Source organism: Vulpes vulpes, chromosome 4 (genome assembly GCF_048418805.1).
Source record: "Vulpes vulpes isolate BD-2025 chromosome 4, VulVul3, whole genome shotgun sequence".
Lineage (NCBI taxonomy): Eukaryota > Metazoa > Chordata > Mammalia > Carnivora > Canidae > Vulpes > Vulpes vulpes.
Genome location: NC_132783.1, coordinates 133,847,956 through 133,992,134, shown reverse-complemented (window position 1 = coordinate 133,992,134; position 144,179 = coordinate 133,847,956). Strand labels below are relative to the sequence as shown.

The following is a 144,179-nucleotide window of genomic DNA, read 5'->3' as shown; positions in this document are numbered from 1 at the left end:
ACCAGGCATCTAGACTATTTCTGGAGGCAGGGCTGCCATTCTTAAATAACATCTCAGAAGTGTTTTGTTTTGTGTTGTGTTGTTTTGCCTCTGTTAGTAAAACCATTTTCCACATCTCATGATGATTCCGCAAGCTCAAAAATCTTTCTTTTTGCGAATATAGAAGTGGCTTTGTCTTCACATGTAGCTGTATATTGCCAACGGGCTTAAGTTTTTAAACAAACACTATAAGGAAAGACTTAGGACTCGTTATTGCTCGTTAAAGCTTAGGACACCTATTATCAAACTTGGCAATGGCTAAAGAATAGTCTTGATACTTCCCCTAGTTGTTTTCATTAGAGATGGAGGTACAGAAATACTGTGAAAGAATAAGCATTGTTATTTGTTGTCCCATTTTGTGAAATTCCTGGGAGCTAAACTAATGAAAGCACTTCGGAACAATAAAAATCATTTTATAGAATTGTAAATCAGGTACCATATGCTATCCTCTTCTAAATGTTAATATAATTCTCCTGTTTGGTCACTAGGGGATGAAATCCTCGACGTAAATGGAATACCAATAAAGGGCTTGACGTTCCAGGAAGCCATTCATACCTTTAAGGTAACAACATTCTTATTTAGCTCTTTTGTTTTATTTTTCTTCCTTTATTTCCTTCTGGTTTGGGTTTGAGATTTTTTTTTTCCCCCACCCTTCGACCTAGGAACAGTCTAGTCTGAATGTTGTAGCCCTCCTCTCTTGTATTTTCAGCAAATCCGGAGTGGATTATTTGTCTTAACGGTACGCACAAAGTTACTGAGCCCAAGCCTCACGCCCTGCTCAACGCCCACACACATGAGCAGATCCAGCTCCCCAAACTTCAACACCAGTGGGGGCAGCTCGGCAACAGGCTCAGACGAAGGCAGTTCTTCGTCCCTGGGTCGGAAGGCCCCTGGGCCCAAGGACAGAATCGTCATGGAAGTAACACTCAACAAAGGTGATACCAGCACTTCCTCACTTTCATCATATTCTCTCGTGTAACAATGTGTAATCTCTTCTTAGGTTAACGTTTTATACTTTTTCTAGGAATTGTTCCTTTGGAACAATCTGCTGCCAACAATGTATGGTATTCTCTAAATGGACAGTGGGATGAAAAGTAGAGATTTTAGTCCTTTTAATAAAGTGAAAAGAAGTTACCACTAGCACAAATCCTTTTAAGCTCTCCCCTGATGAATCCCGGATGAATCACTGAGTGTCAGAAACTCCTGTAAAATAATAACAAAAGTCAAAAAAATCACAGACTAGCTTAATTCCAGGGCTAATATAAAATTTTATTTATTTATGTATTTATTTATGTATGTATGTATGTATTTATTTTTAAAAATTTTATTTATTTATTCATGAGAGACACACGAGGAGGGGGTGCAGAGACACAGGCAGAGGCAGAAGCAGGCTCCATGCAGGGAGCCCGACGTGGGATTTGATCCCGCGTCTCCAGGATCAGGCCCTGGGCTGAAGGCGGCACTAAACCTCTGAGCCACCGGGCTGCCCTAATGTAAAATTTTAAGGAACAAGGGCGTCTGGGTGGCTCAATCAAGCATCTGCCTTTGGCTCAGATCATTATCCTGGGGTCCTGGGATTGAGCCCCACATCGACATCAACTCCTCCCCGCTCTGTGGGGAGTCTGCCTTTCCCACTCCCTCTTCCACTTCCCCTCCCCTTATTCATGCACTCACTTTTTCTGCCTCTCAAATAAATAAAAAATATTTTTAAAAATTTTAAAGAACAAGAGATTATAGTTAATATAGTTAACAACTAAAAGTTGTAAGTCTTCCTCAATTCCTGCTACTTTTCATCTCTCTTTCCTTTTTCTCTATACCAACTACAGAAATATGATGAGCAATTAAATAACCAAGAGATTAGTAGCTTAAAAAAGGCAAGTGAAGAAAACCTAAAATTGTGTATCTAGAATAAAAAAATTGGAGCCCCTGGCTGGATGGAGTGCATGACTCTTGATCTTGGGGTTGTAATTCACATATAGCCCCACATTGGGTGTAGAGATTACTTAAAGTCTTTAAAAAAATACATATACATATAATATATATATATATATATTACTTTGACTCTGCCTATTTCCAAAAACAGATTTGAAGAGGCTCTTTAGACTAAGCAGAGAGAGGACTGCTGAATAACTCATAGGCCGTAGTTAGCTCCTGGTTCTGCTACAGACTCATTTCGCTTACAGAGTATGATGGTGTTGGGGCCCCTGGGTGGCCCAGTGGTTGAGTGTCTGCCTCTGGCTCGGGTCATGATCCTGGGGTTCCAGAATCAAGTCCTGTACCAGGCTCCCCAGCAGGGAGCCTGCTTCTCCCTCTGCCTGTGTCTCTGCCCCTCTCCTCTCTCTCTGTGTCTCATGAATACGTAAATAAATAATATTTTTTTAAAAGAATATGACGATGTTGACAAAGAAAAGCAAGATTTACATTCTGAGTCTGGTCAAAAATAAAGAGTTATTGGTCTGAATATACATTAATGCAGCTTCAAATCACTTATACATTTTTAAAAATTTTGTTTTCTCTGTCCGATGCCTGTCACAGAGCCGAGAGTTGGATTAGGCATTGGTGCCTGCTGCCTGGCTCTAGAGAACAGCCCTCCCGGTATCTACATTCACAGCCTGGCCCCGGGATCAGTGGCCAAGATGGAGAGCAATCTGAGGTTCGTTGTAAACCTGATAGTGTGGGCTTCTGGTGTGCTCATGAATTTATGAATTAATGTACATGTAAGGTATCTGCCCTATGACATCCTTTATGAGATTCTAAACTTTTGTATTATTTGCAGTAATATAGCCAAGATTACAATTAATAGCATTTCCAGGGCACCTGGGCGGCTCAGTCTGTTAAGCATCTACCTTTGGCTCAGGTCATGGTCCCAGGGTCCTGGGATCGAGTACCACATTGGGCTCCCTGCTCAGCGGGGAGTATGCTTCTCTATCTGCCTCTGCTTGTGCTCTCTCTCTCTCTTTCTCTCAAATAAATAAATAAAAATCTTTTTTAAAAAGTATTTCTGAAGGTGAAAGGCTAATCTAAATAAAATCGGATTGAACTCCGGATATTGGCTTCCCTGCTTTGATCTATTTGGACTCAGAAGCTCAGTTTCAGAAACTTGACAAAATACAACTCTATATAGATATCTATGGTCATCTAAGTATTTTCTTTCATGTTTATATTCATTTATGTAAAATTCATATGTGACGCTGGGAAGCGCTCATAACCGTTCAGAATCACTGGATACGAAAGAGTCCCCAAATCATGCCATTCAACAGAAGGCCTTTATTATTAAGTATAATCTCTTAAACCTTTCCTGTTGTTTCATTCACTTTTTGAGTGATGTTGTCTAGATGCTTATTGTCTGAAATCACTGCATGTCTGATTTCTCAATCCAGATAGTTGAGTTGTAGCACGAGCATTCTGTTTATACAAGAGATGGCTAGGTATTCTGTTATATAGTAATTGCAATGGGTCTGCGCCCACCTAAACTTAACAGGAATGTACACATATTACATAAAACACCCTGTGCAAACAGTATCACCTTTCTCCCTCGTAACTTCTAAGTCCTTGAGCAGTTGAGAAATTGGCAAAATGACATTCCTTAAGGTTGCCATTTTGGGGCTCTGTTAATAGATTATATTATGTTTTTAGTTAATCATCAGAATGAATTTCCATACAAAAAAAAATTCAGCAAATCATCCAAAGTACATTAAAGAAAATATACTTTTAGAACCCCAGGAAAAAAAATCCTTTAATGACATCCCAAGATGATGTTTCTTCCTTGAATGGTTCCATATGTCTGGAGCCTGCCAAATGAACATTCTTCAAACCCCACATAAAGAGTCTTTGTTCTCTCTAACTGAGTTCTCTGCCTATAATTTCAAGTCAAAATGGGCATCTTGTCCCCAATTTCTCATTTGTTCAAATTTGAAACGTTTTTACAAATTCTTGGGTAACCTTTGAGCTTCAGATATTTCCTCCTCAAATTATATTACAATAATCATTTCAAGATGGTAGGAAAAAAGAAAATGATGGTGGCCAGGGGGCTATCTTGTGGTGATCAAAAGGTAGACAGACCTGAGTTCAACAGTGTGTGACATCAGGGTGACCTCTCTGAGCCTGGGGCCTTATCTAAATAATAGGAATAATAATACCTGTTCAAAGTATTGCTATGTAAATTGCTTTGTATGGTGCCTGGTTTATACTCAAGAAATGATGATCCCTGCTATTGTCCCATTATCAACTTTATTGCTTCTGAAAATGCAGCTAGATATGCATGCTGGCTTTGTCAATTTAAGGTCTAATGTGTTTATATGAATGTGTTGCTTGTTTAGCCACATGCAAAATGAAAGGATGCCATATGCTTGTTTAAGGCATTCAGGAAAGATTTCATATTATAAACTTCTCCCAGAAGGAGATCTTGTAAAAAGCTAGCTGTTACCACAGAGTGTTGGTCATGTTGCCCTCCCTAGCCGCGGAGATCAAATCCTGGAAGTGAATTCAGTCAACGTCCGCCATGCTGCTTTAAGCAAGGTCCATACCATCCTGAGCAAATGCCCTCCAGGACCCGTTCGCCTTGTCATCGGCCGGCACCCTAATCCAAAGGTGAAGTATTTCATATTGTTCTGAGTATGGCTAGTATATTATGTTTTTAGTTAATCATCAGAATGAATTTCCAGACCAAAAAAAATTTTAGCAAATCATCCAGGTGTGGATGTAGGTGTGGCTGTTTGTCCTGTAGCGGTGACACACATATTCCTATGACGATGCACGCTCTTTGGTGAGACAGTTTATACAAGAATAACTTTCATTCCCATGTCGGCTGGGCATGGGAACCATTAGCTTGTGGTCACACGATGGCCAAATAACTGATACACATGGGAAACAAATCACTAATCTGGACTTCTTCGTCTTCACACTCTTAGAAATTTTATTAGAAAATTTTGGCATTGTTATTTGTGAATATAAAATGTGGTAGAAGGTAAGAGTACTGGGTTCTGAATAAGTCCCAGCTGGTTGTTTCATCTCTGGTAAGATACTTAACCTTTCTGGGTTTCTGCATCAAGAAGATCTGAAAGCATTGGACTAAATGATCTGCCCAGGCCATCCTCGACCTGAGCAGAACACTTCTGTAATGAAGGGTTAAGCGCCTACTAATTTGTTTTTTTCATCTGTACCACATTGTTGAACTTACAGATAATCATAGCCTCTGTATCCTTGGCCTTGGCTGATATTTGGTTGTATCTTTTCTATACATAAGTAGTTGCTTTTAATTTTTTTAGGTTAATCAGAGGCCACTTCAGCAAATTTGACTCTACCAGCATTCAGTACTATTTTTTGCTGTTTTGAGTACTTAATGTAAAAATCTTTTTAAATTAGCCTGTCTCTAATATTGCAATCATATTGTATTTTTTCCAAATTTAACCTTTTCCTTTCAACAACTCAAAATGCTCCTTAAGAACATTAGCTCTTTGGGACATCTGGGTGGCTCAGTCAGTTGGGTGTCTGCCTTCAGCTCAGGTCATGATCCCAGGGTCCTGGGATGGAGCCCCAAGTCGGGTTCCCTGCTCAGCAGGAAGTCTGCTTCTCCCTCTCCCTCTGCCTGCCACTCCCCCTGCTTTGCTCTCTCTTTTTCTCTCTCTGTCAAATAAGTAAGTAAAATCTTAAAAAAAAAAAAAAAAAAACATTAACTCTTTTTATGTATGTCATCTGACCACCTCTTCTGTGTTCTTTGTACTATTATATCCTAAACGGGCCCACGCTGCTGTGCTTGATGGACTCGTATGCCATTTTTGAGACTAAGAAGTCTGTGCAGAGAGACCGTGTGGGTCTTCCCATGTCTGAGATTTCTTTAGTGTGTTAATTTTATGGGATCATCTTTAGTGTCCCAGGGGTTCTGTTGTACTGGTTCCCCACAGTGCTGGGACAACAGCTGCCATTAGACTGATTCAAAGTCAACTCCGCTACTATTTTTTTCCCGGATTGTTTTTTCTTATCTATATGCATTCTCATCTATGTCTTAAATAAAACTTTTTGAATATCATTAATATAACATCAAGTCTTGCTTCTACCTATTTCCATTTTTTCTACTTGTCACTTCCTATTTTTCTCCTTTCTATTTTGTAGTCCTGATACTTTCCCTTACAACCTATTCTGCTTTATCTCCCTGCTGTCACCATGGCTCTCTAGGGGTCATTTTTAACAGTATTTTGCTTCATACTCACATCTAGAGTGGCTCATCTTGGCTCCTTCCTCCAGGGTCCTCTCTTGGATTCCATCACCTGCTTGGCCATACCTCCTCCCCGCTTCCCCCTTGAGAAGCAGTCCAGTAAGCTGGGGCTGACCTACCACATCCCTCAGAAACATTATAAAAAATTAAGCTCTCAGTGGTTTGCAGTCATTGGCTTCAAGGCATGTCTGACTTCAAAATCCATTCCAGCACAGCACAGGTTATGATTTGTTTGGAGGTCTGCTTCATCTCAGCCCAAAAGCATCTGCCTAATTTGCCAATACAATCAAACATCAAAATAGCATTTCAGTGCAAAACATAATAATCCTGATGGACTGGTGGGCTGTGATCCTGTTGAATACAGGTTGATTCATGTTTCCAGCCACAGTAATACGGTCGTTGTGATGGTGTTGGAGATACATCCAGCAAAACCAGATTTCAGTATTTGTTTGACTAGATTTCACATTTCTTCCTAGGTAAACATGGTGTTTTTAGTTGTAATATCATACTATATTTTTCTTTTGGTCAAGATTCCACTTTATATTTAATGTATTTTTATACCACTCACCCCGACATTTCATGCCAGTAGTACGTTTTGATACCAAATGTATGTGCTTCCTTAGTTTTCATGTTGTTCCAATAGAAATACCACAGGGATTTTCTTTTCTTCTGTTTCTCATAATGACTGGAGCAGTGGCTGCCCAACTGGGATATTCAAAGCCTCCAGGTCTAGACAAGCTAAGATTTGGACTTGCTGGAGGAAGGTCATAGGGGTCCATTTTTAACTGGTACTGGGGCTCTCAGCATGAATAGAATTATCCAGGAAATCTTTCACTTGTCTCAAATCCCAACCATTTTTCCCCCACTCAGACAAACAGTTGCAAATATTGAAAGTCTAATGTCAAGAAAAATTTGCAACCACTGTCTAAGCTGATATTTTCTCTCACTCATTTATACAAAATTATTCTTTGCTTTATGAAGTATGTGTTTGTGTAAGTATATATGGCTGTGAGCATGTATGTGTCTGTGTTTTATTTCCTGTGAGGCCTGCTAGAAAGTATTACATAAGCATGATGTGATTATGATTTATCTGTTAAGTTAAAATGTAATGCTGAATCCTGCATAGCTTTATTTGCTTATTAAGACAAATTGCTACCTTGTCCAAATATTATTTATGCTAAATGTTATTTCTCTACACAAAATTACCATTCTAAGTTCATAGTATTCTTGCCTTTAAAAAAGAAACTCAGTGAAAGTTATGTAATTGTCTTTTAAAATATCTCATAATGGGGATCCCTGGGTGGCTCAGCGGTTTAGTGCCTGCCTTTGGCCCAGGACATGATCCTGGAGTCCTGGGATCAAGTCCCACATCAGGCTCCTTGCATGGAACCTGCTTCTCCCTCTGTCTGTCTCTCTGCCTCTCTCTCTCTCTCTCATGAATAAATAAATAAATACAATCTTAAAAAAAAAAACAACCACTTTAAAAAATAAAATAAAAATAAAATATCTCATAATTAAGCATTTATCAGGCTTTTAAATTTTTCTTCCATGAATAATGACAATTATGGATAATTAAGGGGGAAAAAATCCATGACTTTACCATAATAACAATATATATAGAAAGAAAAGAGTTATAAAATGACTATTTTTAAATTTTCATTGTAAAAATTGATCCAAATAAGAATCATCAATGATGCTAAAACCATTAAGTAAAAATATACTGGGGAGTAGGATATTGATGTTGTCTCAAGCTGTCTCCTCACAGATGTCTCACTGATGAATAAGAAAAAAAAAAATCCAGTGAAGAAATCTGATGGAACTCTATCCTAACAAGTGGCCAGAGTTATCACCAGTTATGAAACATGGAATAGTGACCCTGAGTACCTCACAGAAGCACTGAAAAGGAAACAGTTTTTGTAGTTTTTCTGCCAAAAAAATATATAATCTAAATTTCAACATGAAGAAACTATCAAACAAATCCTAATTGAGTGTTTGATTGTCCTGGGTTTCTTCCAAAATATCAGTATTGTGACAAAGAAAGGCTAGGCTCAGCAGTGTTTTGAATTATTATTTGAATAATTTGTATTATTTCACATGACAAATAGACCCTGAAAACTTTTATAAAGCATTACCATGCAAAGGTGTTGGTTGGTGACAATCTACAAAGATCCACAAGATAAGGAGCTTGGACCAGAATGCAAATCAGTTACATCATCATGTACAGTACTCAGTTTAGTGGACATTTTTCCCCAGCAAAACATTGTTGGCGAAAGAAACTGAATGTTAAAAAAAAAAAAAGAAAGAAAGAAACTGAGTGTTAATAAGCATCTGGAGGAAAAACCTATCTCATCACAAGCTGCCATCAAACTTCCTATGAACTACTTCCATCTACAGACATACACTGAATAGCGTTTCTGAAGGGTGGTATTAGGACAGTTGGCTAAATGGAAATATGAAATGTAAATTAGTCGTTTGCGTCAATGTTAAATTTCCTGGAATGGTAATAGTACCAGGGTTATTGAAGAGAATGTTCTTGTTTTTAGGAGATACATGCTAAAATATTTATGGGTGAAGTTTCATGATGTCTGCAACTAACTCCCAAAAGGTTTAGTAAAAAATTAAACAAGGATGCCTGAGTGGCTCAGTGGTTGAGCGTCTGCCTTTGGCCCAGGGCATGATCCCGGGGTCCAGGGATCCAGTCCCACATTGGGCTCCCTGCTTGGAGCCCACTCCTCTCTCTGCCTCTCTCTCTCTCTCTCTGTCTCTCATGAATTAATAAATAAAATCTAAATAAATAAATAAATAAACAAACTGTGTGTGTGTGTGTGTGTTAAGAAAGAGCATGAGTGGGATGCCTGAATGGCTCAGTCAGTTCAGCGTCCAACTCCTGGTTTTAGCTCGGGTCATGATCTCACGGTCATGGATTCGAGCCGCCGCACTGGGCTCCATGCTCAGCATGGAGTCTGCTTCAGATTCTCTCTCCCTCCCCCTCTCCTTCTCCTCCTGCTCATGTGCTTTCTTTCTCCTCCCCCCCCAAAAAAATAAACAAAATCTCTTTAAAAAAAAAAAAGCATGAGTGTAAATGTGGCAGTGTTTAAAAAAATAATAGTGAAGAGTATACTCCTCTTGTGCTACTCTTACAAGCTTTATGTAGGTTTGAAATTGTTTAAATCAAGGAACAAAAGAAGTGCGTGTTTTAGAGAGAGGTGAGTACCAGCCATGTGGTTGGTACCTGTAGCACCTGAGTGCCTTAGTGAATTTGGGGACCAGCTGAAGGTCTTGCTTCGAATGCATTTGTTGGAAGTGACCGGCTAACCCAGCTCTCCTTACGTGCCCTGGGTTATTGCTTCTGAGGATGGTCATAATCTTCGATGCTGTGGTTTCCCTCTTTATCTGTACTCAGCCTCCGACTCGGGTCCTAACTACTTTGATTGGGGAAGGAGAAATAAATAAAACCATCTAATTTGTGCTTTCTGCTGAAAAACAGATTTCCGAGCAGGAAATGGATTTAGTGATCGCACGCAGCACTTATCAGGAGAGCAAAGAGGCCAGCTCCTCTCCTGGCTCAGGTACCGTATTTGTACATCTTCATTCCACATTCAGAAGAGCTTCTCAGGAAGCTCCCCCAGGAGCCCTGCCCCGTGCAGTGCTGTTGGGCTCTTTGTCATTATCGGGTTTGCCAGAAGTTGTTGTCAGGGAGATCTCATGCTTTCTCCTAGCTGCTACTTTTTATTGCTGCCGTATTTACTGCACTTTATAGTACAGTTCTAATTATGCATGCTCCTCACACTATGAGATAATTTGCAAAAATGAGTTAACAGCATTTCATGTGTTTATGTGCAATTCATCTGAAATGTTCTAGGTAAAAATGAAGCAACACCAAAATATCGGTTGTTTGATAGACGGAGTGATCTCCGTTCCAAAGCCTGGGGTTTCTTTACGTGAACTAAAAGTTCCCACCCAGTTTGGCAGCCTTACTTTAATGATTAGTAGATATTTTTTGAAGTTTCAACTGAAGATATTTTTTGAAGTTTTCAACTCCCCAAATCATGATTTCCCCCTTCTTTTTTTGTTTTTAAAGATTTTATTTATTTATTCATGAGAAGTGATTTCCCCCTTCTTAAGGGGAAAGTTCGAGCAGAGAAGGATTGAGATAGTAGGAATTTCTGATAAGTCTTATGTGTGAAACATTGCGTTGAGTTTTAAAAGTAATGTTTCCGGTTGAATGGAAATCCAGAGACTCTGCAAACATGTCTCAACTCAAGACATTACTGATGTCAACACTGATGCTGGGGGAGAAAAAGGAACTGAGACATAAGTTACTGGTTGTCAGAGGAAAAGGAAGGCATAGGATTTTTTGGCAACCATGTAATACCCCGATTATTTGCATCCATAATTAATACATTTCAAGTGGACACAGCCATAATGGGCTCCTTATTCACCCAGCGCCTTCTCCTGACCTGCCTACAAGCCGTCCCCTCATAATCCCACATACCCACTCAATCATCTAGGAAGGATTTTCTTAAACTACCAACTTCATGTGTAAGATCTTTTTGCCCATGGCGTATAATTGAAAGTTTCAATGCCGAATCTTTTCATCCTTCTACTAAAAACCAAAATAGGCATTCAGCCCTCCCCCCAGTTCCTTCATGAGTTCCTTGCGTGATGTTTCTTTGTTCATTGATCCTTCAGTCCATTCAGTGGCTACCACTGAGTACTTCCGAGATCCAGGTGCCGTGCTGAGCGTTGTGGGGTCAGATCAGTGAAGGTCTCAGCCTTACAGATAAATAGTTGAGGAAGGGAGATGAGGGGCATCCACTCATAATTAAACTGTGTGTATGGAGACTGGTGTATGGGTTGTATAAAATACTTTTAAGGTTCCAAGGAAGTTACCCCAACCAGGATCATCACGGAGGCAGTAGCTCCAAGTGAGGGCCTGAAGCATGAGCAGAACCGTGGGAGGTGGGCTGGAGGGGGGCTCCCGTGCCCAGGTTGAGTGCATGCATGTCTGCACCTGTGCACATAGCCCATCGGTGTCAGCCAAGCAAAGAGGGGCTAAAATGTTTGGCTCCATGTTTTGTAGTGAAAAATGTGTGCCTGTTAGTTAGGAGGTGAGTTTTGCCATTTTGACATTATGGTGAATTTTCTCTCCAACAGGTACCCCCCTGAAGAGTCCCTCTCTGGCAAAAAAGGTGAGTCAAGGCACACAGCTGCCTCACTCAGCTGGCCCATGAATCAGTCCCTGGGGCCCCACAAGTGCAGCCTGAGGGCCCAGCCCATGGTTTTGTCCATGAGTCATTTTATCCACTCTACACAAATGATGGCAATGATGCTAATTTGAGAACAAATACAAAAATGTGTTTCTTTTCTTAAATACTCATCTAAGAAAAGAACAGAGCAACAAAAGAACTGAGCTGCAGTTCAAAAAATAATTTTCAAACTGTTCCATACTCAAGGGCTCCCCAATTGGCTTTCGGGGAGGACCTGTGACTTTACGGAGCCCGAAGTATTTCCCAGCTGGCGATTCCTCAATCCCAGCAGATCAGAGCACAGGATTCAGACCCCCCTCTTCTCCGTTCCATCGCTAGCCTGAACCAGTGGCTTGGAATGTCATTCTATCTTCCTGTCTCTTCCCCCAGTGTTTTTCCTGGGATGGCTGATATGTTGCTGCTGTGGCATTTCTGACCATCGCTAAACAGTTGGCCAAAAAAAAAATCTCTTAACATTGTCTGGCAGCAACCATTGCCTTTTTCATTAGTTGTTTAATTTAGCCATCCTGAAGTAAATGGAAGTGGGTGTCTACTACGGCCACTGTTGCAGATGACCAGGGATTAGAGCCAAGTGTTCTCGGAAAGCTAGGAATTCCTGTTTCAGACCATGAGCCCCTGGCAGGCCTTCCTCATCATCCAGCACCTTCTCCCCCAACAGGACGCCCTGATTACTGAAGCTGAAGCCTCCCACTACTTCGCCCACGGTGTCCCCGGCTCCCTGTCAGACTTCGTGGTGGCCGGCTCCGAGGACGAGGATCCACCAGGCGGTGGCTGCGGCACCTCCGAGGACAGTGGCCTGCCACCCAGCACCCCTGGTAAGCAGTGGCTGTGTCCCACCCCGGGCCACGTCGCATTCTGTAGCAGGTGGTCTCACGTGAACGGGGAACTGGGAACCAGGCCTTGGGTTGAGGACAAGCCCCCTGTCTGCGTGGCCGAAATTCCCAATCTACCTTCGGAAAGCGCAGCCCACCACTGGTGACTGGCCCCGGTCCCGGGGTGGAGGGAGGGAGCGCCCGTCCTGTGGCCTGATGGTTGGAGGTGGCCAAGCTGGGCAGCCTATAGATGCGACTCACGTAGGTAGCATCGTCATGAAGTTTATGGTGTGAAGGCAGGTTGGCAACCTGCGGCCTTCTGGTTCAGGGGAACCCTGGCCAAATTGCAGGTCCCGCCCCTCACCAGGCCCTACCTTCATTCTTTTTTAGAAGTGAGTGAGTGGAACCAGTGAGTGGAAGATTCAGCACCCCTAGGAGACAAATACTCTCAAACAGTTGGTTTTGAATCTCCTGGACTAGAGTATGAGAGAACGATCTGATGTGCACCACACTGATTCCTCGGGCTTCTGCTCGTGTGGTTGGCTTTCTCTTTTTTTTTTTTTAAACTTCTGATGTCCGCACAAGAACATCCCTGTGCAGACTTGGCCACTCTGTCTGTCATTTGGAACAGCCGACAAGCTTACCCTTCTCTCGGCCAGAGGCATTTCAAGGTGCGAGCTCATGTGCAAAATATGAAGAGTTTGCTGAGCAGCACAAGCTTTCCCTCCTCCCAGCTTGGAATTTACGTAGATTAGAATCTCAGAAGATCATAATCTTCCCTGTACCACACTCTAGGAGCCGCCTATACCAAGCCCCTCCCCCATCTTTGCAAATGAAGGAAGGGCCTCGTGTGATAAGAAGGTCCAGGCGTGGGAGGCTTGGCCTCCCAGCATCCTCCTAGAGAGGACTTCCCAGCAGCAGCATCTAGTTTGAACCCCAGCAGTGTATTAGACATCAGGGGGCTGAATTAAACATTTCTGTCTCTAGAAAGCGTACATGTTTAAGCTAAACAATCCAGAGTTTGAGTAAAAAATGAATGAATGAATGAATGAATGAATGAATGAATGCAAGCAAACAAAAAGGGAAGCCAGTCATCCACTCTGGGCAAATCCCAAGAAGCCGGATCATTTAAGCCTGGTGTTCAGTGGCCAGAGGATGAATAGCCGGCAGCGGCGAACATGGGAATGCTCCTGTGTAAGAGGGGGGTTAAATGATAAAACCAGGCCAGACGGGAAACCCTATTTCATTTGGCTATTTCTTTCCCCATCCCACCAGCTCCCAGGGAACCAGGAAAACCCAGGGCCAACAGCCTCGTGTCGCTAGGAAGCCAGCGGTCCTCTGGGCTCTTCCACAAGCAGGTGACGGTTGCCAGACAAACCAGTCTCCCTGGGAGCCCCCAGGCCCTCCGAAACCCTCTCCTCCGCCAGAGGAGGGTGGGCTGCTATGACACCGACGACGCCAGTGATGAGGAAGAGTTTGACGGTGAAGGGGACTGCATTTCCCTCCCAGGGACCCTCTCTGGTCCCAGCAGGCCTCTGACGGAGGACAGCTCTAGGCACGTCCTGGTGACCTCTTCCAAGGCCACGGGTCTCAACAACCAGGGTGAACATCCCCAGAAAACAATGGTCAGCAAGGCCTCCTCGGTGCCTCTCTTTGGCAGCTCCCTGAGCTTAGAGGAGAGGGTCCCAGAGGGCGTGGGGGACACTCCTTCCCATGCAGCCCACCTGCTGGCCTCTGCAGAAGCCGCCAAGGGTGGCTCTGGGTGCCCAAGGAGGAAGGAATTATCAGGATCGAGGAGTTCACCCAAATTGGAATACAAAGCCGATACCAGCACCCAGTGTCTGGTGAACACAGATACCCCCAGGCTCCCCCAGCAGAAGAATGACAACCTGGGGTCCAGGCACAAACCAGTGGCCAGGGTCAGCCCACACCACAAGAGGCCCGAGGCTGACACCAGGCCCAGCAACCCAGAGACAGCGGACCTGACTGATGGAGCCGATGACCCATGTGTCCAGGCCGCTCCCGTCAAAGAGATCAGGACTGGTTTTCAGCCAGGCGGAACTGCGGAGAAGGTAATTGCCTTCCTCTTCGGAATTTGGGCCCGGGGTGTATGAGAAAACAGAGGGCAACCTGCCTGGAGGGGGGATGGTGGGGGGCTCGTCTTTCAGCAGTCATTCATTTCCATTCTCCGATGGCTCGGAGCCTGTGTATCAGCGGGCTGGTGGGGGACCCAGGGATCAAGTCATGGATCATCCTGTCAGAAGATGAAGTCACTCTTACCTGGACATGGGGCCATGGTGGATGAGGGAAGGGCAGCGGGAGGCTGGTGAAGAACACTGGGTCGGCTCCCCTGACGAGTTGGGTGACCACTGGGGCACGTTATGGAGTCCTCGTGAGCTGCAGTTGTCTGGACCATTGAGGACGGAGTGCTCTCTCCCCAGAGCTGAGGCGACCATCAAACACAGGCTAACCGTGATTCTCTCCAGCTCATGAGGTTCTGAGCGATCCTTATTTTTTCAGACTTTCTACGATGATTATGTGTAATCAAAGCTACTCATACCCTTGTTGTGAGAATCACATGAAATAATGGGTGTGCATTATTAGAAACTGATCACGCACTGGGGCACCTGGCTGGCTTAGTCGGCGGAGCATGTGCCTCTCCATCTCAGGGTTGTAAGTTCGAGCCCCATAGTGGGTGTAGAGATTACTTAAAAATAGAATCTTAAAAAAAAAAAAAAGAAACTTAGAATGCACCACTTTAGATACAAGTCAATATTATTTATGTTCCGACTTGGTTACGCATACACTAGAATGACCCAGAATTGTCAAATTGCTCTTTTTTAATCACTATATATACCTCCACTTAGGCAAGGAGAAAGTAAGAGAAACTAACGTTGTTTACAGTCTCAACGTAAGTAGTTTCTCTCTGAGGCGGTTGTAAGTCCACATTTGTAAAGATGCTTGTTCAAGTGGTTTATGATACGTGTAAACAGACGTAGAAAATATGAAGTCATAAAAACTATATTAGGCAGAAGGGATTTTTGTTAACTGTATAGAAAAAGGAGAAACACACCTTTCTTCATCCTCCTAAAAAGTGTTATCACTTACAACTAGCGTGTGTTTTATTTTTTTTTTAAGATTTTATTTATTTGAGAGAGAAAGAGAGCGAGCATGGGTGGGGGAGGGGCAGAGAGAGAAAGAGAGAGAAGCTGACTCCCCACTGAGCAGGGAGCCTGACTTGGCTTCCCATCCCAGGACCCCGGGATCATGACCTGAGCCAAAGGCAGAGGTTAACCAACTGAGCTAGCCAGGTGCCCCTAGCATATGTGTTTTATTTATTTTTATTTTTTTATTTTTTAATTCTAATTTTTTTTTTTTTTTTGCATATGTGCTTTAAAACACAACATTTAGTTAGGAGGTTAACCCCCTCTTTGAAAAAGTATCCTCAGCCAGTTTTGGATAACTATAGAAAACTGTTTAACAGGGGTTCGATTCATAATAACATATAGAGAGCTTTTATCATTGTGAATGAGTATTTCCAAGAAGAATTTTTTTTTCAAGAAGAATTTTGAGAAGCACTTAAAACTTTTGCGGAAAAGTTTTAACTCTTCTCATAAAAAATTTAGCTGAAAAATATTTCATTTATTCATGAGAAAGAAAATAGACTGCATTGCCATTAAGTATTTACCTTCAAATATTGGAATCTTGAAAAAATGTTTGGTAAGTAAGTTGTCTTCTACAGTTTTTATTTAATACTTTTTAAATTGAGATGAACATCATATAACATAAAATTCAACATTTTATTTTATTTTATTTTATTTTATTTTTTAAATTCAACATTTTAAAATTCAGTTCAGCTCTCTTCTCTGCTGCCATCTTTGGGCCATTTTATGACTCCGTAACTCAGAGGGTGAATTTCAAATCAATCTGATTTAACTTCTTAGTGAGATGTTTTTTTGTTTTGTTTTTTTACAGTAGGTTTTAGAAGAAGGGAGGATAAAGTAATTGACACTTGGCTGAAGTGAAATTTTGAAATATTAAATGTCAATTTCATTTATCCAGAGGAGTCGTAGCCCTAAGTACCAAACTGAGGAGCTGATCCTACAGTCTTGGGTATCGCCATGCAGTGTAAAGATAATAATATCTTACATCAATACAACCTTTCGTGGGCTGCATGTGGTTTTTAGAATGGCTCATGTAATCATCTTTTATTGAAAACTATGAGTGGCACCTGGGTGGCTCAGCCAGTTAAGTGTCTGACTCTTGATTTTTGGCTCAGGTCAGGATCCCAGAGTCCTGGGATGGAGCCCGCATTGGGCTCCCTGCTCAGCGGGGAGTCTGCTTCTCCCTCTACCCCTCCCCCTGCTCGTGCTCTCACTCCTCTCTCTCTCTCTCTCTCACACACACACACTCTCAAATAAATAAAATCTTTAAATTAAAAAAAGAAAAGTTGGGACCCCTGGATGGCTCAGCAGTTGAGCCTCTGCCTTTGGCTCAGGGCGTGATCCTGGAGTCCCAGGATTGAGTCCCACCTCGGGCTCCTTACAGGGATCCTGCTTCTCCCTCTGACTATGTCTCTGCCTCTGTCTCTCTCTGTGTCTCTCATGAATAAATAAATAAAATCTTTAAAAAAATGAAACTCGGGATCCCTGGGTGGCGCAGCGGTTTGGCGCCTGCCTTTGGCCCAGGGCGCGATCCTGGAGACCCGGGATCGAATCCCACGTCGGGCTCCCGGTGCATGGAGCCTGCTTCTCCCTCTGCCTGTGTCTCTGCCTCTCTCTCTCTGTGACTATCATAAAATAAAAAATAAAATAAATTTATAAAAAAAAAAAAAAATGAAACTCTACGAGTTAGGGTAAGTCTTATCCCCATTTTGTCCCCATTTTTCTACAATGGTAAAATGCTCGTAACGAAAGTATACAGTTCAGTGGTATATGCTCGTAATGTGCGACCATCACCACCATCGCCAGAACTCTTCATGTTGTGAAATGGAAACTCCGTACCCCTTATACAATAACCCCCCGTTCCCCTCCCACCAGCCCCTAGAAGCCACCCCTCTACTGTCATATCTCTGGTGACGACTCTCAGTACCTCATATAAATGAAATCAGATAGGATTTGTCTTCTCGTGCCTGGCTTATTTCACTTCACATAATGTCCTCAAGGTTCATCCCTACCGTAGCATGTGTCAGAATTTCCTTCCTTTTTAAGGCTGAGTAATATTCCACGGTGTGTCGGTTGCGTATTTTGCTTAGCCATTCATGTATCAATGGTGACTTGAACTGCTTCCATATTTTAGCTATTGCGAATAGCGCTGCTATAAACGTGGGAGTACGCATATCTCTTAGAGAACCTGCTTTCACTTCCTCTGGGTATATACCCAGAAGTGTGATATCTGGATCATATGCTATTTCTATTTTTATTTTTTTGAGGAAACTCTATAGTGTTTTCCAGAGTGGCTGTACCATTTCCCATTCCCGCCAGCAACACGCGAGTTTCCAGTTTCTCTATATCTTCGCCAACACCTGTTATTTCTGTTTTGGATCATAGCCACCCTTGTGGGGGTGACGGGACGTCCCCGTGTGATTCTGATTCGCATTTCTCCGATCACCCTCATTTCAAAGTTGAGAAAACTGAAGCTTAGGAAGAGTGACAAGACCGTGCAATTTCTAGGGGATCTGACACCCAGAGTCCAGATCTTGTGGCTCCTAGGCGAGGGCTTCCCTGAAGCTCCCCAAAGCAGCTCTTCTGCGTGTGTGCTATCTTAGAGGACAGAAAACCTGAAAGCTGCCGACAGTCACTTGTGCTTGTCATTGTGCCAGGAATCCCTGGGGAAGCTGACCGTCCAGGAGGGGCATGTCCCTGCCACCTGGGGGCCAGCCAGTGCCCCGCTGCACCCAGATGCCGGCCACTGCACAGAGAACCTGCTCGGAGCTACACCAGAGCCAGGGCAACAACCTGGGACAGGTAAGATGATTTTATTGCTTGTTAAGCTTCAAGATGGGAGGGCCGAAGTTTACCCTAATAAAAATATTACATGTGGAGAACTTTGAGGGGGGAGAAACCTTACACAGATGAATGATTTTTACAAGCTGCCTGCATTTCACAACTTGACTAGATCATGGTGCCTAAGCTCAGAGTTTTCATTCCACATCAGGCTGTGCCCATTTCAGCCAGCCGATGCCCTTTACCTACTTCGTGATGGGTACTTGAATGAATGAGACATGAGATGACACAGAGGAGGTCCTGCCCTTCAGAATTTCACCTCTTGGCTCGCGTGAAATCAAATGCACCGAGAAATATTTTTTACCTCCTGCATCCGCAGAATATGTTTGAGCAGCGTGCTGAGGTCAACTAGATGCTCCTAGCCTGCATGGCTGGCGCTGGCCCTGGCAGGCCGTCCTGAGCACTAGTGCGTCTGTCTCAGCACTTCTGTGACCCCCGTCTAGCTAGGAAACTGCACTGATGTCCCCTGTGTCCTTCTGCACCTGCCACATCGTTTGCAGGGCTGCTGGGCCCTCCTCCCCCTCATGGGCTATAATTGAGTCAACATCCTTTCCATTCTGGGACATTTGGCAGGGGACAGGGTTTACAAGTGAAGGATCTTTTTTTGGGGGGGGGTCTTAAGAATGATTTTGTGGTGTTTTAAAAGTAAAGGAAACAATTGTTCTTGTACAAAAACACTCTCAATTAACATTATATAGAGGCAGACATGCTACTTGTCCATCTCAGTGAATTACAGCATCAAATGCCACTAAATTCCTTCCTGAAGGATCATTTTGAAAGGTGACATCAGGGAGTGCCTCTATGTCATTTAATCCCCCTCAAAAACTGCTTTTAAGTTACACACTTTTCAATGAAGTCAAATTGCTAACAAAATGTTATTTGTTCAGCGAGTGACTCTGAAGCTGAAGAGCAACCTTTTAAGTCCCCTCCTTTTAAGTCTCACTGCGACTTTTCCCCGTGGTTGGCACCAGCAGAAGCAGGAAGGTCATTCTGAAGGGAGCTCAGAAGGTTGAGCAGAGGAGGACAGGAGCCCGTGGATTCACATCTTGGCATGTCCCTTGCCTCCCACGGGGACCCGGGGTTACATACACTCTCCACGGGTGTCCCGATGGGCCAACCTTGTTGCTGCCAGGTGCTCTCTACACAGAGGTCATGCAATCAGGGTCTAGATAATGGGCTGGGCTGTGGGGCCGACTTCCCAGGTGACCCCTGGCTATCAACTCTGTGCCCCTGGATCTGTTGCTAACCCACTCTGTGCCTCAGTTCTCCACTGTTCCAGAGCAGATGGTGACAGGACCTACCTCACAGTGTTGGGAGGCAAATTAAGTGCATGAGAAACTCTTAGCACAGTGCTACGTCCTAACAGTTAGTCTTTGTCGACATAGGAACTTCAGGAGAGGAAAGGCATATGCAGTTAAGAGGATTTGTGTGGGAGATGTGGAGGGCATATAACACTTGGGGAGACAGTCTCCTCAAAGCAGGTGCTTCCATTGTGACTGTGTCACTATAACTCAGAATCCTAAGAAAATAGCAAATCTAATGTTCTTTTTTATGGCAGTTTCCCTTGATTATAAGATGCCATGTGCCACAGGCGGACAGATTAGCCCAAGAGTTGTGCAGGGCCCTGTAAGGAGGCACCTCCAGGACAGTGGCTCTCCAGAACCCACCTCATACATGACTTCATTCCCTGCCGTCCCTGCACCGACACCTTTCCCTGCACCCCTCGGACCACCTGCTCTTTCCTCCCTGCTTTCATTACATTTTCTTCTTCATCATCACTGTGTGGTCACCTCCCCTGCCAGCAGCCCCCTCCAGTCCCCACCCCTCTGTCCAAGCTCCCCAGATAACGGGGCCTTCCATTCCTCCCAGTCCTCCCAGTCCTCCCAGTCCTCTGAACACACTGGAGACACAGCTAAGGCACAGTGCGGACTTGCATCCTTCTGCACCTCCCACGTGTCTTCCCAAGTTAGCCTCGTCTCTCCTCTCCTGCTCTGAGTCCTGAGTCCCCAGAGGTCAGCACCCGATGGCTTTGTGCTTCACTGTACGGCTCACAACCCGCACCTGAGGCCAAACCTACGATGAGACTAAACCAGGCACCCGAGCCCTCTGCAGAATGAACACAAGAGCTCGGGGACCACAGAGGACAACAGCGCGACTCCTGAGGCTTTTGCCATCAGGGCAGATGGTGTAAAGAGCCCAGGCTGAAGGATTTCTGGTGTCCCCATCCTTAAAAACAACCGAGAGAGAGAGAGAAGGGCAGAAACCAAGCTTTACCCTGCCCGCCAGCCTCTCTCAGAGCACCCAGAGCGGGTGGCATTTGTTAGAGGGGAGTGCTCTGTAATTTCAGAGCCAAAAACAGAACAACAGGGAGGCCACATTAGGCTGTGGAAGCTCTTTCTGAAAAAACAAAAATGTGATATTGTTTAGTTTTCCTTTTTTTTTTCTTTTCTAATTGGGAGTTTCTCTGTTTTCTCACATTTCCCCCCTCCTCTGTCACCCCACCTTTCCCCCTCCCTCTCCCCTGTCACCCCACCTTTCATTTACATTCTCACCCCAGGACTGGACGGCCCCCCGGGGCAGAAGGCGGCAGCTCACCCTGACCCCGGCGAGCCCTCGGCGGACACAGGGCACGCCAGGCGGCCTGAGGACCCCGGAAAGCCAGTGTCCCCGGGGGGTTCTGAGTCCGAGGACAGAGGTCAAGTCAGACTCGGCCAGGAGCGCGGCTCGTCCCCCGGGAAGACGGCAGCCCCAGAAGCCAGCTCGCCCCGGAGAGCTGCTGCCCACAGGGGAGGACGCGAGGCAGACGGAGCGTCTCCAGCCAGCACCGTCCTGGCTCGAGGCCTCCTCGTGTCCCAGGAGGACACACAGCGGGTCCCCGGGGACCACAGCAAGGCTCCGCAAACGACGGGAGTCCTCGTCCCTGAAGCCCCCCGGGGCTCCCAGAGGGCGCCGCAGGCCCGCCCCGCTCCGCCGTCACCTGCTGACAAGGCCGAAGGGGCGTGTGGCGGCGTCGCGGGGCACTGCTGCCCCGGGGAGCAGGGGGGCAGCCCCGTGACGGACCTCGACAAACTCCTCAAGGAGCTGGGGGGCGCTTCAGAACCGAGACTTCAGTCTCCTCAGAAAGGGGACCGGGTGAGTCAAGAGGGACGTTCTCAGGGCCAACCTCCAGCCGGCGCTGGAAGCGGAAGTTCCCGCCACGCGGAGCCAGTCATGGGCGACCAGACGCCCACCCCGAGGAGGGCCCGGGCAGCCGCGGGCCAGCCGCCTCACCCACCGTGGGCCTCCCAGCCTTCAGTTTTAGATTCCATTAATCCTGACAAACATTTTACTGTGAACAAAAGCTTTTTGAGCAACTACTCTAGAAACTTCAGCAGTTTTCACGAAGACAGCCTGTCCCTGTCGGGCCTGGGTGACAGCACAGAGCCGTCTCTCTCATCCATGTATGGCGACGCGGAGGACTCATCCTCTGACCCCGAATCCCTCACTGAGGCCCCACGAGCTGCCACCAGGGACAACTGGTCACCTCCTCGTTCTCGCAGGGCTTCTCACAAGGAAGATACCACGGAGTCTGAGGAGGAGCCAATTGAGATTTGCTCTACAAATGGTTCCCCCAATCCACCCTCAGCTACTGCCCATGCCCCTGCCCAGGCTGCACCCTGCCCTGTGCTGGCCAAAGTTCTGCCGTTAAAGCACAGTGCCCTGAGCCAAGTGGTAGGGAATCCATGTGAGAGGGCGTCCTTTGTGCCGGGAACCTCACGCCTTTCAATTCCAAACGCTTCCCAGCCATTTTCTCTCTTGGATGTGAGCTCTCAGGAGCATGAGCGTCATGCAGACAGAGGGATGGCCCAGAACCCCGGGCCCTCACGTGAAGAAATCGTGGAAGCCACCGGCGCGAGCTCAGCTGTGGAAAGCCGCCAGCCTCCTAACACCGCCAGGCATGTTCACAACCTCACCGTCACTCTCAGCAATCTGAACTTGGTAAATGGTCTGGAACACGAATTGCTGGGTAACGAAATCCCGCATAAGAAACAAGAGACAACTGTCAGTGCAACTGAAAACCGGTCCCCCTTCAGTGGGGATGTCCCCAAGAATGGGGAGTCTCCTTTGGCCAATCTGCACATCTCCGAAAGTGAAGACCTGGATGATTTGTTACAGAAACCAAAAATGACCTCCAGGAGGCCCATCATGGCCTGGTTTAAAGAAATAAATAAAAATAACCATGGTACGCATTCCCAGGGCAAAACTGAAAAGGAGCAACCCGTGGTGCCCGCCAGAAGCCCCGACTCCAAAGGTCAGGTGTCAGGCTCCAGCCACAGAAAGGGGGTTGCTGGGCCTCAGAGCCCTCTTCAGCCGAAAGTGAGCCTGGAAAATAAAGACCCACCTAAAAAAGGTGCAGTGGAAACACTTGTAAGTAACAGCCAGAAACCCAAATCCGGTCCTAAGCTGAAGAGACTGAGCATCAAAAGCAAAAGCAAAGCCAGTACGGAGGCCCCTGTGGCCAATATGACCAAGGCTGGGGGGGCGGACCCCAGGAAACCCCTCATTTCACCCCAGGCCTCCCACAGAATGCTCTCTAAGGCAGTGGCCCACCGGGTCCACGCGCCTGAGCACCAGGAGCCCGACCAGGACGGCCCGGCCTCCCCGCGGCCTCCTCCGAGCGGGCTGGAGATCGGGCCGCCCGCCGCCCCGGGCTCGCCCAAGGCCCCCACGGCCGAAACGGGCACCTGGGCCTTCGTGGCCCCCCACGCCGCCGCCAAGGCCCTCCCTGAGCAAGGCGCGTGCGGCAGATGGCATGCGGCCGCCCGCCCGGAGCCCGACCCAGCGTGCCCCGCCTGCGGCCCCGAGAGCAGGCCGCCCCCTGCAGCCCCGGGGGGCCGCGTGGCCTGCGGCCCGATGGATCCAGCACCAGCCGCGGCCCAGCCCGGGCCGCCGAGCGACAAAGGCAGCAGAGTCCTCGCCGCCGGTCCCCGCGAGCCCCTCGAAAGAACCAACCAGCTGAAAATAGTTGACATTTCCTCTGAAAGGATGCCCAAGGCGGCCTGTGGCGACAAGGCCGCGGGGAGGGACCGGCTGGGAGGGCTCTTGGCCCAGGGCGAAGCCAGACCCTGTCAGCCGTCGGGGGAGCCGGCGCCCAGGCATCCCTCGTCACTCCCGCCCCGCGCCTCCCAGCTAGAGCAGGACACCCCGCGGTCCTGCGGCGCCCCGAAGCCCTGCGACTCCCCCCGGGCCAGGTGGGGCCAGGCGCCCGGCTCCCCGGGGCCGCCCAGGGGGGGCGCAGCCGCGGGCCCGGCCAGGCCGGCCACCAGGACCTACTCCATGCCAGCCCAGTTTGCCAGCCACTTCGGACGGGAGGCGCAGGCCAGCAGCGGGGGCCCCCTGGAGGCCCGGGCGTCCCGAGGCGGGGTGCTCGGCCTGGCCGACGGGCAGGGCGTCTACAGCGTGAAGCCCCTTCTGGAGACCTCGAGGACCGTCCCAGCCACGGACGGCGCGGCCGCCCTCTCGGTGCAGGAAAGCAGCTGCCAGGTCACGGACAAAATCAAAGTCACCAGGAGACATTACCACTCGGAGCAGAACTACGAATCTACCTCATTTTTCTCTGTGAAGCAGAGGATCAAGTCTTTCGAGAACCTGGCCAACTCCGACCGGCTGGTGGCCAAGTCCGGCGCGGCCCCGTTTCTGTCGGCAGGCGGCAAGCCCCCCGTCGGGAGGCGGTCGTCGGGCAGCAGCGCTTCGGGGAGCCTCGGCCACCCTGGCGACCCGACGGCGAGGTCGCTGCGACGCAGCCTGAGCTCCTGCAGCGAAAGCCCCAGCGAGGCGGGCGCCCTGGGGCCGCAGCTGACCAAGTCCCCGTCCAGCACGGCGCTCACGGTGCCCCGGCCGCACGCAGCGGCCGCCGGGGACCAGGGCCCCGACCCGGACCCGAAGGGATGGCTCGGGCCCCCCGGCCCCCCCGGCCCCCCCGGCCCGGCTGCCCCCGCAGCCTCACCCGCCAAGAGGGGCAAGTCGGCGGGCCGCCGCGCGCAGCCCTCGCCCCTGTCCCGCTCCAAGCTGCAGGAGCTGAGAGCCCTGAGCATGCCCGACCTGGACAAGCTGCGCAGCGAGGACTTCCGCGCGGGGCCCGCCGCCGTGCTCTTCAGGACCGAGCTGGAGATCGTCCCCAGGAGGCCGCCGGCCTCTGCCACTGGAGGCCTCAACGGGCCCACTGCCCTCTCGTGCCCCGTGCGGCCGGCGGCCGGGGCCTGTCCCGCGGGGAGCAGCCCTAAGGCCGTGGAGCCCGGGGCCCCTAGCTCGGCCCACCTCGCGGGTGAAGCCGCCCGGGATCTGCCTTCTGGAAAAGGCTGGTCAGTTAAGTAAGTATCTGCCTGTCCCCTTTTATTGGAACAAACTTTTTTTTTTTTTTTTTAAGAATTACAAACCGGCTTTAGGTTTCTAGAAAAGTTGCAGAGAGAGTGCGGAGAGCTCCCCTATACCCCTCGCCCAGCCCCTCCCGATGCTGACACCTTCCCTAATCCTGGGTCAAAAGAATCCTGGCAATCCTGGATTGCCAAAAATCCAATCCTGGCAAAAGAAACTAACGCAGGAAGAACCCAGAGAGCTAAGCCGCAGGCTTCATCAGATTTCACCGACCAAACTTCACTACCGTCCCTTTCCTCTTCCAGGATCGCGCATGACATTGAGCCCCCTTGGTTTTTAATATCAGTACTAGAAAATAGTAGGGTCTGCAGGAGGGTGTTTCTGCCAGAATGTTGCTCTGCAGAGAAGCCTTGATGGGACGGGGCGCTTAAGAGCAGCCACCGTCAGACATGAGAGCGGACAGGGCAGGCCCCGCCTCAGCTTGGGACAGTCGGGGCCTTCGAAGGTGACCAGAGTTAAGCAGAAAATTTCTAATGTATCTTAAAGGGTATTTTTTCATGTCACATTTTCTGTTGAGGGCAGCCCGGGTGGCTCAGCGGTTTAGCGCCGCCTTCAGCCCAGGGTGTGGTCCTGGAGACCCGGGATCGAGTCCCATGTCAGGCTCCCTGCATGGAGCCTGCTTCTCCCTCTGCCTGTGTCTCTGCCTCTCTCTGTGTGTCTGTCATGAATAAATAAAATCTTTTAAAAATTAAAAAATTAAAATAATTTAAGAAAATAAATTTTCTGTTGAGCTCCAGGATTGGTTCCTTCACATCCAAGGGATCCCAGAAGCCAGTCACTCCCAGTGCTGCTGTTGGTGAATGAAGTTCCTGTTCAGCACTCAGGATTCTTCCCGTAGTTTATTGTTTGTTTGGTTTTTGGTTTTTTTTCTTTTTAAGATTTATTTATTTATTCATGACAGGCAGGCGGGGGGGGGGGGGGGGGGGGGGGCAGAGACACAGGCAGAGGGAGAAGCAGGCTCCATGCAGGGAGCCCGATGTGGGACTCGATCCCGGTCTCCAGGATTGAGGCCTGGGCCAAAGGTGGCGCCAAACCGCTGGGCCACGGGGGCTGGCCTCTTCCCCTAGTTTGAATGGAGAGTTACGCTGACCAAAATACAGCCTGACAATCAGAAAATGCCTGCAGTTTGGTGGAAAGGAGAGATCATTTTAAACACGTCCTTATGAAATGGAAAAATGGCCTTTTTCTTTAATGTTCTTCAACCATATTTCTGTCTTTAGTCTGGATCAACTTCTCGTCTCCGCGGGGGACCAGCAAAGACTGCAGTCTGTTTTATCATCGGTGGGGTCAAAGTCCACCGTCCTAACTCTCATTCAGGAAGCGAGAGCACAATCAGAGGTGAGTGAACTGGGACAAGCCAGGGCCAGGCAGCGGCGGGGGCGTGTGGCCAGGTGGTGCCCCCCCCGCCCCCCGCCCCCCCCCCCCCCCCCCCCCCCCGGCGCCCCAAGAGCCCAGGATTGCTCTGCCCTGTCCGTCTGTGCAGGCGGGTCTGCCGCAGGGTCTGACTTCCCGCTCACTTGCAGCTTGCTCCTCAGGCTACACCTCGTCCTGAAGTTCAGGGGCCAGATCTGTGCAGCTGATGTTTTCTTTCCCCACTGGTGACTGGTTACCATCCTCCTGACCCCCCACACCCGGGTTGTCTGCCCGGGGCCCTCAGAACCCAGCTAGGCAGCTTGGAAATGCGAGGGAATAGCCACAAGCAGGTCTCTCTGCGCCTAGGTGGACGTTAACTACTAGTCAAGGGAGCCACCTGCTGGGGAAACGGGTTAGCGTCTGCGTGGCCCTACCTGGGCCCCTGTGTAAGAGCCTCTGAAGCCTGGGGTTCAAGACCATGTGGCTAAAGGGTCCTTCAATAAATTGGAGGTGACAGTAAACAACAACAAAAGAACCCGTAGGTTCATATCTAGAATACGTCTCTGAAGAATAACATTAATTTCCCAGGACGGCCCACAGAGATTTGAACCCCTAATAAATGAATATTTCTATTTAGAGGCAAAAAGCAAATATGAACAATTTTTCTCGACGGGTAATACGCCTGGGTCACTGACAGATCCGAGAACACTGTTCTGGAAATTCTAACATTACCCAGAGGGGCTGTGACGTTGGCATCTACTGGGGAGTGAACCAGGATGGACAGGGGACTGGTCGCCCTTAGCCCCGGCCCGCTCTGGTCCTCAGCCTACTGGTTTGGGTCTGCACAGTTCACCTTCAGACGTCCAGCATTTTCACTTTCAGTAAAAGGGACTATGCTGTCATTTCCTTTCTTCCTTCGACTTGTTGTGACAGTAAGTACGCGGCTCCTGCACACAAGTCCTGTCCTGGCATTTCCAGTCACGGTGGCACGGGGGGATCACGCTCTGCCGGGTCCCTTTACCTCCAGACATTCTGCAGCGTGAGATAAAGTGTAGAAGGAGGAAAGGAAAAAGTCTCAACCAACCTCACAGATGAGATTCACACATTTTCATGGACCACAAACAAAATGGGAGACTCTGTGTGTAGACAGGAAGGGGACAGAGCGCCTCCCCGGAGTGGGGGCACAACCTGGGGCCTCCCACCCCCCTCGCTCCGGTCCCACACTCACCACCAGATAAGAACTGAGGTTTCACATGGAAGGGCCTTCCTACCTGGATCAGAAGGCGGCTTTCCCCCTTCCTTTCTTGCAGCCTTCAGTTGCTCTTTGAGTGAGTGTGGTTTTGTGGGTGCCAAAAGTGGGACTGCACACGATTCCCCCGTGGCTTACTGTAGGGGAGACCGTAAGCAATCGGAGGCCAAAAACAAGCCCTGGTCCTCTGGCCCCAACACACGCAAACCTTGGGGAGCTCTTGGTGGTGGGTGTCGCTTCCCTGATGCTGTGCTAAGCTGCTTAGAGGCCAGATTTGGCCTGACAGCTCCTGGGACACTTGTATCCTCAAATGCAACCAGGAAAAAAAATTTGAGTAGTTAAAATTGGGGTATTATGTCCTAGAATGCAAGAACATCCCATTTTCAAATATTCCCTATTTTGGGATCAAACATTACCTCCCAGAAGCTACACAGAAGTCAGGTACCAGAACCCACGCTCCCATTTTCATGGAGAAAGCCTCGTCGTCCTCATCCTCTCCATGAGCAGTGTCTGAGCGGGTGAACGGCAGGACTCGCTCGTAAAGTCAAAATCCCCCCAGAGGTCTGCCCAATATTCTAGTGTCAACGTATGGAGATTTGGTTTGAATGAACTTCTTTAGGGAGGTGTGAATGCACAGGGGTTACCCTTTAGGACCCACAAATAGGACTAAACTGACTCTTAAATACTGGCTTCCTTCCCCAGCGTAACATGGAGCTGGTTCTCTCTTTCAATGTTTTCACTCTCTCGCCAAAGCAACCTTTAAGCGTTATTGTTCAATTCTTTTTCTGTTGCTGGGTTGAGAACACCTTGAATTGATAGATTATAAATCACTTCATGGGGGCCCTAGCAATGCAGATCTTTAAAATGTTGCTAAATCATATATACAGCATGTGGGCAAAGGAAGTCAAAATTCAGATTAATTAGCCCAGCTTCAATTATTTTAAAATGTTTTATTTCAAGGTATCTTTTGTTTGATGCTTGAAACATAGGGCAGTCTTCTGTTACTTAACCCTAGGACACGACTAGGAATGTTCTAGTCTCAATACAGGTTGACAGTTTTAAAGTACTTTATGTTTGTTTTTTTTTTAACATACTTTGTATTTTATCACCATCACTTCATTCCCTGCACCTGGAATCCAATGAACTGAACATGGCAGGAGGGGGACATAACCAACGGCCTCAGTGGGCTCTCATCCTGTGGCAAACAAATATCTCTCTGCTGCTGTTGACACTGGCTTGGCTAAACTGTAGACTTCAACAGTAGAATAAAGAAGCCCCTTCATGATCAAATTATGTGCTATGATCAGATTTGGGAAGACACAATCTGGTGCCTAGTATAGCTCCTATGTTTGTCCCCTGCCCCTGCCTCATCCTGGTCCATGTCCACCCTGCCAGCAGTTCCATAGCTACAGGATAGACCCTCAAAACTCTATGTCAGCACCACCCAGGAAGAGTGCACGATGTTTGGGAAGAGACTCCTCCGATTCCAATATGGTGGGAAAACTCTAGAATAACCACTGGGGTTCATGGCGACCAGCTCTGCAGCACTGCAAGAGGACTCACATCAGAGCTTCCTAACTCTTGGCACAAGGAACGTGCAGCTGACTCTTAAGCAACACAGCTCCACTGATGCACGAGGCTCTACGGCACTATAAATGCGCTCTCTTCCTTAGGATTCTCTTAATCACATTCTTTTTCTCTAGTTTTAGGAATAGAGTCTACAACACAACATAGAAATGATGTGTTAGCAACTGTTCATGTCATAAGTAAGGCTTCCAGTCAAGGGCAGGTTATTAGTAGTTAAGTTTTAGGGACAAAATTATATGCAGATCTGACGGCACAGAGGTCAGTGAGCCAACCCCCGTGCTATTCAGCGGCCAACTGTACTTTTTTCTGTTTCTTTTTACTAGAACAAAGAAGATGTTTGCTTCATCGTCTTGAATAAAAAAGAAGGCTCAGGTCTGGGATTCACTGTGGCAGGAGGGACAGACGTGGAGCCAAAATCAATTGTGGTAAGTGACAAAGTCAAGATGCTCTCAGGAAAGCCACTCCCAAAGCAGCCTCACGTGTGATCAGGACAAAATTCAGGTCAGCGAGTTCAAAGAATGCTGGTGTTTGTTTCCCCCAACAGGACAAAAATGGAAAAGTGGGGAAAGTCGTACATAATCTAGTCATTGGCAGAGATGCATATTTTTACCACAGAGCTGACTGACGCACAGACCAAGCGACCTAGTCGGTGCCAACACACAGAAGCACACTTTTCTGTGGTAGCCTCATATTCACCTGAACACTTTATTGAAGCACTAGAGAAACACTGGGATCAACCAAACCTACATGCACTTTTGAAGTTACTTCCCCCTAAAGAACAAACTAAAATTTTAGATCATGCAAAGGCCTTTGAGATCATTAGGGAGGCCACCGTCATGAGACAAGACCAGGTCCTGTTTGGTTTTGTATTATTATTGCCCCACGGAGCACCAGGCACATATTAGACGCCAGCAAGAAGTTGGGGAAGAATTGTAGTCAGATGCTGACAGACATTTCTAATTCCATCTCTCAGGCTTTCAATAAACCACATTCGTATGATTTGAAAAACTGCCATTAGAAAGTTCCTCGACTATAGATTTGCAGCTGCCCTTTTGCTTTTCCTGGAGGTTATAAGTGACTCTGGTGTTTGTCTTCTCCTCACCTCAGGTGCACAGGGTGTGTTCTCAGGGGGCTGCTTCTCAGGAAGGGACTGTGAACCGAGGGGATTTCCTTCTGTCCGTCAATGGTGCCTCGCTGGCTGGCTTAGCCCACGGGGATGTCCTAAAGATCCTGCACCAAGCACAGCTGCACAGAGACGTCCTCGTAGTCATCAAGAGAGGGAACGATCAGCCCGGACCCTCCAGTAGGCAGGAAGCCAACGGGAAGGGCTCATTCTCCAGAAAGACCAGCCCCTTGGAGCCTGGTATAGGTAAGATAGCCGTTTACCCCCCAGCAGGGTGTGAGCAGCCGAAGAGTCGCTTCTGGTTGAACACAAAGGAATATAACTACTGTCATCTGGGTCAGAGGAATAAAATGCAGGGGCGCCTGGGTGGCTTGGTTAAGCGTCTCTTGATTTCAACTCAGGTTGTGATCTCAGGGTTGTGAGATCGAGCCCCATGTCAGGCTCCACACTGGGCTTGGAGCCTGCTTGAGATTCTCTCTCTCCCCCTATTCTCCCTGCCCCCGCCCCAAACCATCTCTCTCCCTCTAAAAAGAAGAAGAAAGGAGAAGGAGAAGGAGAAGGAGAAGGAGAAGGAGAAGAAGAAGGAAGAAGGAAGAAGAAGAAGAAGAAGAAGAAGAAGAAGAAGAAGAAGAAGAAAGAAGGAAGAAGGAAGAAGAAGAAGAAGAGGAGGAGGAGGAGGAAGAGGAGGAGGAGGAGGAAGAAAGAAGAAATAATAAGAAATCAAATGTGGTGAGGTCTAATGTTTGTGGATGCTTCTTGAAAAAGCAGTGTTCCAAGTAAGTTAGAAACCAGCCCCCAGCAGTTAAAGCCATACCGTTGAAGATTTTAAACAACTGCTTGACAGCTTCTCTACATGTGCTAAGAAGGAAGCCCTTTCACGTTTACATCTTCTTAGGACTTTCGCGGTCAGCCAGTAAAACACGGAACTCTTGTGATGAGGGGAATCATGTAGAGTATGTAGAAAGAAATTCCAGAACTGAAATTTGTCCTTGGAAACCATCAGAGTTTCTAGTCTTTCCTGTTTTAGAAAAACCTAAGGAAATGGGGGGAGGGGCACAAATGCTTAAAAACAGAGACTGTAGCCTTCGTCAACCAAAAGGAGTTGATAAAAAGAGGTTCAGAAGTGGATTTCCTATGTGCCCTCCGTACTGTCAGCCCAGGGCTCGCTGGGAAGGCATTGGAGGTATTTGCTCGGAACTAGGTACAAGGCTGATTGCGGCCCTCAGAGAACCACTTCCGACCTCAGTGGTGTCCTCACCTTTGGAGTTCAGGAGCAATGTCTTTAGCCCAGAGAGCAAGGAGAACCTGTGGAAGCTCGGGTCAGGGCGCTGCCTTCAGGGGAGGCCTTTGGTTTCTTCTCAACCTCTCTCCCCAGTAAAGTCAAGGGTAGCTGGACTCCTCTCTGTTCACTCGGCTGCGTGGTGGCCTGGGCTGTGTGTGATTGCTTTGCTGAAAATAGCACACATTTCCACTGAACAAATGGGCAAGTCTTCTTGTCCAGATGCCTCCACGGGCCAAGAGTGTTCTCAGCCTTCTCCTCCGTTGTCTTGCTCTTGTTCTTCTAAAAAACGGAAGCACTTCCTGATATCGGGAAACATCTTCAGTCGTCAGACCTTAGGCTCACCTTTGCTCCACCGCTCGCTGTACTTTCAGCGGGATCCTAGAAACTTAGCGTCATAGGAAACCACCTGGCACTTAATCCCGACAGCTTTCAGAGTTCTTAAGACTCAAGAAGTCAGCATATGGAAGGTTATCCTGTCATTTATAATCATTAAGTGTTCCTGTGCTACTTCAGAACACATCTGGCCTAAAAAAAAAAAAAAAGAACACGTCTGGCCTTGAACCTGATTCTACAGAGTTACCAACTTGTAAGCACATGCAGGGCTTAAATTTCATTTCTTCACATCTCTATTCCTTACAATTCCCCTGCCCAGCGCTCCACCCAACCCTTGCAGGTGTCCCTTAATGTGCCTGGAGAGCAGCCCACGTGGGGACTGATGCGGTGGGCTGGATCATCCATGCGGTGGGCTGGATCACAGGAGAGGCACCTAGGAAGCTTTTTAAGATCCTACTGCCCAGCAAATTCCCCAGCTCAATTAAGTCATAAACGCTGAGGGGTGAGGGCCCAGGCCTAGCATCACTAGGAGAATCCGGCCAGAGCTGAGGGCCACTGTAATGCGCCTGTTTTCCTGTTTAAGAGCAAGTGAAATCACCTACTGAAAAACAGTTGCTGCTCCTGTTAGCACAGCTCCTCCGGCCCACATGGAACGTGAAGTGATCTTTAAACCACACTAATGGACTGAACTTTATGTTCAAAGGCAGGGATGCTGGCTACCTTGGCCTCAGCCCAAAGCGGGCAGGTTACTCTGTGGTCCTTCCCCTCCCGCCCCCCACAACCCAGGGCACCTGTCCACTCACCTCCTTAATGTCCTTCGCTGGTAAAGCGTGCAAATAAGAGAAATAAAAGGCGAGCTGACCATCTCCACTCAGACCTCAGGGATGGCCCCTAGCCAGGCCGCTCCAAACCAGCACACACAGCAGGTGCCAGTTTGTTGCAGGGCAGGACCCGTTGCCAGGGAAACGTCCCCCCCCCCCCCCTCAGCCTGCGTGGAGGCTAAGGCGGCCGGTGTGTGATGAAGACACACGACGGGAGCAAATGTGGCAGCAGGGGGAAGGACGGGAGCTCTGGAATCCGTGCTCACAGGTGTGAGGTGTGGCACTGGCTTTCCAGTGCCAGGCTGCGACACTCCGCTGCCGTCGGCGGGCAGGGGCGGCAGGAAACCCAACTTGACTCTCCGAGCGTGACGTTGCTGGGACACAGCCACAAGGTGTGGGGCTCGCCAAGGGCAGTTTGGCCTCTGCGCGTTTCCAGTCCACGCGGGCACGAGAGTCTCCTCCGTGCTTACGGGCCGTGCCTGGGGCCCCTGGGTGGCTCCGTCGGTTTGCGGCCCGGCTCTTGCTGTCGGCTCAGGTCCTGGCTCAGGTCCTGATTTGGGGATGCTGGGCTCAAGCTCGGTGTGGAACCACTTGGGCCCCGCGCCCAGCGGGGAGTCTGCTGCTCTCCTCCCCCCTCTGGCACTGCCCACCCCTGCTCACTGGCTTGCACGCGCACACCCGCTCGCTTGCTCTCAAATGTTAAAAAAAAGAGCAAATGGTGCAGGTGCAGCAGGAACACACCCACAAGGTCAGCTCCAAATCTGGGGCACCCATCCCGACGCTGGCTTCAAAGGTAGATGGGACTCAGGGGTGCCAGGGGAACACATCTGGGGGACCGGAGAGGAGGTGATGAGTGACCTTGTCATTGCCATCCTTGCGGATGTCGTCGCTGCAGGGAGAAGCGTACCTTCGCACGACGCGCTGTGTGTGGAAGTGCTGAAGACGTCTGCTGGGCTGGGACTGAGTCTGGACGGAGGAAAGTCCTCAGTGGCTGGAGACGGGCCCCTGTTCATCAAGAGGGTGTACAAAGGTAACGCCAGGAAAGCCAGTGCGCTGGGCCCCGTGCACGACTGCGCCTTCGTTTGGAAAATGTTCTCGTTCTTTCTCACAGGCTGTCCTGTGTGTCAGCCTCCGTGTCTTACACGCAGGAACCCCGCTGCCTGTCAGACAGGTACTATTATCATCACTCCTGGTCCGCGTGCCGCAGGGGAATTAAACAGCCCCCAGGTCACCCAGGTATAAGCCCGGCCGAGCAGGCCTTGCCCCCAGGCAGCCCGGCTCCGAGGTCTGTGTCCCGAGCCTCCGTAACCTCCCCCGGACCCGTGTAGCCACAACTGATGTGAACACACACCAGGCGAAGGGGAGGCCGTGAGCACTGCCGGTCAGGGGCATTCCCGTGGCTCGGGACCGTATTCGGTTAAAGTTGCAAATACTAGACCTCAGGGAAGTGACGCTGAGAGCAGTGCAGATCACTGAAGCATGTGGTAGGCACAGGGCTCTTCGTGGACTTGAATAATCGTTTTACGATCTTGGACAGTTCTCCAAAATCTCTCCAGGATCCTGTGCTGAACGATTAGATTAGAAGTTTGAGGGGCGGCCCGGGTGGCTCAGCAGTTAAGCGCCCACCTTCAGTCCGGGGTGTGATCCTGGGGACCCAGGATCGAGTCCCACATCGGGCTCCCTGCATGGAGCCTGCTTCTCCCTCTGCCTGTGTCTCTGCCTCTCTCTGTGTTGAATGAATGAATGAATGAAGTATAATTATACTGAGGCACCTGGGGGGCTCAGTCAGGTAAGCGTCCAACTCTTGGTTTCGGCTCAAGACCTCGTCCCAGGCTCCGTGCTCAGCAGGGAGTCTGCTTGAAGATTCCCCTCTCTCCACTCTGCCTCTCTCCTCCAGCTCCTGCACGTACCCAGTCATTCTCTAAATAAGTAATCTTTCTTTAAAAAGTGTAATTATACTAATAATATCAGTACATATAAAAATCTGTATATCCTATATGTAAAATACTGTTACATTACAGCAATGTTAACAGTATCAGTGTGTAATCTGTGTAACACACACACATACAAACATATAGTCCTAAACTCATTACACAGAAAGCTGTGTAAGTAATCTCGTCACTGATTAGCGATCATGGTATATTGGATAGACGTAGAACCTATTTTCCTGCATTTACTGGCCATTTGGATTGTTGATTACGCTGAAAATACCTTAGCCTCGCGTCCATTGCTTATGTGTCTTAGGAGGAAGGAGGGGATTACAGATCTGATTATTTTTATGTAGTTAAATCTTTCAAGAGTATATGCACTGTGTGCCTTAAGAACTATTTCCCTATCCTAAAATATGGGCATATCAATCAGAGATTTTTCTCATCTAAGTCCTTAGCTTACTTGAAATGTATTCTGAATACCAGGAAAGCCCCGACCATTATTCTGTATTTATCCTCGCAGGTGGAGCAGCTGAGCAAGCTGGAACAATAGAAGCTGGAGATGAAATTCTCGCCATTAATGGGAAGCCCCTGGTGGGGCTCATGCACTTTGATGCCTGGAATATCATGAAGTCTGTCCCAGAGGGGCCTGTGCAGTTGGTAATAAGGAAGCCAGGAATTCTTCCAGAAACAAGCACCAGTAGTAATACTCACTAGTGCTGCTTCTTACTTTTTTTTTTTTTTAATTTAACAAGAATCTCCTTTTTCTCAGTTCCCTTACTTTATTTTAGCAAATCAGAAGAACTTCTTGAAACACTGGGTTCCTAAAACAACATAGAACATTGGCACAGGCAAGGATGATAAACACCTCCAAGTTTTTACCTGTATGTGGAGCTGACCTGTTGTGTGCGCGGCGGCAATGGATCTGACCTCTGGGGGCCCTCAACCTGGACCGCGCAGGCCAGGAGGGACCGTTTTGTTCCAGCGCCTGTCCCCTCCTTTTTATGTTTACTGACGGGGAAACAAACGTGGCATGCCCTCTTCATTCGAAACATTTACCTAAGACCTTCGCATCCTTCCTGCCTCCTCTCCCACCGATCCCTGGCAGTTCGGGAGCTTAACCAGGTCTGAGGGGCAACGCAAATGTCACAAATAAAGGACTACAGTTTTATATGATTTTGTAAGTAAATAAGAGAATGCTTTTAGGCACATTCAGTGGGAGGAGCTGTAGGTCTGTACGTTACCGTGAAAAGAAAATGAGACTTAAGAAAAAATTAGTTATGACCTAACAGTTAGGCTGAGCTCAGGAATTATCCAAAAATGAAAAAGCAAAATACAGAAAGTAATATTTTTTAGTGAGTGTAATAAATGTGCAATGTATGGATGGCAGAGTTCAACTCAGCGGATTATTGATCATCATGAAGTGCTGATCGTGATCTAAAAGTGTAAGTCGTAAGGCTATTTTACAGAAATGCAGTTCTGAGAAAGCATACTAAATAGCCATGAACTTTGCTGCTTGGAATGAGCAGAAAGTTCCAGCTCTGAAAGCACCTTGCATCTAGTTTGGAACTTGTCTTGAATAAGTGCTTGAATTCAAGACCAGTCAACACAAGGGTGGGCAGAAATACCATAGTCACTGGGTTTCCATTTCTATATTTTATGCACTCCAAACACTAATTTAAGCTAGATTTTTGGAAATCATTTTAGCATCCTTGGATTTATAAGCATAAGCATTACATTTACAACCCGAAGGGCGGAGCTTAAAAAATCATCTTTTAGGGGATTTTTGGTTGGCTGGTTTTCCCCTTTCCCAACAAGCTTATGAAATCTCCCCTCTCCAAGCACTGGCCCGCTCTTCCTGACCTGGGTGTAATGACGGCTCTGCAGTGACTAAAGTGTTTGCGGGTCTTGTTTTCCTGTTTTACAAATTCTTCCTTTTGCCAAAATGGTTTCCCTGCAGAAGACTGTTGTGACTCACTCACTGCCCGTGCAACTCGTCCCGGCTGCTGTCCCACCAAAGCAGGACTTCGTAGTAGCTGCTCCCATTCCGTGCACTGTTCCCGGTCACAAAACTGGCTTTTCCCCTCCCTGCTGCACCTCGTTTCCTTCAATGCCAAACCTCCATCAGCTTCATTTACCAAAATGTAAAAAAGAAGACAATGGGGAACACGGGTGAGTCACTCTTTCAAGGTAAAGAAGCAGAACTGTGTCGTACACCCCAGATCCCAGGGGGACGCAGACCAGCAGATCGCGTCCTGGGAATACGGGTGAGGACGCCGAACCTGCGTGCGTGAGGACGCCAAGGTTTCATGCTGGAGACTTCTTTCAATAACCTACAGTCTATGGCTTAGAGAACTGAGGTCACTGTATACACAACACCCCCCCCCCCAATCGTGGAGCTGCTTGAGCTGTCACCTGTGTACATTGTTTTTCCGAGTGACTAATCCCTTACAGTAAACCTCCGTAGAGTTGGCCCCGAGGGGTCTCTCAGATTAGAATGAAGTATCTGGCTGGTGTGAGCCCAGATTTTTTTTTTTTTTAAACAGGTTATACAAAAGAGAATGTAGTACAAGAATTAGCTAGAAAGACCTGATTAATTTAGCTTCTACTTTTCACTACACTTCCAGGTAGGATACCATAGGCAGTCAATGCAAGGTGCATGCTAGATTGTTTTTAAGTCCCTGGGGTCAGTTTTGTGGTTTCTGCTTTCTTGCCTTAATGGTAAGAGAATATTTGCCTCCACTCTTCCAGCTGTGCCTACTAGTAAGAAATTCACAGTCCTCCGTGAACAGACAGGAATTTCTAGAGCAATTTGGAGCAAGGGAACGGTCTCCTTCTGAGAGTCCCTAACCATCATATCTGAAGAGTGCAAGGGTAGACCTTTTGCTCACTAACGTATGTTAAAGTCATCATTTCCAGTAGATTTTGCCAGAAGAAGGTTTCCCTGGCCAACAGTTGGAATTTAAGGGAGAAAGCAAAAGGCTAAACTATCTCTGACCCTAAGATAGAAAGCTACTTATTTGTCCTCAGTGTTCAAGGCATGACTAGTATTTCTAATTAGTCTAATTCCCACACTTCCTGAAGTGAGCACTAATGGTATATCATCCTACTAAAACTTTCATTGTTTTGGTTTTCTGATTCATCAGTCATCCACAATAAGCTATGAGGGTAAATATGTGTTATAACAAATAAATCGTAGTTGCAAGGATATTCTGTGAAGGTTGAAGTAGTTGGGTTTCATTTCTGTCCTCCAAAACACATCTCATTTAATTTTACGGTTGACTTAATTGGCACCACACCTGTTGTATGATATTATACATTATCCTTTATTTATGTAAAATAAAATGCCTTATATATTATTGAAGAGTAAGTGCAATAATATGAAATAGCCTGTACATTTTTAAAATGTTGTCGCCAAGTTATGTAAATCCACATCTCTGTAAACAACCTTTTTTAAGTAATTTTAAAAAAATAAACACTCTGCTTACTACTTGGGTTTTTTTTAATTCTTCCGGTCTACAAAGTAACCTACTATTATCTCACAATAAGAAATGTTTATTATTACCTAAACTATTACATAAATGAGTGAGCGGTCCAAAGGCTACAGAAAATACAACTCTCACAGGGCCACACCGAGGCTCTGGCACAGTCTAAAACCATTCCACCTCTTGAAATCGTAAACATCCCATGCCTTTGCAACTTCCTGACCTTCTGGATCTTACTCTCCCTTCCTCCCACTACATTTCAGCAAGCCCCGTAACCCCTTGACAACTGTCCATTTTCTCCCCATCAGAACCCCCATTTCTCTTCAGTCTAGACCCCATGGTAGAGCCAAGCCCTACCCAACCCACAGACTCAGCACCCTCAACCCAGCTAGTCCTGGATCCTTCCTCCCGACTAACCCACATGTTGGTTCCTATGCTCCGATTCCTAGAGAAAATCCTACAACCACACAGAATAATGCCAGAAATTCATGATTTCCAACCACAACTGGACTCCCCATGCTACTCGGCTATTGTTTCCTTGTCAGATTTTTCTTCTCACTTCTTTATAATGACAATTCCTCCCTTTTCTCAAAACTGCTACTCACCTCCCCGCCCCCCACGCTTGGGTAAACTGGGATCCTCATGCACAGAGTAAAATAAAAAGCATCTAGTTTACTTAGGCTCTTTTTTTTCTTAAGTATTTTTTTTTTTTTTATGATAGTCACACAGAGAAAGAGAGACAGAGACATAGGCAGAGGGAGAAGCAGGCTCCATGCACCGGGAGCCCGACGTGGGATTCGATCCCAGGTCTCCAGGATCGCGCCCTGGGCCAAAGGCAGGCACTAAACCGCTGCGCCACCCAGGGATCCCTACTTAGGCTCTTTTAAGGTGCAGACACCCACCTAGAGTAGCACAAGGAGGGAGGCAAGACGGCATCTCACAGAAACCTAAGAATGGACTCGGCCTATGACCAGGCCTCTGAGGCTGGAGGAGCGATGGGGTTCATGGGTGTTTGCCCAGCACCCTCCACTAAGACTCCCTTGCTGCTCCCGCTTTTCCCTTTCCCAGATGGTGGCCTTCCACCAACTCTTCATACTTTTTCTTAGAAACCTTATGAATGCTATTTTGTCCTAATCTTGGCCTCTGTATCACAGAATTCCTCTGGACACACCACCACTGACTGCCTGATTTTTTTCCATATATACCCGAAAGATTCTGACTGGCTCACTCCTACTAGGGGAAAAAACTTCTGGGAGAGAGTGAGCTTATCTGTTCATAGAACTCTTCCCTCTAGAGATGCCTGGGGGGCTCAGCGGTTGAGCGTCTGCCTTTGGCTCAGGGTGTGATCCCAGGGTCCGGGGATCGAGTCCCACATCGGGCTCCCACATGGAGCCTGCTTCTCCTTCTGCCTGTGTCTCTGCCTCTCTCTCTCTCTCTCTCTCATAAATAAATAAAATTATTAAAAAACAAAGAACTCTTCTGTCTACATCCCAAATACAAAGAAGGAAATACACGTTTTGATACAATATAGAAACAGCCTATTCTATGAATGTTGGAGACTACAAACCAGGTACAACAAGATCCAAAACCAAACTGAAGAGCAATGAAATGGGATACAATTATCTCTAAATGAGGTATGAAATGAGAGTTCTGAAGAATGCCACCAAAAGTCTTAACTTGGAGAAAGGAGATTATAGGAGAAAGTGGGCCCCAGAAAACGCAGGAAGCACTCAGAATTGGAGCCATTAACACTCCTCAGAATGCTAGGGAGGGTGCGGTTGAAGAGGGGGAATTAATTTTTCCAGGTACCTGGGTCAGCCTAGGAAGGCAGAGGAGTAACACACAAGGAATGGTCTGCTCTGAGGGGGATCCCTGCCAGATAGATCCAACCACTAAAGGGCTTAACTAATATTAAGAGTTTAGCTGCCACAGCCCACTCAACCCATACAGGCTACAGCAAACCACTCCACACACCCTCCTCCCAATCCCCCCAAAACAGCTATCTGAAACGAGATTAAAATCGGCTGCTGGAGGTACCTGGCCGGCTCAGTTAAGCATCCAACTCTTGGTTTTGGCTCAGGTCATGATCTCAGGGCTCTGCGATCAGCAGGGAGTCTGCTTGTCCCTCTCCCTCTCCCTTCCCCCTTGCTCGTGCTCTCTCTCAAATAAAACCTTAAAAAAAAATCTTTAAATATATATAGTTCATGATGTTAGAACCAAAAAGAAAAAACATTATTATGAAAGACATCAATAAATACCTTTTCAAAGTCTACATCATACTATATTTTTTTAACCCTAAGGTAAATAGGAGGCTAAATTCAGAAGCTATAAAATAGACTCATAATCTAACCAGGCTACATCCAAACTAATAAAAACTAGGGCCTATCCCAGCAGATTCAGGCAAGATGGCAGAACAGTGATAATTTTTTAATCTCCTAATATCCCGCCCTTTCTCTGCTTGCTGCTACCACCACACACACACGGAAAAACCATAGTAAACATCTACAACAAAACCAAGTATAAGTTTGAAAGTATTGCACAACCCCCATAATTTACAAACAGGGACAAACTACTAACAACAGGACCCATTTGGTATTGGGATCTGTTCAAGGGGAGTAGATGAAGCAACAGGGCATCTGAGAGCCACAGGACACCCCCACCTTAACCCAATCAACAGAGGTGCAGACCCAGATCTCAGAAAGTAAGCTGCCCTTTTTCTTACACTCCACCCAAACAGAAGAGGAAGGTGTAGAGAATAAATAGTTAGAAAAGCTACCCTGACGCACATCCTTTGTAAAACAGCACAAGTAATTTCATATATAAATAGGTAACAGAAGATGATCTAGGTAAAATCCCACACACCATTATAAGGAAAAAGAGCGTGAGCAGCAAATACAATCCCTAGAGACAACAAAGCACACCAGAGAGATGTGCTCAGGAAACCAGTGAAAACTGTAACTGAATACCTCAAAATGAATTAAAATGCCTTAAGAAAAGGACATAAAATCTAAGATAAAATGATATCAGGAAAGAAATTCAGAAATTGGTTATTAAAACTCAGATAAAACAATTTCAGAAAAAGACTAAATTAGAACAAGAACCTCCAGTGAGTAAATAGGATAACATCTTAAGAGAAGAGTGAAAGGTTTAAAGATCAACAATAAAGAGAAATAAGAACCCAAGCAAAACTGACAGATGTGAAGAGCTATAAAAACAGTCCTCAAAGGAGAAAACCTAAACAAAGGGACATAACAAACACTAAAATGTTAATTTTCCTGAAATTGAGCATAAAAAAGATTTGACACTACATATTAAAGGAACGTTATCATGTACTTGGGAATACTGATCCAGGACAACCAACACCCAAACACAGTGTGGTAACATTAGTGGGGGGGGGGAGTTTAAGGGGGAAATTCTGTGGGCTCCAGACAAACAGAACAAGGCATTCATGAGGGAAAGAAAATCTTATCACAATCAGCCTTTGATAGTAATGCTTTACACCACAAAGGACATACTTAAACACACTAAAAAACAAAATATGACCTAGAATTTTATCCCATTGGACTTTCAAATAAAGGGCTGCAGATAAACTATCATCAGCATAAAAACACTCAGGGACTGTTAGCCTCTCTGAAGAATCTACTAACAAATGAGCAAGACAACCAAAATGACGGGACAATGACATAAGGAATGGTAGTGAACATTAAATATGTATTTCCCTGAAGAGCTCAGGCTAAAGGAAGAGTAAAGGGAGACTGTAATCTAGAACCGTGATGTTCTTACAATGCAGATCCAGCTCAACCAAAGTGGGACACTGAACTGTACATTTAAAACTGGCTCAAGTGGTAAATTTAGTATTTTACCACAACACAAAAGGAAACAAATTAAGTGCTTCATATGTTTACACTGATACTTCCCATTTAAATTTAGAACTACGAGGTTTTTTCTACCTTCTTAAAGCTGTACCTCCAACTTTTCCATATCACAAATCATGGTTCTCGTGTCAGATAAAGGGCTAGTATCCAAGATCTGTAAAGAACTTACCAAACTCAACACCCAAAAAACAAACAATCCAGTCAAGAAATGGGCAGAAGACATGAACAGACGTTTTTCCAAAGACACAGACATGGCCAACCAGGCACATGAAAAAAATGCTCCACATCACTTGTCATCAGGGAAATACAAATCAAAACCACAATGAGATACTTTACACCGGTGAGAACGGCTAAAATTAACTAGACAGGAAATAACAAATGTTGGCGAGGATGTAGAGAAAGGGCAACCGTCTTGCACTGTTGGTGGGAATGCGAACTGGTACAGCCAATGTGGAAACAGTGTGGAGAGTCCTCAAGAAGTTAAAAGTAGAACTGCCCTACAACCCAGCAATTGTGCTACTGGGTATTTACCCCAAAGATACAGATATAGATGTAGTGAAACAATGGGACACTTGCACCCCAATGTTCATACCAGCAATGTCCACAACAGCCAAACTGCGGAAGGAGCCTAGATGTCCTCCAACAGATGAATGAATAAAGATGTGGTCTGTATATACAAAGGAATATTACTCAGCCATCAGAAAAGCTGAATACTTACCATTTATATCAACGTAAGTGGAACTGGAGGTTATTACGCTAAGTGAAATAAGTCAGAGAAAGACAATTACATAGTTTCACTCATATTTGGAATAAATAGTGAAAGGGGCCATTAAGGGAAGGGGGGGAAACTGAGTGGAAAAAAATTAGAGAAGATGACAAACCATGAGAGACTCCTAACTCTGGGAAACAAAGGGTTGCAGAAGGGGGAGGTGGGGGGGAGGGAGGATAGGGTAACTGGGTGACGGGCATCAAGGAGGGCACATGATGAAATGAGCACTGGGTATTATTACTTTATGTTTGGTAAATTCAATTTAAATTTAAAAAAAGAATCAGGATTCTCATCAAGGAAAAATGATAATGATAAAAGAATGTTTATTTCTGTAAGTTCATAACACTTAAACAGTCACCTTTGGAGAGGGTTAGGGAACCAAGTCTGTTTAGAAAATTAGTAAATAAAAGGTAGAATATATCCTACCCTTCCTCTGGAAACTATACTAACAGTAATGGTAATGATATACCATGAAGTTCTTCTTTATAGAAATTCTCCAGCTACATAAATAAAGAAATGGTAAGAATTAAAATGGCACCACTCCACAATCCCAGGGAAACAGGATGTAAGGACTGACCAGTAAGGCTACTAACATCACAAAAGGAAAGACGCGGGAGTTTCCTGATGAAGAACACACCACCACCTATGAAATAGTGTTGGCCACACAAACCTGAACCTGACGACCTCTAGCTCCAGCTACCATACCTGGGAAGTACAGAAGTCAGAAAAATACACTAAACTACACAATGGGAATACAATCCCCAAAATCCAAATTTCAGAAAACTCCACAGGACAGTAATCCAATTTCATCAGCAAGTATTTTGCAAGGGATAAAATGACAAATGGAGTTGGGGGAGGAGACCTATAGATTAAGGGACTTAAAAAGACATCAAATGAAAAATGAAACAAAACAGAATTATGAGGGAAGCATACTGGGTCAGAACAGTGATTACTCTCTGGTGCAAGGGAGATCGCAGTAGGGAAGAAGCCTTTAAAAGATTCCAGATAGCTGGCGAGGTTCCACCTCCTGACCTGGGGGATGGTTCTTTTTGTTTTTGTTTTTGTTTTTAATTTTTTTTTTTTCTGGGGGATGGTTCTAAGCAAATTTGCCTTAAAATAAGTTATTAGCTTTGGGGCACCCTGCAGTTCAGTCACTAGAGCATGCAACTCCTGATCTCAGGGTTGTGAGTTCGAGCCCCACATTAGGTATAGGGATTACTTAAAAACAAAATCTTTGGGGGATCCCTGGGTGGGTGGCTCAGCGGTCTTGCACCTGCCTTCGCCCAGGGTGTGATCCCGGAGACCCAGGATCGAATCCAGCGTCAGGTTCCCTGTGAGGAGCCTGCTTCTCCCTCTGCCTGCGTCTCTGCCTCGCAGTCGGTCTCTCATGAATAAATGAATAAATAAATCTTAAAAAAAAAAACAAAAAACCTATCATATACCAACTCCAAAGATTGGGAGAACCAAGCGCATCACAGACACAGGGTTAGTATCTGTAATATATGGAAAGTCCTGATGAACCAATACAAAAAATACTGGAAAAAAATACAAATTACCAATAAAAATAATAATTATCCCTCAATAGTTAAAATAATTTGATCTTTCTCCTCTGTTAGCTTGGCAAAGACCATAATTGATATCCTCTACAGTACTGGCTTAAGATCTAAAGAAATCAGCATTCACTATCGGTGGAAGTGTAAGTTAACATGAATCATAGAAATCAAACTGGTTTTATCTTTTACGTTTTCAAAACATACCCTCCAAGCAAATTCACTTCTATTAATTAATTCCTCCTATAGAAATCAAATATAAAGACACATGTACAAAAACATAAAATAGTTTGTAATCACTATAAACACAAGAATCGTTCAAATGTTCATTAATGGGAAAAGTTATACAATGAGGCCAGAAATGGGAAGAATGATGTGATCTTCTGAAAGCTCTCCAAAACCTAAGTGGGAAAATACTGCATATTCCCATATGATGCTCGTGGGAGTAACAGCACACCACTGGTACACCACGAGTAAATTTTAACATTGGGCTGAAAAGTATGCATATCAATTTAACTGATACCATCCAGACCCTTCTGAAGGTTGCCTACAAGATAATAATACCACTCCCTTGCTGGTGCTGTTAAAGAACACAGGAAATTTGTGCAAAATATACAAGAGCCAGGGAGGTTGTCCTGGGACTCAAGGGGGCTGAACTGGAATGAACTGGAAATTACCTCAGGCTGTCAGTCATCTTGATCTGGATAAAGTGAAATGGAACATTATCTGTAAATATATGTTAATACAAAATGGAGGCCATAGAGTTGGGATTAAACTTCATAAAGTAAATACCTCACACAGACTTGCAACTACTAGTTTCCATGTTCCAGGGGCAAGAATAGCCATGTCTGCCAGTCATGGACCCTTGTCATCATCAGGCTGCATGTCAGTACTTACTGGTCCTAGATTGCCACTGAACCAAACACCACCCCTTAAACTTTCCTTTGGGTGATAACGAAATTCAGAAGTTAGTGTTGTATCCATGTTTCTAAACAATAGGAAGAACTGAATGGTGGGATGTGTCTGAGACCACTGGCCAATCTTGCTTCAGCAGGTCAGGTGCTTTCTTGGCTGACATGGGACTAGGTTTCTTTCTTCTAAGAACATATAGAATTGGCCAACTTTTTTATCCCCAAAAGAGAATATATATGTTATACCAAAATATTAGAAGAAAGCAGAGATACCCTTTTACCACTGAATCCTGCACTACCATGAGAATTTCCTGCATGCCTGCTATTCTGTTTTTATCTGTTAGAGGAAAGAAGTCCCCTCCAAGTGCTAAAATAAGAAAGGAAAAATTGTAGTTGAATGCTGCAACTGCTATTCAATCGCTCAGTGTCGCTAGTTCAAGCATTACCAGGTAACCTCTCCAAGGTTATTCATTAAATGAAAATAGCAATGGGGTCTGGGGAGGTCAAAACAAGGTCTACTTTATTAGACACAAAGTGTGCACTCAGTAAGTCTTTCTCCTTTCTGTTGAAGCATTGTTCTAGATCAAGTTAGAGCACTGTCAAAGATCAGGTTATTTTAAGGAAAACTCAACAATTAAACAATATATGAAGAATTCAAAAAGCAGCAGATTTCTTCACACAACAGACTTTTATGTAAGTTTTATTATATTAAAATTCACTGCCTGGTTCTTGGATCAAAGTGGCATAAAACTGAAAAAACTGCTCCTACCACACAGCACAATTATTTCCATGATGTCATACCATTTCTCCTTTAAAGAGGACCATAAGCAGTAGCATTTTATAGGAGAAAGAGTTGTAGGGAACAACTCCCACCTCCAGATTGTACTACTTTTCCTCTCCTCTCTGGCTATAGAAACGTGATGGAGCCGGGGCCACACATAGGTAGGAGCTGGCTGGGCATTCGGCTCTGAAACAGTGACACAAGTTCGGGCAAGGCCCTTCTCTCCCTTGCTTGAGAATAGAGATGCTGAAGTGAAGAATACCTTAGGAAGGCATCCACTACCTCACTTCTGAAATCTTTTCAAGGGAAAAACAGTAAATCTTCACCTGAAAAGAAATTCCAGGATAGAATCAGTTATCAGTTGAATATCCACTTTATGGAAAGAAACAATAAATTAACAGTTTTCATACTTAATTACCACCAGTAATGTCATTTTGGGAGGTAAAGGAGGTTATCTTGAAGGACAGAAAATTTGTCTTTCTTCCACGCATTAAAAACAGAGCCTGGCAAGGGGGTGCCTGACTGGCTCAGTCAATAGAGCATGTGACCCTTGAGCTCAGTGTCCTGAGCTGGATATAAAGATTACGGGGGGCGGGGGGGGGGGGGGGGGGAGGAACACTTGTATTTTAAGTTTACTTATGTTTTTTTAGTAATCTCTATACCCAACGTGCATGGGGCTTGAATATATGGGGCACCTGGGTGGCTCAGTTGGTTAAGCATCCAACTCTTGGTTTCAATCTTAGGGTCATTAGTTCAAGCCCCACATTGGGCTCCATGCTGGGCATGGATCCTACTTAAAAACAAATCAAAACAAAACAAAAAAAAGAAAAACAAAAACCACAGAGCCTGGCAAACGATTACCAATGGTCAGTGTCTGTTTGGTAACAGACATAAATAAATTTATGTAATTTATTACATAAAACTTTTATCAGGACACAGCCCTCCCATTGATTTGTACTGTCCATGGCAGCTCTCATTCAGCAGAGTGAAGCAGTTGTGACATCACATATGGCTCACAAAGCCTCCGTATTTACTATCCAGTCCTACAGGAGCAACTCTGCTAGAACCCTGCACTGGAACATTGCCACACTACACTAAGGCTAAGTAAAACTTAATTAGAAAGAAAAGTATGGTGGAATACAAAAATACAAATGACATGCTTGCTCTGATTCAGGCACTTTCAAGATCATAGTTTATTTATTACTTCAGATAAAAAGATAGTATACATATTAGGGAATCCCTTAAAATTCAATTCTAAAGTTATAACACCATCTAGTACTTTTGCATTGAATGTTAACCAAAAAAATCTCTAAACACCTGAAAGCCCCACTATTAACATGAACTATGGTAATAAAAAATTTGACATTTTAATTTGTTCAATATATAGTATTTACATTATGAAACCAATGCTGATACCATAAACAGTGATAAAGAAATAGTAAAAATAAACTTTAAAAAGCAAAGGTTTATATTCTTACAATGTGCTAATCATCATAATTGTATATAAAAATTAAAACATAGCAGAGCTTTCTGTTACAAAATTCTTAATCATCTGAGTTGTAGTCATTACTTGCTAACAATTTACATGCAACATCTGCTAAAATTGACATTTGATTTTTTTCCCCCAAGAAAGTGTAAGTAGATAAATGACATTTAAAAGCAGACATTAATTTACTTGTGGACAGAAAAAAAAAAAAAAAACTGTACTCAAGATTAGTACTGGTCACAAGCCTCTTCCCTACAGAAATGATAAAAAACAGTTAAGACCAAAAATAATTCCAAAAGGAGATGCATAGGCAAAGAGTACCATGAACGGCACAGCTCAAAAACTCTTGGGACCAAACACATCTTTTCTCTTTCCTTCAATGATGAGAGGTCTGTTTTGTCATCAAACAATATTGACGGAAGCAAGTGAGGGGCACCAGGTGTACAACTAATTAAATCTTGCAAAATACTAAGATGGAGGCAGGAGTGGCCAGAAGGGGCAATTTATATATAATTCAAACTATATACAGCATAACTGGAATGCAGCCCATCCCAAACTGGCTTTGTGAAACAATTGGACCTTTATGATTTAATAGTTAAAATTACAACAAGTGTAATAATACAATAGATTTACATGGGAAACAAAATCCAAGGGGCATTTTATATTATTTACTGTGTTGTTTCAATTTAAAAATAATTTTGCTAAGTATACATCTCAACTGAGGTCTATGTATAAAATGTCCTAATAGATACAGATATTTACCTTTGGTGAGTTAAAGGCCTTTTTGTGACTTCTGTCTGAATTGTAGGCAGAATGCTAGATGTACATGCACATGTGGGAAAAACTCAACCTGAGATAATCCAAAAGATGTGCATGTGAGGAGACTGGAGTTACTTTGAAAGTCAAAGCATACCAGAAACCCAAAACAGGTTAACAGTGAGAATGGCAACAAGGAATGGATTGCCAATATGGCAGTAAAACTTTTTTTTTTTTTTAACAGAAAGAGGAAGGCCTCTCGTACCAGCAGAATCCTGCATACATACAAAAAAGAAAAAGCCATCCACCATTTCCTAAAACAAAAGCCAATTATACTGTGGAAAATACAAATTGCAGAAAACCAGAAGTCAATAGAAGAAAAACTACTGGTTTACATGAGAGGAAGGGACTTCACTCTGAGCCGCTACTTGGTGAACGCTGCCACCACTGCCCACAGGACCTCGTTGGTGTTGGCCTTCAGACATTCCACCTCAGGGTCTAAGTCAAGGAGCTGCCGCACTCTCTTGGTGGCTAAATCGTACTGCTCGTCCAGAAGGGGGGCGAAAGCATTCTCCAGGACGTCGGAGGCGTGTGCCAGGTAAATGAGGGCCAGCAAGCGCTTGTCCATGCGGTGAGGGTCATTCACCCATTTGTCAAGAACAGCTTCCTGTACCTTCTTGATGAGGCGCTGCTTAATATTGTTGTTGGTGAGGGGATGTGTCGTCATGTCAAAAAGTAGGAAGTTCTGTTTCTCTGTGGTCAATACGCCCTTCTCTACCAGGTTTTTAGCTAACCGTTCCCGCACGTTTCTCAATTGATAATGCAATTTTAATGGATTCCAGGTCTCGCCTAAACAAAAGATTTCAGAAGTTAGAAATGATAGGTACTGTCTCTGCTTATTTTATAAAATGTACTATTAAACAATAGAACTTGGGTATTTTCCCGCCTTTAAAGAAATAGAAGAAAACCCAACTACTTTTCTTGCCAACTAAACCATGAGCCCTTGAGGGCCAAGTCTTCAGATTCTAACCACCTGGCACATTTTCAGGCACAACACTTAAAGAACCAACCTAAAAGCAGTCTTCAAACCAGTTACCCTAATGTGGAAATAAGCTAACTTAAATATATTTGGCCTCTCTTCAGCTGTTGTCAAAAAGCAGACATGGCAAAATGTTTCTATTAGAACACCAATGTGCAACATAACACAAAAGAAAAAAAGTTTCCTGATTAATATGCTATTCCAGAAACTGCTACATATGCCCAATCTACAAAGCTAGGAAAGCCTAGTTTAGACATGCTATTCTTTGATGACAAATAATATAAAGCTAACTCTAGAACGAAAAAACATTTTCACTATTTTAATCTTGTTGCCTATGCACATTTCCTTTCAAAACAGAAATATTTAAAATAAAAGCAAACAATTTTCACTAAGATAATTCTTTTCTCTACAGAAGACTGGAAGGAAACGTATCAAAATATTAACCTTGGTTTTCTCCGGGATTATGTGTGACAAATTTTCTTTTTTGTACTTTCTGTATTTTCCAAATGATCTCCAAGGAACATGTAACTATTTTTTTTAGTTAAAAAAAAATATATATGATAGCAATTCTCTAAAGTAGAACACATTAAAGATCAAACACAGGCACTTATATGCAACAGCTATAAGGCTGAATTTTATAATACTGAGAGAAAACAACTATATTGGTCTAACCACTAACTACAAGGGGCTATGAAATTTAAATCAATAAAAAAAATTCAGTTCTTCAGTTGTACTAGCCATGTGCCAAAAGGCTCAACAGCCATGTATGGCTAGTGTTTACTGACTGGACAGCATAGAAACAGAATACTGCCATCATCATAGAAAGTTCTAGTGAACAGTGCTACCTTGAAATATACTATTCAGTTGGCCATAAACAAGAGTATTTTACCATATGACTAAAGAATATGGCTATGGTAAGAGTAATCAGTCCTGGACTTATATAATTAGACTACTGATCTTACACAAATAGAAACCTGGATAAAGTATACGAAAATATATGAAACAACTGTTTTCTAATGCTAGTCAAAGGTAGTCCTAAGCTGTGACCCTTTAGTAAAACCTAAGTGAGCCACACTACTGCCCAAATTTACTATCTAAAAGCACATACCAGGCAGCAAAGCAGGAAAGGAGACCTCAAAAACAGAGTACAGGGATAATACTGTGTTTAAACAGGCAGAAACAAAATTTTTAATTCAAATTTTAAAATTTAAAAAGTACAGAGGACCAGAGTTCCAGAAAGCTAAGGCAGCTAAAATACAAAGGCAGAGTACTAGAAAAGAGGGAGCTATGCAGAACTAGAGCTCTAGAAATCTGTATGATGTTCTTTTGAGTATATCTGAAAACAAAGCCACACAAGTTAAGGTAAGTAACTCTGCAAGGCTAGGCAAAGAAAAACTACCTCAAAGCTGTAAGCTGAACAACTCTAAGGCTTCACTCGGGGCTGGGGCAAATTTGAGTGCCAAAGCAGACGGAGTGTAAAGCTCTCACTGACCACTCAGGGTATTCAGAAGGGACTCCAAAAGGATCACACCTTAGGAAGAGGCCTAAATTAGCCCTTGAGAAAAGACTGTTCCAGACCTGGCCTAATAAAGCTTAAAAACAGTGATCCACATGTAACTTAATTACCTACCAAAACAAATTTCAACACTCTTTAAAGAAAAACAGAATCCAACACTCAACAACACAGCACAATGTCCAACAACCAATAAAAATTATTAGCCCTGCAAAAATGTGACTCAAACCAAGGGGGGGAAACTTCAGCAACAATGAACCAAATCTGACATGACCCAGAAATGACAGGGGACAGAATTAGTAGACAAGAACTATAAAACAGCTATTATAAATATCTAAATAATTTAAAGGAAACCATAAATGCAATGAAGAGAAAATAAGAGCTGTTCTTTTAAAAGAATAAATGATCTGGAAGTGCCACTTTGCATTTTGTGATTCACTCCAAAAAACTAGGGATTTGAAAAAAACCTCAAATAATGAAGGATCGGTACCATGAATTATTAAATTAAAATCACCTCCTGCATTAAAAAAATTTTTTTTTAATTTTTATTTATTTGATAGTCACACAGAGAGAGAGAGGCAGAGACACAGGCAGAGGGAGAAGCAGGCTCCATGCACCGGGACCCCGACGTGGGACTCGATCCCGGGTCTCCAGGATCGCGCCCTGGGCCAAAGGCAGGCGCTAAACCGCTGCGCCACCCAGGGATCCCCAAAAATAATATTTTTCATAAAAACCCTAGCAAATCAGTTTCCACAAAAGAAAAACAATCATTGCATTCAATTTCCTTGGTAACCTTAAAAAAGGGAAGAAATATATTTGGGACCCTATTTTAAAACCTAACAGTATAAAAGAAAAATGTAACTCATTAAGAAATGAAATTCTATTTATTTCAATTTCTAGTGTTAAACAAGCCCATACCTATATTCAATGATAAGAAATTATTAAAAGTTACTTGATGAAGCATTATTACATAACTGGTTATAACAGGCAAGCTCTGGAGCCAGACTGGTTAGATCTGAATTCCAACTTGGTCATGTTCTAGCTGTGCGACCCTGGGCAAGGTTTCTTAACTTCTCCATTCCTCTGTTTCCTCATCTGTAAAGTCAAGATAACAACTCTACCCACCCCATCAGGTTATTATGAGGATTAAATGAGTTAAAGACAAATCAAGTTCTTAGAACAGAGCCTCATACGTAGTTAACACTCAACAAATGTTAGCTATTATTTATCCACGTACAGAATCAGCACTCTGATAGAATTTAATGTATTCACAATGGTCTAAAAAAATCAAATTAGGTACTAAGAATATGAACATAAGTTAAGACATTTCTAACTGAAAAAATTTTAAATCGGGTGAGGGAAACATTCATTAATATAATTAATTATCCTGGCAAGACTAAGATGTGTATGACCATAAAAACAGTATGAACAAGGAGCCCAAGGGAGTAAGAAATTATCTGGGTGATGTAAGGGGGCATTACTAGGCAAGTTACAGGAGAAAGAACTTTCAAGCCAAATCTCGAAATCCCACAGGATTCAACATCCTATGAAAGAAAGAGGAGAGGCACCTGGGTGGCTCAGTCACTTAAGTGTCTGCCTTTGGCTCAGGCCATGATCTCAGGGTCTTGGGATCAAGCCCAGAGTTGATCCCTGAATAAGCTCCCGACTCAGCAGGGAGTCTGTTTCTCCCTCTGCCCCTCCCCACCTTGCTCACTCTCGATAGATAAGATAGATAGATAGATAGATAGATAGATAGATAGATAGATAGATAGATGATAGATAGATGATAGATCGATCGATCAGGGAGGCGAGGGGAGAGGAGAGGGAGAAAAAAGAGAGAGGAGAAGGAGAGGAGGCCAGCAAGCCTCCATTACAGGCAAAAGAAACAAAGTGAATGGGCAGCAATTACTTGCAGAATTTAATGAGCCCTGGACACAGGTGCTACAATTTCCATTTTTTAAGTGTTGTACCAATCCACTATCTCCCCAACAAATACCTGTCTGCTGTACCTTTCACCAGTTTGGGGTTTGTGTTTTCTAATATCATTGGCACATGGTAGGAAGCCTACTACACTCAGCTAGAATTAGCTAGGTTGTGTTTTCTAACTGCCTTCTGACTTTTGGAAATTTAAGCAAACAAAATAACAGCATATTTATGTAAAAGCCCATAAAAATTATAGTTCAACTTTAAAATTAATTAATTATGCTTATAATAATTTGTCAATGATCAAAGAAGTACCTTTCCCTGGCAGCTCACTAGTCAAACAGAAGGGTATTCCATCCCTCAGAGAATATCTTGGCTATCTAGTTTCAAAAATGGGGTGGGGGTGGGGATTAACTTCTGAGAAATCCACAGTTAAACTTCTCTCTGCAGACCTAAAAACAAAATCCCTCTAATGCGGGTATATAATGTTTTTTTTCTCATGGGAAATCAATAGGATTAGCAATTTACAAACTTGCTCTTTATTGTACTAAAGTCATACTAAGGTTTATCCACACTGTATCTATAATTAAATCTTATTATATATTACAATCAATGAACAAGTAATGATTACAAAGTTCCTATGAGAAATTTCTCAATTCCAAAATATGCTAACCCACAATTTAGCGTTGCTACTAAAAATGAGAAGAGCCCAAACACAGGAGCACCTTCAAATAAGGCATTCCACTTACATCAGACCTTCTTATGGGCTAGTTTCTTCCCCAGAGGAAATAACAAAAAGGGGCTCAGATACCATCTCCCTTTGCAGCAACTCCCTCAAAAGGGGAAATCTCACCAGCTCACTCTAATACAAATGTTACTCAGACCTCCTCCGATACTTTTTTTTTTCATTTTTTTTTAACTTTTTTTTATTTATTTATGATAGGCACACAGTGAGAGAGAGAGAGAGGCAGAGACACAGGCAGAGGGAGAAGCAGGCTCCATGCACCGGGAGCCCGACGTGGGATTCAATCCCGGATCTCCAGGATCGCGCCCTGGGCCAAAGGCAGGCACCAAACCGCTGCGCCACCCAGGGATCCCTCCTCCGATACTTTAAAACATGAAGAAATATCATATGCGGAAGGCTGAAACGATGTGGGTAATATGCAGATGTTGTTTAATACTATTCTGGACACCCCCAAAAAAGGTACAATGAAATAACTGAGGGAGGGACGTCTAGGTGGCTCAGCGGTTGGGCGGCTGCCTTCGGCTCAGGTCGTGATCCCAGGATCTGGGATCCAGTCCCACATCGGGCTCCTGCGAAGAACCTGCTTCTCCCTCTGCCTGTGTCTCTCATGAATAAATAAATAAATCTTAAAAAAAAAAAAGAAAAGAAAAGAAATAACTGAAAGTGAAAGTGTATTAGCGTCCTGGCATTTGTTTTTGTTTTATTTTTTCTTTTTTTAAAGATTTTATTTATTTATTCATGAAAGACACACAGAGAGGCAGAGACACAGGCCAAGGGAGAAGCAGGCTCCATGCAGGAAGCCTGATGTGGGACTCAATCCCAGTACCCCAGGATCACGCCCTGAGCCAAAGGCAGACACTGAACTGCTGAGTCACCCAGGCGACTCGCTGTTTTTGTTTTAAAAAATAATAAATTAAGCTAAATCCAAAGAATAAAGTCACTCCTGAAATTAACATACTTAAGACTAGTATAAATTGGGATGGGAGTTAGACAGATGAATGAATATACAATAAAGGTTTAAACTATCACAGCTACCAAAGATTTAGCTGCTTCAATTTAAGCAGAGTATCAGATACCTTTTAAATATGTTGTAATAAATGCCTGATAACTTAAGTGTTCAAAACTCTAGATTGAAAGATGTTACTGTGATCCATATTGTTACTCCCCAGTTCCTAAATTATTCAAGATGTGAAAAGATTTTATAGTTATACAAGCAAATTAAAATGTATAGAAAGTATTTGTAGTTCACTTTTTTGTAAAGGAAATTGTGAGAAGTATTTGCAGAGAAGAAAAGGTTATTTATGTCCACTGCCCAACAATTACTTCAATGAAAATGACATACTGACAGGTACCTTAATAATCCTGCTGCAAAAAAACTTTGATATTCCTTGACATGTGTTACAAAACCAAAAGCAGCTTTGTTCATAAATCTGGCAGTCTAGTGACGCCTTGTGACCAAACTGATTAACTACATGTCAAAATTTAAGAAAGTCAAAAACTTATTAAAAACAGTAAGTAGTCCAAAAAAAAAAAAACCCAGTAAGAAGTAGTCTTTGCCTCAAATATATATTTGTTAATTTTTAAATTAGTGAGATATATAAATGCTTAAAATATATTGGTAGATTTAGCGTATAAATATATAGCGAGAAAAAATATATATATAGCGTAAATAATAGTAATATGAACCGCTGAGTACCCCCACCTCAAGTATACAAGAACCCTCTGTCAGATACTTTACGGAACCCTGTGCACCTTCTCTGCCTCAGAGGTAACCACCAGACCAACAAGCTCTTCTTCTGCACATAGACTCTAACGTCCTCTGTACATATCCCCCAATGATACAGCACAGTACCACACTTCTGACAACCGAGAAGCAATCCCAGACTTAGCTGCACGAAGTCAGACAGGTCCACCAGCTTTACCACTCCCTCTAGCCCCTCTGAACAAGAGCACATCCTTCTTTTGTCTCATTCTCACCCTTCAAAAAGACCTAAGCCAAGTTCTGCTTCCTCCTCCAACTACTAAAGCTTCCAAGGATTGATTTCTCTTTTCTCTGAGCTACTGCACTTTCAGAGAACCATATTGTTAAACTCTAATCTGTTATCAAATTATTACAAATACACAACTGTTCCCCAAATGGACTTTAAGATGCTTTCACAGTATGGGAGCACTTCGAGTTTCACAGCACCTGGGTCAGTATAGCTGCAGTAACTGGTATCTGAAACTCCTCATCACTTGGAAGCAACTTAAAATTCAACAAGCCAGCTGCAGAACTGAACATTTTTTAAAAAGTCAAAATGGTAAATGCTATGTTGTGTGTGTTTAAAAAAAAAAAAAAAAAAAATCAGCAAGCTACCAGTACTTTCAATAGGCAGAAAGGAGATGCTTTCTTAATTTAAAAGAAATGTACTTTTTTTTTTCCCCCTCTTTTCTCATTCTGGATTCCCTACTTTTAGCCGAAATTACAGGTCATTCCTATTATACATCAAGGACACATGACCAAGATGCCATAGGTGACATTCTAGCATTTATGGCCATCCTAAACTTCACATGATACTGCTTTTTGAAAACTGTTCTAAGTCTTAGCCTCAGTCTACCCAAATATGGACACACTGAATTGTGAATCCAAATGGACACACAGAATCATTTATTAAGAATGAAATAGCCTGTGATGGACTCCTAGCATGGGTGAGAAGTCCTAAGGCTTCTAAGGCTTTGGGGTTGCTTGTTTCCACAGCTTAACTTATTAGCTTATCCAGTATAAGGTACCATGAGATAACTTTTTATAAAGATTTTGTAAAACAAAATCTTAAGTATATTGAAATACTTCTAAGAAAATCTTATAGACTTCTGCCATCTTTCCACTCTTCAATCAGGTGAGAACAGCACAACAGCCCAACTTGGTTCAATCATTTATAGAATCCTAGACAAGTTACAGCCACCTTATATGCTGAGAGTTAATCTCCCTGCATGTCATACTTGCATTACATAGTCCTTGAGTACCATATGTGCAGGACAGATACATAAAATGGCAAAGGAAATCTGGTTGTCTAAGACAAATTAGTAAAACAAATCCCAAATGTGCCATTAGCATGTATGATGTAAGTTTATATAAAAAGACTGCTGATGAATGAAGGGTCTGAAAACATCTCCACGGTGCTAAACAGCACTAAAGTGGGTATCAATAACATTAACATTAATGCAGGACCCAACTACATTCCATAAAAGAACACCACTCTGACCTGCCTGCCAAAAAAATTAACTACAACTTTGAAAAACCTTCCTTTAGCCAGTTGAGACCTCAACTACAAATCCTAATTTGCACTACCAGAAGTGATAATGGGCCAACATGAGCATGACCCGAAGACTGCTTAGGTGATCTCCAGAGAAAATACAAAATGATCCATCAGGGCACCTGGCGCTCAGTCAGTCAAGGGTTTGCCTTCAGCTCAGGTCATGTTACTAGAGTGCCAGGGTGAAGCCCCGTATCAGGCTCCCTGCACAATAAGGAGTCTACTTCTCCCTCCCACTCTGTGCCACGCCCCACCCCCCAAGCTCATGTTCTCTCTCATTCACTCACTCTTTCTCAAATAAATAAAAAAAAATATTTCTAAAAAATGATCCCATCAGGGAACAGTAAGAATTTATTATCACTTCTATTTTTTCCTGAAAAAGTTTCTGCTAATACTTAACATATGGAGTTAATGTTAAGACCCTCACTGAGTCTCTGCTAAATGGCCATATGTCACCAAAAGGCTTAATTAAGTGTAAGGCTAACCCAAAGAGGGTTGACAACATGCTGGGCAATGCGACATATAGTGATGGTAGGTGCTAAGCAAGAATTTAGTTTAAACCAAACAAATCCTGATCACATAGGCAAAGTAATCTTGAAAGACTCCTGCAAAAGAAATTGTAATTGAACGTAATACCAATATCACAAGCACCAATGGGGAATAGGGGTTGAGTTCAAGTTTCTCTTACTCAATAAAGTAAAAAGAATCTTTATTAGAAGATCTACAAGAGGAAGGCCAAAAGAAAAAACAAATTCACAAAGTTAATCAAAACTACCTTGTGAATAAGTCTGTTTCCTATCAGTAAGAAGAATGAACGAACACTGCCAGAAGTGTGAAGTGCCCACTATTGCCTTTTAGCTAAGAATGGAGTATGTGTATCCAATTTTTAAGTAAACAAAGATGCAAAACTCAAAATCTTTTACTGAGAGAACATTCTTACGATAGGATTATTTTTAGAAAGTTAAGAAAAAAAAAAAAACTGTAAGTGAAAAAAATGACATTAGTTACCAATCTAACAAAATCCAAATGCTCTTAAAAGTTAAAGAGTAATATGCTTGAACATGAAATAATACCTGTATGCAGAAGTGATGTTTTATGTAATGGTAAAGAGGAACAGCAAGAGAATTTATGACTGATACTCAAAGCTCTCTTACCTAGATTAGGCAAATACACAACTAACTTTAATGTAAATGCAGTAGTCACCAGGGCTGTCAACCAAGTATTTCAGGTTCTCTTCCTAGGCTGCACTGTCCTGTCTCCTTAAAGTTAGGGAAGGCCATGTGACCTGCTCTGACCAACAAAACCAGAACCACACATCCTTTATGAAAGCAAAATGACAAGCCTGAGTGATTGGCTATGCTATTCTTCCTTTATGACAGTGACAGCCAGCGCTCCAGATGGCGGCAGCTCTTCTGCCTGCCTAGCTACCCAAGTGAGATGAGGTAGCCTGTGACTACGTATAACATGAGTAAGAAATCATCTGTTAGAAGCCACTGAGGTTTGAGGGTTGGTTGTTAGCACAGCTGAACTTAGTCTACCCAGTGCAAGGTAGCTTGAGGTAATTTTGATAAAGAATGGTAGAAGTCCTAAGGAAGAATATTATGTTTTACTCAACATCTAACTGCTCAGTCTTGTTAAAAGGGGGTGAAATTTTTAAAACCACTAGTTTCTCCATTTGGTGACTAATAACTTTCAAGTCTGCTTAAATAAACAAGCTTTTGGCCATTTTGTGTAAGTTCCTCTCAAAAGGATTTTAAACTTTTACAAGTCTTTTAAACAGAATTCAGCTTTTAGTTTATACACAAAAGCTTACCACTAAGTAATTCAATCCAGTTCTGGACCGTTTCTGGAGGTTGAGTCTCCTTAACATGCTTTAGAGCTTCATCAAGAAGAACATCCCCTGTTGGAGCATCTGACTTACAGATCACCTAAAATGTAAGCAATAAGAATGAAATGATTCACTAATTCATTCTTCTGACTTCATCTCTTTAAATGAAAAACTTAAACAATTATACAAATAGTTCAATTCATTACACTTAAAGCCCCTAGTGTCAAGGTTCAGATTTTAAATTCTCTATTAAGAAATACAACATTAAAAAAAAAAAAGAAAGGGATCCCTGGGTGGCGCAGTGGTTTAGCGCCTGCCTTTGGCCCAGGGCGCGATCCTGGAGACCCGGGATTGAGTCCCACGTCGGGCTCCTGGTGCATGGAGCCTGCTTCTCCCTCTGCCTATGACTCTGCCTCTCTCTCTCTCTGTGACTATCATAAAAAAAAAAAAAAAAAAAAAAAAAAAAAGAAAAGAAATCCAATATTTAACCTAACCAGATTTGGCACAATAATGAATGAAAATAAAGTTCCTGTGCAAGAATTAGTAAAGCAAAAGGCTAGAACAGTTTTTACTCACTGTTAATTCTTTTCATTGCTAACTTTGGGCTATTTAATCAAGAAACTCATTTTTTTAAACATTTATTACTTACAAAAACAAAATTATATACAATTATATAGTCAATTCAATATATGATAAAGGTGGCATTTTCCAGCAGTGGAGAAATGAATTTTTCAATAGGTATTACTGAAACAACTGGCTAACCAATTAGAATTAAAAATTAAATAAGACTTGGCTCCTCAAAGCTTATACCACAATGAAAAACAAAAATTTAAATATTAAATATAATTTGGGGGTGAAAAATTTTTTTCAAAATGTGACAACTAGCAAAAACCTTGAAAATACCAAAAGGTTTGGTAACAAAATTTTTAAACACTACAAAACTTTTTAAAGCTAAGACAGGTACAGAATCCATCTAACAGTGGAAAAATACAAAGGAAAAATACAGAGGTGGGAAATGAGGGAAGAAAATGTCATATACTGCTTTAGCCAAGTATTAAATTTCTGCAGCCTTCACTGGGTTCTTGGCTAAGCAACAAATTTCTAGTTGAAATTCCGTAATATCAAACTTTAATCTGTTACATTAACTTTATGTTAGCTATTAAAATGTCATAAAATTTAATAATATTTTTTAAATGCAGCAGTTCTCCCTTAAACTTGTCCTCAACATGTATCCTTCATATTTCTGCTCAATCTTCTGAAAGGCTAAAAAATATACAACGATATGTCTCTGAGAAAGCGTGACCCAACAGAAATATAATTAGAACAAAAATGCAAGCCACAAATCTCTTTTTAAATATTTGCAGTTACATTAAAAAGGAAAAGAAATGAGTGGAATTAATTTTCAGATATTTAACCCACTATTAGCCAAAATATTAACATGTAATATTTTTAAGTTGAGATATTCTACATTCTTTTTCCATTTAAAAATTTCCAATTTTTAAATTTTTTAAAATCCAGTGTGTTTTTACTTACATGTCTCAATCTCACTTGCCACATTTCAAGTGTCTAGCTCACAGACACATGGGGCTAGTGGCTATGGTGTTGGCAGATATACAACATTTTCATCATCACAGAAAGTTCTATTGGATGGTACTACTCTGGACCATGCTTTTACTAAGCGGTCAGAGAGAGCAAGAAAAAAGGAGAAACTTCGCAGAAAAAAGTTGTTTGCTTATATAATGTGGACACGCCACCTGTTCTGACCTCCCACTTACTCCTTAAATTCACTGCAATCTGGCCTCAACATCCACCTCAGACCCACTTGGAGACACATGTTGTATCCGGTCACAATAACCTGGGTATAGGCAGATCTTTCTTATGAAATTCTGTCCCCTCCATCTCTCGCAGATGGACTACTCTTCTCCATCACCTCTTCAATTATTATCTTTATCTCTCACTCGGATTAAGTTTCCTAACTAACTAGTTTCCCCAAACTAGTTGTAGCCCTTTTCAATCCATTCTCACTTATCTTTCTAAAGAGCAAATCTTATCATGATCTCTCACGGTTTCTGCTTAAAACTCTTCAATGCCTCAGAGTAGCTCTAAAGCCCTTAATAAAATTCAGCAATGTGTGGCCCACTAGTAAATATGCCCTTCCCACACCTTTAATTTCTATTTAGTGTATTTCATCTTAGAGTGGCACCTCATTCTTAAATATGAACAGTTAACCAAGAATGACAAGACACTGAAAGAAAACCTTCAATACCAAAGAAACCAAGATAGAAAATAACTTGAAGAAACAGATAAAAGAAATTTTCAAAAGAACCATAATATTATTAGAAATTTAAAAAGAAAATTACATCCATGAAACAAGAGGTCATGATTAAAAAAAAAAGGCTCCTGGAAATCAAAAATATTAGAACCACACAGAAAATTCAAGAGAGGGCTTCAAAAAAAAAAAAAAAAAGAGAGAGAGAGAGAGAGGCCAAGAGAATGCCAATTATATCTTAATAAAGCTAGGAAATTAAGAAACAGAAAGAAAAAAAGGACTAGTCAAGAGTCCATATCAAACAGAGTTCTAGAAAATAGAGCAAAGAAGAAAAAAGAAAACTTTCTAAAACCAAAACTAAATATTTCTATACTCAAAGAGTCCATGCATAATGAATTTTAATATATGTGCTGCCAAAGTGAGCACAACATAATGAATTTTAAAAGATCCACATCAAGGTATACAACTTCAGAACACGAGGGACAAACAGAAGATCTGAAATGCTTCCAGACAGGCAAACAGGTATCGCACAAAGAATGAAAATCAAAAGGGCACCAGACATTAACAGCAACTCTGTATACTAGAGGACAATGGGGAAATAACTTCAAACTTCCGTGGGAAAATAATTGAAATCTAACATTCTATTCCCAAACTGTCAAATAAAAATGAGGTAAAGAAATTTTCAAGCACACAAAGTCTCAAAACATTTTCCTCCCACAAGGATGAAAAAAATATTAGATCCAGAAAACAGAGAGTTAAAATAAAATGTGACAGGAAGTCCCAATAGAACCAAACCATAACCAGTCCAGACTGGAGCACAAGGTAAATTCTAATGTAGTTACCTTATGTATTTGGACATTTGAAAACTAATAATGCTAGTTTTTCTCTGAGGGAGCATGTAAGAAAAAAAAAAAAAAAGTACATAGAAAAGATTTTTTTTTTTTTTAAAGAAAAATTTTAAAACTATAAAAAAATGAGGAACATCTGGGAAGCTCAGTTGGTTAAGCATCTGCCTTCCGTCAGGGTCCTAGAATCGAGCCCCATTGTCAGGCTTTCTGGTCAGCAGGGAGCCTGCTTCTCCCTCACCCTGCCTGCTGCTCCCCCTGCTTTTGCTGTCAAACAAATAAAATCTTTAAAGAAAAAAATTGAGGGATACCTGGGTGGCCCTTCAATGTCTGCCTTCAGTTCAGGTCATGATCCCGGAGTCCTGGAATACAGCCCCGCTTGGCTCTCTGCTCAGTAAGGAAGAACCTGCTTCTCCCTCTCCCTCTGTCCGTCTCCCCCCACCCCCCATTGTTTGTGCTCTCTAGCTCTCTCCTTCTAATAAATAAAATCTTTTTTTTGTTTTAAAGGAAAATATCATAGGATATAACCAAACTCTACAGGATTTATATAATAATATAAAACAATCGTATGGTTTTACAAAAAATTATGACATAACTCTATTAGGAATGTTGGGGATGGAGGTAAGTGGTAAGAAAGACAAATATTCAACTTTTTTTTCCCTCATCTTTTCTAATAGAAAAGTAAAAAGCATTTCAAACTGATTTATCAAGAGATGGGAGGGTTGCCTGGCTGGCTCAGTGGGTAGAGCATGTGACTCTTGATCTTGGGATTGTGAGTTCAAGTCACATGCTGGATATAAAGATTACTTAAAAATAAAATCTTTTAAAAAAGTGAGAGATGGCAGTATAAGCTCATTTACAAATATGGACATAATATGGACATAAATGCCAAAAGAAATAACTAAGAGAACTAATAAAAGCAAGTTGAAAAGTCAACCCCAAGAGGTGTCATGTCCTAACCCCTGGAACCTAATCCCTAGTAAATCTTTATAGATGAGATAACATTAAATTAGATATGGAGATGTTGGGGCACTTGGGTAGCTCAGTCAGTTAAGCATCTGCCTTTGGCTCAAGTCATGATCCCAGGGTCCTGGGATCGAGCCCCACGTCAGGCTCCCTGCTCAATAGGAAGTCTGCTTTTCCCTCTGCTCTTTCCCCCTGCTCGTGATCTCTTTTTCATTCTCTCAAATAAAATCTTCCCCCCAAAATTCTAAAAACTAGCCAAAAATAACTATTTACACAGTCCTACACAGTAGTGAAGGCAGAGATGTAAAAAGTACTCATATTCTGCTAAAAAGCCCAACAGCCTATGGATAGTTAACTTGCATGGTAACATTTTTGAGTTTTAAAACAAAGTTAAGTAGAGTCTTTCCAAAGTGTGGCTTTAAGAAGCAGCAATGAAGTTTGGAGTCTTTCTGAATATGTAAGATGTAGTGGCCAGTGAGCCTCACAATGAATTATATTAGTCATTATGTACAAAGAACCAAGAAACCAATGCAAAAAACACATAGAAACATGACTTCCAATAAAGTCTTAACTTTAAAATCAACCTCCTCTTTACTTCTTTAAATCTGTTAATAGAAACTTTCGTTTTTAGGTAGCAAACTCTTTAAAAGGGAGATGTTATTTAGCATTCTTCTTACCTTTCTTGTTAACAGACTCTTACGTCTCATTCCACAAGCCTCTAGTTGTAACCTTCCTCTCAGTGCTAATTCAATTAACATACAGCCACGTAATCCAGATGATATACAGTCATTCCAAAATGATGTGTAACCCTAGTTTAAAAAAAAAGGGAGGGAAAGAAAACAAAATAGTTAATTTACTTTGAATTCAGATTCAAAAAAAATAGAAATAGCCTAAGCCCAAGTTATTTTTGGTGCCTTATGTCTTTTCATAATTTGTAATTTTAAATAAAGTACTAAAAATTACAATTATTATAATCTAGATTAATCTAGATTTTTCAGGTGTTTGTCTTTTCATCACTAATCCTTACATGCAGATAAACAAATAGCTTTGGAAGTCAGAGGTTCTGGGGTGCCTGTGTGGCTCAGCCAGCGGTTGAGCATCTGCCTTCAGCTCAGGGCATGATCCCAGGGTCCAAGATCGAGTTCCACATTGCGCTACTTAAAGGGAGCCTGCTTCTCCCTCTGTCTATGTCTCTGCCCCTGTCTCCGCCCGTCTCCCTCTCTCCCTAAGTAAATAAATACAAATCTTTTTAAAAAAGGAAACCAAAAAGGAAGCCAGAGGTTTAAAGTACAATGTCTTTCATTCTTCATGAAATTATGTTTACTAGGCTCTTTCAGATTCCAAGGACCCAGCTCATTCACTCAGTTAACCTCTGATGATAGTGGCTTATTATTAGTACTGGTGGGCAAGTTTAAGCTCAGGAAAAATAATCTAGCCAATGTGGCCTCAGATAATTAAAACATTCATTCAGTGCCTTTTAGTATAAAAACAAAGCTAATTTTGAGAGAATATGTATTAGGAAATTTATCTCAGGGCCCACTGCCCAAAGTTCTGAATAACAAACATTGTAAAGAGATTTAGAGGGATCCCTGGGTGGCGCAGTGGTTTGGCGCTTGCCTTTGGCCCAGGGCGCGATCCTGGAGACCCGGGATCGAATCCCCCATCAGGCTCCCGGTGCATGGAGCCTGCTTCTCCCTCTGCCTATGTCTCTGCCTCTCTCTCTCTCTCTCTCTGTGACTATCATAAATAAATAAAAATTTAAAAAAAATTTTTTTTTAATTAAAAAAAAAAGAGATTTAGATGCACTCCCCCTCCCTCACCCAAGAGAAATTTATGGGCAACAACCAATGTGGAAGAAAAACCAGATAGAATAGAGACTGCCAGATATCTAGAAGATCTGGGGATACTTAAATCAACCAGATGAAGTCTAGGCACTTTTTCAGAGTGAATAATTGGAGTTCCCCAAAATATGAAGCCATGAACTCTGCCACCTACTAATTTGAAGTACCCAACTGTGAGGAAAAAGCAAATTTTGGTTGTCAGAACAGGGTAACATATAATCTTGGTAGGAAAAAGAGCAGGACAATCAATTCTGTGAAGAATGGAGAGCCTAGGATTCGGTAGGGGCCTAATCCTTTGGTTCTGTCACTTTCTCAAGATCAATCCTGGTACTTTGCCAGGTCACGTCAGCCTATGTATCAGAAGATGACTGACCAACCGTCAAAGTCCCTGGATTCCTCTACTGACACAGGGACTTATTAAATTAGCCTAATGAAGCCCACTCCTAAGGGAAAAGGCTTTGGGAAAGTGAGAATTTGGATCAAGGGAGCCACAAAGGGATAAACAAAGTATCGGTTTAGAGGCCAATTTAAATATGAGGCAGGCAAAGCAGAAAATGGATTCAAGAGAATACTTTTAAACTTAATAAATGGTAGGGGTCTGAGTAAAGTAAGACTGCCAGCGGTTCAGCAAGGTGATTTTAGTAAGACCAATGAGTTACAGAGGCTACTTAAAAATCCATGGCCTGTGTACTCACACCAATTAAAGCCCTGGAAGGCCTGGGCATGGATTCCACATGAAATCAAAGTTACAGATGTCTGGCTTCTACTCAACTGGACATACAGCTGGAACTCCCAGGTAAGCCTTTACAAACTGTATACAACAAAATACCCCTTGTGAGGCAGTAATGCACGTGGACAGTACCACACCCTGTCTCTGTCTACAAGCCTGGAAATTCCAGATGTATAGTATTGAAAAGCTCACATTTGGGATCCCTGGGTGGCGCAGCGGTTTGGCGCCTGCCTTTGGCCCAGGGCGCGATCCTGGAGATCCGGGATCGAATCCCACATCGGGCTCCCGGTGCATGGAGCCTGCTTTGCTTCTCCCTCTGCCTGTGTCTCTGCCTCTCTCTCACTGTGTTCCTATCATAAATAAATAAATAAATAAAAATTAAAAAAAAAAAAAAAAAGAAAAAAAAAAGCTCACATTTGCTAGCAGAGGATGAAATATGTCTCCATCTCAACTGCTCAGAGGGTAATGGTATACCCAGAGATGTTAGCAAAATGGAGTCTTTAATGACAGATGTTAAAGATCTACATTTAAGTGAATGGCTTTGGGGCATTACCACTAAAAGACATATACTTAAATAGAATTAAATTCACATGGGAAAGCTGACAAATGGACATGGACCTATAGCAAAACATGATCAGGAATTAACCAGGTGGGGGGAGGGAAGCGAGAGAGAGAGAAAAATACTAAGAAGGTCAAGATTTTAAAAATCTGAATGGTATAACTGAATGAGATGACAATGCCATCCTTGAAATTAAGTATATCAGAGGAAAAGCAGTAGACTGTATGAAAGTCCAGTCAATCTGGCTGTGATGTAGGCCAGCAAGAGTCTGCAGTGAATTCATGCCACAACACATGTACGACAGACAAGCAGTGGTGAAGAAATTACTCAAAATTATAAATGCCAAGGAGCCCTTCAATCTTTTCATCTCTAGTGCCAATCTTAAAACTACATTTCATCGATCCCAAAACATACATTTTAAAAGCTTACAGTCTCTATATGCGATGATGAATTTCAACTAGATCTATTTAGAAGGTATTTCACAGTATTTGTAAATCAAACCATCATGCACTACATCTTAAATTTACACAGTGATGTTTGTGTCCATTTTTTTTTCAATAAAATCTCCAATCTCTAAAATTGGGATGCATCTCAAAATAAGATGGTACCTTAAAGGAAATGTCATATTATAGCTACTGAACTAACTTAAATCCATGGAAGAGAGAAGAGACATGTGGCAAAGTTACTTGGAGTACTTAAAACTCAGTACAAGATTGGATGACTGAATAACCATATCCAGGCAGGCTGCCAAACCACCTGCCTTCTCAGTGAAAAAGATTTTACAAGGGCAGATCAATAACAACCACTGCCCAAAGGATTTCATCCTCAAACCATTAATCTCTGAAACAATTACAAGAACCTGTAATCCACGTAGGATGGTTATATTTTCAGGGCAATGATGTGTTTATGCCCCATAAAAATATACCTTATCTGTTAAGCAGCGCAAGCCAGCCACATTAAAAATAACAGGTGAGGAAGACTTGGAAATATAAAAGAGTTTATGATTTGGCTCAAAAGGCACAACTAGCTACATTTGCAACCATGCTGTAAAGAAGGTAAAGAGGCCCCAATAATGACTATGTATTCGGGGACACCACACATTCGGGTGCCAGCTCTGGCACTTAGACGTCAATAATCATCTCAGATCCCTTAATGAGTTTGAGATCCTACCGCCAGCAATGGAACATCTTCTTGTCCGTGGCTGGTCTAAGGATAGGTACTCAAAGTGCAGGGTCACACTAAGGGAGAACCACTGACCAACTTACTGATGAAGCAGTAGCAGCTGCCCTAGAAATACCAGCAGCCATGGGACCTTGGGGATGTCCCCAACTCACTGTACAAGAAACAACTGGAGGTTAGAAAATTACTTTGGGGCCCTACAAGTTTGTGATCAAAAACACAATATTTTCAAACACAAGGACGGGAGTGGCAGAGATATTCCCACAAAATTCAGAGAGACATGACTTCATTTGGTTCATGAGCCCAAAACAAGAGGGAACATACAAGAATAGAAGATGTACTAAGACTCCAATATGGTCGTACTGATAAGCTGGGATGCTATAAAGTTTTTAAAAGGCACATTTAAAGATACCATGTGCTGGGACACCTGGGTGGCTCAGTGGTTGAGCGTCTGCCTTTGGCTCAGGGCATGATCCTGGAGACCCCAGGATCGAGTCCCACGTCGGGATCCCTGCATGGAGCCTGCTTCTCCTTCTGCCTGTGTCTCTGTCTCTTCTCTCTCTGTGTCTCTCATGAATAAATAAATGCTTTAAAATACACACACACACACACACACACACACACACAAACCATGTGCAGCTCGCAAGGCCATCAACAAAACTAAGAATAGAACACAAGAGACAAGGAATCCAAGGGCCCTGGAAATGAATTCAAAGCACTTCTACTTGCCTTTCACCATCTCCTTTAATAACAATAAATAATAACCAGCTAAGTAGAAACTTTCCCAACGGGATGCCTGCTAAATTAATTACAGAGTCCTTCAATGAAATTTTTGTTGTTCAGAGTCCCTGGCCTAACAGAGTCCTCAGACAAATGCCCAAACTTTAGGACAGACCTTCTGAGAAGGCTGTGGAACATAAACGGAGATAAATTACCTTTATTTTATAGTATGTCATTCAGAAGCAAGGAGCCAAGCAGAAAGAATGAATGGTACAATAACAAATGAGGCAATGATCTTGTGGACATGCTCTGCAGGACACAATTCTTCCCTTGGTGGGAAGTTCCAAGTTCTAAATTTAGGGGACAAAGACTACAAAAAAGCCCGACATTCTACATGTCCAAGCAACAACCTCCAACATAGCTTTTCTTCAACGATAAGAGGATACTTATTTGGATCTCTAGTTGCCTGATTCCATTTCTCTCCAGAGGCTCAATTTGAATGGAGAAGATGGTGTTTTATTGGGCCCCTAAAAATGCAAACACGGAGTTCCACCATTTGAGTTACAAGCTCCAGAAGTGCGTAATGAGAAACATTTTGTTGTTCAAGAATCAACTAGATAGGGGCATGTGGGTGGCTCAGTCAATTAAGCATCTGCCTTCCACTCAGGTCATGATCCTATGGTCCTGGGATCAAGCCCAGTGTCAGGCTCCCTACTTAGCAAGGTGTCTGCTTCTTCCTCTCCCCCTGCCTGTGCCCCCTACTCATGCTCTAATAATAAATAAATAAGACCTTAAAAAAAATCAACCCAATAAAAAGCTTCTGCACAGCAAAGGAAGCAACCACCAAAACTAAAAGACAACCTACAGAATGGAAGAAGATATTGACAAATGATATATCTCAACATCAAAAAATAATACCCCAATTAAAAATGAGAAGACATGAATGGACATTTCTCCAAAGACGACACAGAGATGGCCAACAGACACCTAAAAAATGCTCAGAATCACTCACTGTCAGAGAAATGTAAATCAAAACCACAATGAAATATGAACTCACACCTGTCAGAATGGCAAAATTCAAAAACACAAGAAACTAGTTTTGGTGAGGATGCAGAGAATAAGGTACCCTCGTGCACTGCTGGTTAGGAATTAAATTGGTCCAGCCACCGTGGAAAACAGTATGGAGGTTCCTCAAAAAATAGAAAAACCCTACAACCCAGTAATCACATTATTGGATATTTACCCCCAAAACACAAAAACATTAATTCAAAAGTATACATACACCCCTGTGTTTATTGTATTATGTACAATAGCCAAGTTATGCAAGCAGCCCAAGTATCCACTGATAGATGGATAAAGAAGATGTGGTGCATGTGTACACACACTAATATTACTCAGCCATGAAAAGAATGAAATCTTGCCATTTGCAAGAACATGGATAGATCTAGAGGGTATAATGCTATGTAAAGTAATTCAGAGAAAGACAAGTATTATAGGATTTCATTCATATGTGGAATTTAAGAAACAAAAAAGAAACAAACCAAAAATCAAACTTTTAACTATAGAGAACTGATGGCTGCCAAAGGACGAGGTGGGTGGGAGTATAGGTGAAATAGGTGAAGGGGATTAAGAGTACACTTTCATGATGAGCACTGGGTAATGTATAGAATTGTTGAATGATTATATTATACACCAGAAATATAACACTGTATGTAAACTATACTGGAAGAGGGGATACAACCAGAGTATCATGTAAATATCATAAAAAGGATACAACTAGAAGTATTATACAATTTTCCCTCATATAACATGATATATATACCTATAACATGAAAAAGAGGTACAAAATAGTATAAAGTATGTTCCTAAGTTGAAATTTTATGTATACATACATACATGACATCATTATGCATTAATACATAAAAACCCTCTTTAAATGTTCATACTGTTAAAGTTCACAATCAAAAAAGTTCTTATGGGGGATCCCTGGGTGGCTCAGCGGTTTGGCGCCTGCCTTTGGCCCAGGGCGCGATCCTGGAGACCCGGGATCGAATCCCACATCGGGCTCCCGGTGCATGGAGCCTGCTTCTCCCTCCGCCTGTGTCTCTGCCTCTCTCTCTCTCTCTGTGACTATCATAAAAAAATAAAAAAAAAATTTAAAAAAAAAAAAAGATTTAAAAAAGTTCTTATGGACCTTTAGTCAGGAAATACAGAAAGATTTATGTAACTTATTTACACACTGTTCATTACAAGTAAAATAACAGAAGCAAACTGAAAGTTAACAGGACTAAGGGCACCTGGGTGGCTCAGTCAGTTAAATATCTGACTCTTGATTTTGACTCAAGATTATGAACGGAGGGTCAAGAATAAACCCGGCTGAGCATGGAGCCTGCCTGAATTTCTCTCCCTCTGTTCCTCTCTCTGCTCACAAGCACATACAAGCACTAAGACTAAGAAATCTCAAATAAAATGATTATGACTATAAGTGCACCTGCTTATTTCATAAACAAACATCAGTCCAACCTACCCATATTATCATTTGTAATAGGGCAAATAAGGACTTAACAATTTAAGTGCCACATCCTAATTAATCTCATCTAGTCAGAAGCAAATTAAACCTGATATCCCCAATTTTACAAAAGTAAAAAAACACACATACACTAAAAGAATTAAGAAGACACACATACACTAAGATATACATTTAAAAAAAATTTACACAACAGACAAATCCAAACTGAGGGACATTCTACTAAGTTAATGGGTAAGAACTAAAGGAAATCCTATTTAAAGAATTAAAGAATGACAATGACTCATTAAGAAAGACAATGATTCATCAAATAGAGAATCTCAGGAAAGAGATGAAAATTCTATAGTTAAAATTAATAACTGTAATGGAAAGTTCACTAGAACTCAATAGTAGGTATGAAATGAAAAAGAACAGCAAGGAAAAAGAAAACGAAGAATGTCAAGTATATTTCAATTAAAAAAAAAAAGAAAAAGAAGAAAGCCTTCAAGACTCCCAGGAGTAAAAGGAGAATCTCAAAAAAGAGAGGAAAAAGCAGAAAAAAGAACAGCTGAAAACTTCTCAAACTAGGAAAATAATCATCTAAGATCCAGATGCTCAACAAACTCCAAACTAGATAAACACAAAGAGGGCAGCCCGGTGGCGCAGCGGTTTAGCGCCACCTGCAGCCCAGGGCGTGATCCTGGAGACCCTGGATGGAGTCCCAGGTCAGGCTCTCTGCATGGAGCCTGCTTCTCCCTCTGCCTGTATCTCTGCCTCTCTCTCTCTGCATCTCTATGAATAAATAAAATAAAAATTTAAAAAAAAAACAGATAAACACAAAGAGATCATCAAATCTAGACACCTACTAATCAAACTTCTGAGAAAAATCTTTATCATATACAAAAGAACAATACAGTTACCAGTTAACTTCTCATTGCAAACTCTGGAGACTATAGAGACTAGAAGGCACTGAGAGAACATACTTGAAGCATTGAAAGAAAAAAATACGATCAACCAAGAATCTATACTCAGCAAAATTATCCTTCAAAAATGAATGTGAAGCAAAAAATGAATTTGTTGCTAGCAGGTCAACCTTACAAGGTATTAACCAAAGGAAGTCCTGTTGCTAAAAAGTCTGATGGTATTTCAAATCCATACAGTGGACAGATACAAAGGCAAATTTTAAAAACTGTGTATTTCTGGGGCCCTTCGGTGGCTCAGTTAAACATCTGCCTTTGGCTCAGGTCATGATATCTAGATTCTGAGATCAAGCCCCATGTCAGGCTTCCTGCTCAGTGAGGAGGCTGCTTCTCCCTTTCCCTCTGCTGTACCCCCTGTTTGTGCTTGCTCTCTGTCAAATAAATAAATAAAATCTTTAAATAAATAATTTTTAAAACTTCATTTTCTTTTGCCTTTTAAAAATTTATTTAAAAGCAAAAGTTGGGCAGCCCCAGTGGCTCAGTGGTTTGTTGCCACCTTTGGTCCAGGGCATGATCCTGGGGACCCGGGATCGAGTCCCACGTCGGGCTCCCTGCATGGGGCCTGCTTCTCTGCCTCTCTCTCTCCGTGTCTCTCATGAATAAATAAATTTTTAAATCTTAAAAAAAAAAAAAAAAGCAACAGTTGCAGGATGCCTGTGTGGCTCAGCAATTGAGCATCTGCTTTCGGCTCAGAGCGTGATCCCGGGGTCTGGAATCAAGTCCCACATCGGGCTCCCTGTGAGGAGCCTGCTTCTCCCGCTCCCTGTGTCTCTGTGTCTCTCATGAATAAATACATAAAATCTTTAAAAAAAATAAATAAAAGCAAAATTTGCATAAAAATTAAGTATAAAATACCACTGTTGGGGTTATAACATAAATTTGTAATTTTTTTTAAATTTGTAATATTTCTCACAATAATGCACAAAAGAAGGGGGAGTCAATAAAGCTATATTGAAGAAAGTTTCTATATTTTACTGGAATTAAAGGAGTATTAATTTGAAGAATGTGATAAAGACATATAATTTCTAAATATTGAGAAAAAGATCTGAATTAATATAGAAAGAAAGAAGGAAGAAAAGAAGTAAGGGAGGAAACTTAAATGGTATAATTATAACTTCCTACTTTAAGGAGGACAGAGGAATCAAAAGGATTATTTGACATAGAAAACAAAGAGCATAAGTGCTAGCATAAATCCAACTCTATCAATAATTATGTAATTGTGAACAATTAAATACTCCAATCACAGATAAAAGATTGAGGCACCTGGATGGTCAAGCACCTGACTCTTGGTTTTGGCTAAGGCAGGACTTTTGGTTTTCCCTGAGGTCATGGTCTCAAAAGTTGTGGGATGGTGTGTGGCAGGCTTCACATTAAGTGGGGATCTGCTTGAGGATTCTCTCCTCCTGCCGCTCTTCCCACTCAAGCGCATGTGCACATGCTCTTCTCTCTCAAATAAACACATCTTTTTTTAAAAAGATAAAAAAAAAAAAAAAACTGGTCAAAAAACCTTCAGAAATGAAACTCAGAATAAACCCCAGCAAGAAACAGAATTAGGTAATAAAAATCTTTACCCAAAGAGGTCACTGAGATGCAGAGAGAAGACCTAACCATATGCTGTCTACAAAAGACAGTTTAGATTCCAAAACACAAACAGGTTTTACAAGAACGAAAAGAACATGCAAATACAAATCAAAAGAAAACTGGAACAAGTATGTAAAAGACAAAGTAGACTTCAGAGTAAAGAAAATTAAGAGGAACAAAGGAGAACATTTTCATATGATAAAGAAGTTAAGCATCAGGAAGATGTAACAATTATAAAACATATACATATCTAACAGATTCCCAAAATACATGAAGCAAAAACTGACAAGAGAAGGAAAATATACAGTAACAGTAATTGACTACACTGACAATAACTGATAGAACAAAAATACAAACTGAACAACACTATCAACCAAGCTGACTTAAATGGCACTTAAACTCTCCAACAAACAACAGTAAAATATACATGATTTTCAAGCACACCTGGAATATTTTCCAAGATGGATCATACGGTAGCCCATAAAACAATGCATTTAAAAGGACTGAAATCATATAAAGTATGTTTTACTCCAAGAGAATTAAATTAGAAATCAAAAGAATGAAATCTGGGAAATCTCCATTTAGAAATTAATCTATAGCTTCTCAATAATCCACTGGTCAAAGAAATCACCAAAAAAGTTAAGAAATATTTTAAACTAAATGAAAATAAACACACAAAATATCATAATCTATGGAACACAGCTGAAGTAGTGTTTAAAAAGAAATTTATATTTCCATTACATACCTATATTACAAAAGGTCTCAAATCAACAACCTCATCTCCCACCTTAAGAAACTAGAAAAAGAACAAATTAAATCCAAATCAATCGATGGGAAGAAAATAATAAAAATTAGTACAGAAACCAATGAAATGCAAAATACAAAAACTGGGATAAGGGGATCTATGAAACCAAAAGTTATTTCTTTAAAAAAAAAAAAAAATCAAAGTTAAAACGGGAATGGAGAAGAGAGAGAAAGGCAGAGAAGAAAAAGATATGCAAATTACCAAAGTCAAAAATAAAACCAGGGGGCAGCTCTGGTGGCTCAGTGGTTTAGCACCGCCTTCAGCCCAGGGCGTGATCCTGGAGACCCAGGATAGAGTCCCACGCATCAGGCTCCCTAAATGAGGCCTGCTTCTCCCTCTGCCTGTGTCTTGGCCTCTCTCTCTTTCTTTGGGCCTCTCATGAATAAATAAAATCTCTAAAAAATAAATAAATAAAATAAAACCAGGGCCATCACTTTCAAACCTACAGAAATTTAAAGGACTTCAAGGAACACTATAAACAACTGTATGCCAAAAAATTAAACAATTAAATGAAATCTTCAAATTCCTGGAAAAACATATTACCAAAGCCAACTGAAGAAATAAAAATCGGAATAAACCCATAACAGAAATAGAGTTAGGTAATAAAAATCTTTACACAAAGAGTGTCACTGAGATGCAGCGAGAATAAGGCTGACCACATGTGAAAAAACCTGAATAGAGGCCCTAGCCACAAGGAACTTTTTACAGGATTTGAAGCAGGTCATTTATACCTCTCTGTGTCTCCATTTTTTTATCTACATCTTAAAAGAGACAGACTTCAATGAAGCACTCCACAAATATGATTCTAACCAATTAAGAATTCCCTAAAGGGGGTATGTGACTTACAGCAAAACCAGACACAATCCTGTTAATTTCTAAAAAAGCATTTCCAAGTCAATCATCAAGATTACTTTTTAAACTTTTTTTTTTTTTTTTAAGATTTTATTTATTTACTTGAGAGAATAGGGGAAGAGGCAGAGGCAGGAGAAGCAGACTCCTTGCTGAGCAGGGAGCAGGATGCAGGGCTTGATCCCAGGGCTCAGATCCTGACCTGAGCTGAAGGCAGATGCTTAACCAACTGAGCCAACCAGGAGCCCCTTAAAAACTCTCTAATAGCATATAAAGAACTGTCTGAAGAATAAAGTTAACATATCTCAGGATAGATAAGCATTTATAATTGAGGTACCCGAAAACTGGCGTTTGGCACTGTTATACATAGCCTAGAAGAGGACAAGAAAAATTCCAAGTTTTCATTTGACAGTGTGATCTTCTTAAATGTCAAACTGGCAGGAAAATGTGGGAATATCATATATACCACACTGGTAACAGTTACAGAAGTATGGCAAGCATGTACTACATTTAGATTTTAAGAATCCAAGTTAGACTCTCAGGTTGATAGGTTCTGGAATACACAGAAATCTAAAAATCACCATTGTTTTCTAAAACCCAAACATCCTGGTACATTGAGGTAATTAATGAGGCCTACAGAAAGTAGCTTATCATCAGAAAGAAAATGGGTTAAAAAACAAAAAATACGGGTGCCTGGGTCGCTCAGTTGGTCCAACTCTTCATTTAGGCTCAGGTTATGATCTCAGAGTCCTCGGATCGAGCCCCACATGCAAGAAGTCTACTTGTCCCTCTCTCTCTGATCCTCCCGCACCCTCCCCCAGCTTGTGCTCACTTGAGCTTACTCACTCTCACTCAATAAAATCTTTAAAAGAAAAAAACGACAAAAGACAAAACAGATTGCAAAAAAAGTTAGTTATCCTTTTCCAGTACAGAAGCGGCCTCTAGGATAGCCCTCAATAACCCCTGCTTCCGGGATGCCTGGGTGGCTCAGCGGTTGGGCGTCTGCCTTCGGCCCAGGGCATGATCCTGGAGACGCAGGATCAAGTCCCACATCGGGCTTCCCGCCTGGAGCCTGCTTCTCCCTCTGCCTCTGCCTCTCTTTTTGTGTGTCTCTCTTGAATAAATAAATAAAACCTTCTAAATAAATAAATAAATACCCACCCACCCCTGCTTCCTGGTATTCATACCCTCATGTAATTCCCCTCCTTGTGAATATAGGCTAGACTTCCTTCTAACAAAGTATGATAAATATGATAGTATGTCGCTTCTGAGGTTAGTTACAAATACACTATGGTCTTCCTTCTTGGGCCTCCTCCCTTGCTCTGCCAGCTGCCATGTTTTGACCTGATCTACACAGACATGTCTAGCAAAGAACTGAGGCTCTCAGTCCAACAACCTGCAAGAAACAGAATCCTATCTCCTGTTGGAGCCTCCAGATAAAACTGAAGCTCTCTCTGGCCAACAATTTAGCTGCAATCTCATGAAAGACCTTGAGCCAGATGCAATGCCCAGATTACTGATCCACAGAAAATTATGAAATAAAGGTTGCTGTTTCAAGCTTCTAAATTTTGTTACACAGTATACGATAACTAGCATAGGCAGCGGCCTAGTAGTGGAGAGACAGGAAAAGGAGGTAATGACCTGAGGGTCTGAGTTTCCCTTGAGGGTAAGGAAGCTGTTCTAAAATTGATTGTAATGACAGCTGCACAACTGTGTTACAAAAAACCTTGAATTATACACTTGAAGTGGGTGAATTTTATGGCATGTGAATTCCATCTTAATAAAGCTGTTACCAAAAAGACAACTAAGACACTTTTGTATGTGAAATTACTTCTGAAATCCTAGAACTTTTAATTATTTTGAAAGAATTAACAGTGAAAAAGTTCAGCAAAAATAACTAAACTGATGAAGAGAATGACAGTGACTTCAGAAAAATACAGACTTCAAAGATTAGACAAGAATAAACAGAGACAGAAAAACTGTAAGATTACATTTGCAGGAGATATAAGTGAATACCAAAAAAAATAACTGGATACCCAGAAAAACTGAAGAGTATAAATGGAAAAATTACTAGACAATAGAGAATTCAGAAAAGAATCAGGACTATAAAATTGACAAACATCAACAAATGCCATATACAAATAATAAAAAGGAAATAATAAAATATAAAAAGTGAAAACATAATTTTTTAAGATTTTATTTGAGAGGGTGAGGGAGCACCCACACACAAGTAGGGCCAGAGGCAGATGCAGACTCCTGGTGATCGGGGAGTCCAACGTGGGGCCCAATCCCAGGACCCCAGCGTCACAAACTAAGCCAAAGGCAACGCTTAACCAGCTGAGTCACCCAAACTCCCAAAAATATAATTTCAAAGACCTCATTTACAATCTTAACCAAAAAAAAAGAAAATATCTAGGCAAACCAGTGTGAAGAAAGCTTAAAATTTCCCTGCAAGACTTAAAAACAGGAAGATGGGAAACATTTCACTCTTAGATACAGAAACATTAAAATGTCATCAGTTCTTCCTACTTATAAACTTAATTTCATCCCAATAAAAATAATGAGTTTTGGTTTTTCCAAGAGCTATAGAAGTTAAAACTAAAGTTCATAAAGATAAATACAAAGAATAACCAGGAAAACTTGGGAGGGGGAGAGAGCAATATGTGAGGAACAGAAATGAAACTGCCCTACTAGACAGTAAAACAGATTTAAAGTCTCTTGAAATGAAATGATAGGATACCAGTACATGAACAAACAGACCAAAATAATAAAATCTAGGAAGAAACCTAAGACGATATTGAGATCTAATATATAAAACTATAATCTTAAATCAGTGTTAAGATGGAAAGATGGATATTTTAATTAATATCCTAATTAGGACATTCAATGCCCCTAATTGGGACAACTGCCTAACTATTTAGAAAAAGAAAACCGGATTCATATTTCATATTATATTTCTAAAGGTCCAAATGGATCAGAGACTAAAATGTAAAATGAAACAATGTAAATACTAGAAGAAAAAGAGATGAATACCTTCATAACCTGAGAGTAGGGAAAAAAGTTTCCAGCTATTACCTGATCTAAAAGAAACAAAGAGGGGATCCCTGGGTGGCGCAGCGGTTTGGCGCCTGCCTTTGGCCCAGGGCGCGATCCTGGAGACCCGGAATCGAATCCCACGTCAGGCTCCCGGTGCATGGAGCCTGCTTCTCCCTCTGCCTGTGTCTCTGCCTCTCTCTCTCTCTCTGTATAACTATCATAAATAAATAAAAAAATAAAAATAAAAGAAACAAAGAGACTGACAAAATTATACAAGTTTTTTAAAGTTTGCAAGGCAAAAACCACAAGTCAAAAAACTAAAGAAAATATAGGACAGGGGACACCTGGGTGGCTCAATGGTAGAGCGTCTGTCTGCCTTTGGCCCAGGGCGTGATACTGGAGTCCCGAGATCGAGTCTCACATTGGGCTCCCACATGGAGCCTGCGTCTCCCTCTGCCTGTGTCTTTGCCTCTGTGTGTCTCTCTCATGAATAAATAAAATCTTAAAAAAAAAAAAAAAAGGAAAAAAGAAAATGTAGGACAGGGACACCTGAGTTGGCTCTGTGGCTGAGCATCTGCCTTGGGCTCAGGGCGTGATCCGGGGTCCAAGGATCGAGTCTCGAGCCAGGCTCTCTGTGAGAAGCCTGCTTCTCATTCTATGTCTCTGCCTCGCTCTGCATCTCTCGAATGAATGAATGAATGAATGAATGAATGAATGAATATCTTTAAAAAAAAAAAAGACATTTAACATATCACAGATATAAGGCTACTATCTCTAATACCAAATCCTAAAAATTAAAATATCAATACTGACTTTTTAATGATTTTATTATTATTTGAGAGAAAGCACATGGTGAGAAAAAAGGCAGCAGGAGAGGGAGAAACGGCTCCCTGCTGAGCCAGGGCCCAAAGTGGACTTGATCCCAGGACCCTGAGATCATGATCTGAGCTGAAGACATACACTTAACTGACTGAGCCACCCAGGCACCCCTTGATACTTAATTTTTAAAAAGCAAAAGATATAGGGGCGCCTGGGTGGCTCAGTCAGTTAAGCATCTGACTCAATTCAGCTCAGGTCATGATCTCAGGGTCATTATTTAAAGGGTACAGAGTTTTTGTATGGGATGATGTTGTTTTGGAGTTTAGAGTTTGTAGTTGTTTTGGAGATGGATGGTGGTGACGGTTGCATAATAATGAGAATGTCCTCATGCCAGTGAACGATACACTTAAAATGGTTAAATAGTGGGGCGGCCCGGGTGGCTCAGCGGTTTAGCACCGCCTTCAGCTCAGGGCCTGATCCTGGAGTCCTGGGATCGAGTCCCACATAGGGCTCCCTTCATGGAGCCTGCTTCTCTCTCTGCCTGTGTCTCTGCCTCTCTCTCTGTCTGTGTGTCTCTCATGAATAAATAAAATCTTTTTTTAAAAAATGGTCAATAGTAAATTTCATGCTAGGTATATTTTATCACAATTTTTAAAACTATAGAAGACAATGCTTACCTATAAAGACTGGCAAAAAGTCCAATAAAATGACAACATATTCTGTTAACAAAGAATAGACACTCTTACACACTATAATGGGAAGGCAAAATGATACCACTCCTACCAAGGGGAATTTGGAAATCTAGAAAAATCATATGTACCCTTTTTTTTTTTTTTTTAAGATTTATTTATTTATTCAGAGAGCAAGAGAGAGGCAGAGACACAGGCAGAGGGAGAAGCAGGCTGCACGCAGGAAGCCCGACACGGGACTTGATCCCGAGTCTCCAGGATCACACCCCGGGCTGCAGGTGGCACTAAACCGCTGGCACCACTGGGGCTGCCCCATATGTACCCTTTAACTAGATAATCCCACTTACAGGAATCTGTGAAAAAAAATCATAAATATGAAACAATATATTGCATAGTTCTTAAATATGACATTATACGAAGCTGGGAAAATCTGGAAACACCCCATATATCCATCAATAAGGGATCTGATGAATACAGAAAGATATACACATAATAAAATACTAGGGAGCCAAGAAAGACCTCCATATAATGATAGATAACAATCTTCAGGCTATAAAGTGTAAAAAGGAAGACACCAAACAACATACATGATAAATAAATGCTTTTGCATATGGAGGAGAGGAGCAAGAATGAATAAACATGTAATTTTACTAAGAAAAACTGAAAAGATAAATCCCGAATCAACTTTCTAAAAATTATCAATAGGGGAAGGAAGGACTGAAAGAGAAAGAACAAAAGGCAGCATTTTAAATGTACGTCCTTCATGAAAGTACTACACAGTGGGGCACCGAGGTAGCTCAGTGGGTTAAGCATCTGTCATGCTCTCAGGGTCACCAGATCAAGCCCCATGTCCAGCCCTGCGCTGAGTGTGGAGCCTACCTGGGATTATCACTCCCCTTTCTCCTTCTGTCCCTCCCAGCTCATGCTCTCTCTCTCTCTCTAAAATTAATTAATTAATTGTTTTTTTAAAGTGCTGCACAGAAACTTTAGGCTGATCTCAATAGTCAATTAGTAGTAATATTGACATTATTATTTTGAAACTAGTGTATTTTTTTAAGATTTGTTTATTGAGAGAAGAGGGAGGGGAGGGGTAGAGGGAGAGGGAAAAGTAGATTCTCCACTGAGTGTAGAGCTCAATGCAAGGTTCATCCCAGAACCCCGAGATCATGACCTAAGCCAAAGGCAGACACTTAACCAACTGAGCCACCCAGGCGCCCTGAAACTACTTGTGAAACTTCTCTCTTGTGCACTAAAAAGTCCTAGAAGCAATGACAATCTATTAACTTAATTTGAAAAGACACATGCATCCCTTATGTTTACTGCAGCATTATTCACAACAGCGAAGATATGGAAGCAATCTAAGTGTCCATGACAGATGGATAAAGAAGATATGGTATATATACACACAATGAAATATTATTCAGCCATAAAAAAGAATAAAATCTTGCCCTTCACAATATGAATGGGTCTAGAAAATATGCTAATAAGTCAGACAAAGGCAACTACTATGATTCCATTTATGTTTGGAATCTATAATACAAACCAACAAAAACTGAAAAAGAATCATAAATATAAGGAACTGGTAGTTGTCAGAGGGGAGGAAGGTATGGGGTTAGGTTAATAGCAATTTAGAGATATATACTTCCCATTATAAAGTAAATAAGTCACAAGGTTGAAAAGTACAACTTAGGGTATATAGTCAATAATATTGCAATTACCTTGTATGGTGACAGATGACAAATACATCTATTGTGGTGAGAATTTTGTAATGTATATAATTGTTGAGTCACTATGCTATACACCTGAAACTAATATATGTCAACTATATTTCAATTTTTCATTTTTTTTTCAATTTTTTATTTTTAAAGAAATTCTTTATTCCCACTCAAATGTTTTATTCTGATTTCTACCACTGACTCCAGGCTAAGAACTCTCACTCCCCTAGGAACTTGAATACCAGCCTCAAACCCCAAGAATCTGTTAGAACCCAATCCAAGTAATTAATTCAATCTACATCCAATTCCTCTTCAATTTTGTGGGGACTCCAATCCCAAACCTCCCTCCTTTCTTTACATCAGTCCCCTCCATTTTTACCCTCAACTCTGACCAGCACAACTTTACTGAGCACTCACATGCCAATTATTATTCTAAATACTAAACATGTAGTAACTCACACCTTCATAATAATCTTCTGAAGTATCATTTTTATTCCCAATTCAAAAATAGGGAAAACAAGCCCAGAATGCAGCACTTCAACTACTCTTGCTAATTTCTTAAATCCATTTTGTTTTTCTTCCATTGCATTTGCCTGGTCAAACTCCAACAACTCCAGATCAATCCAGCTATCCACTTTCTCCTTTTCTGTGCTTCTGAACTGCTAGTGGGGAGAAAAAAACCTTGCCATCTCAATACAACTTAAACTAAGACATCAATGATACCTGGCAAATCCTTCTGTGTTTCCCTCATAAAAGCTCTTAACACACTATTTCAAAACTCCCTTCTCAAATCTCTGAACTTGGCTCATTTTTATCTTTATGCTTCTGCTTTATGGAGCAGATGACTTCATAAGAAATAAATACCATCCGATAGGAATGGCCTCAACTTCTAGAAATGAATCAAACCAATAAACTGAACTCTGTCCATACTCATTCTTTTGTCTGGTACAATAAGAAAACTGCCTAAAGCTCATCCTTTTACCCATGCTCTCCTACCTCAAGAAGTACCTTTCCTCACAATTCCCGTCCTCCTAAAGTATCTTAAACCTCTTATATAATAATAGTGCCTTCCTACTGACATTCAAACATCCTCAAGCTATGTGCCCATTTGAGAAAAAGGGCACAGACCAGTCCTGCCCTATACCCTGTCCACTGACCCCAAATTCCTTCAAACTACAGTTGACCCTTCAACAACATGAGTTTCAACTACACAGGTCCACTTATCTGTACATCTTTTTCACTATAGAATACAGAACTGCAAAGGTATTTCCTCTTCCTTAGGACTTTAATAACATTTTTTTCTCTAACTTTTAAGATTTTATTTGAGAGAGCAAGAGAGTGAATGCACAAGTGGGGACAAGGGCAGAGGAAGAGGGAGAAGCAGACTCCCCACTTACCACAGAGCCCAATGTGGGGCTTAATCCCAGGCTTGATCTCAGGGATCATGACTGAGCCAAGGGCAGACACTTAACCAACTGAGCCATCCCAGAGCCCCTTTTATCTAATGTATTCCAGGAATACAGCATATTATATATATACAAAATTGTGTCAATAGACTTTACATTATCAGTAAGGCTTCCAGTCAACAGGAGGCTAATAATAGTCAAGTTCTGGGGAAGTCAAAAGCTATACATGAACTTGCAAATGCATGGGACAAGGGTTGGTACCCCAAAAAATAACTCTTTCACTATCAAACCAAAGCAATCTGATACAGTTCTCAACAAATCTCTTAAGTAACTGCAGTACATCTAATGCTGATGTTGTTAACATTCCCTCCTCCTCCCCTGGCTTCCATAACATCACTTGGCTATGTTCCTCAGCAGCTCCTGTTCAGGCTTTTACAGGTTACTCTTCTCCATTTATTCCTTAAGTGTAACGCTCAGTGGTCTCATCCTATGTATACACTCTTTCTAAGATTTTTAAGTAATCTCTACATCCAACATGGAGCTTGAACGCACAACTCCGATATCAAGAGTTACATGTTCCACCAACTGAGCCAGCCAGGGACCAGTTGTCTTATTTATACACTCCTCTTGAGACAGCTCAGTCACTCTCACTTGTTTAACAATTGTTTTCAAATGGAAGTATACAAGAGAAAATTAAAGTCCCTACCTCGTCCTCTCCCCTTCCATCCTTACCCACTCCTTCAAGGGTGACTTCTATTAACATTTCAAACATATCCTCCCCAAATCCTTTTTTCTCCATATACTCATAGTCCGCCATAGACTAAGCATCTACTGTATGCTAAAACTGGGCTAGGCATTTAATGTACACCATGTCTAATCCTTGGAGACCTTATAAAGTAGGCATTATTGTTCCATTTTCATAAGATAATCAAACTGAGGCTCAAGGGAATTAAAGAACTTGCCAGAGTTACTGAGTGGCAAAGCAGGAACTGAAATTGGTCTCTCTAGCTCCAAAGCCCTGGCTCTATTATTCTGTCTTGCCTCCTAAGATCTATTTGTGTAATGGGTAATCCAGGTGTGCTTCACTTGAGCCCCCATGAAAATGAAAGAAGATATGACAGTAGTCCTCCCTTGCCCCTTTATCCAGTTTCACTTACCCATGCTCAACTACATTCCAGAAGCAGATAGTCCTCCTGAGTTCATGGGTCGGATCAACAGCAGTCTAATGCTACATTACAATGTCCCTACCCATTTGCTTCATTTCATATCATGTAGGCATTTTTATCATCTCAAATCATCACAAGAAGAATGAGGAGTACAGTACAATTAGACATTTTAAGAAAGACCATATTCACCTAAGTTTTATTACAGGTCATTGTTTTAACTGCTCTATTTTATTATTATTAGTTCTTAATCTTACTGTGCTTAATTTATAAATTAAACTTCATTGTAAATATGCTTGTGCAGAAAAAAAAAAAAACATAGTGTATATTGAGGGTTCAGTTTCAGGCCTCCCCTCCACTGGGTAATCCCTGTGGTTAAGGACTAGATACTCATTTTTCTTTCCACACCTGCCATTAATCTCTTCAATATTGAGACACAAAACTAAGTGTAAGACAAACTGATTTCCTTTTGGAATGCCTGGGGGGCTCAGTAGTTGAGCATCTGACTTTGGCTCAGGATGTGATCCTGGGGTTCCAGGATCAATTCCTGCTTCGGGCTGGCTCCCCACGGGGAGCCTCTCTGTATCCCTCATAAGTAAATAAGTAAACAAAATCTTTTAGAAAAAATACGAACTGACTTTTTTTCAAACAAATGAATTTTTTTTTTAACAGATCCATGGCAAAGGGATGCCTGGGTGGCTCAGCGGTTGAGGGTGTCTGCCTTCGGCTCAGGGTATGATCCTGGAGCACCGGAATCGAGTCCCACATCTGGCTCTCTGCAGAGCCTGCTTCTCCCTCTGCCTGTATCTCTGCCTCTATGTCTCTCTTGAATAAATAAAATCTTTAAAAAAAAAAAAAAAAAGCTCCATGGCAAAATGTACACTCATGATCAGTGAAGTTCTAAAGAGAGTATTTAACACCATCTTATTAACAAAACCCAACTATAATCCCAATCTAAATTCTTCTCTAGGAAGCACTAAAGGACTTACTTAATAAACACAGTACAAAAACATATCAGTTTGCAAAGCTGTTTTCACATACATAAATTATCATCTCATATCCAAATAACACAGTATAATACTATCATTTTACATTTGGAAAATCTGAGGTTTAGGGACACAGGGCTGGCTCAGTTGGTGCAGTATACGATTCTTGATCTCAGTATCTTAGGTTCAAGCCCACATTGAGTGTAGAGATTACTTAAAAATAAAATTTAAAATAAGAAAGAATGAAAAGTCTGGTTTAGAAAAGAAATATGTCCATGTTCACACTCCGGAAACAGATATCTCTAAAGCCACAGTGCTGGGACTCTAAATACTGTGTTTCCACCACTATATCACACTGTCAGTATTTTAAGTTGAAGACATTTTGAAAAGTATATATAATAATGAAAGCATGTAAGTTTTCTACCAAGTCATCATAACACATTTGTTTATTAGATGTTGGTGTGTGTATAATATTCTTGTAGAAAATCACTATCGTTTGGGAAGCAGACACAAAGCTGCATAAAGTAAAACATAATTTCTTAATTCTTGAAATAAGAAAATAGAATTTTTTTTTTATTTATTCATGAGAGACAGAGAGAGAGAGAGAGAGAGAGAGAGAGAGCGCGCAGAGACACAGGCAGAGGAGAAGCAGGATTAGGCCCTGAGCCAATGGCAGAAGCTGAATCTCTGAGCCACCCAGGCGTCCCAAGAAAATATAATTTTAATTCAATAAATATCTATTGGGTGCCAAAACATTGCTAAGGCAGAGGTGATAAACATAATCAAGATGGTTATCTTTAAGACAGAAGTCACAGAATGGAATAAAAATAAAATTGTGATTCAATATGAATATACGAATATGAATAAAATGGCAACCATTCACATTCATTCCTTCATTCCAAAAACATGCTGCTATGAACTGAACTGTGCGCCCCCAAAATTCACATTTTGAAGCCCTAACCCCCATGTGATGGTAACTGGAGATGGGGCCCTTGACATATAATTAGGTTTAGTTAGATAGTCATGAGTGTGGGGCCCTCAACAGAAGAGATACCAGAGATTTTGCTGTGTCTCTCTGCCATGTGAGGACACTGAAAGAGGGATCTCACCAGAATCCCAACCGGGTAGGCATCCTATCTTCAGAATTCCTGCCTCCAGAACTGTGAAGAAACTTGTTTAAACCAATTCTCTTGGGACGCCTGGGTGGCTCAGCGGTTGAGTGGGCCTTTGGCCCAGGGCGTGATCCTGGAGCCCTGGGATCGAGCCCCGCGTCGGGTTCCTTGCATGGAGCCTGCTTCTCCCTCTGCCTGTGTCTCTGCCTCTCTCTCTGTGTCTCTCATGAACAAATAAGTAAAATCTTTAAAAAAATTAAAAATAAATAAATAAATAAACCAATTCTCTTGGTATTTTTTTATTGTGACAGCTCCAGCAGACTAATACAAATGCATAAACACCTAGAATACACTAGACATTGTGGTAGGTGCTAGATACACAACAAGCAAAAGGGATGAGAGTAACTAACATTGCCTACGGCATTACAGTAAGATGAAAAGAGCTTCAGCTACAAATGAGTAAGAATTGGCTGCCAGGTAGAGAGAAGGATGAGATTATATAGGAGAACCTGGTAATAAAAACATGAAAAGCTAAAGTAATACTGCGATTTCCAGGCCATTAGAAAAATAAGTGAAAATCCACAACATACACACCTATTAATTATGGTACATCAAATAACACTTTCTATAACACAGTCACTGCAAATAATGAGACACGGTATTTCTTTCTACGCCATCTAAATTTTTTTCCATAAATATATACCAAGTCAATATGTATTTACTAACATGAGAAGGTGGTCCACTATATATCATTAAGAGAAAAAGGGTTACAAAACAATACTGGAATGAGATCTCACTGTTTTAACTGAAAAATAAACATGAGCAAATTCACTTAAAATAAGACTAAATAATATAGCCCAAAATGTTCCCACCCAACTTTCATCACTTGCCTTTGTTCAATCCATTTTCTACCCAGAACTTTTATTGTCATTGTTAATGAAAATTAGGTATATCACTCCCCAAAATCTTTCAATGGCTTCCCAACTGCACTCAGGATAATATACAACATCCTTAACCTGACTTGTAAAACCCTATCTTGTGTGTTCATAATCTCAGGCCTTTACCCCCATCACCCCACACCTGCCTGAACCATTTTTCAGTTCCTTAAACCAAGTCAAGCTGTCTCACCTCAGGGCCTTGGAGCATATTCAACTCACCTGTCTTCACTGGCTGTGGCTCCTATTCATTGAGTATCAGCCTAAACATTTCCTTGGAAAATTCTTCCCTGTATCCTCCCCCCACTCCCACTTTCTCACAGCATACTCTAATTTTTCTTCTTAATAACGATCGCAATGTGTAATTATACACACATATATGCAAATCTGTGTGTTGATATAGGTATTTGTCTTCCCCGGTACAGTGCCTAGCATACAGTAGACCCTCTATAAGTGTTTGTCAAAGGAATAAAAGCTGAACTGATTTTATTCCTTTACCCACAAGGAGTACAGGCTCTTATAAGAAAATAATTAAGAAAGTATTATTACCCTAACAGTTTTTTAAATTCAAACCAATCATCTTCTCTCCTCTAAGCTTTAATGGTAATTAAATCCTATTAATTCTTCTATAAAAACTATCTTTCCAATCAAGCCTGTGTCCTCAGTATCCAAGACCCCGGCACCAAATTTCACAAATGCTAGTAACCTCAAGCTTACTACCAATCTTCCCGACTCCTGATTCTCTATCAATTCTTTCTTCACTTAAGGAAACGGTTTCTAAAAATCTAGCTTACAGCATTACTGCTATCTTTAAAACCTCCAACTGCCTCCAATATCATTTCCAACTTCTGTTTAAAAGTCCTAAGGTATGAGGCACCTGAGTGGCTCAGTGGGTTAAGTGTCTGCCCACAGCTCAGGTCACAATTCCAGTGTCCTGGGATTGAGGCCCAGGGCTCTCTACTCGGTGGGGAGCCTGCTTCTACATCTCCCGCTGCCTACCGCTTCTCCTGCTTATGAGCTCTCTGTCAAACTAATTAAATCTTAAAAAATAAAAAATCCTAAAGTACTAGTGACTTTTTGTTTTCCCTATTCCACACAAACTACCCCTCATAACTTAGTTCTCATTATTAGACAAATTTTCATCCTCAGCTGTGTAAAATATCATTTTAGAAAGATGACTTTCCCATATAGTTATTTTCATATATACCCTGTCAATAATATACTGTCTAGAATGGTAGTTTTCTGTCAAGTAACACGCCAAATCTCATCAAATATTCTGCTCAGGTTGTCTCCTTAAAGCATTCCCTACCATTTCCCATGTTGTCTGGGCAACTGCAGGTCTTCTTTACCCACTCCCCACAGCACCCAGCATTCTTGCCCACTCTACTGGTGATGAGAGAATCACTCTCCCCCTCCTCACTGTAATCTGGACAACAGGCCACAGGAATTCCTCCCTTCAGAGGAATCCTCTTACTAGCTACTAAGATGGTAATACTTAAATACTTTACATTTTCCACTATAGGAATAGGAAAAGGCTGCCATTGTTCCACAGACCAGGCAAAAGCATCAGCCAAAATGTGATCTAAGAAATCTGGAGGTGGGCAGCCCCAGTGGCTTAGCGGTTTAGTGCCACCTTCGGCCTGGGGCGTGATCGGGATCGAGTCCCACGTCAGGCTCCCTGCATGGAGCCTGCTTCTCCCTCTGCCTGTGTCTCTGCCTCTCTCTCTCTCTCATGAATAAATGAAATCTTAAAAAAAAAAAAGAAAAAGAAAAAGAAAAAGAAATTGGAGGTGAGAGAAGAGTCACATCACACACCAGTGAAAGAAATCACATAAAAATACAAACCCTAGACTCTCAATGCCAATTCTACTGAAAGAAAGTAAAGTTACTAATAACAAGATTTATAATCAGAACACATCTACAAAGGTATGGGGAAAATAAAGCCATGATGGCAAATAGTAATGTGCACTTACTGGAAGAGATGAATGGAGGAAAAGGGAGAGCTGAGAGCACAGTCCCCCCAAAGGAGAATATACTGAGGTGAGGAAGGGAGTTAACTTTAAGTGGAAGACCCTTTTCCCTGTAACAAAAAGGAAGGAATCGCAGATAAAGAGAGATGGGAGGAAGACAGGTAAGGGAAGCCTCTATTTATATATAAACTCAGAGCAAAGAAGGAATAAAACAAGAGACTTTAGGGAGTGGTGAAGATTTTAAACAGTCACTGGGGAGGAGAATCAATCCAGGAGAAAATAAGTGAGGACCAGAACTAAGTGGCCATGAAAATGGAAAGGAGAAGATAAATTCGAAGAATTCAGAGAATGCACACCGAGTTACCTACAGGGTATGTATGGAGTGTGAAGGAGAAGACTGGAATCTGACCTAAGCAACTGTGTGGCTAGAGGGGAATGGACTCTGACAAGGAGTACAAAATCAATCTCAGGGTAAAGATGCCAACTCCAAATCTCCAATTCCAGTCCAGACACCTCTCCTGAACATCAAACCCAAATTTGCAACTGCCTACTGAAGTATAAGGTCAGGTATAAATAATCGGTTACTGGATCTCTCCTTCTGAATTTCCTAAACACACTCCCAACCCAGGACAAATCAGCAGGCAGCTTAAACGAAGACAATCAAATCAACAGACTTTAGGAGACTGAATGAGACTTCTGCGCTCTTTTCAAGGGCTCTAACCTTTTATAGGCAGATGGATGGGGCTTTTTTTTTTTTTTTTTTTTTTTTGTTTTTGCTATCTAATTTCATTTTCAAAAATTTACAGCTTGGGCAGCCTGGGTGGCTCAGTGGTTTAGCGCTACCTTCAGCCCAGGGCGTGATCCTGGAGACCCAGGATCAAGTCCCACGTCAGGCTCTCTGCAAGAAGCCTGCTTCTCCCTCTGCCTGTGTCTCTGCCTCTCTCCTCTCTGTATTCTCATGAATAAATAAATCTTTAAAAAAAAAAAATTTACAGCTTGAACAAAGTTGGAAAATTCACACTTCTGATTTCAGAACTTATTATAAAGCTAGAGTAATCAAAGCAATGTGCTACTACCATAAAGACAATACAGACCAATGGACTAGAATAGAGCCCAGAAATAAATTCTTGCATGTACGGTCATATGATTTTTTTTGACAAGCGTGCCAAGACCATTCAATGAAGAAAGGACAATCTTGTCAGCACATGCCACTGACAAAACTGGATATCCATATACAAAAGAATGAGGTTAGACCCTTACTTTATACCATACACAAAAACTTACTCAAAACTATCAAAGACCTAAACATGAGAGTTAAAACTTTAAGAATCACGGGTGGGCATGCCTGGGTGCCTCAGGGGTTGAAAGTCTGCCTTCAGCTCAGGTTGTGATCCTGGAGTCCTGGGATGAAGTCCTGCATCAGGCTCCCTACAGGGAGCCTGCTTCTCCCCCTCTGCCTATGTCTCCGCCTCTCTCTGTCTCTCTTGAGTAAACAAATAAAAATCTTTACAAATAAACAATAAAAATCATGGGAGGAAACAGCGGAAAAGCTTCAAGACATTAAAATTTTAAAATAACTTCTTGGATATGCCACCAAAAGCACAGGCAACAGAAGAAAAAAAATAAAGCAGACTTAAAAACTTTTGTGGACCAAAGGACACTACCAATATAGTGAAAAGTTACCCATGTAACATAAAATATTTGCAAATCATATATTTACTATATGATTAATATCCAGAATATAAGAAAACTTCTAAATCTCAACAAAGCAACCTGCTTAAAAAAAAAAAAAAGGAAAAAACTTTGAATAGATATTTCTCCAAAGAAGACATACAAATGTCTAATAAGCACATAAAAAGATGCTCAACATTACTAATCATTAGAGAAATACAAATCAAAACCACTTAACAGGGATCCCTGGGTGGCGCAGTGGTTTGGCGCTTGCCTTTGGCCCAGGGCGCGATCCTGGAGACCCGGGATCGAATCCCACATCAGGCTCCCGGTGCATGGATCCTGCTTCTCCCTCTGCCTATGTCTCTGCCTCTCTCTCTCTCTCTCTGTGACTATCATAAATAAATAAAAAATTAAAAAAAAAAATTTAAAAAAAAGGTCATAAAAAAAAAAAAACCACTTAACACCTGTTACAATGGTTATCACCACCACCACCACCACTGCCGCCCCCGCCGCCGCCCCCGCCGCCGCCGCCGCCGCCGCCACCACCCCCAATATAACAAAGAAACAAGTAGCGGCCAAGACGTGCAGAAGATGCTTTCCTTGTGCTTTGCTGCTGGGAATGTAAAATGGTCCAACCACTGTGGAAAACAATATGGTAGTTCCTCAAAAATTTGAACAATATAGATCTTCATCAACTTATGATGGAGTGACATCCCAATAAACCACTCTTTAGGTCGAAAATATAATTTTAAGTTGAAAACATACTTAATATACCTAATTTACCAAACATCATAGTTTAGCCCAGCCCACCTTAAACATGCTCAGAACATGCAGATTAGCCTAAAATTGGGCAAAACTCACACAAAACCCATCTTCTAATAAAGTATTCAATATCTCATGTAATATACTAAAAACTGTACTGGAAGTGAAAAACAGAATGGTTTTATCAGTTCAGAATAGTTCTAAATGCATCAGTTGTTTACCCTCCTGATCACAGGGCTGACTGGCAGCTGCTGCTCACTATCCTTTGCCAGACATAAGGGGAGAGTATCTGGAACACATTGCTAGCCTGGGAAAAGATCAAAATTCCAAGTATGGTTTCTACTGAATGCATATCCCTTTCACATCATCATGAAGTCAAAAAATTGTAAGTCAGGGGCGCTTGAGTGGCTCAGTGGTTGAGCGTCTGCCTTTGGCTCAGAGCATAATCGCAGGATCCAGGATTGAGTCCCACATCGGGCTCCTTGCAGGGAGCCTGCTTCTCCCTCAGAGACACATTCTGCCTCTCTCTCCGTGTGTCTTTCATGAATAAATAAATAAAATCTTTTTAAAAAATTAAAAAAAAAACTTGTAAGTCAGATCACTGTAAGTTGGGGATCATCTGTAGTGGCTGCCAGAACCTAATGCAAAAGGGGAAATGAAGAGTTAGTGATTAATGGGTATAATTTGTTTGGAATGATGAAAACGTTCTACAGATGGCTGCAACATCACAACAATCTGAATGTCCTTAGTGCCACTGAATTATAGACTTTAAAATAGCTGAAATAGTAAATTTTATGTGACATATATTGTGACAATAAAAAAAATTAAAAATCAAGAACCTCCAGCTTTCCTTTTACTCTTTCAGACCTATCAGTCACAAGACTACTGAGACTGTAGAATGGAACCATTTTAATCTTTCTAGCCCAACAGTCAGTGGGCCCAGATCATAAAAGATCCTCAACTATTTGAGAACAGGAGATGGACGATGGATAGACAGATTACCTTAAATTCAAACTAAACACATCCAATAGTTTACAAAAATCACTACAATGTATGTTAAAACAATTTTCTAATTTAAAATTTCATAGAAGGGATCCCTGGGTGGCGCAGCGGTTCGGCGCCTGCCTTTGGCCCAGGGCGCGATCCTGGAGACCCGGGATCGAATCCCACATCGGGCTCCCAGTGCATGGAGCCTGCTTCTCCCTCTGCCTGTGTCTCTGCCTCTCTCTCTCTCTCTCTGTGACTATCATAAAATAAATAATAAAAATAAATAAATAAAATAAAATTTCATAGATGCATGAGACACCTGGCTGAGAGGAGTCCTTAAAAGATTATTTGCGACAATCAAATGAAAGTTAATCCCAAACCAATTTCCAGTCAGCTTCAAACTACTTTGTGAATAGAATCTCCTGGGAGATTCTGTTGCAAGGCCCAGCCTCCCCTCCTCTCCTAGAATGGAATTCCCATCCTTCTTCTGTAAGTAGTACAATGCCCAGCTCAACTCCCCTCTGCTCCTGACATTCTCCTGAACAGCCTCAACCTAATTCACTACTTCCTCTGAACTAAAAATGCATTGTCTCCACTACTTGAGCAGCACTTAGGATGATGCTACTTTACGCTTACTTTAATTCTCATGTGTCTCTCCACTACTAGACTATACGCTTGTGAAAACTAAGACTTTTCTGGTTACTTTTCCCTAGACTCATTTAACAAAAAGTCCTGCACAAAGTTTTTTTTATAATTTCGTACAACTTTGGAAACTGCTGTTCCCATGTTTCCCTACTTTCAACCCCCTCAGGGAAGGCCTCGGTAGCCAAAGGACCTATAGATAGTAAGGGGAAAATGAAAAATAAATTAAAAGGAGGAAAACAGGAAAATCTTTTTCAATTAAATAAATTATAAAAGAAAGGATTATGAGCCAAGCCTTCTCCAGAAAACCCAGCCCTACCATCTTAAGAGAAGAAGTCAGGTGGCAAGGACTTCCTCCCATCACCTCCCTCCCCAAAGGGGGTGGAGGGTGGGGTCATCAAAGACAGGTGGTAGGACCACAGAAAGGTGGGAAGAAATGGTGATATAGGGGTCAGAAGAGGAATGTTCTAAGCCCAGTAGATAAATTAAAAGAGGGTCAAGAAACAATAAAAATAGGAAAATATTAAATACATATCAATACCACGATAAATTTTAAGTTGCTTCTGGGGCCTAGGTAATTATTCATTTGCATTCGTTCAGTACTTTGCAGTTTTCGAAGCACTTACACATATACCAATTCAGGGGACCCCTATAATCTAGAAGTTATGGGACAGCCCACAAACGTAAGCCCATTCTGCCCAGGGAAAACTTAGCACTGGGTCTAAGAATTAAAATCATTTATCCTAGTTGTTCTAACTAGTCAAGGGCAAGGCAGGCTAACTAGTAAGGGCAAGGCAGGAAGTCAAGAACATGGCAGTCTTTTGGCTGCTGATCCAAAACATAGTGGGGATGCTATGTCCCCCCACCACTATGTCCATGCTACACCTAACATGTACTTCCATGAAAGTCAGCAATCTGTTTTATGATAATCATTTGCATATGTCTTCTACACAGACTGGAAACTCCTTGAGGGTAAGAAATTTTTCTTTGAAACCCCACCACCAAGAAGAGACTGATATACATAATGTGTTCAGTAACTGGGTTAAACTGAACCTATGGACACTAAACCTGCTTCCATTTTAGGTAATATAGATCCAAAATTAAAGGACAAGCTCAATTTCAGTGAACAAATTTAAGTTGTTTTTTTTTCTTAAAGTACAATTCTTAAATGTTATTTTGAACTTATTTCATATAACATAAAGCTTTAAAAATGGTTTTTAAGAAACTGAAACTAGAAAATGAAACCAGAGTAAAAATAACCATTAGCAATCTATATGTAGTCCTTTAATTTCCAGGCCCTCCTAGAAGGTATTGGGGGTATGGGACAACTCACAAAACTTTACCTACACACTATCAACAAGAACAACTTTGATCTTAAAATCTCACTCAAAACCTCCTACAGTTTGTACCCTAAAATTGTTCCTCCCACTACTGAACTAGAAGCCAAATTCTATTACACTAAAAATTCCTATGAGAATTTTCTAAACCTCAGGTTAAGAGTACAAACTTAGTATTTTCAATACTGATTCATCTCTGTGTTTCTCAACTTTTTTCCATTACTGCTCCCTAAAGGAGCTTTTTCAGACTTTTTTCCCTAACCACCCTCTCCCCACCCCCACAATTTTAATAAGATGAATACATTGCCTATTTATACGACCTATGCGTATTTATGCTATATGTAAAAAGAACTTCTCCCTACCATCCCCAGAACCAACTTTCATTCCCTTAGGGATCACATTACCCCCATCAAAAATACATGATTTACTTAATAAATACTTATTGAGTGATAGTATATGCCAGAAGAGATATTCACTATCAAAAAATTCTAGAACAGGGATCCCTGGGTGGCGCAGCGGTTTGGCGCCTGCCTTTGGCCCAGGGCGCGATCCTGGAGACCCAGGATCGAATCCCACGTCGGGCTCCCGGTGCATGGAGCCTGCTTCTCCCTCTGCCTCTCTCTCTCTCTCTCTCTCTCTCTCTCTCTCTCTGTGTGTGTGTGTGACTATCATAAATAAATAAAAATTTATAAAAAAAAAAAAAATTCTAGAACAGCAACAGAATTTCATTTTGTAGTTTACAATGAGTTCTGACATACAGAACTAAAATAAAATGGCCTTGTACATAGAGGTCTTCTTCCTAGTGTTTGTACTCCATCAAAGGACTGGCTCAGTAAATATTTGATAAAAATATGGACATTGTTAGAATTCTAGATGTGGTAGTTACACAGCTTGTGATGTCATTCAAACAAGATGACCAGGCTACAGAAATGTCAGCTTCCTACCTCAAATCTCAAAAACTCAAATCCAACTCACTGCAACCCTGAAACCTGGAATTTTCTGTAAGTTTTCAGGAAGAAAAAAAAAGACCGGCTCCCTATGTGGCTCAGTCAGTAAAGTGCCTGACTCTAGGTTTCAGCTCAGGTCATGATCTCAGGGTTGTAAGATGGAGCCCTGCATTGGGACTCTCTGCTGGGAGTGGAGAACCTACTTAGGATTCTTTCTTCCCCTTTCCCTCTGTCCCTTCCCCCCTCACTCCCTCCCCAAAAAAAGTAAAAAAAAATAAAAAATAAAAAATAAAAAATTTAAAAGGTAAAGCAGGGCACTTGGCTGGTTCAACGCTTTATCTTGGGGTTGTGAGTTCGAGTCCCACATTGAGTGTAGAAATTACTTAAAGATAAAATCTTTTAAAAAAGAAAAGAAAAAACCAAAAAATTAAACTAAAACAGCTCCTACTCAGTTATCTTTTAATCTTCTGGTTCACTAAGTGCTTTGTATATGATGAAAGTTATGTCCTCTTTCTCTAGAAAAATCCACACAAAATTGCTGAGTGCTCAGTTTCTAAACTCCATCTGTTAACTCCAATTTAAGAACTTTTCCACTGGGACACCTGGGTGGCTCAGTGGTTGAGCATCTGCCTTCGGCTCAGGGCGTGATTCTGGGGCTCAGGGATCGAGTCCCACGCCGGGCTTCCTGCATGGAGCCTGCTTCTCCTTCTGCCTGTGTCTCTGCCTCTCTCTCGCTCTTGCTCTCTCATGAATAAATTAAAATCTTTAAAAAATAAAAAATAGGGGGGGAGGGATGAGTGAAAAAGGTGAAGGGGACTAAAAACTAAAAATTACAAAATTCCAGTTATAAAATAAGTAAATCAAGAGGTGCCTGGGTGGCTCACTCAGTTAAGTGTCAGACTTGATCTCAGCTCAAGTCTTGATCCCAGGGTCGCGAGTTCAAGCCCTGCGACAGGCATGGCTGTCCACTCTGGGCATGAAGCTTATTTAAATAAATTAATTAAAATTAAATTAAATTTAAAAAGTCAAGGGAATAAAAAGTACAGCATAGAGAGTAGTCAATAATATGGTAATAACTGGGGATCCCTGGATGGCTCAGCAGTTTAGTGCCTGCCTTCGGCCCAGGGCATGGTGACACTACTTATTTGAGGTAATTCTCTATGAGGCATTCTGAAAACCCTATGGCTCTTGGAGACAGCTATGGAAAAATCAAATAGGGAAAGGAAAATATGTGGCTCATCTGCTGCCTTTCCCCTTCAAAAATAGGGAGAGATTACAGGAATCTTGCTAATTTGGAAGTTGAATTCAAGCTTAAGCCTACCATCCTTGCTGTGGCCTCTAAAGATTTACTTAATAACTTTTTTTTTTAAGATTTTATTTATTCATGAGAGACACAGAGAGAGGCAGAGGGAGAAGCAGGCTCCATGCAGGGAGCCCAACATGGTACTCGATCCCGGGTCTCCAGGGTCAGGCCCTGGACCGAAGGCGGCGCCAAACGGCTGAGCCACCCAGGCCACCCCAAGATTTACTTAATATCTCTGTCATTGATGCTCCATCCAGACTGAACAACCGGAATCACAGAGGGGGTAATGACACCTGTATTTTAATAAAAGCCACAAAGGAAAATCACTGGTAAAAAGTGTAAAATATATATCTAAATTCAAAAAAAGAAAAAATTCCTCACAATGACTTTAGAGATACTCCTAATAGAAAATCTGAGGCCAGACAATCTGCTTGTTGGCAAGCTGAGTCTTCTGTTCAGTAAAAAGAGAACAGGAGGGGCACTAGATTCAGAATGTAAGTCAATGTCATTTTGTAAACACTGTAGATTAGAAATGTGTTAAATTGGTAATTCACAGAAAATGAACAAATGACAACCCACACAATACGGATGTCACAATGCAAAACAAAAGAAGCAAATGGAAGTCCAAAATGGACAAAATTATTCTATGTTGAATTATAAAGTAAAGCTAGTGGGTACCCTTGAGGAGTAGGCAGTAACTTGAAAGGCATCACCTGGGGCTTCTGGAAAGTGGTTCTATTTCTAGATTTTTTTTTTTTTTAAGATTTTGTTTATAGGGGATCCCTGGGTGGCGCAGCGGTTTGGCGCCTGCCTTTGGCCCAGGGCGCGATCCTGGAGACCCGGGATCGAATCCCACGTTGGGCTCCCGGTGCATGGAGCCTGCTTCTCCCTCTGCCTGTGTCTCTGCCTCTCTCTCTCTCTCTGTGACTATCATAAATAAATAAAAATTAAAAAAAAAAAAAAAAGATTTTGTTTATAGGCACACAGAGAGAGGCATAGAGACACAGGCAGAGGGAGAAGCAGGCTCTCTGCAAGGAACCCAATGTGGGACTCGATCCCAGGACCCTGGAATCCCCACCTGAGCCGAAGGCAGACGCTCAACCACTGAGCCACCCAGGCACCTGACCTAGGTGCTGTTTAACAGTTGTGTTCAGTTTGTGAAAATTCATCACACTTGCATGCACTTTCCTGAATACATTTTTGAACAAAAAAATTTTTTAGAAAGCCATAATACCTCAGCTTTTTTTAGAAGTCAAAGTAAAGGGTGCCTGAGTGGCTCAGTGGATTAAGTGTCTACCTTTGGCTAAGGTTGTGAACCCAAGGTCCTGGGATCAAACCCCAAGCCAGACTCCCTGCTTCTGCCCCTCCCCCTGCTTGCGCTCTCCTTGTGTGCCATCTCTCCATCTCTCCCTCTCATGAGTAAATAAAATCTTTAAAAAAAAAAAAAGTAAAACCAATTTTTGCCACTTTACGATTTCTTAACTTTTTCTCAGTTGTTTGGATTTCAAATATAATAGTTCTCACAGACACACCCCGGTAATATATCCATCATTAATGACCTAACCTAACCTTAAACTTTAGGTTTTAATATCTTTAGAGTACCCAAAGATAACAAAGATGGATGTAAGCTAAAGCAGTCAATTAACCTACATATTGTCCCTAAAGCTTGAAACTTAATATCAAACATAAATTAAAATCTTTTTTTTGCTTGTTTTTGTTTTACAGATTTTATTTATTTATTCATGAGACACTGAGAGAGAGGCAGACACCGGCAGAGGGAGGAGGAGGCTCCATGCAGGGAGCCCGATGTGGGATTCGATCTCGGGACTCCGGGGTCACGCCCTGAGCCAAAGGCAGACGCTCAACCGCTGAGCCACCCAGGTGTCCCCATAAATTTAATTATTAACAAGCATAAACGCCTAGGCTCTAGGGCTCTAGGTAAGAGTAATTCCTTACCTCCTATATAGAATGATACAAGTTGAAGACACGGGGGGGGGGGGGGAACCTCCCAAAACTTATGAATGGAGAAGGTTATAGGTCTGGTTATTAGTACTATAAAGATGTGAGGACAAGTTATATACGTAAAACCCTAAATCTAAAACAATGTCAAATCCCAAGCCCATCCACCTCTACTTCAATTCCCTGGGCTTGCCTGCAAAAGGGGAAATAAAAAGTTTCTCTATGTGATTGTTGAAATCACAAGAAATGGTCAGAACTGACTAGTGTCTGGACCTTAGCCACGAGATGCCAAACTACAGTGGCTCCTGACAGAAGCACAACACATGGTTTCAATTTACCTGCCACCAAAGAAATCTAAATTGTCTACCTTTTAAGTACCAGTAAGCTTCAACAAATTCTTTAGATTATCTTCATGAAAACCACAGAAACATAGCAAGTCAATATGCTTCAGCTTAACCTTTTCCAGTAACACATATTTGGGAAACAAAGGTACTTTTTCACCGTAATTTCTCACTTGGAGTGACTCAAATCCAAAAGCTAATTTTGGTTTTAGTTGGGGTTTTTGTTTTCCGGCTTTAAGTCTTAATTTTACACACAGGACGTATCCACACAGAACTATCAAAAACTATAAACCAAAACTGTTCACTCAGGAATATAGATGATTGCCATCTTCATTTTTTTCTTTTTTTTTTTTTTTGGTATTTTCTAAAATGTTACTTTTGTTCCAAAAGGGGGGGTGGGGAGGGAAACGGCACTTAAAGTAAAATGTTTATTACCAAGATTCTAAATTGTGAAGCTTAAAAATCTGGCAAGTTGAATACTTCCTAAAAATCACATTTCTAAGACATTCTATCCACAGACCATCCCCAACTTAATTTTTCAACGTTATGCCTGTACAAAAGTAATACTTCACATTCTGATCTTTTCCTGGGCTAGTGATCTGCATACAATTTGCTAGGCATAGCCACATGATCACAAGGGTAACCAATGGATGTACTTACAACCATTCTGTTTTTTCACTCTCAAAACGACATTCAATAAATTGTGTGAGCTATTCAACACTTTACTATAAAATACGCTTTGTGATAGATGATCTGCTCAACTGTAGGCTAACATAAAACATGTTCTGAGCATGTTTAAGGTTGGCTAAGCTAAACTATGATGTTTGGTTGGTTAGTACTAAATGCATTTTCAACTTAAAATACTCACTTTATGATGGGTTTATCAGAATATAACCCTAATGTAAATTACGGAAGATCTGTAGGTTGTTTTCGTAATGAACAAAAAAGTTTCACATACAATCTGCTCCCATCGTAACTCAGTAATTAAGAAACCTACTGAGAGCCCCTTTCACACTCAGAGGGATGTCTTTTCAAGTGATCATTATTAAAAGCTACAAATGAAAAAAAAAAAAAACCTACAAATGGGAAACCTAGATGTCGCAAATATTCTGGACATTTCTATCAAAATAAGTTTAAAGATTTTATTTATTTATTCATGAGAAACACAAAGAAAGAGGCAGAGACACAGGCAGAGGGAGAGGGAGAAGCAGGCTCCATGCAGGGAGCCGGATGTGGGACTCAATTCCGGGTCTCCAGGATCAGGCCCTGGGCCAAAAGCAGACGCTCAACCACTGAGCCACCCGCGGATCCCCTCACAGTAAATTTATTTTCACTAAATCACTAAATACTAGGAGGCCACAATCCATATAAAGTTTTGGTGAAATAAGACTAAATTGTTTTATAAAGATCAAATTTTTTGCCCACCTTTCTGAGCTGGGAAAACTTTATTAAAAACCAAAACAAGGGATCCCTGGGTGGCGCAGCGGTTTAGCGCCTGCCTTTGGCCCAGGGCGTGATCCTGGAGACCCGGGATCGAATCCCACGTCGGGCTCCCGGTGCAAGGAGCCTGCTTCTCCCTCTGCCTGTGTCTCTGCCTCTCTCTCTCTCTCTCTCTGTGACTATCATAAATTTAAAAACAAAACAAGACAAAACAAGGTACACCTGGGTGGCTCAGCCGGGGAAGCACCTGTCTTGGGCTCAGGTCATAATCTCAGGGGTCCTGGGATCCAGCCCCATATCCCCGTATCAGGCTCTCTGCTTCTCCCTCTCCCTCCATCCCTGCTCCTGCTCTCAGCTCGCTCACTCCCTCAAATCAATAAAATCTTTAAAAAAAAAATTTTTTCAAAACAAACTTGGATAGTTCTGTGTTTCCCTTATTTGACTCTTAAAAAGTGTACAGTTTCTGTGCTGGGATAAAACGAGCTTCTAGAACCACCTCCCCATGTGTGACTTACAGACTATCCATTCATCCAGCTGATCAGCTGCACGACTCTAAAAATAATCACTTTCGTACATCAAAGGATATGTGATGAAGCCAACCTAGGAAAACCTTAACGACAGAACCTAGGAGGAGAGTATGCAGATATCCACCTTAGGAGGTTTCCTCCCACTTCTCCGTGTGTGCAAAATCCTCCCAAGACACTGAGCTGGAAATAACCTTTCGAAATCCCACCACCGAGACCGCCCCTGGCAGCTTTAACCTAGACCTGGGGCTGCGAGAGCTTTCGGTGCAACCCCAACCCCCCGGCCGACGTCTGCAGCACTCGCAGGGAGAGGAAGCCTCCCCTTCGGAGGGCGCGGCGTCCTGGGGACTAGTCGACCCGCAACATGCAAAAGTGACGCTGAAAATAACGTCTCACCCAAAGCAAAGTTACTACCTGGGAAGTCCTTTTCCGGGAGGCGTCGTGAGAATTTTGTCGCGACTTTTAACTTTTTTATCAGGTGCAAAAGCACTTTCGCCTCCATTAGCATTTCACTGAAATGTTTCGAAATTCCCAACGGCACCGCGGTAAGTGGTGTGCGCGCGTGTGCGTGGGTTCTGGTCCCCCCCCCCCATAGAGCAGAGCCGAGGAGCCCTCCCAAGTCCGAAGGCCTGCAGGGCCCGCGGGAGCGCGGGGTGCTGGGGGTCCCAGGGTCTCACCCCAGCAGGCCCTCCGCGGGGGGGGGGCTCCGCGGGTTAAACAGGCGGGAAAAGGGGGGAAGCGGTGCAGGCCGCCGGGAGACGCGAGGAGCGCGGGCAGGGCCTGCGGGCGCCCGGCTCGGCCCCCGCCCCCGCCCCCGCCGCGCCCCCGCCCCGCACCTCTCGGTCCTTGAGGCCCAGCAGGAGCACCTCCTCCATCAGGGTCAGCCGGGTCTCCTTGGAGTCGCCCTTGTCGTCGTCGTCCTGCTCGTCGCGGCGGCTCTGCGCGTCGTCCTCGCCGCCGCCGCCGCCGCCGCCCGCCACCCGCTCCTTGTCGGCGGCGCTGCGGGAGGCCTCGGTGCGCCGCTGCACCAGGCCCGAGCTGCGCTGGGTCAGCGAGGTCATGGCTCCCGCCGGGACGCCGCGCCGCGCCGAGAGGGCCGCGGGACCTGCCGGGCCTCCCTCCTCGCCCCCCCGCGGCCCGCGGCCCGGGCTTCCGTGTTAGATCGCGGCGCCCGGGCGACGTCCGTCGGCAGCGGGGCCGGGGGCAGTCATGGGGAGACGGGTGGGCGCGGGACGGGCGGGCCGGCGAGGCGAGGCGAGGCGAACGGCGCTCCCCGCTCGTGCGGCCGCGGCCCGGGGGAAGCCGGGCTCCGGGCGGCGGCGGCGGCGGCGGCGGCTGGGGCTGCGCCTTCCCAATATGGCGGCGCCAGCTGACGTCACCGGAGGATGTGGCACCGCCGGCCGGGGCGGGCCCGAGGGCGCCGGAAGCGGGGGGCGGGGCTCGCGGCTCCGCGCGGCTCCCGCGCCCTCGGGTCGCCGCCGGCGCTCGCCCTGGCCGCCCGGTCTGCGGCCCCTGCCCGCGGCGCGTGACGTGCCCTCCCTTCCGCCGCCTCCCCCTCCGCCCCTCGAGGATCGGGGCGCGGCATCAGGCCGGCGAGGCCCCCACGAAGGACGGTGGACCCCGCTCAGCCTCGAGCCGTGGCCGCATCACCCGAGACGCCGCGATGCTCGGAGTCGGCCGAGGGGGGGGGGGGGGGGCGGGGACCCGAGGGGGGGACCGCGGGGGGAGGGACGGGGGTGCTGGGAAGGCAGGGACCCGAGGGGGCGGGGACCCGACGGGAGGGGGGCGGGGTGGGGTGGGGGCCCGGATGCGGCCGGGGAGGGCGGGGACCCAAGAGGGGGAGCGCGGGGGAGGGGCGGGGGGGAGGGAGCCCCGGGGGGCGGGGACCCGAGGGGAGGGGTGCGGGGTGGGGGCCCGAGGAGGGCGGGGAGGGCGGGGACCCGGGTCCCCGAGAGACCCAGGAAGGACGTCGCTGGCGGCCGAGAGTCCGCGCCCGCGCCCGGACCCGCAGAGGGAGTGACGGCCGGTGCGTGGGTCGCGGGCGGCCGCGTGGTTCCACGAGCTCCGAAGCGGCAGAACGAGCGGAGCCGCCCGCGAGAACGTGCCCGTGGCCTCCCGACGCGTGACCGGGGAGCACGGTTGGTGCCGAACGCGTCAGCCCGCTTGACCCCAACGACCTTCTTTATGGAGACCATAAAGCCGTTGGGTTTCGTGCCACGTCTTTGTGCAGATGGAACCTGCCCCCCCCCCATTTTATTACAGGTGAGATCGTCTCGCCGAGCTTCCGGGTTGGGCCGGCCGGGCCAGCTCCCGAGCCAGGTGCCGAGCCTGGGTTGGAGGCCGGGAGGGTGCGCCTTGTAAGTCGTCCAGAAACGGCATCGAGTCAACGGGGACCACAGGCTGCGGCCGCAGAGCGATCTGGACAGGACGTGAGCTGTGATGAAGGACGGACGCCCGCAGCAAGGCCGTCCCATCGAACATTCTCGCTACAGAGTCCCCCCCCCCCCCCCCCCCCCCGAACCCATCGTCCCAGGCTCGGCCGCACACCACCACCACCCCACATCCTGGAGAGTGAAAATGCTCAGTATGGGGCGGGGAGGAGCGCGCGGTGAGCCCAAAGGAGACCCTCCCTCTTTCCTATCTTTCCGGGCAAGGGTCAGCTTCTCCCATTCACCTGTTCAACTTTTTTTTCTCTTTAGTTTCTCTCCCTATTCTTTCCCAAATAGCCTAAAATGTTTCCTTTTGGAAGAAATGTAATGAATGTGTTTAGGATACTCAGATACGTAGTTGGAGGAGTATAGAGTGAAACTCTCTCTTCCAGCCCTGCCCCTGTTCACCCCCGTTGTTCACCTCTTCTCCTCAGGTGGTCCCAAATACTTCAACAAATTCTCTGGTGCTCCTCTCAAAAGAGAGAGCCTAACTCCCCTTCCCTTGGGTGTGGGCCAGACACCTCCACTCTCCTCCAATGAGCAGAATGTGGCAGGTGTGGCTGTGTGTGACTTAGACTAGATCCTACAAGTCTGCAGCTTCCTGTGCTCCGGCTCCCTCTCCCTGTCCCTCTCCTCTGTCTGTCTCTACTTCTCAGATTCTCCCCTCATTCACTGAGAGAGGCCGGATGCCACATCATAGCCGGTCAAGCAGTGCTATGGAAATGTCCAATGGGAAAGAGCAATAGAGGTGAGGCATCTGGAAAACCAGGCTCCCAACCCCACTCAAACCCTTACTTCACATCTGATTGCAATCTCATGAAAGATTCTTTTTTTTTAAAGAATTTATTTATTTATTCATGAGAGAATCAGGCTCCCAGCGGGGAGCCCAATGCCCGGGACCCCAGGATCACAATCTGAGCCAAAGGCAGATGCTCAACCACTGAGCCACCCAGGTGCCCCTCTGGGGGGGGGGGGGGGGGGGAAGATTCTGAACCAGTTAGTACCACCCCACTAAGTCATTCCAGAACTTCTGAGCTACAAAAACTGTGAGATAATAAATATTGGTTGTCTTTAGCTGCTAAGTTTTGAGTCATTTGTTATGCAGTAATAGGCATTAAAATACTTGGGTGCTTATACAAAACAAACGTGACAACAAATCCTATAGTGATGAAAATCGGGGCTGCAAGGCTAGATTGGTCCGTGGGACTCTTCATCTTGCCATTTGAGTTTGAGCCCTACCTGGGATGTAGAGATGATTCAAATGAAATAAATGAACTTTTAAAAAATAGAGTATTGTTATGAAAATCAATAGAGGGAAACCTCACTACAGTAGAGATCAGGAGGCTAGAAAGGGGAGGCTACAAGGGGGAGCCAGCCCACTTAACCTCAATTACAGACCCCCAACAGAAAAATCCACAAAAGGAAACTATCAATTACAGGCCGGGACAGGGAAAAGGTGTGTACTGCATTTCCTTCAACAAATAAACTACCTCTGCAACTCAGCCAATAATAAACCTTCATCACCCTGACTTGCTTTTCTCCAGTAGCCTTAAAAAACACCTGGGTGGCTTAGTCCTTTGAGTGTGGGACTCGGATTTAGCTCTCAGGTCATGATCTTGGGGTCATGGGATGGAACCATATGTCAGGCTCAGTGAAGAGTCTGCTTGAGATTCTCCCCCTCCCCCTCTGCCTTCTCCTCTCTCTCTCTCAAATTAAATATTTAGGGGGAAAAAAAAAAAACTCGTCCCAACTTCCCTCTTCTCCATAAATTTTTCTCTTTTGTTTGCTGGACTTGCCTATGGTTTTTCCATAGCCTACATGTTCTGCATTGCATTTCTCTGGTGTTCCCAAATAAACACATTTTGGTAGTAAAATGTCTTTTACTAATACTTTCTTGGATATCCTTCTAGAGATTTTTTTTAATGTATATTCAAACAACTATGAAAATATTCTCCTTCCTTTTTTATGCAAATAATAGATCATAATACACATTATTTTTCACTTAATGTTAGAAAAAATGTTCTCTATCAATACTTAACAGCTTCAGAGCACCTGGGTAGCTCAGTCCCTTAAGCCTCTGCCTTTGGCTCAGGGCGTGATCCTGGAGTCCCAGAATCAGGGTCCGCATCTGACTCCCTGCTCAGTGGGGAGCCTGTTTCTCCTGCCTCTCCTCATCCCTCACCCCCCACCCCCCACTGTGTTCTCTCTCCTGCCTCCTCCCTCTCTCTCTCTCTCAAATAAAATCTTTAAAAAACTTAACTTAAATTTCTTGCTCCTCCCCCTCTTTCTTCATACTTTGTTTCAGCTGCATTGTATGCTATCTGTAACATACTTTTATTTAGTCAGTCCCCTATAGATGGACATTTAGGTTGTTTCCCATTCTTTGCTATTACAAACAATGCTGTAATAAATATAATGAAGAGCCACATGTTTTGTCCACAAAAATGCATGCTCATGGTCTGTTTATTCATGCACACTCTTCAGATTACTAAGACTTAACACAACTTCATTGTTTTTTCAGTTTTACTAGCATTTTTTTCCCTGTTTTTGTTTTCCACAAGCTAGACTTCAAAATCACCTTAATTGGAAAGAAAGTAAAAGAAAAAAGAAGGAAGGAAATAAGGTTATGATATTTGGGGAACCAAAATATATATTCCTAATAACAATGACTATTTATTTATTGACTACTGAATATGTGGCAGGCATGTTCTCCAGTAGCCCCCACCGGAGTCCTGCAGAGGAGGTACTCATGCTGCTCCCCATAAACCCCAACTACCTTATGCAGCAAAGCATGTCAGCATACTTCATGCCCAAGCAGAAGGACCTGGGGGTGCATAGGAGTTAGCACTTCAAGCTGGCAAAGTTCCCCTTTCTCTCTTCAAATGGATTTTTGAGATCCTTTATGCGATTTCTCCGTGGCACTTAGCTGCAGCACGTTCAACAACTTTTTTTTTTAAAGATTTTATTTATTTGAAGAGAGAGAAAGCATGAGCAGGTGGGGGGAGGTGGAGAGGGAGAAGCAGACTCCCCACTGAGCAGGGAGCCTGATGTGAGGCTCAATCCCAGGACCCTGAGATCATGACCTGAGCTGAAGGCAGATGCTTAACCAACTGAGCCACCCAGGCGCCCCCAACAACATATTCTTGATATGTCTCTCTCCCCCCTTCACTCCACCCTCCCCCTCTTTCTTGCTCCTGTTCTTGGGAGTTACACTCCCTAACAAAACAGTGGCACAGAAGCCTCTGTCTTAAGCTCTGCTTTCTGAAAATCCCAGGTTAAGGCACTCACTTTATTTGTGAAGAAACTGCAGTTCAGAGAAATTAATCTGTCCAACATAACACGGCTGGTAAATTGCAAGCCTGGGTTAATAAAAACCATATCATTAGAACCCCAGTCCTTAATTCAGTCATTACACAAATATCTGTATTTATGCATACTTGCTGTAGGCCAGGTACTGTGCTAATAAGCAATGAGGATATTATAATAAACCAAAAGAGACACAGTCATAGTTTCATGAGGCTGTTTAGGGGAGGGCACAGATACTAAGCAAATCATCACACATCAATGTATAAATTGAGCACTGCTTTGAATATATTTGAATACAGAAGGAATATAGTATTATGGGAGCATGTATTCTCAAATATATGAGAAACTTATATTTTATCTGGGACTCAAGGAAAGCAACTCTGAGGAAGTAGTAAGCCAAAGAATAAACAGAAATTAACTAAAACAAACCTCTCATTCTTGAGAAAAAATAGCATGTGCCAAAGCCCTCTGGCAAGGAGAGATCATGGGATGATGGAGAATGAAACAGAAAACCATTTTGGCTAGGCTAAAGGGGAAAGTGTTGTCAAAAGCAATAGAGACAGACAAGAATCAAATCATGCAGTGCCATAGAGCCATTTAAAGATTTTGGTCTTTTGGGATGCCTGGGTGGCTCAGCAGTTGAGCACCTGCCTTTGGCCTAGGCCATGATCATGGAGTCCCCGGATCGAGTCCCACATTGGGCTTCCTGCATGGAGCCTGCTTCTCCCTCTGCCTGTGTCTCTGCCTATGTGTGTGTGTGTGTGTGTGTGTCTCATGAATAAATAAATAAAATCTTTAAAAAAAATAAAGATTTTGGTCTTTTTCCAACCAAACTCAATGAGAAATCATCAAAGATGCTTTTAAATGCCTCCCTTGTGAGGTGCCTGGGTGGCTCATTCGGTTAAGTGACTGACTCTTGATTTTGGCTCAGGTCATAATCGCAGGGTCATGATCTCAAGGAGTCTCTTTCTCCCTCTCCCTCTACCCCTTCTCATTCCCTTTCTCTTCCCCGCCCTCCCCACCCCCACCCCCACCCCCCCCACCCCACCCCCCACCTGCTCAAATAAATAACTCCCTCCTTTGTAGGGGGAAGGATGGAATGGGGGTGTATGTAATATTACAGATCGGCATTTTGAAAACCTCACCCAATACACAAAAGAGATGGTCACAATGGATACAGCAGCCAGTTAGTTTTGCAGCAATCCCACAGGAACTGATAGCTACCTAACTATGACCGTGGAAGAAGAGAGAGTAAAAAGTAGAAGTTTCCAAGAGATACTTAGGAAGCCAAATTCATGAACTCACTGGAAGATTGACTGGAGTGGGTAGACCACAAGGAAGAGAGGTTTTCTTTTTTTCTTTTTTTTAAGATTTTATTGATTTATTTGACAGAGAGCAAGAGAGCACAAGCAGGGAGAGTGGCAAAGGAAGAGGGAGAGAAGCAGGCTCCCCGCTGAGCAGGGAGTCTGATGTGTTGCCCATCTCTATCCTGAGACTCTAAGATCATGAAGACCTGAGACGAAGGCATCACCCAGGCCCCCCCCAGAAGAGAGATTTTCAGGGATGATTCTCTACCTCTGGCTGTGTAAGAATGTACAGGAGAGACCATTCACTGAGCTAGGGACCATTGGGCCCCAAAAACGTTTGCGTTTGCATTTGCATTTATTTCAGGTGAGTTTTTGAGAAGCGTATGAAACTTCCTTTTTTTTTTAAAGATTTTATTTATTCATTAAAGACACAGAGAGAAAGAGGCAGAGACACAGGCAGAGGGAGAAGCAGGCTCCATGCAGGGAGCCCAATGTGGGACTCGATGCAGGGACCCCAGGATCACACCCTGGGCCAAAGGCAAGCGCCAAACCCAGGGATCTCCGTGTATGAAACTTCTAAGAAGAGATGTTGTATACGTAGTTGGATGTACAGGTACTTTCTGTTCTAATCTGATAAAAATTTCAAAACACCTACAAAATGGAACTGTAGAAGAACTATGAGAGAACTCTTATAACCTAGGAGAGGAGATGCCTTTTTTAATCATGATTCAAAATTTGATAAGAAAACATTTTTTGAAATAATTATGGATTGAGGCACCTGGGTGGCTCATTGGTTAAGCATCCAACTCTTGATTTTGGCTCAGGTCATGTGTGACCTCAGGGTTGTGAGATCAAGGGTCATGTTGGGCTCTTCGCTGGGTGGAGCCTTCTTGGGATTCTCTCTCTCTGCCTCTCTCAAAAAGAAAAGAAGAAAGAGAGAGAGAGAGAGAGAGAGAAGAAGAAGAAGAAGAAGAAGAAGAAGAAGAAGAAGAAGAAGAAGAAGAAGGAGGAGGAGGAGGAGAAGGAGGAGGAGAAGAAGAAGAAAAAAGAAAGAAAGAAAAGAAAGAGAAAGAAAGAAAGAAAAGAAAGAAAGAAGAAAGAAAAAGAAAGAAAGAAAGAAAGAAGAAAGAAAGAAAGAAAGAAAGAAAGAAAGAAAGAAAGAAAGAAAAAGAAAGAATTATAGATTGACAAGAAGTTGTAAAATTAGTACAGAGAGGTCTTGTGTAGTCTTAACCTGGTATTCCCCAATGGTAACATATATGTTTAGTACAATACTAAAACCAAGAAAGGAATATTGGTATAATCCACAGACATTATTCAGATTTCACAGGTTTTATATGCGCTTATTTGTGTGTGTGTGTGTGTGTGTGTGTGTAGTTCTATGCAATTTTACCACATGTGCAGATTTGTGTAACCACCACCAATCAAGATACAAAATTGTTGGGATCCGTGGGTGGCTCAGCGGTTTAGCGCCACCTTCGGCCCAGGGCGTGATCCTGGAGTCCGGGATCCAGTCCCACATCCGGCTCCCTGCATGAGGCCTGCTTCTCCCTCTGCCTGTGTCTCTGCCTCTCTGTGTGTGTGTGTGTGTGTGTGTGTGTGTGTGTGTGTCTCTCATGAATAAATAAATAAAATCTTAAAAAAAAAGATACACAATTGTTTTCTCACCACAAGATCCCTCATGTTACCCCCTTAGAGTCCTACCCCTTCTCACACTCCACCTCTAACCCCTGGCGACCACTCATCTGTTCTATTATTTTGTCATTTGAGAATGCCGTATAAATGGAATCATACACTAGGCAGCCTTTTGAGATAGCTCTTTGTCACTCAGCATAATTCCCTTGAGGTCTATTCTGTGTACCAATAGTTTGATCTTTTTTATGCCTGATGGTATGGATGTTCCACAGTTTATTTACCCATTCACCCACTAAAAGACTTTGGGTTATTTACAAATTGTATGTATTACAAATAAAGCTACCATGAACATTTGTGCACATTTTTATGCATACATGGTTTTCATTTCTCTGGGATAAATACCTAGGAGTGCAACTGGGGTCATATGGTGAGTGTGTGTTTAGCTTGTTAAGAAACTGCCAAAATGTTTTCCAGAGTGGTTATTCCATCTTACATTCCTACCCCAGCTTTGCTCTAAAGCACATCAGTATTATTGATATAACCAGCAAACCTTTTAGAGGCATTCAACAATGTTATTTCTTTTTTAAAAATTTGGTACAATGATTGAAAAGATTATTGACCACTTGTTATATTCCAGAGATGGCTCTAAATGTCTAAATGTCTTACACACTAATTTTGTTATTTTTTAAAGATTTATTTATTTGAGAGCTCATACGCATGCACACTCAAGAAAGAAGGAATAGAGGGTTGTGAGATCAAGGGTCATGTTGGGCTCTTCGCTGGGTGGAGCCTTCTTGGGATTTTCTCTCTCTGCCTCTCTCAAAAAGAAAAGAAGAAAGAGAGAGAGAAGAAGAAGAAGAAGAAGAAGAAGAAGAAGAAGAAGGAGGAGGAGGAGGAGGAGGAGAAAGAAAAGAAAGAAAGAAAGAAAGAAAGAAAGAAAGAAAGAAAGAAAGAAAGAAAGAAGAAAGAAAGAAAGAAAGAAAAGAAAGAAAGAATTATAGATTGACAAGAAGTTGTAAAATTAGTACAGAGAGGTACTCAAGCAGACTCTCCTCCCTGAGTGCTGAGCCCAACGGGCTAGATCTCAAGACCCATGAGATCGTGACCTGAGTTGAAGCCAAGAGTCAGAGGCTCAACTGACTGAGCCACCCAGGTCTCCCTTTTTTTGCACATTAATTTTAGACTAAACTGTATAGGTCACAATTTTTCACTTCCCTATGGTTGTACATCCACATCCTTGCTATCGCTTTGCAACATGTGGAATATACTTTATTACTCCTTGCCATGGGCTTGACCTAAGTCTCTACCTTGGGGTTGGCCATGTGACTATCTTTGGCAAATAGAATATTAGCCAATAGGATGCAAACAAAGGCGTGAAACAGGCTTATGCAGTTGTGCTTTTCCTTTTATGCTCCTAGCTGCTGCCACCGTGAGAAGAGCTTCTTTCATGGCCATGAAAACACTTCCTCCGGGTAGTCTGCTAGTCCCAGAGGAATGAGAATGAAGCAGACAAAAGCAAATACACAGCTTGGAGTCAAGCCTCGCCAAGCCCAGCTGAGATCTGCAGAGCCATTCTAGCCACGTCATGATCGTTGAAATAAATGCTTACTGTTGTGTGTCACTAAGATTATGTGTTATCGGGCAGCTCACTTAGTTCTCACAGCATCCTGATTACGTATTATAATAGCCCCATTTTACAGAAAAGAAAATCAAGACACAAAGAGATTAAATATCTTGCTTAAAATTCTACAGCCTGATCCCAGAGCCCATGATCTTATCAGGATCTCACAGTGACTCAATGAATTCAAGACAAAAACAACTACACACAGTGGTCTGTCAGAAAAGACAAAACTCCAGCAAGACAAATGCAAAGTTTCAAAGATTTAAAATTTTGTGAATAAGTAATAAATTCACATACTTCAAAAATCAAAAGGATAAAAGGGATATCCAGAGAAGTTGCACTTCTACCTACAAACCATCAACAGACCTAATTCCAACACATCCCTTATGAATTTTTTTTTAAGATTTTGTTTATTTATTCATGAGAGACACAGAGACACAGGCAGAAGGAGAAGCAGGCTCCATGCAGGGAGCCCCAAGCAGGACTCGATCCGGGAACCCCAGGATCACACCCTGGGCCAAAGGCAGGCGCCCAACCACTGAGCCACCCAGGCATCCCGACCCTTGTGATTCTTGCCGCTCTGGTATCTACACTGTTGTGTGATTCCCACTCCTTGAGTGTGGGCAGAAGTTGTGACTTGCTTCTAACCACCAGAATATGGCAAAGGTGGAGAGGGTGTTGCAGATGTAAGAGCCATAATTCATTCTCTCTGAGTTAATCTAAAGAGAGAGAACCCGGAGCGTGCCTGGCATAATCAGGTGGTCTCTCTCTTTTTTTTAATTTTATTTATTTATTCATGAGAGACCCACAGAAAGAGGCAGAGACACAGGCAGAGGGAGAAGCAGGCTCCACGCAGGGAGCCCGATGCGGGACTCGATCCTGGGTCTCCAGGATCAGGCCCTGGGCCGAAGGCGGCGCTAAACCGCAGAGCCACCCAGGCTGCCCAATCAGGTGGTCTCTTGAAAGCAAACCCAAACCTTCCCTAATGAGAGAGACTTGAGTCAGTGAAGACACTTTTTTTTTAGATTCTCCACAGAGAGTGGCTTCCCTTTCTTTTCTTTTTTAATTGAAATATAATTAACATACAGTGCTATATTATATTAGTTTCAGATGTACAATATAATGATTCAACAATTCTATACATTTCTCAATGCTCTTGGGGCTCTTAAGACATTCTGTTTTGTTTTGTTTTTAAGATCTTATTTATTTATTTATTTATTCATGAGAAACACAGAGAGAGGCAGAGAGACAAGCAGGCTCCCTGTGGGGAGCCTGATGCTGGACTGGATCCCAGGACGTACAACCCCGAAGCTAGGTGCTCAACCACTAAGCCACCCAGGTGCCCAAGACACTCTCGAAGAAAACAGCTGTGTTGTAAAATGCCTATGAGAAAGGTAGCTTCTAAGAGCTGATGGTCTCGGTCTTAGAAACACAGCAGCTGAATTATGCCAACAACATAAATGAGCTTGGAAGAGGACCTAAACTTCAGGTAAGAATGTAGCCCAGCTGACACTTTGATTACAAACTGTGAGACCCCGAGCAGAGGATCCAATTAGGCTATGCCAAACTCTTGACCAATGGAAACTGAGATTATAAGCATGTGTTATTTTAAGCCACGAAACTAGTAGTAATTTGTTATGCCATAGATGCAAATAGGTTGGAATAAAGGATGAGGGTGCCTGGCTGAGTGAGTTAGTGGAGCATGCCACCTTGATCCTGAGGTTGTGAGTTCAAGCCCCATGCTGGCCATAGAGCCTACTTTAAAAAAAAAAAAAAAAAGTAGAAGAAGAAGAGTAAAGAAAAGATGGTACAAAAAAAAAAAGAAAGAAAGAAAAGATGGTAAAAGATATCAATCATGCAAACAGAACCATAAAAAGCTAAAGTGGCCATACTAGTATCAGACAAAATAGACTTTAAAAATATTTTTAAGTGTTATTGAAAGTATGCCCTCAAAAAAGAAAGAAAGAAAGAAAGAAAGTATGCCCTCAGATTTAACTGATTTTTTTGAAAAAAAAAATTTATTCATTTGACAGAGAGAGAGCAAAAACAAGGGGGGCTGCAGGCAGAGGGAGAGGGAGAAACAGTCTCCCCACTGAGTAGGGAGCCAGGCTCCGGGTTAGATCCCAGGACCCTGGGACCATGACCTAAGCTGAAGGCAGACACTTAACCAACTGAGCCACCCAGGTGCCCCTGTGGTCAACTGATTTTCCACAAGGGTGCCAAGACAATTCAATCGTGAAAGAATAGTCATTTCAACAAATGGTACAGGAACAAATGTGTGTTCACATTAAAAAAAAAAAAAAAAAAGCGTGCTCCAGGGTGGCTCAGTCGGTTAAGCTCCTGCCTTCAGCTCAGGTCATGATCCCAGGGTCCTGGGATGGAGTCCGACATCAAGCCCCACATCGAGCCTCCTGTCAAGCCCTCAGCACTACCTCAGAACACACTTTGGCAGTTCCTCATAAACTTTAAACAGAATATTACCAAATGACCCAGCAATTCCACGTAGCCTTACATAGCCACGATACATAAAAATATATGTGCTTACACAAAAACTTGCACGTGAATATTCATAGCAGCACTATTCATAATAATGAGAAAGTAGAAACAACTCAAAGATCCATCAACTGGTGAATGGATGAATAAAATGTAGCATATTATGCTGAGAAATATTACTAGGTAATAAGAAGGAATGAAGTACTCGTAAATGACGACCTTGAAAACATGTATGTAGAAGAGGCCAGTCAAAAAGACTACATTTTGCACATTTGGCACAATTCTGTTTATAGGAAATACTCAGCATAAGCAAATCGATAGCAACTGGCAAGTAGATTAGTGATTGCCTAGGGCTAGGGATGGGGTGTAGGGTGGGGGTGGGGTGGGGAATGGGGAGCAACTGTTAATGGATCCAGAGTTTCTTTTTGGGGTGATGAAAATGTTCTAAAACTGGTGTGGTGGTAATTGCACAACTCCATGACTATACTAAAAAACACTAAAAATAATAATAATAACACTGAGTTAGGGATGCTGGGGAGGCTCAGCCTATTGAGCATCGGCCTCTTGGTTTCAGGTTAGGTCAGGTCTCAGGGTTGTGAGATCAAGGGCCCATTAGCTCCCTGCTCAGTGGGAGTCTGCTTGTCTCCCTCTCTCTCTGGCCCTCCCCTGCTCTCATGCTCTGTCTAAAATAAATAAATCTTTAAAAAAAAAAAATTAGTTATATATCTTAGAAGGGTAACTTGTATGATATGTAAATTACATTTCGGGATCCCTGGGTGGCGCAGCGGTTTGGCGCCTGCCTTTGGCCCAGGGCGCGATCCTGGAGACCCAGGATCGAATCCCACGTCCGGCTCCCGGTGCATGGAGCCTGCTTCTCCCTCTGCCTGTGTCTCTGCCTCTCTCTCTCTCTCTGTGTGACTATCATGAATGAATAAATAAATAAAATCTTTAAAAAAAAAAAAATAAATAAATTACATTTCAATAAACCTGTTAGTAACAAAAATTAAGGATCTTTGATTTAGGTTTGGCTCCGAACATGTCCCAAGATACTTTATTATTGAGGGGAATAAAAAGATTTGAATTTTTAAAAATGTACTTTTTGTAATATATGCTTTTAATTTTTAGGTTAAAAATTTTTTAACAAGGTTTGCTCATAGGAAGGGGATGAAAAACATACTTTCAGGATGATAAAATATACTCATGTTTTAATCCTGTACATTTTTAAAAATTTTTTATTTATTCATGATAGAGAGAGAGAGAGAGAGAGAGGCAAGACACAGGCAAAGGGAGAAGCAGGCTCCATGCTGGGAGCCTGATGTGGGACTCGATCCCGGGTCTCCAGGATTGCACCCTGGGCCAAAGGCAGGCGCCAAACCACTGAGCCACCCAGGGATCCCCTCCTGTACATTTTGACTAGGATTTAAATTTTTAAACAAATATAAAGCAAAACATTTTAATTTACTTTCATCGTGATTCTAGTGGGGAAACAAATACTGTAAATATGGAAGGAATACAGAGACTAGATAGGCTTAAAAAATAATTCTAGTTTTTTGTTTACATAGCAATCTGTCACAAATTCTAGAATTACATAGTTTAAAGAGCTCTCAAGATACCAAACAATTCACAATTCTGAAACTTTTCCAACAGCTTACTCATTTTTCCTAGAAATCCAGAAAGACAAGATTTCGTGGTTTTACAAAATAAAGTGTGGTATCTTTCCACTATGGGCACCAGAAAATTTTCTAAACTTCTAAGTTAAATCCTTAATTATTAGTCTATATGAGATAAGATATGGAAAGCAGTTGGCATAGAGATGAGACATCTCCTGACTTAGAAGTAAGGGTCTCTGCTGTGACTGGGAGTTTTAGATCAAAAGTATCTTCTTAGAATTTACTTCAGGTTTAAGTAAAATCCTCTGTGCTTTTGTTGCACTTTACATCCTTCTCTTAGCTCAGTGCACCTTGGCTAGCTTCCTCATTGTTACCTATAAAATTGCCCCTTTCAAATGTATACAAATTTGTTTCCTGCCCCACCTTCTCTAAGTAAATGACCCCTAGTTCCTGAATAAACCATGAAAATAGATGCCCTACTGCCAGGATTTTTTTTTTTTTAAGATTATTTACTTGAGAAAGAGGAGAGCAAGTGAGCTCAAGGTGGGAGGAGGGGCAGAGGGAGGCGCAGACTCCCCACTGAGCAAGGAACCCCATGAGGGACTCCATCCCAGGGTTGATTGATCTGAGCCTAAGAAAGACTCTTAACTGACTGAGCCACCCAGGTGGCCCCTTCCTGTCCAGGATTTTTTTTTTAAGATTTTATTGATTTATTCACGAGAGACACAGACAGAGGCAGAGACACAGGCAGAGGGAGAAGCAGGCTCCATGCAGGGAGCCCGACACGGAACTTGATCGTGCGTCTCCAGGATCATGACCTGAGCCACCCAGTCTTCCCCTTGTCCAGGATTTTAAAGAAATCAGGGTGTGATGAGAAAGAATTGACCTTCTAAAGCTGTAAAGTGGGGACACCTGGGTGGCTCAGTGGTTGACCATCTGCCTTTGGCTCAGGGTGTGATCCTGAGGTTCCAGAATCAAGTCCCACATGGGGCTCCCCATGGGGAGCCTGCTTCTCCCTCTGCCTGTATCTCTGCTTCTCTCTCTGTCTCTCATGAATAAATAAATAAAATCTTTAAAATAAATAAATAAATAAATAAATAAATAAATAAATAAATAAATAAATAAAGCTGTAAAGTGTCTTCCTTTTCCCAAACCTGAATTTTAAGTTCTAGGAACAAAAATTGCTCTCCCACTAAAGGATCATGTGCTGACGCTATCTGAGAATCTGTACTAGTTTCCTATGCTATGGATTTATTATCGCACACTTTCTGTGGGCCAGGCGTCAGGCCCAGCTTAGCTGGATCCCCTGTCTGGGACTCACAAGGAGGAAATCAGGATGCCAGCTGAGCTGCATGCTCATCTGGAGGCTCAGCTGGGAGAAAATTGGCTTCTAAGCTGCTCAGGTTATTGGCAGACTTCATTTCCTATGGTTGTAGAACTGGGGGCTTTTTCTTTTTTTTTTTTTTTTTAAGAGTTTATTTGTTTTAGAGAGAGGGAGAGACAGAGAGAGGGAGAGTGCTTGTGCACAGGCACATGAGTGGGAGGAGAGGCAGAGAATCTCAAGCAGACTCCACACTGAGCCTGGGGGCCAACGCGGGGCTCCATCCCACAACCCTGAGATCATGGCTTGAGATGAAACCAAGAGTCAGATGCTGAACTGACAGCCACCCAGGTGGCCCTAGGGCTTCTGTCTCTTGTTGGCTGTTGACTAAAGGCCGCCCTCCTCTCTTAGAGGCTGCATGCCCTTCCTCGCCAGTGAGCTCCCCAACATGGTTGCCTACCTCCTCCAGCCAGCAAGGGAAGTCCCTAACGTGAATCTGCTAGTACAATGGAGATTTATAGACTCTTAAATAATCAAGTGAATGACATCTCATCACCTTTGCCATCTTCTATTAGAAACAGTCATTAGATTGGGACGCCTGGGTGGCTCAGTGATTGAGCACCTGCCTTCGGCCCAGGTCGTGATCCTGGAGACCCAGGATCGAGTCCCACATCGGACTCCCTTCATGGAGCCTGCTTCTCCCTCTGCCTGTGTCTCTATGTCTCTCGTGAATGAATAAATACAATCCTCAAAAAAAAAAAAAAAAAGAAATAGTCATTAGATTAAGGAGGGCACGTAATTTAATAAGCACTGGGTTTTACATAAGACTGATGAATCACTGACATCTACCTCTGAAATTAATACATTATATGTTAATTCATTGAATTTAAACTTTTTTAACTCAAAGAAAAAAAAAAGAAAGAAAGAGAAAAAGCTGTCATTAGTTTTAGCCCTAACTCAAGAGGAGGAGATTACACAGATGCATGAATTCCAGAAGGCAGGGATCATTGCCTCTGCCCACCACAGCAGTATTGAATCCTGTCTGCAGGAGATGGACAGGATGCAAACGAACAAATTAATGAACAAAACTGAGCCTTTCGGTATGTTGTATCATCTTATTTCTTTATTCATAACTCCCCAGGAAAACATGGGTATGAGTTATTTGTTGCTGTGTAACAAACCATAACCTCAAAATAATGGCTTTAAAATAGCAACTATTAAAAAAAAAAAAGCAGCTATTTGGGGGCACCTGGCTGCCTCAGAGCATGCGACAGGATCTCAAGGTCATGAGTTCAAGCCCCACATTGGGCATGGAGCCTACTTTAAAACAAAAAAAGAGGGCAGCCCGGGTGGGTCAGCGGTTTAGCACAGCCTTCAGCCCAGGGTGTGATCCTGGAGACCCGGGATCAAGTCCCATGTCGGGCTCCCTGCATGGAGCCTGCTTCTCCCTCTGCCTGTGTCTCTGCCTCTGTGTGTGTGTGTGTGTGTGTCTCATTAATAAATAAATAAAATATTTATAAAATAAATAAAACAAAAAAAGAGGGACTCCTGGGTAGCTCAGCAATTGAGTGTCTGCCTTGGGCTCATGGCGTGATCCCAGGGCCCAGAATCGAGTCCCCCATCAGGCTCCTTGCGGCAAGCCTGCTTCTCCTTCTGTGTCTCTGCCTCTCTGTGTCTCTCATGAATAAATAAATAAAATCTTTAAAAATTAAAAAAAACTGGAGGGTATTATGCTGAGTGAAATAAGTCAATCGGAGAAGGACAAACAGTGTATGTTCTCATTCATTTGGGGAATATAAATAATAGTGAAAGGGAATATAAAGGAAGGGAAAAGAAATGTTGGGAAATATCAGGAAGGGAGACAGAACATAAAGACTCCTAACTCGGGGAAACGAACTAGGGGTGGTGGAAGGGGAGGAGGGCGGGTGTTGGAGGGGAATGGGTGACGGGCACTGAGGCGGACACTTGACGGGATGAGCACTGGGTGTTTTTCTGTATGTTGGTAAATTGAACACCAATAAAAATTAATTTAAAAAATAAATAAAAATTAAAAAAAGAAAACAACACAGCAATTATTTGTTCATTTTTCTGTGGTTCAGCTATTTAAACTGGGCTTTAGCTGGGCTGTTCTACTGATCTCGCATGAGGTTACTTACATGGCTGTAGTCAAACTGCAGCTTGACTTGAACTAGTTAGTTGATTTAACACAACCCACTCACATTTGGAAGAACTGGTGTTGGCTGTAGGCCAGTCCACGTGTCTCTCACAGGCTGGCCCCGTCTTCCTTACTTGGTGTCTGAATTCTAACAGTAAGAGAAGCTGCAAAGCTCACAAGTTGTATACTATTACTTGCCACGTTTTATTGGTTAAAGTAAGGTCCTAAAGCTGGCCCAGATGCAACAGGTGGAGAAATGACCCCACCCCCCACCTCTTTTCCATTCCAGAACTGTGCAAAGTTCAAACCTGAGAACGCTTTAAGACTTACCTAGGGCAGCCCAGGTGGCTCAGCAGTTTAGTGAGGCCCTTCAGTCCAGGGCCTGATCCTGGAGCCCTGGGTTCGAGTCCTACGTCAGGCTCCCTGCATGGAGCCTGCTTCTCCCTCTGCCTGTGTCTCTGCCTCTCTCTGTGTCTCATGAATAAATAAATAAAAACTAAAAAAAAAAAAAGACTTACCTAATAATTGTTCCAAAATATCTACGTTTATATACAGAGCATTTCTTGACTGGTTAAAGTTTTAATGGCATTAATTATTGTTAAAGTATAGTTGTCAATTGCTCTTTGCTTGTATAAAAGAAGCTATCATCTCCAGATATCTTCACATGTGAGCCTTAAATATTGCTGACTTTTTCTTAATAAGTGTTAGTCTTAACTATTGCTAGCTGCTTTCCTTTTCAACTATTTATTTTGATAAAGATTTTAAAGCACTTAGTAAATGAACCATAAAAGTAACAGAGAACACTACGAGTGGATTGTTTTGTGACCTGGGAGAGGAGAAGCCTTTCTTAACATCACCCAAAATCCAGAACCATGAAAGAAAACATTGATAAACTCGATTACATAAAGAACAAAAACTTCTGCATGGAAAAAAATACCACAAAGTCAAGACACATGGCAAATAAGAAAAAAATGGTCACAGAACATTAATGGTTCACAGAAAAATAAATACAGGTGGCTCTTTAAAAAGTTTGGCTTTGGGGCACCCCAGGTGGCTCAGCAGGTTAGTGCTGCCTTCAGCCCAGAGCGTGATCCTGGAAACCCGGGTTCAAGTCCTGTGTTGGGCTCCCTGCGTGGAGCCTGCTTCTCCCTCTGCCTGTGTCTGTGCCTCTCTCTCTCTCTCTCTCTCTCTCTCTCTCTGTGTGTGTGTGTGTGTGTGTCTCAAGAATAAATAAATAAATAAAATCTTTAAAATAAATAAATAAAAATAAAAGTTTGGCTTTATTAGTAATAAAAGCATATTAAAACTATGCTAATAATACCATTTTACCAACTGAATAGAAAGTTTGGCAACATAACATGTAGGCAAATGTATGGGGAAAATAGAATGATTAGGGCACCTGGGTGGCTCAGTTGGTTAAGAGCCTGCCTTTGGCTCAGGTCATGATACCAGGGTCCTGGGATCCAGTCCTGCATCAGGCTCCCTGCTCAGTGTGGAGCCTGCTTTTCCCTCTCCCTCTGCCTGCCACTCTCAGTGCTTGTGCTCGCTCTTTCTCTCTGTCAAATAAATAAATAAAATCTTAAAAAAAAAAAAGAAAATAGAATAATTATACATTGCTGGTTGGGATGCAAAACAGGGTGCAATATGGTGATATATATCAAAATTATGAATGAATGCATTTACTTTTTGATCTAGTGATCTCACTTCATCTCCTAGATTTACCTGCTAATGTACATAATGACGCATATATGTGGTTATTTGTTGTAACACTGTAGAAGTGAAAGATTGGAAATAATACAAAAGGGGGCACCTGGGTGGCTCAGTCAGTTGGGTATGTAGCTCTTGGTCAGGATCTCAGGGTCCTGGCATGGAGTTTGCTTGAGATTCTTTCTCCCTCTGTTCCTCCCCCAACTCACAGCGTGCAGGCTTGCCCTCTCTCTCTCTCTCTCTCTCTCTCTCTCAAATAAATAATAAATAAATAAAATCTTTTTAAAAGATATTTTATTTATTTATTCATGAGAGATGCAGAGAGGCAGAGACACAGGCAGAGGGAGAAGCAGGGTCCATGCAAGGAGCCTGATGTGGGACTCGATCCCAGATCCCGGGATCATGCTCTGAGCCAAAGGCAGATGCTCAACCGCTGAACCACCCAGGCGTCCCTGAATGAATAAAATCTTTAAAAAACAACATGGAAATAACCCAAAGGTTCATCAGTAGAAGACTGGCTAAATAAACAGTAGAACACCCATCCGCACAACGGAAGACTGTACACTGTGAACATGAACGAGGATGTTCTGTTTCCTAATATGGAAAGATCTCTAACACGTTGTACAAAGAAAAATATGAAGAGCAGAACAGTTTATACGATATGCTGTCTTATGTGTAGGAAAGGAAAGAACGAAAGAATATATATTCACATTTGCTTACACATGCATTTTTAAAGCCCTGGAAAGATAGAGAAGTTAACAAAAGGCATTGCATGATTTGGGAGAAAGAATAGGGACACAGTGGTGAACATGTAGTTGGTGCATTTGTTTTGGAATCTACACATGTATGAATTTTTCTTTATATTCAATTTTAGGTTTACTTTTTCAAAATATTAGCCCTTTTGAAATATAATTCATATACCATAAAGTTCAACTCTCACCACAGTCAGTTTTAAAATATTTCCCAGGGCAGCCCGGGTGGCTCAGTAGTTTAGTGCTGCCTTCAGCCCAGGGTGTGATCCTGGAGACCCGGGATCGAGTCCCATATCGGGCTCCCTGCATGGAGCCTGCTTCTCCCTCTGCCTGTGTCTCTGCGTCTCTGTGTGTGTGTGTGTGTGTGTGTGTGACTCATGAATAAGTAAATAAAATCTTTAAAATAAAATAAAATAAAATAAAATAAAATAAACTATTTTCCTCACCCCCTCCCCAGCAAAACACCCGATAGGCAGCAATCATTCTCCTTTGCTCCCCAACCTCACTCCCAGCCCTAGGAGACCACTAATCTATTTTCTGTCTCTACAGATTAGCCTATTTGCCTATTCTATGGGGTTGCTGACCCTTCTTTTTCCTTCTCCATGTGCAAATTTCGCCCATTTGTTCACTTACAACCACCTCTGCTTACTTTGCACCAGTGCCAGTCCAAACATCACCCTCATCACCTACCCTTATACTTCACTTCGCTTTATTTCTGTAAATGTTCCACGTCATAACAAGTGACTTGCTGCCAACTGCCACTGGCCACTGTTCCTAGGTTGTTTTTTTTTTATATTTTATTTATTTATTTATTTGTGAGAGAGAGGGATAGCACATAGGGGCGGAGGAGGTAGAGGAAGAAGCAGGCTCCATGCTGAGCAGGGAACCTGATGCAGGACTTGATCCCAGGACCCGGGGATCATGACCTGTCCCAAAAGTAGGAGCTTAACCGACTGAGCCACCCAGGTGCCCTGACTTGGGCTTTCTAAAGTAGCTTTCTGCTCTGTCCCCTCCTGAAGCAGGAGCTCCCTTCCTCTCCAACTGCTTCACCAGAGGAAGGGCAGAGTGGCTTTGCCAAGGTACATCCACACGAGATGTCTTCTCCTATCTCCTACCCATCTTTAAAAGATAAAATTGTTGTATTATTTTGTATTTATATATTTCTTTCTAGAAGCTCACAATGCTGTGTGGCAATTTTTACAATACACTCATAAGGTTTATCCCAATGGTTCTTCCATATTTGTTACTAGTCTGCTGCCTTCTCACCACCAAAACCCCTGCCCATCAATTCATTAACAAAATTCAGAATATATTTCTTTTTTTTTAAGATTTTATTTATTTATTCATGAGAGAGAGAGAGAGAGGCAGAGACACAGTCAGAGGGAGAAGCAGGCTCCATGTGGGAGCCCGACGTGGGACTCAATCCCAGGACTCCAGGATCATGCCCTGGGCCAAAGGCAGGCGCTAAACCACTGAGCCACCCAGGGATCCCCAGAATATATTTCAAATGACTTAACTGAACAAGGAAAGTTCTTCTGAATAGAGTATGTTTAAGCCATATGAAAAAGCAACAGGGTTCACATTCAAAACACTAATTTAAAAAATTTTTTTTAATTTAAAAAAAAAACACTAATTTTACCAAAATATAATCAACTAAGGGGCACCTAAGTGGTTCAGTCAGTTAACCATCTGCCTTTGGCTCAGGTCATGATCCCAGGGTCCTGGGATGGAGTCCCACATAGGGCTCCCTGCTCAGTGGGGAGTCTGCTTCTCTCTCTCCATCTGCCCCTCCTCCCCAGCTGGTGGTCCCTCTCTCTCTCTCTCAAATAAATAAAATCTTCAAAAATATATAATCAACTAAAAATAGAAGCTGCTATTTCAAATGGGTTATTTCTTCCACCAAAATAAGAGGAGCATGTAAGAAAGTTATCTTAATAAGTGACATCTCAATGTTCATCCTAATCTTAATAATGACTATTTCTACTTTAATTCAAAATCTTTTTCCAATATTTACTTTAATTCAAAAACCTTTACCTTACACTTAATAAGATAGTGGGATATAATTAACTCTCCATTTCCTCCTTTATGAAAGATAAATTTAGATAAGTCGAAATGTAAATAAGTAATACATCATCCTAAATTTGACATTAAAATTGGGTTGATGGGCAGCCCCGGTGGCGCAGCGGTTTAGCGCCGCCTGCAGCCCAGGGTGTGATCCTGGAGACCAGGAATTGAGTCCCACGTCCGGCTCCCTGCATGGAGCCTGCTTCTCATTCTGCCTGTGTCTCTGCCTCTCTCTCTCTCTCTCTCTCTCTCTCTCTCTGTTTCTCATGAATAAATAAATAAAATCTTTAAAAATAAATAAATGAAATTGGGTTGATTTTTTTTTTGAAGAGTTGCATGATTGGTTAGGTTTTTTTAAAAATGTGTTATTCTTTTTCCACTTGCATTTGAAATTAAGTGTTTTTGTGGGTTTTGGAAAATTTGTAATCAACCAAGCCACAGATCTGATTGAGGAAGATCTGGGAAGGTGACATTTGTCACCTCATGACATTTGTCATGAGTTTCTCTTGACATTTGTCTCACTGCTTTTGTATTCCACTTCAGATCCAGTATCAATGCTACTATCTCTTAAAATCAAGGTGTGGCAAATAGATGGCCTACATCTGCCCCTAATCAGGAGAGAGAGTCTATAACCCCTGCTCTTGAGCATGAGTCGGCCTTGAGACTCCCTCAACCAATAGAGTATACTAGAATTTACTTTATGTAACTCCTGAGGATAGGTCATTAAAACATTATCAGGCACATTAGCTTGGTTCGCTTCAGATGACTGCTCTTGGAATCCAGCCACCATCCTGTGAGGACACCCAAGCAGAGATCCACCTACAAAGGAACCTAGGCCTCTGGCCCACAACCCTGGCTGAGCTCCCACTTAAGTGAGTACCAATATGCCAGCCACGCAAGTGAGCCACCTTGAAAGTGAATCCTTCATCATTCCAGGTGAGTTGTCCCAGCTGATGATATGGGGAGCAGAAACGAACCATTAATTCATGAGAAATAGATAACCGAAACACAGGTTAAGAGTTTCCTTGGCTCAGGGATCCCTGGGTGGCGCAGCGGTTTAGCGCCTGCCTTTGGCCCAGGGCACGATCCGGGAGACCCGGGATCGAATCCCACGTCGGGCTCCCGGTGCATGGAGCCTGCTTCTCCCTCTGCCTATGTCTCTCTCTCTCTCTCTCTCTCTGACTATCATAAAAAAAAAAAAAAAAAAAAAAAATTAAAAAAAAAAAAAAAAAAGAGTTTCCTTGGCTCAGTCTTCCCTAGAGTCGAGTCTGTTCTATCTTTGGATTCAAAGGACGACTTCCCTCTTCTTGAGGCAAAACCACCAAGCCAGCAATCAAGGGGAATTGTTAACTGCCAAGAGAACTCTAAACCTTTCATCAACTTCCTTCATCCAAATAAGTAATTTAGTGAAAGCTGACCCTACACTCATTTTACAGGCTACATTTTAAATTTACATTTTAAATAGGAGAAGTGAAGCCACCAGTGGACATAGAACTAAGCCTAAGAAAAATAATCAGTTGATGCAGCAGTCAGGAAGAGAGGAAAGTAGATATGCCCTTAAGAGAGAGGGAAAGAACCCACTAATTGTGAGGGTAGGACAAAAAAAAAAAAACAACAACAAAAAAGCTCAAACCCAAACCTCAAGCCAGGTAAGTGATCCGAGCATGAATTTAAGGAACTGTCACAGAAATCATCTCTCTTGTTTTTAGCTCTTAAAAAGGGTGGTGGTGGGATGAGGTCAGGCGCCAAAGAGTTATGCCCACAAGGAGTTCCATATATCATTATGAATTTATTACTTCTTGTTTTCAGGAAAGTCAAATGCATTAAATGATCTTTCGAAAATTACACAAGTGAGGGGCACTTGTGGATGGCTCAGTCAGTTAAGCTTCTGAGTCTTCAGCTCAGATCGTGATCTCAGGGTTGTGAGATTGAGCCCCTTGTCATGCTCCATGCTCAGCAGGGAATCTGCTTGAGGATTTTCTCTCTCCCTCTCCTTCGGCCCCTCTCCCCTTGTTCTTTCTCTCTCTCTCTCAAATAAATTAATAAATCTTAAAAAGAAAAAAAGAAAATTAAACAAGTAACATGAACATATTGAATCAATTCTAGTAAGCAAAAATATAAAAGTCACCTTGAATCCTCATCCTCATTTTTACATCCCTCCTCTAAATTAGCCAGGGCTGTGGTTTACTGGCCATTCTTCCCACCCCCAGTCTATGCATTTACATGTAACACCTGCACATATATTATACGGATTTTTAATATAAAAGGTCATGCTGTACACGTTGTTTTGACAAGTTGCTTTTTCCTCTTAATAATATCTCTTGGGAATCTCTCCATATCAGTGCATTTACCTCGATCTCATGCTCTTTACTAGTTGCAGAGTATTTCACAGAATGGGCAAACAATTCACTAGATCAGGTCTGTGATGGTGGATATTTAACTTACTCCCAAATGTTCACTATTCCAAAGTGCAATAAACCCATTTTTACAAGCATCTGTGCGACTTCTGTAAGATAGATTCCATGTCTTAAGCTCAGGTCTCAATTTCCGCCTGACACAACAATCACATACTCTCTGATGTCCCATTTTTTTCTATCCCTTTAAGAACCATTTCTTCAATAAAAATAAAAAATAAAAAAATAAAAAATAAAAAAGAACCATTTCTTCAGTGACTTCTCCCAACGCACTCTAGAATGGCTACTCCCTGAGGAAACAGAAGACGCCAGTGGCAGAAAAATTAAGCTACAGAATCTGAGATTAACTAAGACCTAAGATTTGATATGAGTATCTAGAAAGCAACATCATTCTCCCAGAAAGTTCTTTTTTTCCTTAAAGATTTTATTTATTTGAGAGAGCGTGAGTGGGGGTGGGGCAGGGGGAAGGCAGAGGGCCGAAGGAGTAGCAGACACTGCCCCCGCCCCCCCCAACAGGGAGGTGATGTGGGTCTTGATTCCAGGACCCTGAGAACAGGACCTGAGCCCAAGGCAGACGCTTAACTGCACCACCCAGGCGCCCCTCCCAAAAAGTTTCTTAATAAAGATGGCTTTGAAATATGTTTACCCTTCTTGTTACCTCTACTATTTTTAGTTTTTTGGGCAAAGTCAATACTTGACTATAAATACGTGCTTTGAAAGTAAAAGAAAGGAAGCCTTGTAACATAAGCCCAGAAAGTTTCAACTAAAATTAGCCATCTGCTCCCACTGTAGGTGCCCACCTTGGGGTGAATGACATACATGCTTCAAAGCAACATTAACTTCTTTATTCCATTAGCCTCTTCTTGGGCAGATACATTTGCCTCATGTACTAACTGTACTAACTAGTGCCTCATGACCTTAAAACTTAATGTCTTTTCCAAACATCATTTAGCCAAGTCTAAATCATAGCCAGCCTAGTGGTTTGTCCTGCCAGTTTTACTTATTTGTTTCAATAAGGGTTGGGGGATAGGAAGGAAAATGAATAGGTTAGGTTTGCCTTTTACAAAGGCCAGGCCAAGGGGAGGTTTCAAAGGGAAAGCTAAATATAATAAATCCATACATTATAGTACTCCCTCTATTTTGTGTATATTTGAAGTTTCCCATATGATAAGTGAGTCAGATTGTCACCATCTTCATGCATCTAAAATGCATTTCCAACGGTAACCATGACTCATGAGGGCTGTGACAGTCTTATTTCTCTTAACACAGGCATCTTCATCGTGTTGCCCTGTTTGTTTGAGAAAGTTTCCTCTTCAATGGCAGTCTGCTGGCTTGTTTATTGACAGGCAGCTTTCAAATTGTCTAGTGTCAAAAAAAAAAAAACAAAAAAAAATTGTCTAGTGTCAAAAATATAGTTTTGTCCATTCACAATAGAAAAATAAGCCTATGCAGGTTATTGAATTATGAACTAAAATCCAAATCTCCAAACAGGACCTTGGTTTGGAATTAAGATTAAGAAAGAAGAGATTTTTGATATGGGTTCATTGGCTGATGAGATTTAGTGGCTGAAACTAAGGACCCGAAGTATCAGCATGTGGACTGGCCATGGTGCTTCGTGTTTCATCAGAAGGAAAAGAAATGAGACTAACAAGGTGATGTGCTATAAACAAGAAGTTTACACCATCTTCCATTTCATAGGGTTTTTTGTTGTTGTTGTTGTTTTACAGCAGACAAATCTTATTTTTATAAGTTATTGAAGCCTCTAAGATACTTTTAGATAGGGACGCCTGGGTGGCTCAGTGGTTGAGAGTCTGCCTTCCGCCCAGGGCGTGATCCTGGAGTCCCAGGATTGAGTCCCACATAGGGCTCCCTGCATGGAGCCTGCTTCTCCCTCTGCCTGTATCTCTGCCTCTCTCTCTATGTCTCTTTTGAATAAATAAAGAAAATATTAAAAAAAAAAAAGATACTTCTAGGTATTATCTCTAGAGATGCTCCTTGTCTTTCTTTCAGGTAATATTCAACCCCTACAGATAACATGAATGCAGCAAATCTCCCATTGAATTTTTAAAAATATTTTATTTATTTATTCATGAGAGACACAGAAAGAGGGGCAGAGACACAGGCAGAGGGAGAAGCAGGCTCCATGCAGCGAGCCCGACATGGGACTTGATCCTGATCCCAGGACTCCAGGACCATGCCCTGGGCCAAAGGGAGGCGCTCAACCACCGAGTCACCCAGGCATCCCTCCCATTGAATTCTTTAAATAATGTATCAACAAAGGAAGTTTTGGGGATCCCTGGGTGGCTCAGTGGTTTGGCGCCTGCCTTTGGCCCAGGGCGTGATCCTGGAGTTCCAGGATCGAGTCCCATGTCAGGCTCCTGGCATGGAGCCTGCTTCTCCTTCCTCCTGTGCCTCTCTCTTTCTGTCTAGTATGCATAAATAAATACATAAATACATAAACTTTAAAAAAAAAAGTAAGTTTTGTTTGCAAAGCCACCCATGTGGGGGATCCCCGGGTGGCTCAGCGGTTTAGCGCCTGCCTTTGGCCCAAGGGGCGATCCTGGAGTCCCGGGATCGAGTCCCACGTCGGGCTCTCGGCATGGAGCCTGCTTCTCCCTCCTCCTGTGTCTCTGCCTCTCTCTCTCTCATTCTATGTGTATCATAAATAAATAAATAAATAAATAAATAAATAAACAAATCTTTAAAAAAAAAAAAAGCCACCCATATATCACCAAGCTCCACTGTGCCCCATGGATCCCATAGCCCTCATGCAGCCAGCTTCTCCCTGCAGTTTGTTTTTTTTAAGACTATTTATTTGACAGAGATAGAGCACAAGCAGGAGGAGAGGCAGGCAGAGGGAGAAGGAGAAGCAGGCTCCCCAGTGAGCAGAGAGCCTGACGAGGGACTTGATCTCAGGACCTGAGCTAAAGGCAGACACTCAACCAGCTGAGCCCCCTGGGCGCCCCCTCCAGGGCAGTTTCTAATGGATCCCTTCTGTCTTCCATTGTTTATAATCTGGAAGTTCCATTTTACTTTGCCCACGTTCATGTCCACATCCATGGGCCATGTCTGACAGCAAACTGACCTCTCGGGACTCTCAACATTTAGTTCTCCAGCCTCAGCCACCATCTTCCATTTTTGAGACCCACTATTACCATGTTCTACTCCCTGGCCTGCCTTCCATTAAGCAAGAACTGAGGGACACGCCCACACACATCAAAATTAGGCCTCTTGTTATTCCTCACCCCAGATAAATTACTTCCATGCATCTAAGTATGTGTGTGTGTTTATGTTTAGGATAAAAGAATTCAAACCAAGCCCATGACTACGACTATGTTTATTATTACTATTAGGCTTTATTTTGAATAACTTCAAATGTAAAGAAAAGTTGCCAAAATTACAGAGAACTCCCATACTGCTTTTATCCAGAATAATCATTTGTTTCTGATTTCTTCACATTTATTTTCTTTTTATCCCTCTAAAATTAGTTATTTTCTCTGAACCATTTGAGTTTATATAAGTCATGCCTTTGTTATACTCTTAATTCTTCATTGTATAGTTCCTAAGAACAAGTATATATTCCTACATAACCACAATACAGTTTCAAATCAAGAAATCTTACCTTGACACATATTTTTTTCTACTCTGCAATACACATTTCAAACTTGTCAATTGTACCAATAAATTATTGAACTCCCCCCCCCCCCCAAGTACAAGTTTTAACTGATGATCACATGCATTAAATTGTCGTGTTTCTTTAAAGTTCTTTCATCTGGAATGGTTCTTTAGTATTTCTTTGTCTTTCATGACATTGATGTGTCTAAAGAACATAAGTCAGTTGTTTTGTAGAATGCTCTTTAGTCAGACTTGCCTGGTGTCTCCTCATGACTTGATTTGGGTCGTGGGTCCCTTGCCATAATGGCACAAAAGTGATGTTTTGTTCTTTTCTGGGTATCAGATCTGGAAGCACACCATGTCAACCTGCACACTGTTGGTTAATTTTGATCAATGGATCCAGATGTCCAGTTTCTCCACTGTATAACTACTAAATTGCTCATTTATGGAGATATAAATTGCTTTAGAATTGAGTAAATATCCTGTTCCTTATCAAACTTTCCCCCCCCTAGATTTAGCAATCATTGCTATTTATTGCTCCAACCATTCTTTGTTTTTTTTTTTAAGTGAGATTCTCTCTCTTTTTTTTTTTTTTAAGATTTTATTTATTTATTCATAGACACAGAGAGAGAGAGAGGCAAAGTCACAGGCAGAGGGAGAAGCAGGCTCCATGCAGGGAGCCCGATGTGGGACTCAATCCCAGGTCTCCAGGATCCACACCCCAGGCCGCAGGCGGCGCCAAACCACTGCGCCACCAGGGCTGCCCTGCTCCAACCATTCTTGACTGTGATGGCTGCAAAATGTTGATCTTTGAACAATAACCCTCCCTCCACATTTATCAGCCTATATTTCACTGTAAGGAAAGGCTCTTGCTTAGCCCCACTTATTCAGTTATTATCATCAGCATGAATTGATGGATTCCTATTTTATTCAATGAGTTATAATCCTTTACTGTTCTGGTTTATCTTTAGCTCAAAAATTGTCCCAGACTTAACCACTGGGCTTTCCTTGAAACTAGCTCCTATGTCCTTTTAACTTGTTCCCATCTCTTTTTTGTTTTTTCATTTCCATACTTTCTGTTTTATCAAAATGTTGCCATGTTCCTGGCTCATCTTGTGCTTTCCCTGGTCTCAGCCATTTCTCCAAGGAGCCCTGATTCTTTTTAAAGATGAAACTGGGGGCACCTGACTGGCTCAGTCAATAGAGTATGCAAGCCTTGATCTCAGGGTTGTGAGTTCAAGCCCCATGTTGGGTATAGAGCTTACTGGAAAAAAAAAAAAGATACATCATATTTAGAAAGATATGGGCACTGGGTATATCTTTTGCATTTTATATGAAAAACTTAACCACCAATGACATTGTTCATGATTGAATTGTGGGTATTCTGTTAGGTTATTTGGGATTATATTTTTTATTTCTTTCTGTTACAGAATAATACAGAAATAATTTTTGCTATATCTTCCAGAAATAAAAATAATAAATGCTGTGAAAATTTCAGAAAATGTGAATAAATAAATAAAAATCTTAAAGAAAAAAGAAAGGGTTTTAAAAAAATTTCAGAAACTGTCTAAAAATTAAGAACATATTTTAAAAATCTCGTGTCAGGACACAACTAGAAATGAATTAAAGTTTTATTATTTTTTATAACTTTTTAAAAAAATATTTATTTATGAGAGACACACAAAGAGAGGGAGACAAAAGCAGAGGGAGAAGCAGGCTCCATGCAGGGAGCCTGATGTGGGACTCGATCCCGGCTCTCCAGGATCACGCCCTGGGCTGAAGGTGGCACTAAACTGCTGAGCCACCCAGGGCTGCCCAAAAGTATTATTTAAAGTTTAAAAAAATCATCCATCATTCTACTACTACTAAGTAGTACATTCTACTACTACTAAGTACTACATCCATCATTCTATTACTAAGATTAACCACCATCAAGATATTAATGGTAATTATCACTAGGTAACCATATTTCACAGTACAAATATACCAAAAACATTTCATCAAAATATAATCGTTGGATAAGTCCAATGTGTATGTGTGCGTGTGTGTATGTGTGCACGCGTGTGTGTTTCTGCAGGATTAAGCCCTAGAATTAAGATTGCTGGATTAAGAATGTATGCATATTTATAAGCAAAGAAAATGTAACCATCATGTTAGTCATCAGGGAAATGCAAATTAAAACCACAGTAAGGAGGGCACTTGGGTGGCAGAGTTAGTTGAGAATCTGACTCTTGGTTTTGGCTCAGGTCATGATCTCAGGGTTGTGAGATGGGCTCCCACACAAAACTACCAGTTGTTGGCAAGGACATGAAGCAACTGGACATCTAGAAAAACAATTCATGGGGGCAGCCCCGGTGGTGCAGCGGTTTAGCGCCGCCTGTAGCCCAAGGCGTGATCCTGGAGACCCTGGATTGAGTCCCACGTCAGGCTCCCCGCATGGAGCCTGCTTCTCCCTCTGCCTGTGTCTCTGCTTCTCTCTCTGTGTGTGTCTCTCATGAATAAATAAATAAAATCTTTAAAAAATATATATATTAAAACAATCCATGGAAGTATAAACTATAATAACCACTTTGGAAAATTAGCATTATCTACTACAGCTGAACAATCTTTAAGGCTGTGCCTTTGGTGTCACATTTAAAAAAGTGTTTCCCATCCAATAATTATACAAACTATTCAGCTACATTTTCTTCTTGCTTTTTGATGGTTTTACCTCTTACACTCAATCCTTAATCTGTATTGACTATAAGGTGAAAGTCTCCGTTTTATTTCAATTTTTGCAAATGGTTAGATCATTACTCCAACTGTATTTAGTGAACAATATTTTTTTTGAGAGAGAAAGAGAGGGATGCCTGGGTGGCTCAGTGGTTGAGCATCTGCCTTCGGCTCAGGGGGTGATCCCAGGATCTGGGATCAAGTCCCATATCGGGCTCCCTGTGAGAAGCCTACTTCTCCGTCTACCTGTGTCTCTGCCTCTCCCCTCTATGTCTCTCATGAATAAATTAATTTTTTAAAAAAGGAGAGAGAGAGAGAGAGAGAGAGAGCCCAAGGCAGGGGGAGGGGCAGAGGGAGAGAGAGACTCTTAAGCAGACTCCCCACTGAGCACAGAGCTCAATTCAAGGCTCAATTTCACGACCCTGAGATCATGGCTTGAGCTGAAATCAAGGGTGCAACACTTAACCAACTAAGCCACGCAGGTGGCCCTTCAACAATCATTTCTAACTGAAAATCAGTTTAGTGATTGAAAACAAAGTCATAATATTTTAAATTCTTAGATCTACTTGAATTCATTCTTAAACTTTATTTATTTATTTTTAGAGAGGGGAAGAGAGAGAGAGAGAGAGAGGAGGAGGAGGAGGAACAGAAGGAGGAGAGAATTTTTTTTTTTTTAAGATTTTATTTATTTATTCATGAGAGACACAGAGAGGCAGAGACATAGGCAGAGGGAGAGGCAGGCTCCCTGCAGGGAGCCCAATGCTGGACTCAATCCCCGGGTTGTGGGATCACACCCTGAGCTGAAGCCAGATGCTCAACTACTGAGCCACCCAGGTGTCTGGAGAGGGAGAGAATCTTAAGTAGGCTCCACACTCAGCAGGAAGCTCACCGTGAGGCTCAACTCTGGGATCATGACCTGAGCTGAAACCAAGAGTCAGACTTTTATCTGACTGAGCCACCCAAATACCCCTCTCAAATTCTATTCTTTTAAATCTCCTGTCTCTTCGGTTTCGGTTTCTTATTTTTTCTTATATTTTGTGTTCTGATATGGTAACTATATCATATGCGTTATTATCTGCAGGGGAAATATTCCTCATTTTTCTTTCTCCTAAAGGTTCTTCATGTTTCATAGGTTTTTTTTTTTTCCAGTATAACTTTAACATCATTTTGTGGTCAAAAGTGCTTTGGGATTTATTTTCGGGTTATACTTTAAGATAAACTTGAAGAAAACCAACACCTTCATAACACTGAGTCTTCCCATCCAGGGGAATGTGTGTCTCTCATTTAGTCAAGTCTTTCTTTATGTTTAATGGAATTTACTTTGAGACTTACTAGACTGTAGATTTCTTGAGGATTGAGTCTAAGTTTTTGTCATTCCAGACCTCCAGCAGGGAGGTAAGTGCCTAACCATAGCAGGTGCTTTCAGTGTTGGTTAATTGGATGAATGAAGAGCTACTTTGAGCTCTCAAGTTACCCCTCTTAAAAATCATCCACATACTCTGTCTCCAGTAGAGCTCCTTTGCTCTAAGTATTTTAAGATCTTGGGGGATGTAGAAAGTGAAGGCAAAGATAACGATTTTCCTTGATTCAAGTATGTAAAATAATTCTGCTACCAGGAGTATAAATGAAATAACTAGTATCCTCAATAAAATTTGAAGAATTCATTTTTTTTAAAGAATTTTCTTTAAAGTAAGCTCCAAGGTCAAGAATCACATGCTCCCCTGACTGAGCCAGCCAGGTGCCCCCAAAACTAAATTTTATTAGGACACAAGTACTTGATTTTGCCCTCCAAGGAGCAGCTATACTTATGACTAATGCTTTTTTTTTTTTTTAAGATTTTATTTATTTATTCATGAGAGATAGAGAGAGGCAGAGAGAGAAGCAGGCTCCATGCAGGGAGCCCAATGTGGGACTCAATCCCGGGTCTCCAGGATCACACCCGGCCGAAGGCAGGTGCTTAACCACTGAACCACCCAGGGATCCCCTAATGCTTTATATCTTATGAATGCAATGCTAGTTCAAGAGAGATTGTTGCAGTAGATGAGCTCAGTTATTGGGTGGAAATGTGTGTTTAGAAATGTTGATGATATTTCGGGGAAATCTCCACTGACCCAGCCTTGAACCAAATCCATGTGTGATGCAAATAGGCATGGCTCAGTGAAGACATGCTAATCTGAATTATTTAACCTCTACTGTAATGAAAATTTCATGGTGTAATTTATAGTTTTTTTTTTTAAACACATTGCAACTTGTATGACTAAGTAAAGCCAGCCAGTTTATTATATAGGATACAAACTTAGGTTTGCAAAAACATAAACTTGTCTATAATTGGATTTAATTTCTATCTAAAGCCTTCATTCTGTCTTTGTCTGAAAATTTAATCTTAGTTAATTTGGGCTGAACTGTCAGTTCAGGATGTTCTCAGTTGATTTGGGGGTTTCCTACCTCTTCCCAGGGTTGTATCCAGGCTCCAGGGGAAAATAATCTTAAAGTATAACAAGATATGGCCATGGGATAGGAGGTCTATTCTGGCCTTTGCAGCTGTGTGTTCTCCTTCCTATTTATAAGACCCCTTGACTCTTTCTTAGCTCCCCAGATCATTCTTGATGGTATGTGTCATAGTCTGTTTAGATTACCATAATAGAGATAATTATAAACAACAGAAATTCATTTCTCACAGTTCTGGCGGCTGCGAGTCCAAGATGAAGTCACCCCCATATTTGGTGTCTGGTGAGAGCGTGCTTCCTGGTTCCTGCCTTCTGACAGATTTTCTGCAGTGTCCTTACATGGTGGGTGGGGCAAGGGATTTCTCTGGCGTCTCCTTTATAAGGGCACTCATCTCATTCATCCTTATGACCTAATTGCCTCCCAAAGATCCCTATCTCCTCCTACCATCACAGTGGGGATTAGGATTTCACATATGAATTTGGTCACACATGGAGTCCATAGCAGTATGAAAAATACCTTATGCTTCTTCCCTGCCACCCTGGGCTACCTCAGGCCTTTCTTCCCATATGGCCCACCCAACCATCTACTCCACCACCCCATTGATGGTGCTTGGAGAGTTCTTTGAAACATGCCTCTTCCCAGAGCTACAAATGGGAGTGAGACACAGGTCTCCTTTTACTCTGATTCTCCAAATCAATATTGTGAATTGTGGGGTCCTAACATTCTGCACGCATTCAGGGAGCTCCAGGGGTAGGGGTAGGGATAGGGAGCAGGGTGCTACATGCCATTCCTTGCTCTCCACAGACTCTTCTTCCAAACCAAAGGATTTTTAGTCAAGAGAGGTTGGGGAAGAGGTCTGGGGAAGGAACAGCAGGTGCCACATCTAGCCATGAAGGTGGCAGGAAGCAGCCCAAGAAGCAAGTCAAGGAGATTGACAAGGAAGATGAGGCATTCAAGCAGAAACAGAAAGATGAGAAGAAGAAACTCGAGGAACTAAAAGGCAAGACCACAGGGAAAGGCCCCTAGTCCTGGGTGGAATTAAGAAACCTGGCAGGGACACCTGGGTGGCTCAGTGTTTGAGTGTCTGCCTTCGGCTCAGGGTGTGATCCCAGGGTCCCAGGATCGAGTCCCGTATCAGGGACTCCCAGGCAGGAGCCTGCTTCTCCCTCTGCCTATGTCTCTGCCTCTCTCTCTCTCTCTCTCTCTCTCTCTGTATCTCTCATGAATAAATAAATAAAATCTTAAAGAAATCTGGCAAAAATAAGCTGTTCCATGTGCCTGAATCAATGGTGATCCTTCATTCAATTCCTGGTTAAACACCTGGTTCCCCTCATAGCCTCTGTTGCCACCCATAGATAGGATGAAATCTTGTCTTAGATCTTGTACATTTAAGAATAAAATAAACTTTGGTAAGGGTGCCTGGGTGGCTCAATCAGTTGGACATCAACTCTTGATTTCAGCTCAGGTCATGGTCTCAGGGTCATGAGATCAAGTCCTGCACTCAGCAGGGAGTGTGCCTGAGATTTTTTTCTCTCTTCCTCTCCTCTCTCCCTCCCTCCTTGCCTCTCTCTCAAATAAATAAGTCTTCAAAAAAAATAATAAACTTTTGTAAAAAAAAATCAATCATAAAAAAAGAGGTTGGGGGGTGTGTGTGCACGTGTGTGCATGTGTGTGCGTGCACACCTTTATGATGGTGTAGGAATAAAAAGCATTGCAGAGGGGAGAAAACATATCCGTTAACTGAAATATTAGCCATCACATTTTCTCCAACAGCTTGAATCAGACAAAGCAGGGCTTATCTCCCGTGTAGACTGTTGGGCCCTAGTCTGCCAGAATTTGGAGGGGGAGCATTTGCTATGCTTTCACATCATGGTGCGGTGTTCCTATGGCATATGCTGCAAATTGGTTCCCTCAATACCCTTTCTGGCCTCCTCCTAACATGCAAATACCTATGCAGCACTAACTATAAGCCACACACTATTTTAATTGCTTTATATTTATTAATTTGTTCCACCCTCATAAAATCCCTATGAAGTAGGAAATTGTTATCCCCATTTTCCAGATGGAGAAACTGAGATAAAGAGAGATTAAGTAACATCCCAAAGTCATAGAGCTAGTAACTCAGTAGAGCTAGGGCTGGAACCTATGCAGTCTGGATTCAGACTCTGTGCTATTGAGCATTACACTATCGTACCATGGATGCAAAACAACTGTGTTGGCTGAAAATGGGGAAAATCTATTTGCCTAAGTATTAAGTGATTTACACTCATAAATATTTTACTTAATTTAAGTGACCCAAAAAATTCAGAACTTGTAATGCATCCTCATTTCCTTAAAAAAGAGCCCTGGGGCCCCTGGGTAGAAGAAGAGCATCTGACTCTTAGTTTTGGCTCAGGTCATGATCATGGGTCCTGGGATCAAGCCCTGCATCAGGCTCTGCGCTCAGTGGGAAGTCTGCTTGAGGAGTCTCTCCCCCGCCCCTCCCCCACTCACTCTCTCACACTCTCTAAAATAAAGGAATTAATTTTTATTTTATTTTTTAAAATTTTTATTTATTTATTCATGATACAGAAAGAGAGAGAGAGAGAGGCAGAGACACAGGCAGAGGGAGAAGCAGGCTCCATGCAGGGAGCCCGACGTGGGACTCGATCGCGGGACTCCAGGATCACACCCTGGGCCAAAGGCAGGCGCTGAACCGCTGAGCCACCCAGGGATCCCCAGCAATTAATTTTTAAAAGAGCCCTGTTTTCTTTCTTTCTTTTTTTTTTTTAAAGATTTATTTATTTGAGAGAAAGAGAACAAGAAAGAGAGAGCATGAGTGGGGTGAGGGGCAGAGGGAAAAGCAGACTCCCTACTGAACAGGGAGCCCAATGATCCTGGGATTGTGACCTGAGCCAAAGCAGACACTTTACTGACTGAGCCACCCAGGTGCCCCAAGAACCCTAAAAAAAAAAAAAAACAGAACCCTGCTTTCAAAAGCATCATGCACAAATAAAAATAGGTGACATTTTTTATTAGGAAATCCTTGGTGATCTGCTAATAGGACTATGGCTAAGTTCCTATGACCAGTTTATAGTAACAGCTCTATTAAGAAGATGTATCAGCTCTCACCAGATCTTTCCCCTTTAAATCTCTTGCTTAGCCTGTGCATCTAGAACGTCTGCAGCTCACCAGTGTAGCCTGCATTTCACGAAATGTCCGATGAGCTCTCGACACGAGGTAGCTTCCCACTGAGAATATTAGCCAACTATTGCTCTGTAACAAATTACCCCCAAATTTAGTAGCTTAAAACAAAGCAAAAAATAACCATTATCATCTCCCAGTTCCCATGGGTCTGGAATCTGGGCATGGCTTCGCTGGGCTCTGGCTCAGGGTGCCTTACAGGACTGCAATCAAGATTTCCGGTGAGACTGTAGCCACTTCAGCCTTCACCTGGGGGCAGATCTGTTTCCAAACTCACTCCTGGTGATTGGCTGACCTGAGGTCCTTATGGCTGTTAGCCAGGGACACCAGTTTCCTGCCGTGTGGACCTCCCCACCGAACAGCTCACACTTGGCAGCTCACTGCCCTCAGACAGAGGGCTCCAAAATGAGAGTGGTGAAAGGCACAGCCTTTGTAACCTGATCACTTTGGCCATACCCTATTTGTTAAAAGCCACTAGGTCCAGCTCATGCTCAAGGAGGGAAGATTAATAAGGCATCATGGCTGGGAGCCATTTTGGCCGCTGCCTGTCACTCTGGGCCACTTTCTTCTTCCTTCCATTACTGTCCTTATGATCCTGCCCTTATAAGGTGCATTAGGCCACGTGGCCAAGCGGTCCACCCAGACCTGATGGTTCACACGGTAAGCACACCCTGCATTCTTCCACTAAGACAATGGTGTGGCTTTTTGTGTTTGTTTGGTTTGTGTGTTTTGTCTTGTTTAGATTTTATTTGACAGAAAGAGAGAGAACACAAGCTGGGGGAGCAGCAAGCTCTCTACTGAGCAGGGACCCTGACCCCAGGGCTCCATCCCAGGACCCTGAATCAAGACCTGAGCTGAAAGCAGAAGCTTAACCAACCGACCACGCAGGCGCCCCACAGTGGTGTTTCAGAAAAGATGAATACTAATGGAGGTGGGGTGGGGGGAGCTGTTTTCAGCAATCTTATTGTTTGGATGGGTTCTGGTATTTAGAGTCCCAGATAAACAATCTGTAACATTTACAGGCCTGAAGCAACCCTCCCTGGGAATGGGCCTATCTCCTCTGCAGTCTATCCTTGAAGCTCCCTGTCCTACCCACGCTCCTTGAAAGTCAAGGAGTGAGATTAATTATGCAGGGAAAGACTCAGGGTTCCCCAGTCTGTGTGAAGGTCTAGGAAATTCAGCTGAAGAGAGAGGAACATTTCCACTGGCCTGTCAGGCTTGCTGAGCTTCTGAGACTTTGTTCTGAATAGTCCTAGGGGCACCCGCTCAGATGCGGGGAGGGCCTATGGCGGATGGGCGATTGGGGCAGAGGAGAAGAGTGCACTGGCCAAGAAAGGTGCTGACGATGGCATTCTGCTAACCGCCCCCCCAGGGCACTTATCAAGTCCTGCCACCCCTCCGGGCTTGAGTTCCTCCTCTCTAAAATGGCAGGATTGAAGCAGATAATCTATACTCTTTATGGGTTAGTGACTAATAGAATTTACGAGATAGCTAATAAAGAATAAGGTTAGCTGTTTTTTGGTTTAAAGATCTTATTTATTTATGTGACACAGAGAGAGAGCACAGCAGGGTGAGCGACAGGCAGAGGCAGAGGGGGAGGGAGAAGCAGGCTCCCCATTGAGCAGGGAGCCCGACATGGGGCTCCATCCCAGGACCCTAGGACCACAACCTGAGCCAAAAGCAGACACGCAAACCAACCGAGTGACCCAGGTGCCCCAAGTTTGGCTGTTAGAAAGAGAAAGGGAGAAGTCAGTGCTGATTTCTTAAGAAGTTACAGAAAACTATGAGACTTAAAAATAACAATTTTTTTCTGATCTTAACATTTCATGTTGTTATGAAGACTATTGTTTTACAAATACAGAGAGAGCTCTTTTCCTTCTGGAAACAGCCACTTTTTCTCTCCAATACTCCCCCCTACTGGGAGGCATGGGTGGCTCAGTGGTTGAGTGTCTGCCTTCAGCTCAGGTCGTGATCCTGGGGTCCTGGGGTCCTGGGATCCAGTCCCACATCGAGCTCCTTGTGGGGAGCCTGCTTCTCCTCTGCCTGTGTCTCTGCCTTTCTCTCTGTATCTCTCATGAATAAATAAATCTTTAACAAAACAAAACAAAACAAAAAAAAGAATTTCAGGACTAGGGGCACCTGCATGGCCTATGTGTTTGAGCTTCCTACTCTAGGTTTCGGCTCAGGTAGTGATCTCTGGGTCGTGGGATCAAGCCCTGCATAGGGCTCCATGCTGAGCGTGGAGTCTGCTTAAGACTCTCTCTTCCTCTCCTTCTGTCTCTGGCCCCCACTCGCTCACTCTCTCTCAAACGAATAAATCCTTATTTTATTTTTTCTTTTTTTAAAGTGGCAAACTATTTTACTTTGTTTCAAGATCTTATTTATTTATTCATGATAGACATACAAAGAGAGGCAGAGACACAGGCAGAGGGAGAAGTAGGCTCCATGCAGGCAGCCTAATGTGGGACTTGATCCTGGGTCTCCAGGATCACGCCCTGAGCCAAAGGCAGGTGCTTAACCACTAAGTCACTCAGGTGTCCTGATAAATCTTAAAAAAAAAAAAAAAAAAAAAAAAGTTTTAGGATTATAGAGGGTATCTAGCCGGCTCATTCAGTAGAACATGTGACTCTTGATCTTGGTCTTGAGTTTGAGCCCCACATTGGGTACAGAGATCACTTAAATAAAAACTAAAAAAAAAAAAAAAAACCTCAACTATTAAAAAAACCTCAACTATTTATATGTAACATTGATACTTACTGTAAGAGAAAAGACACAGCAATATAATCCTAGAAAGGTTTCAGAATAGATAAAGGATCTACAATAAAACTGGTATTGAGTTAATATAAAAATTGCAGCGAAGTATCCAGGTGAAAGCCTAGGCCTGATTACATTGTTGGCCATGAGATTGTTACCAGCTAGGCTCCTCGGGCTCTGCAAGCAATAGAAATTTCCTGGAAGCCAAACTGGAAGTTTCAGGCAAGACTTTGCTCAAGCAAAGGGAGACAGCACCAAGGAAAGGGTCCTTCATGCTAATTTTTCCAACAAATGCCCAGAAAAGTTTTTACAAAGACTGAGGTGGGAAAGGAGGGCGTCTACGCATACTAGGGCAGTGGGAGATGCAGGAGGATGGGAAAGCAGGTGCAGGGACAGAACGGGCTTCCCATGCAGCTTAGGTCTCATTAGCATGTTACATCTCCACCCCTGGGCGTGATTCTTGGCATTAGAATGAGGTAAAAAGTCAGTGGAAGGTCGGGCCTGGGGTCCACCGTGGCAGACTGGTTTGGTTTGGTCTTCACCAGCTTTGTAGTTGAGTCTCGCCTTTGGTAAGCATCCTGCTTCCGCATTCCTGTGAGATTTATTACTCCAGAGGCATAGGGTGCCAGCTATCAAGGACTGCTGGGTGTCACGGTCAGGCTTGCGGGGCACCTGAGTCCAGTCTCTGCTCTGTCTCAAGATTAGCCTTACATATCTGAAAACTGAGTGCTGAATATGTGGTCAGGACTCTGTCCTTGGGCTCTTTCTCAAACTTTTTCTTTTCTTTTCTTTTCTTTTAAGGTTTTATTGATTTATTCACAAGAGACACACAGAGAGAGGTAGAGACGCAGGCAGAGGGAGGAGCAGGCTCCATGCAGGGAGCCGGATGCGGACTTGATCCCAGGACCCTGGGATCATGCCCTGGGCTGAAGGCAGACACTTAACCACTGACCCACCCAAGCATCCCTCTCAAACTTTTTCTAATCATTGGTTTTATCATGTGGAGGCCAGCATGGGCCAGGGCAGGGAGGGCCTCGTTTAGGGGGTTAAGCATTTGCATCTTCATCCCAAGGCATTGAGAAGGCCTTAGAGAATTGCAAGTAACCTGATCCAAATGACATTATAGAAAGATTCTGACTGCAGAGTGGGGATTAGATTGGAAGGAAACACGTGGAAAAATGAGATCAGGGGATCCCTGGGTGGCTCAATGGTTTAGCCCCTGCCTTCTGCCCGGGGCATGATCCTGGAGACCTGGAATCCAGTCCCACATCAGGCTCCCTGCGTGGAGCCTGCTTCTCCCTCTGCCTGTGTCTCTGCCTGTGCCTCCCTCTGCCTGTGACTCTTGATTTTGGCTCAAGACTTGATGTCACAGTCGCAAATTCAAGCTCCGTGTATTAAGTAGGCTCCACCGAGTGTGGTGCCTACTTAAAAAAATAAATTGAACTTCATCAAAATTAAACCTTTGTGCTGCAAGGACAATCAAGGAAGTGGAAAAACAACCCACAGAAAAAATATCTGCAGATCATTTATCTGATAAGGAACTTGTATCTAGAATATATAGAATATATAAAGAACTCTTATTTTTTATATAAATTTATTTTTTATTGGTGTGCAATTTGCCAACATACAGAATAACACCCAGTGCTCATCCCGTCAAGTGCCCCCCTCAGTGTCCCTCACCGTCACCACCACCCCCCGCCCACCTCCCCTTCCACCACCCCTAGTTCGTTTCCCAGAGTTAGGAGTCTCTCGTGTTCTGTCTCCCTCTCTGACATTTCCCACTCATTTTTTCTCCTTTCCCCTATAAAGAACTCTTAACTCAAAAAGACCATAGAGCTAAAAAATGAACAAAGAATCCTAACAGATATTTCTCCAGCTACAAGGAAGACATAGATATAGTTAGCAAGCCCATGAAATGCCACCCCATACCCTCGAGGATGGCTAGAGCGTAAGTCAGGTAATAACCAGTGCCCGCAAGATGTGGAGAAATTGGAACCCTCATACACGGCTGATGGGAATAGAAAATGGTGCGGCCACTTTGGAAAACTGGCAGTTCCTCAAGAAGTTAAACAAAGAGCTCCTATCTGACCCAGACATTCCACTCCAAGATTCATACCCAAGAGAAAGGAGGACACACGTCCACGCAGAAACTCACATACAACTGTTTGCAACAGCATTACTCATACTAGCTAAAAGGTGGAAATAACCCAGTTGTCCAGACTGATGAATGGGTAAGCCCAACCATCTCCATAGAAGAGGTTATTATTAGGCCACACAAAGGCCTGATGTTTTGATACGTGCTACAACGTGGGTGAGCCGTGGCAACATTACGCCCGGTGGCAGAAAGCCATCAAGGAAGACCACTCCTGTGGGTCCACTGACACGGAATGTCCAGGACAAGCAAACAGCAAACATAGAGAGTTGGATTTATTAGTGGTTGCCTAAGGCTTGGGGAGCAGGGGGGTTGAGGAGTGAGAGCTAATGGGTAGGGCTTTCTTTCTGAAGTGACGAGAATGTTCTATCGTGGATCGCGGCGATGGCTGCGTGACTGAATCTATGGAAAATTGGTGGATCGCACACCGTAAATGGGTGAATTGTCTAGTATGTGAATTATGTCACCATAAAGCTGTTATCAAAAAAGAGGAAAGGAAGGAAGGAAGGGAGGGAGGGACAGAGGGAGGGAGGGAGGGAGGAAGGAAAAGAAATGTGCAAATAAGTAAAATTTTTTTAAAAGGGGTGGGGGGCAGCCCGGGTGGCTCAGTGGTTTAGTGCCACCTTCAGTCCCGGGCTTGATCCTGGAGTCCTGGGATCGAGTCCCATGCTTCTCCCTCTGCCTGAGTCTCTGCCTTTCTCTCTCTCTCTGCATCTCTCTGTGTCTCATGAATAATAATTTTAAAAAAAAGTGCAAATGAATAAAAAGAAAAGTTAAAAAGAAATGTGCAATCATAGGGCAGCTTCCTTGCACGCAGCCTGTCCTCTCTGCCAGTCGCAAGCATCCTCCAGCACCTGGTCTAAGCAGAGGAGGGCCCCCCAACGCGGGACCGTATCTGTGAACCGGGCCACCCGACCTGCTGGAACTCGCGTGTCTACACCGCCTTCTGCCGACCACCTGGCCCCTCGCTCCTGCGCCCGCAGCCCCTGAGCCCTTTCTCCGGTGCCAGGGGAGCGCGAGGGACAGACCTGCGCTCCAGACCGCTTATGCAGCGGCAGGAAATGGCATGTGTTGCATTACGTTTTTCTCACCACCTACTACACACAGAAGCTGTTTAATTTCTTGGCTTTTAACTCTTTTTTCCTCCCCTAAATCACAAAGCATTTATTCCTTGAAACCTTGCTGTCCCCTCCCCGGGAGCGGCCCGCTGGGGACTGCTAGTGACGGGGCAGGGCTCTTGGACTCGGATGGTGAAGACAGAGGTGCTCTGTGGACTGAAACGCTCTGATTTTTACATTTCATTCAATTAAATAAAAAATGGGCCACTTTTTTTTTTAAGGCTCAGATTTCTTTTTTTTCTTTAAGATTTTATGTATTTATTCATGAGAGAAACAGAGAGAGAGAGAGAGAGGCAGAGACACAGGCAGAGGGAGAAGCAGGCTCCATGCAGGGAGCCCGACGTGGGACTCGATCCCAGGTCTCCAGGATCACGCCCCGGGCCGAAGGTGGCGCTGAACCGCTGAGCCACCCGGGCTGCCCCCAAAACGGGCCACTTTACTATGGATGGGATCGTGACCAACCGAGCGAATTTCGCTGTTCCTGGGAGGCGAGGGAGCCGTGCGGCCCGGCTCAAGCAGCCTGGGCAATCGGGTCCTGTGAGCAGAAGCTCTGAGGCCTGGTGGAAGCAGGAAGGGCATTCAGAAGTGTGCCCAGGCTCTGAGGATCCAGGAACAGAACCCCTCTACAAGGAAGGGAGGCCCAGGCAGTCCCGCATTTGGAATTTGGGGGAATCTCTCTGCTGTGGGTGCCCACTGAGCGGCTATTACAGAAGAACACATTGGAACTCCATCACCTGATCTAGAGGAGCTTCCACAAGACAACGTGGAGGGAGAAGGCATAGGCTGTGATCAACATCCCCCCCGGCCCCCAATTCATATGGGCTCTCAGAGGGTCCTCTGAGAGGACCCAAGGTTGGCACAGTGACACCCTGCTCATTCGGGTCCTCTGTGTCATGTGGCTTTCCCGTCCTGCTTCCCCACTCCCTGTGCTGCCCAGGATCACTCGACAAATAAACTACTTGTACCCCAACTTTTGTCTCAGAGTTGGCCACGGGGCCCAGGCTGGGAGCCCTGGCGGCAGCCACGGTGGACCAAGGCCACAGGCAGGCTTCCTACACCCAAGCCTCCCGAGCAACTGTAAGGAGCGAGGGAGGAGTGCCCGCAATCTAACTACGGTGCGCTATCCGGGGGGCCTAACCAAGGGGAGCGTCACGAACTGACCTGTCAACGTGGCTATAGAGCAATTATGATGCTCTTCTGGCAAATGTCCGTAGCTGCCAGAAGGCAGAGGTGGGCAGCGGCTATGGCTCCCTGGCTCTAGGACCCCCCTCCTTAGCAGGGGGCGTCTCACAACGAAAGCCAGCCTCGGACCAAGTCCCTAGATGGGTGTGCACGTGTAGAAACAGCCCAAAACCATCCGTCTCCTGTACCGAGGTTGTGGGAGAGGTCCCTCTCCTTGTCCTCGGGCAATGACCTGGCACA

The 144,179-nt window shown here is 43.0% G+C and overlaps 2 protein-coding genes across 10 annotated transcripts in view; one reads left to right on the top strand and one right to left on the bottom strand.

The window, feature by feature from the left end:
* PDZD2 (PDZ domain containing 2) overlaps nucleotides 1–37,920 on the top strand; it is a 357,195-nt gene extending 319,275 nt beyond the window's left edge. For 7 of the 9 annotated variants that reach the window (XM_072757135.1, XM_072757131.1, XM_072757139.1 and 4 more), the window contains 15 exons: nucleotides 528–601; nucleotides 749–974; nucleotides 2,575–2,692; nucleotides 4,497–4,629; nucleotides 9,741–9,822; nucleotides 11,411–11,445; nucleotides 12,182–12,338; nucleotides 13,611–14,407; nucleotides 18,157–18,301; nucleotides 20,898–24,690; nucleotides 25,975–26,092; nucleotides 29,267–29,368; nucleotides 30,051–30,312; nucleotides 33,398–33,673; nucleotides 34,954–37,920. In XM_072757135.1, coding sequence (XP_072613236.1) covers nucleotides 528–601; nucleotides 749–974; nucleotides 2,575–2,692; nucleotides 4,497–4,629; nucleotides 9,741–9,822; nucleotides 11,411–11,445; nucleotides 12,182–12,338; nucleotides 13,611–14,407; nucleotides 18,157–18,301; nucleotides 20,898–24,690; nucleotides 25,975–26,092; nucleotides 29,267–29,368; nucleotides 30,051–30,312; nucleotides 33,398–33,673; nucleotides 34,954–35,147 — 6,512 coding nt within the window. In that variant the 3' untranslated portion in view covers nucleotides 35,148–37,920. The remainder of the gene's footprint in view (nucleotides 1–527; nucleotides 602–748; nucleotides 975–2,574; nucleotides 2,693–4,496; nucleotides 4,630–9,740; nucleotides 9,823–11,410; nucleotides 11,446–12,181; nucleotides 12,339–13,610; nucleotides 14,408–18,156; nucleotides 18,302–20,897; nucleotides 24,691–25,974; nucleotides 26,093–29,266; nucleotides 29,369–30,050; nucleotides 30,313–33,397; nucleotides 33,674–34,953) is intronic. The other 2 variants (XM_072757132.1, XM_072757134.1) reach the window with 2 other exon arrangements.
* Nucleotides 37,921–46,970: 9,050 nt separating this feature from the next.
* Nucleotides 46,971–101,252, bottom strand: GOLPH3 (golgi phosphoprotein 3). Its single transcript, XM_072757130.1, has 4 exons — nucleotides 100,798–101,252; nucleotides 63,142–63,273; nucleotides 58,370–58,484; nucleotides 46,971–48,892 (listed from the first exon to the last, which is right to left on the bottom strand). The coding sequence occupies exons 1-4, from the start codon at nucleotides 101,020–101,022 to the stop codon at nucleotides 48,468–48,470; spliced, it is 897 nt and encodes a 298-aa protein (XP_072613231.1). The 5' UTR covers nucleotides 101,023–101,252; the 3' UTR covers nucleotides 46,971–48,467.
* Between the last annotated feature and the right edge of the window lie 42,927 nt (nucleotides 101,253–144,179).

What these genes read in the sequence shown, in the direction of transcription:
- GOLPH3 (XM_072757130.1), bottom strand. Translation starts at nt 101,022, where the DNA reads ATGACCTCGCTGACCCAGCGCAGCTCGGGCCTGGTGCAGCGGCGCACC. An exon ending in TGGGCCTCAAGGACCGAGAG is followed by an intron (nt 63,274 to 100,797) that starts GTGCGGGGCGGG and finishes TTTTTAAACTAG; the next exon opens with GGTTACACATCATTTTGGAA. An exon ending in CTGGATTGAATTACTTAGTG is followed by an intron (nt 48,893 to 58,369) that starts GTAAGCTTTTGT and finishes TCTTTTGTTTAG; the next exon opens with GCGAGACCTGGAATCCATTA.